The following is a 136,177-nucleotide window of genomic DNA, read 5'->3' on the forward strand; positions in this document are numbered from 1 at the left end:
CTACTCGCTACACATTCACAAGGGAGACGGACTCTCTATACATGGACGGAATCTACAGACGCCTATGCACTGAGGAGCCGGGGCGACCTCTGGAGGAGCTAACTACTATACTGACACAGACATTACATGAGGTAGCAGCTGAAGCATACCCACACACCCCCAGCCTGAGCAGAGCCGCCGATCTGGGAGCATGCCTCAACACAGCTGGTACGATAAGGAGTGCCGCCAGACTAGAGCCAGACTTCAGAGGGAGGTGCTGTTGGGGAACGTCACTCACAGACAGTCACAGATGGACTTCCGATGCCTGGTGCGGCGGAAGAAGAGGCCTTTTTTGGCTAGACTCGAGCAAGGTCTATATCAGCTATTCTTGAGTCAAGCAAGACTCGCGTGAGGCGTGGCGGCTCTTTCATGAGCAGTCCCCCTCCCTGCTATTTCCTCCACACAGACCTGGGGTCAGTACGCATCATCTTTGTACACAGTACCTGGACAGCTGCCCCTCCCCAACCCCCCCGACCCATGCCCACATACATGTGTCTTTTTCACTGCTGAGATGGTGAAGAAAGCCATTGATAGGCTGAAGATTGGGAGAGCATATGATCATGAGGGCCTAGTAGCTGAGCATTTCATGCATGCCAAAGACCTACTAGCAGAGCTTCTAGCAGTTATGTTTAACCGTGCCATGTGTGAGGGCCTACCGGACACTTGGAGCCTATCTACAATAGTACCTATCTTCAAATCAGGAGACCCCATGGAGCCTGGGAATTATCGCACTATTATGATTGGGCACACACTGGCACGGTTGTATGCATCCATTCTTGAGCAACAGCTGAGTAGATGGGCAGAGAGGGAAGGAATACGTGCAACTGGGCAGGCAAGATTCAGGAGAGGCTTCTCTACTCTTGACCATATCCTAACACTCAGGGCCATCATCGAGGAAGGCAGATCTCATGGGAGACGGATCTATTGTAGCTTTGTGGACTTCCGCAAAGCTTTCGACACAGTACCCAGAGCTAGACTGATGCGCAGATTACAGGAAATGGGAGTACCCACAGAACTCATTTGGGGGATCATGGCATTGTACAGATCAGTAGTAGGGCATGTACGCACCCCGGAGGGACTTTCTACACCGTTCACTCCACTATTGGGGTGAAGCAGGGCTGCGCGCTCTCTCCCACTCTTTTCGGTATGTATGTGGATGAGATTTCTGACTACATTGACAACGATGGGGATAAAGGTGCTCAGTTGGCAAGGACATGGATTCCACTTTTGTTATATGCTGATGACATAGTGTTGATCTCCGAATCCCCAGAGGGAATGCAACTTCAATTGGATGCTCAGCATACGTTTGCCCACGAAAGTGGTTTGTCTGTCAACCTGGGTAAAACCAAGGTTATGGTGTTTAATACCACCCCACAGTGGATTAGGAGGTCAGCACCTACACTCACATACGGCCAGGAGACTGTGGAGTACACAGACACTTACACTTACCTTGGAGTGGTTTTTAGCGGACCTACATTCTCACTCAGAAGAGCAGCAGAAACCAGACTTACTAGAGCCCATGCAGCATTGGGTAGATTGGAGAGGATGTGTTCGCAGGTTCAGTTTCAGGAACCCCCGACGAAGCTCTGGCTCTTTGACACCTTGGTGGCTTCAGCATTGCTCTATGGAACTGAGATATGGGGACCTTCATTGGATCACCACCGGAGGACGGGTCGCTCAGACGGATGGGGGAACATGGAGAAACCTCTCGTCTCTATGATCTCGCGGCTCATTAGAGCCAAGGCATCAGTACCACGGGCCATTATCCGAGCAGAGCTAGCGGCCCCCCCACTTGTGGTGGAGGCGCTCACCAGATCAGTCTCCTTCATAAACCGCACATGGGAACTTCCTAGAGACAGATATGCTCGCATAGCACTTGAATCCTCTCGATAGTTAGCCATACAAGGAGATACAACATGTTGGTATGGGGAGATGACATCATGGTTTCAGGCACATGGGTTTAGCATAGACCAGCTGCCACCATTCCATTACTCATTGGATGCACCATCTCTCACTCTTACACAGTCAGAGATCACCAAGCTCATACGCCAAGACCTGACCCAGCTAGACACCAAAAAGGACATTGATACAACTAGCACAGGAATTGGGCACGAAGATGGCTTTCTACAAAGACCACCTTCTCCAGCTTACGGAAGATGGTTTTGTGGCGAGACCCAGATACATGGATACCCACTTGTCTCATGGGATTCAATGTGCTATTGGCCAGTTACGCACATCTTCTCACTAGTTGCGGATTGAGACTGGGAGATACAGCGGAGTACCAACAGAGGAGAGGACATGCCCCTTGTGTAACATGGAACCTGAGACAGAGCTACACTATACATGTCGCTGCCCCGTCTACTACGAGATACGAGGCTGCTTCCATTGCTTGTTCAGAGAAGGTTTTGAACCACTCTCAAGAGTCATGGGATACGAAGATCAGAGATGTCTGGGTTTGTTCTTGCTCGAGCTGTGCAGACACAGAGATAGCCTGATGAATGGCGAGGCTAGTCAGTCTCAAAGACGGATCATAGACTTCCTCAGAGCAGACACGGGACAGCCGCATCAGCCACTCCCACAGCAGAGCCCCCCTCGTCTCACACCAGAGGCACACTGATTGACCTAGCGATTGAATTGGGGAAATCCAGGCGCCAGCGAGACTGCGAAGAACTACACAGCATCGACGGAGGCTACGACAGAAAATTCGGAGCACGCTGGCCAGGCATGTACGACGCCCGGTCAGACTACTAACCATGGAGGAAATTGATGAGATTCGCCAACGATCGATGCTAGACCTCTTGTGATTCAGCTATCCCAACAAGCCGCCCATTTTTTGCTTAGTCTTTTGCTTGGTTCACATCGATCAACTTAGGACCCCATAGGATATATCTTTGTTTTGTACTGTTGGTAGGTTATTTTGTTACTCTGACTTTGTATCAGATCCACCACTTTGTAACTTTCGGGTCTCATAGGTCATTATGGCCTTTTGAAGACGTTAATATAACATTTCATTTCTCTCTCTCTCTCTCTCTCTCTCTCTCTCTCTCTCTCTCTCTCTCTCTCTCTCCATCCACACACACACATATCATCTCCTTTTACATTGAGATTTAAAAGAATATTTCCTATTATACAATGATTTTGACATACAGATTTTGATTTCTTTTTTTACAATAGAATTTGAAGGAACTTATTTCGTCTTTACTTGTGCAACAAAAGGATTTTCCCCAATCTCAACCGGCTCTAGGCTAAGCTGAGGCAAACCTTTGCTCAAAAATGGTAGCTGCTGGCTGCTAAAGTCCTTATAGATCGTAATCAATTAGGTGGGAACATAGGCTGCAAATGAGAGCAAAATAGGCGGAGCTAAAAGGGTTTGGAGTAGCAACATAGAAGAGTGGGATGTAGGGCAAAGTTGAGAGAGGAGCTGAAAGCGAGGAGCTTGGCAGTTGTGTTTCCTTGCACACCTCTTGCTATCTCTCTCTAAGCGGGTAGGTGTGGCGCACAATAGTTGTATATTGTGTACTCTTTGAGAGAGAGAGAGAGAGAGATAGATAGATAGATTTTATTATCGTCCTCGGAGGTCAAATATGACCTATGGGACCAAAGTTACATGTGATGTAGTATGTGTATGGCTGATGAGTGACTCTCGATGCTCCAAAATTGTAGTGATGAGAGTAGCAATGGAGAGCCCACACTTTGGCTGGGAGAGGAAAGTGTGTAGGTCTAAGTTATGGCTGAAAATGTGAGAGAAGCAAGTTCGGATGTGATCAAAAGCTGAGCACTCTAGTAGTGTGTGGTACTCAGACTCTCGAACTTGCAGTGAGCATAATGTGCACAATCGATTTGACTCTTCTCCATTGCCCCAACGCCCTATCTCGCATCGAAGGAAATGGGAGCTAAGCCGAATTGCTGCGATAGTGCGTATCGCGAACAAGGGAATAGGCTCAAGCATGTAAGTGTGAGTACAGTTTCCTCTCTCAGCGAAGAACATGGTTTTGTAGTTGGGGGCAATATAGGTGGTGTAATGTATGAAGCGTGACCCACCGGATTTCTCCCAAGCCGTAATACATTGGCGTTGTAGAAAAGCTTCATTCACTTGAGAGTCAATTGAAGCATCATGTAGCAAGTGTAATGCATCCCATCTCCCAAACCACTTCTTTATGTCTTGCATCCATCCCGTGCTCAAGATCTTGCTTTTATGCGTCTTTTGAACTTTTTTGCTTGCTTCCCATGCAATTGTAGGAAGTCGATGTGAGGGGTTTTGACGCATCTTTATCATGTACTCCACAACCCTTTCCATGCCCATAACCTCAATTGGAAGAGATCCCGACTCAAGAAGTAGGAGCATATATGGTGTTTGTGTCTTAACTTGGAGAAAGTTTATAAGAAAACGCTTTTGGACATTCTCAAACTCTTTCCAAGTAGACTTTGAGATGCTCCCGCCCCACACTTCAACTCCATAAAGAAGAACCGGTGTCACCAATGCATCAAAAAGATACTTCTTGAGAACCCAACACTTGATGTTTCCCGCATTACACATGTTCTCAAATGCATAATATGCTCTCTTTCCCGCTTCCAAACGACGCATAGCACATTCATGCCACTTGTGATTGGATGGAACCTCAAGGCCAAGGTACTTAAAGCTCTCAACAACTTCAAGTGTCTCGTTGTTGTACACAATGCATGGCTTCTCCTTATGGTTGGTTTTCACAAGCATAACCTTTGTTTTGGATTCATTTACAATCAGCCCACTATGCAAGCAAAAGTTCTCAAGGACAACCATAAGCTTTTGTGCATCTTCTAAAGTGTGTGTTAGAAGCACTACATCATCCGCATACAACAAAAGCATGATTACCGCATTGCAAATAGTGACCTCTTCAATGCCTTCTTCTTGCATAAAGTCAAGTACCATTTGTTCCAATTGATTGATGCATAGACCAAAGAGAGTTGGTGACAATGGACATCCTTGTTTAACCCCAATAGTGCTTACAAAAATTTCTGAAATTTCTCTTCCCTTGCGCAATTGACAAATCACCTTCTCATAGATTCGAGAAACCGCAAGCATAAACTCACTTGGCACTTGGAGTTCTTCCATCCTTCTCCACAAATTGTTACGTGGAATCATATCAAAGGCTTTCTTAAAGTCCACAAAACAACAATACAATCGCTTGCCTTTCAACCGACTTTCCTCCATGAGAACACGAAGAGTGACAAGATGATCAATGGTGCTATGGCATCGACGAAAACCCGCTTGTCCCTTTGCACGCTTGTCATTCTCTTCAGCCCAATCACTCAATTTCATCTCCATTATGCACCCAAACAACTTTGCCATAAGAGACCCAATCATTATAGTCCGGTAGTTGCTTACATTCTTTACATCCCCTCCTTTATGCAAAGGCTTAACCCAATTAGTACTCCAATCATAAGGCATACCATGTTGAAGTGCAAGGTTGAACATATCACACACATCCACTCATAGGTAAAATCTCCCGTCCATTTGATCATCTCCGGCTTGATACCTTGAAGATCTCCCGCTTTGCGAGTGGCCAACTTTTCAAGCCCACCGCATACATCCTCAATAGTAAAAAAAGACGGCATACATGGGAGTGAACCATAAAATGGCATTTTTTCAGTATTTTCTTGCTCATATAATTGCCTACAATGTGTGTACATATCCACTAGACTCAAGTTACCAAAATTCTCAACCCGCTTGCCTCTCAAGTTTCTCCAAAATCTTCCACATGCATGTGCCTTTTCTTGGACTTGAAATTCTTGTTGCTTTACTTCCCATCTTCTTCTCTTCTTTTGAATCAATGCCTTGTATGTATGCAAATGACTTTGATAGTTGTCTTTGTCCATAGTTGCATCAAGCTTTATCAAGGACTTTCGAGCATCTTGACATTCTTTATCAAACCACCTTTTGCGTGATCTATCTTTGTTGATACCATGGAGATGCTTTATGGCAAAGCATTCTTCCGCACAAGAACAAATAGCTTTCTTGAAAGCTTCCCATTTAGTTTCCAATGGTGCATCACATTGAAGCTTTGTCATCCATAATTTTTGCTCAACCATTTCAATGTACATTGGTGCCCGTTTGAAATCCATACATAGTGATAACTTCTCTTTCTTTGGCTGAGATTATCATGCTTAGTTGCTTCTCCACATGAAAGGTCAATACATAAGGTGCGATGGTCGGATTCCGGGGTCCATTGACCAAACATAAAACTCTTTATGCGATACATGATGGCTTCAGAGAGTAGCATATAGTCAATCACACTATCCCCATTATGTCTCCTACATGTAAATCCATTGGTTCCACTCCACAAAGATACACCATTGGCAATGAGCATACCCGTGCTATTACACATGTGTAAAAGTAACTTTCCATAGTGATCCGGCTCTTTCTCATCCATTGAAGTACGATCATACAAGTGAACTTCCTCCAACTCCCTTGAAATGTATGGCATATCAAATTGTTGAGTATCATGTTGCAATGTTTTTGTGCGAGCATTCATATCCCCAAATACAATAACATCACCTTCACCTTTGAAATAAGCAATGTCCTCTTCCAAATCAGAAAATGGTTGATCTCTATCCATGCAAGCATAAAAGGGAGAATCATGATGAGGAATGTAGCAACCGGCTACAAAAATGGGTGCTCTTTTTGGTGTCATAATTTTCAGCCATACATAACGTTTGTACTTGTCATCTTTCACAATTGATACAAAATCTTTCAATCCTTTCTTAACCATACATGCTAACCCTCCTTGTCCTCTTCGTTGCTTGAGATTCTTTGACCACATCAATGAATGTACATTGTAATCCTCCAAGCCGTTAATCCTTTGTGTATCATGCTCCCAAGTTTCAACAAGAAGTACAACATCGGCTTTGCTTGTTAGTTCATCAATGCCAACCCCCGCATTCCATGGGTATCCATTACAATTCCAAAAGCATATTTTCAATTGTAACTCGGTCTCATAGGTCACGCATCCCTATTTGCTTGAGAGACTTGCCTCCTCCTTGGCACATTTTCTTCATCATGAGATCTCCTTGTTTTTATTATTCTTTTCCTCATATGCCTTGCGACGCATATTTTGTTGCTTAATAGTGCGATCTTCACATACAAAACATTTTGTATCCCTCAAATAGATCCAACTATTATCAAGGATAATCTTTCGCTTGGTCTCATCCGGCATGGTGCATACAATTGGCCGTTCTCCCGAGCGAGGAGCTCCTTGCTTCCCCACTCTATGTGCTCCATAGACCATAACCCGGACATGCCAAAGTGGGTTTTGAAGAAATCTTCAATAACAATGGCAAGAGAAGGAGGGTGTCTCTAACTTCTCTTCGGGAATTCCACGAATAACAATGTTCTTGGAACGTCGCTCCCGTTCCTTCAACTCCTCCACACCACATTCTCAAACATTCTTTGTTTGAACCATAGCTTGCATGAGTGAGGAATTAGAAACCACATTGCTACCACATACATCAGCCCAAGACTTGTTTGTGCATACATTTTTCATGTCGCATACATCCCGGCTCAATTAGAGAGAGAGAGAGAGAGAGAGAGAGAGAGAGAGAGAGAGAGAGAGAGAGAGAGAGAGAGAGAAATGAAATTTAATTTTATATTGACATCTTCAAAAGGCCAAAGTGACCTATGAGACCAAAAAGTTACAATGTGGTGGATCTGATACAAAGTTAGAGTAACAAGACAAAATGACAAAATAAAATACTATGGAATCCTAAACTGCTAGGTGTGGACTAAGCAGCTGAACACACACACACACACACACACACACACACACACACACACAGAGAGAGAGAGAGAGTTGTAGTTGTCACTGAAGCATTCCAACCTTATAAATGGCGAGCTGTGCCTAGCTGGAGTGGGTCTTTCTCTGTCTTTCTTTTCCTTTTTTTCTTTCATATAGTGGCATACAAGATAGTGATATCATTCATCATGCCATGATGCACAAGTTGGCAAGATGGAATAAGATCATGACATAAATTTGTCATCTAGTATGTAAGAGTCGCACTCCACTCTTAGCAGGTCTCTGGTAAAGGTCGTTAACCATTGATACCATGAACACATGTAGTGGTTGATGAACACACGCCCACTTATTAGAGTTGCTTAAAAATTTGAATCATTCTGAATTTTCTCATGATCAATGCTTGTAGGCAAGCCTCGTGATTTTATCACTTGTTACTATTAGAGATTATTTTGCAGGCCACGTGATTTTATCACTTGTTCTTTCTACTTTCATTGTTGGAGGCATAGTTTTTTTCGTACCCGTCTGGTTGCACAGTCGTATACGGAAGCGTACGGAAAGTGATTCCGTACCTGCACAAAAAATTTGGGGTAAAAATTTTTCGCCTGCAGTTTTTTGGCCGCTCGAGTTGGGCTGCTGACTCTGTCATGCAGGCATTGCAGGGAGCGTGAGATTTGGGCACATCAGCGAGCTACGAGCTACGAATCAGCGGCTAGCCCATCCTCTCGCCCTCTCTTGCTCACCTTCAGGCATCTCCCGCGCCCACAACCTAGTCTCTAAATTCTACTTTTTGAAGTTTCTGTGGTTTTGTATTTTTGTATAAAGTTTTAAACATGGTGGTGTAGTATGTAGGCTTTTAAGCATCCTATGTAGTAGGCTATCTGACATGTGGAATTTTCGGGTAGTGTGATCCATACTTATTCCGTACTTCCGTAGTCGTGTGCGTCCGACGTGTGGTTGACGTATAAAAAACTATGGTTGGAGGTCTGTCGGGTTCTCTAAGTCAGAATCTCATCAGTAGGGTAAGTTTAAATTTCCCGAATGTATCGCGAAACCCCATTTCGCACGACCCATTAATTCTTGGATAGAATTTGACTTTTGTTTTAAGCAGTAGTCTCGGATCTCTGTAGGGAGTCCGCAACCCCTTTAAATTCTTTTGCTTTCTTGCTTTTGTCTTCGAGGAAGTCATATTGGTTGGCTTTGTAAAAGTGCTTCTTCTTTGCATAAAACATATGGTCATCGGAGTCCGAAGTGTCATAGGATGACTCCTCTGTAGAGCTATCAGAAATCGGGTGGAATTTGGATTTCTTTGCCTTTTTATTGCCCTTTTTGAAGCGTATCTTTTTGCTTCTCTTTTTGCCCTTTCTGTCCTCCTCGCTCGAGTCAGAAGAGCTAGAAGAACTGGGTAGTCCTTCAAAGCGTACATGCTTCTTCTGCTTTCTTGCAGATGCAAAAGAAGATTGACGGCCCAAATAACGAGGGTAGTCAGTCCCCTTCTTGCGCTTTTTGGATTGATTTTCGGCGTCCAAAAGCTGATTGATTTGAGTTTGAACCACCTCTTGAAGTTCTTGTTCTGTAAACATCCTCGGAGAAGGAGGTTTCTTGTTGCCGGTTTGATGGGTGGTTCGGTGGCTTTTTGCCACTGAGTGTGTACTTAAGCGATGGATTGCTGAGAAATTTTTTTTGAAACTGAGGGTCTTTCGCAAATTTAATCATCTGCTTTGTGCACTCGTCAACCTGCTGTCGACGTTCCATCTCTTGAAGTTCATATTGATTACTTTCTTTCAAGAAGGGGGATGTCACAAACTACTGACATGTCAAGTCAGTGAAGAACAGAACCAACTTTCAGATCACGGCCGAGGGGCCTAAGCCCTATGAAGAAGAAGCAACAACAGAAGAAGAAGTCCTACCAACTTATGGGACCCCATCCGCAAGTGAAAGGTGTAGCGGAAGTGAATGTTGAACTTTGCTCAAGATGAGTGCTCCGAACTGTGCTCAAGGGTTCCTTTTACTTACGGAAGGGAGAGCCTTCCGTTCCTTTAGTGAGAGAGTGCAAATGATCACAAACAAAGTGAATGACGCTATGAATGAAGGTGCTGAGAGAGAGAGAGAGAGAGAGAGAGAAGAATACGACACCAGACGGTTGTCAAATCCTCCTCCAAGGGCCCCCCTCTCTATGGCAAGAGAGGTCTATGCTATTGATTGGGCAAATCTGGTACAATGGTCTAGATACAATTGACTTGTCGACGATGCCGACGACAATGATGACGACGACGAGACGGCTGAAAACTGAAAACACTAGGGGCTGAAATCTGCAAATCTGCTAACTGCTGAATTCTGACACTGTGTCGGCGAGGACGGCGATGGCGACGACGTGACAACGATGCACGGAAAACGCAGATGCTGAAATCTGCGACCAGCGGGCTGAAACTGAAAAATCTGGCTGATCTGACCGTGCGGTGAGGAGCTGCGGGTAGGTGAGATCTGCGAGGCTAGGGGCGGCATCTGTTGTCTAAGTGCTGAAAACTGAAAACGCTGATGCAAGGGCTGATCTGACGCTAGAGAAATGCAAAACACTGATGCTATCTGCAAAAACGCCAAGTCTGATGATTGATCTGTTGCAAAACGCTAGGCTGATTCTGATGCAAAAACGCTATGCTGATCTGCAATCTGCTAACGCCATGTGCTGGGATCTGGAAATGCTGGCTGATCTGGAATCCAAAACGCCAGGCTGTCTTGTGGTTAAAAACGCTGAGTCTTCCGTCGGCCTTGCTGAGAAGGTGCACTGCCAGTTGCTAGAACTTTGCTGCCTCTTCTGCCAGAAAGTGCTAGCGCTAGGTTGCTTTTATAGAACTTAGCAAATTTGCTTTGCCCAGTTTCCCAACAAAGTCACTTATTGATAATAAGCGAAAAATGGATAAAATAGGGAAAATGGGTTCTGTGCACTGTAAAATGCCCATGATGGGTACTGACTGTAATCTGATGATCATCTTGTGTGCAACCAGAGGATATGCAACTACTCTAAGTGCCTAGACATGCACGGCCTGCGCACAGGCTCACAGAGGTGCCAGAACACTTCCTAAGCCGACCTGAAACCTAGATCTGAAGTAGCTTGGCCACATGCACATAGGGTTAGATGTGCACCTGACATCTCCTCCTTACTGGTACCGAGCTACATGGCTTCCTTATAGTGTGCCAACAACTGTGGGTAATCTTTGAAAAACTCTTCATCGACCCACACTGCCTCGTGGGTTCCTCTATCCTTGAACTTCAAAAAGTATTGTCTGACTTGCTTCTTTGAGCCATGGCGAAACCGATGCAACACTTCTTGTTGGATCTTTTCGAGTTCCTGCATCAGCCAGGTAGAGAGGCTGATCTGGAACTTCCTTTGGTCAAGACGTGACACCCAGATAGCCCGGGCCAAAGTGGCCTGGCGAGTCATCACTCTTCCTTATTCTCAGGGAGGGTTGGGGATCATAGACCCAGCACAGCAGAGTAGAGCCCTTCTTGGGAAGTTTGTTGTCAGAGGATTACTTCCAGGAGAGGAACCCTGGAAGGAGTTTTTGCTTCAGCGGCATAGTGCTAGAGTGCCTCAGGCTGGAGACCTCTGGTGACCTTTGACCAAATGGGTTTTCACAGAGATGTGCAGAGTTGGCCCAAGCAGGAGACTGGAGGACCATTTTGCAGTGAGTCTGCTTCGTTCCTGGGAGCAGTTGCGGAGAGGCCTGGAGCAGCATCAGCCTACTTGCACGGAGGAGCGCTTGAGACAGTCCCTGGTTTGGAACCCCATGGTTAGCACTCTGAGAGGCCACTTGGTTGGTAGTAGGCCTCATGTTTCTTGGGGTCCCATGGCAAAGGGTCCAACACGCACTTTTAGGTGATTGGCTACAGTTTTCAGGCTTGTCAGAGGAGCTTCAAAGCATCCAGCTCCAGGGCATGAGAGGGGTGCAGAGCATGTGTCAGGACATCACAGAGGCAGTACCAGTTGAGTGACTCACGCCACTTGAGTCAGCTGCGCCCAGATGGATGGGAGCCTTCACACAACTGGAGGTTCTCATCGCAGTTCGGGCTTGCTCGGAGACTGTCCCCTCCCTGTTTTTCGAGCTACAGGGTGTGGATCGTTTACACCCTGTTTTAGTAGAGGTTCCACAGGTGGCAGAGTGTTGTTCAGAGGATCCGTGTTGTGGGCATCCGTGGGAGGACTTGTGTCATAAATCTTGACCCATCGGCTCTTGAGTCTGGCCACTGGAGGCTGTGGGCTTGGGAGTGTTGTCCACTGGCACGAGTGCAGTGGGAGGACTTGTGTCATAAATCCTGACCCATCAGCTCTTGAGTCTGGCCACTGGAGGCTGTGGGCTTGGGAGTGTTGTCCACTGGCACGAGTGCAGTTTGAACCTGGGGAGTGGTTTTGGAGGGACCCTTTCTCCTCAGCCGACCACCCAGGTGTCCCCTTCTTTCAATACATTGTTCGTCTGGGACGTCACATACTGGCAGCATGGAGAGAGGCTCGCCCTGTTGCAGCACCTCATTGGTAGGAGGAGGGTTTCACAGCTGAGTTCTTGTCAGCTTTTTGGGCGAGGTTATGGGACTCCAGACAACTGCGGCGAGTCACTTTGTTCCAGTGGCTGGTTGCACATCGGGCTACAGCGGTTGGGAGTTGGCTTGTACATAGTAGTCTCTCGGCAGCATGCGCAGCTTGTGACGATCCTGTGGAGAGTGGAGAGTCAACACCATTGTCTTTGGGATTGTCCTTTGGCACAGCAGGTTTGGCTTCGTGTCCTTCGGTTGATGCCAGCTCTTTCGACGGCACGGCAGTACACTTGGGGGGCAGCTGCTTGGTCCACTCTCACGGGCCCGGCACTTCAGTTTGAGTTATCCTCCACTAGCAGGATGATAGTGATGCAGGGGGGTCGACCTACACTCCAGCCTGCTATACAGAGCTTACTCCAGAGGAGTGGTGCAGTGAAAGAGAGGAGTGTTGGGAGCTCATCTGTGGCCTGACACTTTGGTTCATTTGGCAGGCTCGCTGCTTTTGCATCTTTGAGGCTCGGCCTAGACCACCAGCAGAGATTGTTTCGGATCTTTGGCTAGAGCTGGTCCATACTCTCAGAGGACAGTTTGAGAGACTCCAGGGCAGCTCCATCCACATGCGGGAGCGTAGAGAGGCTTTCCTTCGACACTCTCGCCCTGGGCCTTTCTTCACCATGGTCCAGATGTGATGAGATGGCACTACCGTCCACCTGTGTGGCTTTTCCCTCCTCCAATTTCTTGATTTAGCCTCATTGTACATATGTTGTTTTTTCATTGGGAGAGTCTCCCCCTTATGATTGTGTAGCCCTATGGGCAATTTCATTAACTAATAGAAGGATCTTTTTCTCGGAGAAAAAAAAGATGGCAAGGTCTTTTATGCATAGGTTGTCAATATGTTGATGTATGCCAATATTTCTACTTGACTGAACATTGCAATTGGAGTACTTAGCAGATATGTGGCTCGTCTTGCCGAGAAGCACCAGGTGGTAGTAACGGGTGAAATGAGGTAACTGAATGGTATAGAAACAGTTGTGCATTTGCTTTGGTTTTTCCGAACTTTTGTAGTGCAGTCTCATGGATTCATGGTTGAAGAAATGCAACAACTGCAAAGAAGCCATTTGGCTTGCTCGTCTAATGAAGAGAATGTTCTACAGGCAAGGGATAAATCAGATGCATCTTTGTACTTACATCCTTGTCACCATTTCCCAAGTGCTAGGATTGAGAAAAAGAAAATGTTAGACTCTAGAGAAAAAAAGAGTCTTGCATAGGATGAGGTAGATAATGCACAAAATGTCTCATCTCTACAACAATTCTTCCTCTTTAATATACACTTTAGCTTGCATTGTCTTGAAAGCTTCACTTTGGGAGTGCCAAGAGGGCTGGCACAGAATACAAAAATAAATGGTTGAGTCTAGAGAAAAGAATAAGGTCCTCCTATATGATGAGCCACATATTACATAGCTTGCTATACCAAAACATCTCTTCACTATTAATGTCCATGTTAGCTTTTGTTGTTTGGATGATGATGGCTTATAAGAGAGGTTCCATTTTTTCTCGTGATAGTAAGGGTGCTATATAGTTGGTGAATCCAATTTTCATGCAAAGAAAATATTCTAAGTGATGAAGATCATAGACAAGCAGTCATCCGAAACATTTGCGATGGAAAAAGGCTAGAAGACAGTTTGACAAGTGCCTTCTTCTCATCAAGAGGAAGAAATGAAATGAAATGATATATTAACGTCTTCAAAAGGCCAAAATGACCTATGAGACCATCGGATACAAAGTGGTGAATCTAATACAATGTCTGAAGTACACGTACAAAAAGTACTGAATGTAAAAAATGAAAACTGAAAATGAAGTGCGAAATGTGAAATGTGAAATTGTAGAATAGGCCCTCAATGACAATCTGGGTGTTGTGCTACAATGCCTCTGATCCTCTGCTGGAGTCTCCGTCAATGGAGTGTGCTCCTGTGTCTCGGTCGTGGTCGTCTCGATCTCCTGAGCTCAGTCGCCCTGTCAATGAGGGTGCCTCTAGTATGAATGCGGGTACAACCCTGTGCTGGTGGTTGGTCTCCTGGCTCCCTCGATCTAAAGAAGTCTGTGATCTGTCTCTGTGACTGTCGTACTCCATGTCTCCTCAGCAGACTATCTCTATGTCGGTGTAGCTCAAGTAGATATAAGCCAAGGCATCTCTGATCTTGGTACCTCATGACTCTATCTAGGGGTCCATAACCCTCCCTGAATAAGCAATGGAAGCGCCCTCGTATCTCATAATACACAGTGCAGTGGCATATGTAGTGTAGCTCTGTCTCTGGCTCTCTACCGCATAGTTGGCATATCCTAGACTCCGGTGGTATCCCTCTGAATCTACCCGTCTCAATCTCCAGCTGGTGTGAGGATGTGCGAATCTGACCAATAGCACATCGTAGACCATGAGACAAATGAGTGTCCATGCAGCTCGGACGAGTCACAAACCCATCTCCCGAAAGTTGGAGAAGATGCTCTTTGTAGAAAGCCATCTTCGTGCCCAACTCCTGCATCGGCTCTACCCATGTCCTCCTGGTGTCCAACTGTATAAGATCCTGACGAATGAGTCTAGTGATCTCCGTTCGTGTGACTGGCAAGGAGGGTGCATCCAGGGAATACTGAAAAGGAGGCAATCTATCCATGCTGAGACCATGCCTCTGAAACCATGAGGTCATCTGCGCATACCAACATGATGCGTCTCCGTGCATCGCTAACTGTCTAGAGGACTCAAGAGCCAATCTAGTATATCTACCTCTATGTGTATCCCATAGACTTTGCATAAAGGACACGATATGGTAAGAGCCTCAATCTCTATAGGAGGGGCAGCTACCTCCGCTCGAATAATCGCATGTGGTACGGAGGCCTTGGCTCTAATCATCCGGGATATCATAAATACCAAGGGTCTCTCCATGTTCCTCCAACTGTCATGATTCACAGATGGTCCCCAAACCTGGACCCCATAAAGCATAGTTGAAGCAACCAAAGTATCAAAGAGCCATAGCTTTGTTCGCGGTTCTTGAAACTGAACCTGCGAACACATCCTCTCTAGCCCTCCCAATGCCGCATAGGCTCTGGACAGGTCTAGTCTCTGCTGCTCTCCTCAAAGTAAACCTCGGTCCCGTGAATACCACCCCCAAATATGTATATTCATCTGTGTACTCCACAGTGTCGTGACCATATACGAGTGTAGGTGCCGACCTCTTGACCCACTGTGGTGTGGTGTCAAACACCATAACCTTGGTTTTACCAAGGTTCACAGACAGTCCACTATCCTCTGCAAAGTTGTGCAATGCATCCAATTGTCTCTGCATGCCCTCTGGCGACTCTGATATCAACACAATATCATCAGCATATAATAATAAAGGGATCCATGTCCCTGCTAGCTAAGCGCCTCTGTCACCCTCTCTGTCAATGTAGTCAGAGACCTCATCTACATACATACCAAAAAGTGTAGGGGACAAAGGACACCCCTGTTTCACTCCAATAGTGGAATGAACAATGTCAGAAATCCCCTCAAGAGTGCATACCTGGCCAGTCACTGAGCCGTATAAAGCCATGATCCCCCATATGATCTCTGTGGGTACTCCCAACTTCAGTAGCCTGTGCATCAATCTGGCCCTCGGCACTGTGTCAAATGCTTTGCAGAAGTCCACAAAGCAACAATACATCCGTCTCCCATGTGCCCAACCCTCCTCAACAATGGCTCCGAGTGTAAGAATATGGTCCAAAGTGGAGAAACCCCTCCTGAATCCAGCTTGTCCTGTTGCTTGTCTGCCCTCATTTTCTGCCCATTTACTCAGTTGCTGCTCAAGAATGGATGCATACAACCGTGCCAATGTGTGCCCTATCATAATAGTACGGTAGTTCCCTGGCATCGTGGGGTTCCCTGCCTTGAAGAGAGGTACAATAGTAGATAATCTCCAGGACTCGGGTGGTCCCTCACACATGACATGGTTAAACAACCGCGCAAGAACCTCTGACAGTAAATCTCTAGCATGTATCAAGTGCTTTGCCACCAAACCATCATGATCATATGCTCTCCTAGTCCTCATCCTGTCAATGGCGTTCTTCACCATCTCAGTGGTAAAGAAGGTACTACTGGCTGGACATGGCTCTAGAGGGTCTGGTAGTGGTGGTTGCCCAGGTACTGTATATAATGATGCTGCATACTGACCCCAAATCTCGGGAGAAGTAATCACTGGAGGAGGTGAGTGTTGAGTGTTCATGGAAGAGACGCCAGGCCTCACCTGAATCTCGACTCAAAAAGAGCTGATACAAATCACGTTCCATTTGGGCTAAAAAGGCCCGCTTCTTCCGTCGCACTAAACGCCGAAGGGCAATCCGAGATTGTCTATATGTAATGACTCCAAGTATAAGCTCGCTCTGAATTTGAACTCTCATCTCTCTACACTCCTCATCATACCAACTATTCTGAGGCATGTTCCCAGAACTTCTTCTCTGATCTGGTTGAGTGTGTGGGTATGCCTCTGCTGCTGCCCCATGTAAGATCTCCGTCAATAAAGTGGTGATCTCCTCCACGGTATATACAGGCTCGGCTGCCCACATCCGTCTGTAAATCTCCTCCACATAAACTGAGTCTGTCTCAGGTGTAAAAGTATACCGTGTGTGTGCAATCCTCCGTGGTGTCTGAGAGTCACTATACTGGAAAGAGACTGAAAAAGTCATGAGAGCATGGTCCACTGCTACTCCAACAGGTCTAGGACCCACACTGAGATCCTGAATATTAGAGATGAAGCTCGGTGAAGTCATGACATAGTCCACTGTACTGGCCCCATGTCTGTGTGGAAAGCATGTGAATCCCCCAGACGAAGGAAAAATCTCTAGACCATTAAGTATGGCCAAACCATGCGTAGTCGTCATCTCCATGAGATATCTCCCATACTCTGTGTGCTCTCTATCCTGTGAGTGCCTGTCAAGCCCCATCTCCGATATATCCATCTCTCTAAGCATCTCCTCCGAGGTATCATAAAATACCGTTTGGGAGTTGGCCGTCGTGGCATTAAAGTCTCCCAAGAGAATGATATCTCCATCTCTAGAGAACTCCCATATGTCATCGTCGAGTATAGAGAAAGGGGATTGCCCTCTAGGTGAGGTATAGACTGATGTGCTAGGGGGAAGTAACATATAGCAATGTATAAGAATCTGCCTGTCTCACCTCTGAGTCTCACCCACATGTATCTCGCCTGGTCATCTCTCTGGACAATCTGTAATAGCGGCTGCAACTCCTCCTTGAATAAGACTGCTACCCCTCCGGAACCTCGACTCCCATGCTGGGATCTAGCGTCTGGCCAACAAGATGTCTCCCATAAGTAACCAGTCACACTTTGCATCAACTGTCCAGATTTTTGATGTGTGTCTGAGTAAAAGACAACGTCTCTATCTCTGAAGCTATCCTCAAAGGCACCCACATCCAGCCTATATGATCCATGACAATTCCATACCGCCATCCGCAGTGTGGTCCCATATGTCTCGTACCGTCATGTTGTGCGTCTTTCCAAAACCACTACTTTCCCTCCTCTATAAAAGGCAATTTTTCCTTTCTCCCTTGCTGCCTTGATCTCTGGCATCAACTCTTGAATTTGTTCTATTTGTGCTAAAGTAAAGTCATCCCCCATAAATATTCCAGTTTTCTTAAGTGCTGGTCTCTTCTTCAGGAATTCCTTCCTTGTTTCCAAAGTCGGGAAACACAAAATAAGTGCTCTCTCTTTGACGTTTCCCATCTCATCCACTCCCTTCTTTCCTACTCTCCAAGCACCTGTGTGCATAGGTTCTGGGATGCCCATGCGCTGCAAGTTCCGTCACTTCGTCTTCTACATTTTCGATGTCTTTGATACCAGTAATACGCACATGGAGGGCTCTAGTCCTCCTCTTCTGTTCCTCCTCAATGTCATATTGATGATGGTAGAAGTCTGTGCGGCTTCTGGCATCCGGGCCTTCCCTTTCTTTGCACCTTCAATCCATTTTTCTGCTTCGTCAACTTTCTCCTGTGTTTTAAAAAGGCGCTCCGCCCATGAGGAAGCCTCTTTCGAGTTTGGTTCTTCCCCTTCGCGCAGAGTTTTCACCTGCTCCTTAATTTCTTCGAGCTCCTTCAACATCGAGGGCTGATTTCCCCCCTCCGTTTTGGGCATAATTTTGCAAGCTGCAAGCTCCCCTTTAAGCTCTTCAATCACTGCATCTTTTTCCTTCATGCACTTTTCCACATTGGTTTTCCAAGATTCAAAGCTTGCAATTGCCTCATCCAACTTTTTCTGCATGATACATTCCATTACATTCACTTCTGCCCGCATTAGAGCCTGCACCTCCCCTTTCACACATAGATACATCTCATCATGCTTACCAAGCATCGCTTTATCCAATTCTTTCCTCATATCTGCATACATAGAATTCTTATAACTCTCTGCGTTTGCGTACATCTTTTTCCTGATGTCATCTCTCATAAAGCTGAGCTCAGATTTAATCATCACTTGAACCCTCTCCATCATTAAATCATCTTGGACTCTGATGGTTTTCCCTGCCCGTAGAGAGCTTGGCGAGAGTATACTATCTCTGTTCCTCCGCTTGAATGCCGCTTTCATTTTTTGTGGGGTGGTGAAGCCACTTGCATCACCATCCTCGGCTGGTTGGTCCATCCGAGAGAGAAGAACAAAGCGAGCACTGAGTCAAGGCCCTCACCAGCAGAGGTCTCGCCTTCGCCCTGGTTGGCCTTGCCCTCGTCCTGGCTGACTGCTCTCGCCCTCGCCCTCGCCCTCGCCCCGGCTGGCTGGTCGCGTCCTCGCCCTCGCCGTGGCTCGACCTGGCTGGTCTCTGCCCTCTCCCTCGCCCTGGCTGGCTGCCTTCGCCCTGGCTGACTCGTCCTGGCTGGCTCATCGGCGCCCTTGGCTCTTCTCGCCCTCGCCCTTGGTAGGCAGCTCGCCCTCGTCCTTCAGGGGTCAGGGCCCTCGCCCTCGCCCTTGGCAGGCAGCTCGCCCTCGCCCTCGTCCTTGGCAGGCAGCTCGCCCTCGACACAGGACCAGGAGCTCGCCCCTCGCCTAGGATCAGCAGCTCGCCCTCGCCCAGGACCAGCAGTTCGCCCCTTGCCCAGGATTAGCAGCTCGCCCTCGACCAGCGAGAGAGAGAGAGAGAGAGAGAGAGAGAGAGAGAGAGAGAGAGAGAGAGAGAGAGAGAGAAATGAAATGAAATGTTATATTAACGTCTTCAAAAAGGCCAGAATGACCTATGAGACCAAACTGATACAAAAGTGGTGAATCTGAAACAAAGTCTGGGTACCTTAGTACTAAAGTACTAAGTGTGAAAAGTGTGAAACTGTGAAAATAAATGTGAAAAACTAAATACAAAGTATTAAATAAACTTCTTAGGAGCATTCTGGGTGTCTGGCTAGAATGCTTCTAATCCTTTGTTGTAGTCTCCTCCGGTGAAGTGTGCTTCTGCATCTCGGTCGTGGTCATCTCGATTTCCTAAGCTCAATCGCCCTGTCAATGAGGGTGCCTTTGGTATGGATGTGGATACTCCTTTGTGCTGGCTGCTGGTCTCTTGCTTCTCCTTCCCCTCCTGCTTCTCTCGATCCGAAGAAATCTGTGATCTCCTCTGAGGCTGTAGTGCTCTTTGTCTTCTCATTAGATTATCCCTGTGCCGATGTATTTCCAGTAGGTACAAGCCTAAGCATCTTTGATCTTGGTATTGCATGACTCTATCTAGAGGTCCAAAGCCTTATTTAAATAGGCAATGGAAACGCCCACGTATCTCATAGTATACAGTGCAATGGCATATGTAGTGTAATTCTGTCTCCGGCTCCATTCCGCATAACTTGCAAATTCTGCTCTCAGGTGGGATTCCCCTAAATCTGCCAAATTCAATTTCCAGCTGGTGTGAGGATGTACGAATCTGACCAATAGCACATCTCAAACCATGAGACAGGTGGGTATCCATGTAGCTCGGGCGAGTCACAAATCCATCTTCATATAGCTGTAGGAAGTTTTCTTTGTAGTCGGCCATCTTCGTGCCCAATTCTTGTTTAGGGTCTACCCATGTCCTCTTAGTATCCAACTGTATAAGATCCTGACGGATGATTTTATTAATCTCCGTTCGTGTAATTGCCAGTGATGGAGCCTCAAGAGAGTATCGGTAGGGGGGTAATCTTTCCATACTGAACCTGTGTCTCTGAAACCACGAAGACAATTGCGCATACCAGCATGATGTATCCCCTTTCATTGCTAATTGTCGAGAGGATTCGAGGGCCAATCTCGGCAATTATTTGTATCCCACAAACCATGTATAAAGGACATTGATCTGGTAAGAGCTTCAATTTCTATCGGAGGGGCAGCTAGTTCCGCTCAGATAATCGCGTGTGGTACAGAGGCTTTGGCTCTAATCATTCGGGAAATAATAGATACCAAAGGTCTCTCCATTGGCTTCCAATTATCTTGATCCACAAATGGTCCCCAAATCTGGACCCCATAAAGCATAGCCGAAGCCACCACAGTATCAAAGAGCCAAAGTTTTGTCCGTGGTTCCTGAAATTGCACTTGTGAACACATCCTCTCCAACCCTCCCAAGGCTGCAAAGGCTCTGGACAATCTAGCCTTTGCTGCTTTCTTAAGAGTAAACTTCGGTCCTGCAAATACCACACCAAGGTATGTGTATGCATCTGTGTACTCTATTGTATCCTGGCCATATGCAAATATAGGTGCCGATCTCCTAACCCACTGCGGTGTGGTGTCAAACACCATAACTTTGGTTTTACCCAAATTCACCGACAATCCGTTGTCCTCCGCGAATTTATGTAATGCATCTAACTGCCTCTGCATTCCATCTGGTGATTCTGCTATCAATACAATATCATCTGCATACAACAACAAAGGGATCCATGACCCTGCAAGTTGAGCACCTCTGTCACCCTCTCAATCAATGTAATCTGATACCTCATCTATATACATACCAAATAAAGTAGGGGACAATGGGCATCCCTGCTTTACTCCAACGGTGGAATGAACAATGTCGGAATCCCCTTCTGGAGTACGTACATAACCAGTTACTGACCCATATAAGGCCATGATCCCCCAGATAATCTCTTTGGGGACCCCTAACTCTTGCATCCTGCCCATCAATCTAGCCCTTGGTACTATATCAAAAGCTTTCCGAAAATCCACAAAGCAACAATACATCCTGCTCTTCCTTCCTCAATAATGGCTCTAAGCGTAAGAATATGATCTAGAGTGGAATAACCCCTCTTGAATCCAGCTTGTCTTGTTGCCCTTATGCCCTCATTCTCTGCCCATCTACTCAGTTTTTGTTCCAGAATGGATGCGTACAGTCGGGTCAATGTGTGACCCACCATAATGGTACGGTAGTTCCCGGGTATCATAGGATCCCCTGACTTGAAAATAGGTACGATAGTAGATAATTTCCAAGATTCAGGTAATCCTTCACACATGACCCGATTAAACAGACGAGCAAGGACTTTTGAAAGTAGATCCCTTGCATGGATCAAATGTTCTGCTACTAGACCCTCATGATCATATGCTCTTCTTGTCTTCATCTTATCAATGGCTTTTTCCACCATTTCCGTAGTAAAGAAAGTACTAGTAGCAGGGCATGGCTCTAGCGGATCTGGTAGTGGAGGCTGTCCAGATACCATATATAATGATGTTACATATTGACCCCAAATCTCAGGAGAAGTAATCGTCAGAGGCGGTGAGTGCTCGTGAAATAAGCGCCAGGCCTCATGTGAGTCTTGACTCAAGAAGAGCTGATATAAATCCTTCTCCAGTTTGGCTAAAAATGCCCTTTTCTTGCGACGTACTATACGCCGAAGAGCAATCCGAGACTGCTTATATGTGATGATCCCAAGTGTGAGCTCTTTCTGTACCTGGGTTCTCGTCTCTCTGCATTCCTCGTCATACCAACTGTTCTGAGGCATGTTCCCAGATCCTCTCTTCGGATCAGGTTGAGTATGTGGGTATGCCTCTTGTGCTGCTCCATGTAGTATCTCTGTTAACTGAGAAGTAATCTCCTCTACAGTATATACTGGCTCGGCTGCCCACATCCTATTATAGATCTTTGCCACATAGATTGAATCAGTTTCTGGTGTGAAAGTATATCTTGTGTGTGTCTTCTTCCTTGGTACTTGAGAGGCATTGTATTGGAAGGAGATTGATAAGGTCAAGAGAGCATGATCCACTGCAATCCCAACTGGTCTGGGTCCCACCTTAAAGTCCTCGATACTAGAAAGAAAGCTTGGTGATGTCATGACATAATCCACTGTGCCAGCCCCATGCTTGTGCGGGAAGCATGTGAATCCCCCAGATAAAGGGAAATTCTCTAGACCATTAATTATGGCCAAACCATGTGTAGTTGCCATCTCCATGAGATGTCTACCATATTCAGTGTGTTCTTTATCCTGTGAGTTTCTAGTAAGCCCCCTCTATGATAAATCCACTTCTCTGAGCATTTCCTCAGAGGTATCATAGAATACTGCTTGAGAGTTGGCCGTTCTGGCTTTAAAGTCTCCCAAGAGAACGATGTCTCCATCTCTAGAAAACTCCCATATGTCATTACTCAATATGGAGAAAGGGGACTGTCCTTTAGGTGAGGAGTAGACTGATGTACTTGGAGGGAAGTAGCATATAGCGATATATAGAAATCTACCTGTCTCGGCTCTCATTCTCACCCACATATACCTTGCTTGCTCATCTTTCCTGATGATCTGTAGTAGTGGTTTCAGCTCTTCTTTAAATAAGACTGCTACTCCTCCTGAACCCCGGCTACCCCGTAGAGATCTTTTGTCTGGTCGACCAGCTGCTTCCCATAAATAACCCTTCACACGTGGCATACGCTGTCCCGGTATCTGGTGTGTCTCTGAGTAGAAAACTATGTCTTTGTCCCTAAAGCTATCTTCAAAGGCGCCTACATCTAGCCTATATGATCCATTACAATTCCACGCCGCTATCCGGAGCGTCGCCCCATAGGTCTCGCACCGTCATGCTGAGCGCTTTTCCAGAACCACTACTTTCCCTCCTCTATAAAAGGCGATTTTCCCCTTTTCTCTTGCTGCCGTGATCTCTGGCATCAACTCTTGCATGTGTGCCACTTGTGCCAATGTAAGGTCATCTCCCAAGAAAATACCGGTTTTCTTAAGAGTTGGCCTCTTCTTTAGAAATTCTTTCCTTATTTCTATATTCGGGAAGCGGAGAATAAGTGCCCTATCCTTTACGTTTCCCTTCACATCGATTCCTTTCTTGCCCACTCTCCATGCACTTGTGTGAGTGGGCTCTGTGATGCCCATGCTTTGTAGCAATTCCTTCACTTCTTCATCTACATTCTCTTTGTCTTTGACTCCTGTGACCCGCACATGTAGAGCCCGATTCTTCCTTTTCTGCTCTTCCTCAATGGTCATATTAATAATGGTGGAGGTAGGTGTGGTATCGGGCATCTGGGCCTTCCCTTTCTTCGCATCCTCAATCCATTTCTCTGCTTCATCAACCTTTTCTTGTGTCTTAAAAAGACATTCCGCCCATGAAGATGCCGTTTTCGATTTCTGGTCATCTCCTTCCCGTAGAGCTTTCATCTGATCCTTCATGTCCTCGAGCTCCTTCAGCACCAAAGGTTGGTCGTCTCCCTTATCCTTAGTTGCAGATTTGCAAGCCGCAAGTTCTCCTTTTAGCTCCTCGATTATTGCATCTTTTTCCCCCATTTGCTTTTCCATATTTGTTCTCCATGCTTCAAAACTTGCTACTGCCTCATGGATTTTCTTTTGCATAACGCATTCTGTTACATTTACTTCGGCCTTGATTAGGTTTCGTAATTCCGTTTTCAAGTTCTGAATCTCCTATCTCTCTCCTTAGTTCTCTCATCATGTCTCCATACATGGAGTTCCTGTAGCTCTCAGTGTTCGCGTGCATTTCCTTCCTGATGTCATCCTCATATAGTTTAGCTCTGATTTGAGCATCATAGAGAGAGAGAGAGAGAGAGAGAGAGAGAGAGATCAGCAATCAAAAAGGGAGAGGAATTCATTAGTCCACGTACCACAACAATGATCAACAATCTCTTGATGGTAACCAAGTTTTCTCTAGTGAAATAGAAGGCCATTCCTTCAGAAGCATGAGGGTTTAGGGTTGAGGGTTTATTGTGAATTCAAAGGTGCTTGGGACAAGCAGATCCAACTGGTTAACATGCCGACATATGACAACCTTGGTAGTGCTGATCATCCTTGGATGCTGTGGAAGAGCTTCAAAAGGTACATCCCAAGCACCTTTGGTGTGGGTACAAGGCATGCAAGAAGGGTGCCATCTGAATGGTGGCTTCAAGCTGTGATACAAGAAAATCACAAAAAAAAAGGGACTTTGAAGGTGGTTGAATTGGAGCCAGAGTGACCTAAATAGCTTCTTAGAACAGGTGATGCTATACTCAAGAGGTGAAGTGGTTGCCCTACTCCAAGGCTATTAGATGACAAGATTGCTCTAAATTTTGTGATCAGAAGTAAAGAACATAGTAGTATGCCTCGCCTAATAAGAAACAAGATGAGTTAAGTATCCAGATCTATGTAAAAGCTGAAATATTTCAATGCGTTTGAAGTGGATTCCTTAAAAGTCATTTTTTTGTGCTATTTCACTTCAAGATGGGAAATAAGAACTTGAGAGAGTTTGCCAAGATGTCTACCATCATTAACTAAAGCAATGTCCACGGGGAACCATACATGAGAAAGCTGAAATATGTAGCTGCTGAAATTGAGCTTGTCTATTACAATTGTAGACCACTGAAATTTAACAAATGTACACACAATAAGCTTGTTTGTTCTGCAAGAGATATGAAAGGGGATGATTTGCCAATCATCTACCTGATGTTTCAAAACATCTGTTCTTTGTTTAAACTGCATTCAAGTATGATTTTTCTTTTAATCTCTGGTGGTGTTTTTAAATTGATGTAAAGCCAATTCTGATGAAGCTCTTCCTTCTTTACAGTTACCTTTCTATAGTCGTATCAGAGAGATGACCTCCTTGCTACATTATCTCATCCTCTTGAGCTATGAACGTGGTGGACTGTCAAAATGTCACATTTAAACCTCTTGCTAGCACAAAGTTGTAAAAAATTGGTACATCGAATTTCGCACCTCGTTGTCTTGCTTCGAAGCTTGAGAACATTCTCGGGTGAGACTCTTCCTAGTGTGGGGAGACAAAATTGGAATGAAAAACGGTGAAGCGTCAAGTGCCTTGGATGTAAGGGAGTACCCCAATTATGATGCTGATGGATCTGGACTCTTGTTAAGACGAAGGCGCTGAAGAGGAGCTTGAAATTGAGCTCAGTGAGGATGAACCAGCCTTCTTAAGAGGGCAAACAAGGTATTCCTTTATGGGTCACCTATGAAAATCTTATGAAATCCAGATGGTTCACTTCAGAGAGCTGCAATGACACAATCTTCTGTAGCCAAAGAGAGCAGAGAGTTGCAGGAGCAGCAGCAAAGGACCAGAGACCATGCTTGATTCCATCCCAAAAGAACTGAATCATCCTTTGAAAGATCCCATGCCAGACACAGGAGAGTGACATCGGGCTCAAGAACTTCATGATGTAGGACTCTCTGTGTATGACATGCCAGCGTGGAAGAAGGACGCATTTGGTAAGGCACCCATATTTGGCTAGCCATCGAAGCTATCAATGAAGGATCAAAAACATTTACAGGTGGAAAATGGGCTGCTCTCTTGAATTTGTGGTGCAATAATAAGTATGGCTGGGACTCGAACGTCATTACTTGCACAAAGAGCTGGTAAGGAACATTTGTGGGAAATCTGACTTTGGCAACTTTTACTTCTGATCTTTTGCCCATCTAATCGGGAGAAACCGTTTTGGAAGTGTGAATGGAAGCGATGGGCAAAGCTTTGCTTTTTATGTTTCATATGTATTAATGATAAAGCCATGGTTACTTGGCAATGCTGCAAATCATTTCGTGATGTAAGTGTATAAGACCCGACTTGCAAAGTTACTTGGCACTGTTTGCAATTCGTTTTCAGCTGTCAGTGTATGGAAATTTGATGTGTAAGAGCTTGGTCGCCAAGGATGTTTTTGAAAACCATTGATGGTAGCTAGATTTCTAATTTGTCTGCCACCTTCACTGCGTTGCGACGCTACTTCTTGCATATGATTGGTTCTGATTGTTAAGACACCTAGACATCCGTTAGGCATGAGATCTCCCATACGATGAAGATGGGCTTTAACGTGGTGCTTGCAAAAACTTGAGGTGGATTCAAAATTTGTTTTGTGCTCATCCTTATCTTGAAGCTTCAACTATGTTGGGTGATTACGCATGGATCAAAGTCCTTTTACCTTATGCCGAGGGTGGCATAATGCCAATGTAAATGTTGCTAAGCAAGCCGAGTTTGAAATTAGGAAAGCTGCTTGTTTACTTCATTGAAAACACTCTCATAGCTTCAAGAGTTTTGTATCAGCGTTGGAGTGTGAAGATTCGATACCAACAAGTGCATCGGGGATCTTTCTCTCTATTGAAAGAGCCATCAAGACATGGCAAAACCAAAGAGGGGCAAAGCTGTGAATAATGAAGAATAAGAGTCGGTAGCAATGGAGAATGAAGCACTCTAAAAGCTATTTCATAGCATCACAAAGAGGAGCTCCAAGTGGTCACTCCCCAATAAATCTTTGCTGAATTGCTCCAAATGGACATTGAAGCATGTTAGAATTTTGGATATAAATGGGTGAGCTCCTACCAGCAGTGCTCGAGAAAAACCTTCTGTCCCAAAACATACACAAATCCAGTTCTTAAGTGGAAATTTTGCAAATTAAACTACACTTGTAGCTATATTTACACTATTTTCTTGCAAAACTCAAGTGTCTTCTCAATCCCTGAACATTACTTGTCAAGCTAGGGGGAACCTGACATTATAGATGTGTAATTTGTTCTTTGAGCTACATTTGTATAGGAATGCTTGATTTGCCGGGCATGCATGCGCATCTTTGAGTTTTTGTTAGCATCTCAGGCTTTCCAAGGGTGCAATGTTTTCAATGCAAATTATGGATGAGGTAATTGTGAGTTAATTTGAAAGTGGTTTTTTTTCATATAATGCAATATGTTTGTTTATAAAGTGTGTGCGGTAGTGAGTATCATTGGATTCAACCATCAAAGTCTTCAATACAACACAAGAAGTACTTGCATGAAAAGCATGCAAGGTGGCAAAATTTGGATCCCATCATGCTTAAACACTACGGCATGCTTGGAATGGCCAAAGATTATATTTTGCACTTGCACATTGGATACTATGAGATACTCAAGAAAGGTAGTTCAAATAACCAAGTTATGTGCCAAGCAATCATTTGGAACCATGAACATTCACCCATCAATGTTCAATGCTTTTTGCCTTTGGTAGAAAACAACGTTCTTTAGAGGTCTTACATGTCTAGATGGTGCCTCACAAAAATATTATTTGAAAAAGAAGCACATTGCATACCATGTTTGAAAAGCGCTTAAAAGACGGGACAACAAACAACCATCTTAACTTTTTGCAAACATCAAACTAGCTAAAATGTGTAAGCCGAATTTTTGTATCTAAATATGATAAAGCAGTTGCAAACAAAAATGGGCATTTGCAAGGTTAAGCTTACTTTTACGACTCGCTGAGTCTTCATTGATTTACCATGCATTGTACAATGATTGTCCCTATGTTACGACCTTCTTTGTACCCTTCCAAACCTTATGTGCATGCCAAAGTGTGATCCACAGTAGACAAGATATACCATATCTCCTTGATTTCTCTTTTTGTAATAAAATGAAAGCTAAAATCATCAGAACAAGCATTCAATTTCCTTTATCATGAGTATGCAAAGAGCCAGAGCAGGAGTCATGTAGCAATCACAAACTCCCTCACGCATAGTGTGCACAAATGCATTTTTTTGAAATTTATCATTTATAGTAACTAGGTTTCTTAACATCCTAGAACTCTTTCAAAAAACTATCCATTGGGTCTTCATGGGCTCACTCTCTAGTTGCTAAACTCAAGCATGTAATAAGTCTCTCGCTATAAACCTGGTGCAATTTTTTAAGTGTGGTCATGCACCGTCTTTCAATCTCACCTTAAGTGAATCTGTAAAATGATAGTATTCATATATAGCATGGTCACATAATTTTTCACATCTTAAAGATTAGGTGACAAGACTTGAATGTGATTGCACCAAAACATTTATTGTCCTCTGCGAGACAACAAAAAGAAATGATAGTAAAACTAGAACATGTTGCGCCAAAACATATAAAGTGTTCTACACTACCAACATGTGCATTTATGACTAGTATGTTTTTGCAATGTTTATAGACCTTGAAATAACATCACTAAACGCCATTTTTCCACAAACTCCCTTATCATTCGAGACATAGTGCGTTACATAAGACTACATGGGAAATTAGTACCATCTATCAATAGCTAAGAAATATAATACATGATTGTTGTGGGACATGCCCATTGACTCAATACATCAAAACTATTGCATGTGTAGTTGTAAGATGACACAAAACCAACGAATGTAATGCACCACAACCCAAGATAGATTGAAAGAACCTTTTGTATATAAATAAGTGCTTACATGAAATGTCAAAATTGCAAAAGGATATTTTATATAATAAAATGGCACTCAAATGGCCTTAGAGTGAAATTTTGAGAACACCTAGCTCTATGAGCTTATTCAAAATCTCCTAGATAGTTTCTACTCTCATATTACTAGTGGGAAATCTACATATGAGGGGAAACCCAGAAAGAAGATGATGTACTAAGCAAACACTTGCAAGTACTCCATGAAGCAAAAGGATCAAGATGGTCGGAAAAATTAAGAACAGTAAAAAAAGAATAGCTATATGACCTACGTAGCACTAGTTTGGTGGCCTAACATGACAAAAATTAAATAGTCATATCATATGTTTTTTTTTTTGAAGTATTACTTCATCTCAGAGCTAACACCAAAATTTATGTGGTAAAAATAGGAAACACTCACAACTCTTGATTGTATGGTCATGAGGAGCTCTCAAAGCCAAAGGAGTGCTCAGTTTTACCAAAAAAGCATATTTTCTAGGTGAACCCCATTTTACTTCATCTCAAAGCTAACACCAAAATTTATGTGGTAAAAATAGGAAACACTCACAACTCTTAATTGTATGGTCATGAGGAGCTCTCAAAGCCAAAGGAGTGCTCAGTTTTACCAAAAAAGCATATTTTCTAGGTGAACCCCATTTTACACAATGTACAAAAATCTCGAGACAACGAGCTTATTTTTCCCATAAACATCAATTAAGTTCCTAACCAAAGTTTATGGTTGTTGCAGGCCCAAATTTTTTCTTTTGAGCATAAAGTTAAGTACAAAAAGGTGAACTTTTTGTATTCTATTAACCTATCATCAATGTTTCTATGTGTATACCTATCATTATGTTTTGTAAGTGCTTCCGCTTTACACACTGTGGTTCTTTGCTTTCATGTTTAAGCATAAAAAGCATCAAAACATGTCTCCCTAAAACAATTTGGAACACACCTATAAAGTACAAAAACTGTACGGATGAAAAAACTCTCTTCCATAATGTGCATTTCGTATGGCATACAAATTTATCAAATTCGGCATCATATTGGAATTGCCCGCTTATATTTGGACCGCATCTTGAAATGTACCATGTTTTTTGAGTGAAATGTAGCAATTTGAAGACGACATAGTATTAACTCAAAATGAGTCCAATTTTGGTAAATCCCACCTTTGTGTCGTTTGCTATTTGCATTAGGTGCTCCAAAAGTCAAGAAAGAAGAGTTACATAGTGAGAACTCCATGAAGACATTCAAAATTGCCTTTTGGCTACAAAAAAACTTCCAAAATATTCCTCAAAATGTGAATTTTACTAGCAAATCAACACACAAAAGTTTCCATAAATGGGTCATAGCTTCAAATACATAGACTTTCCATTTTCTAGAAGCATAAAAACACCTTTAGAACTACATGTGCTAGCTATGTAGCACTTAAGAGGTCACAATGCTTTGTTTTAGGGTTTAGAGCCTCCAATCTAGTATTAGAGACATCTCATGGTGAACAAGAAGTATAATGACTGTTAGGAAATAAGACGTAGCTAAATAGATAATTGAGTAGATTACTTAATGGAGAGAGACATATTTACATACACGAGATTATAGAGTAGAGAGAGAGAGAGAGAGAGAGAGAGAGAGAGAGAGAGAGAGAGAGAGAGTACACACGATATACGTGGTTCACCCAATGTGGGCTACGTCCACGGGAAAGCAGCCACTCAATGGCTTTAGTACTTCAAAACAAGAAGTAGTTTACAAAGGGATTATACCCTTAATGGAGCTCCCGCCTTACTTCACTCTCACCACCTCACACTCACCCTGTTGAATCAACTTCACACTATGAAATGTGTGTAGTGAAATGTGTGTAGAAATGGCCTCCTTTTATAGGCCAAAAGGGTTGCCCTCTCTCATGAGAGGCAGCCATGTGTAAGCGCTCTTGTGTAGATAAGTCCAAATCGGACCCTCCAATCCGCCCATGTGTGGCCGCCCTTGAGAAGACAAGTCCGCTTTTGAATTCGGCCACCGGCCATTGACTTCCGACCACCGGCCAACCAACGGTTGTTTTCCGATCACTTTCCGGCCGCCGTACGGCCATAATATTCCGACGAAAAAGGGATATTCTGGCGAGGGGGAAAAAAAGTCTCAGGGGCTTGCCCCTAAAGTTGCCCCTGATTTTTGGCCGTAAAAATTATGATTTTCGGCGAGTGATTTTCCTTCACGCATGATGGCTTCTCCTCATAATGGGGGCCTTACAAATGTGCGCTTTTACCACAGAAAATTACAAGGTAAATCAGACTCCATACTTAACAATCTCCCACTTGGAGACTAATCTCAAAACCAAACCTGTGACTGCTTTCCATCCTGGCTTCTTATCCTTGAATGCCGATTGAGGATGTACAAAAGCTCAACTTCTCCTTGTTGACCACCTTTGTAAACATGTCTGTAGGATTTTCACTTGTATGCATCTTTCCTAACTTTAGCTGTCCCTCTTCCAAAAGAGTGCGTATGAATCACCTCAATGTGCTTTGTCCTTGAATGAAAGGCCGAGTTCTTTGCAAGATGGATAGCGCTTTGGCTATCACTGTACAAGACACAATTGTCTTGTTTGAATCCAAGCTCTTCTAAGAATCTGTGAAGCCACAGAATTTCTTTGCTCGCCTCTGTCATTGCTACATACTCTGCTTCCGTGGTAGAAAGTGAAACCACTTTTTGCAGCTTTGAAGCCCAGCTTACTGTTGTGCCTCCAACCGTGAACACATAGCCAGTAGTGCTCCTTCGAGTATCTTTGTCACCTGCCATATCTGCATCAGCATACCCTTCTAGAAAAATATCAGTTCCTCCAAAATACAAAGCATTTTTTGTTGTCCCTTTTAGATACCTAAGTATCCACTTCACAGCTTGCCAATGCTCTTTACCAAGGTTGTCCATGAACCTACTCACAACTCCCACTGCATGTGCAATGTCTAGCCTTGTCAAGACCATAGCATACATTAGAGAACCTACCGCTGCAGCATATGGAACTTTAAACATATAGGCTATCTCCTCTTGTGTCTTTGGACACATATCCTTTGTTAGTTTAAAGTGACCAGCCAAAGGTGTAGAAACTGGTTTTGCATTTTGCATTGCAAACCTTTCTAGTACCTTCTTGATGTAATATTCTTGAGATAGCTTTATTGTCTTCTTCGTCATGTCCCTTGATATTTTCATACCAAGTATCCTCTTTGCAGCACCTAAATCTTTCATTGAAAAAGATTTAGACAGCTCCTCTTTTAGGTCTTTGATGTCGTGCATGTTAACACTTGCAATCAACATGTCATCAACATACAACATTAGGATGATGAATTTCCCATCTCCCAAATTCTTCGTGTAGACGCAGTGATCCGAGTTGCATCTTGTGAATCCATGATCCAACATCCATCGATCAAACTTCAAGTACCATTGTCTTGATGCTTGCTTTAAACCATCTTCTTTAATCTGCAAACCATTTTCTCCTTATCTTTTACTTCATACCCCTTTGGTTGAAGCATGTAGATTTCCCCCTCTAAGTCATCGTGAGGGAATGCCGTATTTACATCCATTCGCTCGAGATTTAGATCATGAGCAGCCACAAGGCTTAAGACAAGCCTAATTGAGTTCATTTTTACAACAGGAGAAAATATTTCGTTGAAGTCAATACCTTTCTTTTGAGAAAACCCTTTTACCACAAGCCTAGACTTGTACCTTTTCTTCCCACCTTCTTCTTCCTTCACCTTGTACACCCATTTGTTTTGAAGTGTCCGCTTATCTTTAGGCAACTGAACCAATTCCTATGTTTGGTTGCGATGTAGTGAGTCCATCTCCACTTGCATGCTCTTCGTCCATTCTTCTTTGGATTCATGTTGCATAGCTTCTTCGTATGATTCCGGCTCTCCAGAATCTGAGATCAAGAGATGGTTGTAGAGCCTGAACGAGTACGACTAGACAAAGGTGCATCCAATTTACTGTCACGCAAAGTGTGCACCATCCATTTTGGCATACCTCTAGCCTTCTCATTTTTAGCCCTTTCCTCATCAAGTACATCATGTACATCTGTAGTAATAATAGACTGATCTATAACATTTTTGAAAACCCCCACAGGCTATACATTTGCCTCATTGGAATTTACATTCGAACTTCCACCACTTAAAAGAGGCAACAAAGTGTCATAAATGTCCTCTGAGCTTACATTACTGTCTCTAGTACATGATAGCAAGGGCTGAACAAAATCTTCCACAAACACTACATCCTGTGAAACCAAAATATGTTTTGTTTGCGGATGATACAACCTGTAACCTTTTCTTTCAGCATTATAACCAACAAAAATACATTTGACATCCTCATCATCCAATTTTTTGCGCTGCACTTGTGGCACTAAACCATAAGCCAAACAGCCAAAACACGCATGTGCTCAATATATGGCTTTCTATCATGCCATGCTTCATATGGAGTCATAGACTGCAACGCTTTCGTAGGACACCTGTTGAGTACATAAGTGGCACACATGACAGCCTCGAGCCAAAACGAATGTGGTAAAGCTTGACTTTTGACCATACATCTTGCCATTTCCGTAAGAGACCTATTTTTCCTCTCAGCAACACCATTTTGTTGAGGTATATACGGCATTGTACGTTGGTGTTTTATCCCACGAGCAGCCAGAAATGCATTAAATTCATGAGACATATACTCCCCCCCCGATCGGAATAGAGGGTGCCCATAGTACATTTCGATACATTTTTAGTCATAGCCAGAAATTGTTTGAAGCACATAAAAACTTTGGACTTCGCTTTAAGCGGAAATACCCATGCATGCATGGAGTAATCATCAATGAAAGTCACGAAGTACAGGTAATTGCCCAAGGATGGAGTTTGCATGGGCCAACAAACATCACTATGCACAAGCTGCAACCTGCATGTGGCCCTAACTGAACCATCCTTTGGAAACTTCGAACGCTGCATTTTACCCAAAATACAGCCTTCACAAACATGTTTGACAGGTGCTTCAAGAGGCGGCAAAGAAGCAACCATATCAGATTTCTGCAAACACAGCAAACTGGAAAAATTCAGATGCCCAAAATGTGCTTGTCAAAGTTTTGCATCAGAAATAGCCCTTGAATCTGCACCTGCATTTGCAAAATTTTGTCCACACTTATCATACAAAGTGAGCTTATACAGGCCACGGAACAAAAGGCTAGATGCAGCAATTTCATCAGCAAAATTGAGATCATGAACTGTACATCTGTCATCCACAAATTTGACTACAAGTCCAAGTCTAGCAAGTGCGGATACAGACAAAAGATTCTTCTTGATCCCAGGTACATAAAGTGCATCAACAAGTGTGAAAAAACTACCATTTGCAACAGTAAGCACAATCTTTCCAACCCCGTGAACCGGATAAGAGGCATTGTTGGCACAAGTGAGGGATAGACTTGAAAGAGGTGAATAATTCACGATGTGAGGTAATGTTCTTTGTCGCACCACTGTCGAAATACCACACATGTGAATCTGCAGCAACTGACATGCATGCATCATGGACAACAGGATTGTAAGTGCACTCTGCACTAAAAGCCCATTCTGCATCAACATCAGCAACACAATCTTCTTTTACAGAAGATTTAACAATGGCTGCATTCATAGTGGAACCAGCATCTGCATTGGAACCACCCTCTTTCTTCTTAGCCTCTTTGGCCTTCAACTTAGGACACTGCTTGATCAAGTGATCATTAGCTTTACAATAATGGCAAGACATCTTCTTTTTGCCCTTATCACCATAATTTCCAGATGAATTGCTGCGAGCAAAAGCATTAGGAACAGAAGTTTTGCCACTCGCAACAGAACCAGTCCTGTTTTTTCTGGAAAGTGACTCTTGCAACAGCAATGTGCATAATGCATCAAACTTGACAACTTCAGGATTTCCTTGGGTCATAAGTCTCCAAGTACTAGCAAAAGTCTGGTAAGAATCTAGTAAGGCACCAAGAACAGTCTGCAGAAGGGAACCGTCTGAAATAACTTCACCTGCAGAAATAAGTTGCTCATTGATATCCTTGACACCAGCAAGGAAAGCGTCCGTATCATCTTCCTCATGCATAATCTTCGATTCCAGCTCTTTACGCAACAAAGAAATTTTAGCCTCATTGCGGCTTGCATAAAGACCTGCTAGAATATCCCAAGCTTGTTTTGCAGATTTTGATGAATGAATGTGAGGAACAATGGTGTGCTTCACAGACAACACAATCAATGCATGAGCCTGCGCATCCTTTACATCCCAACAATCTTGTTCTGTCGTAGGAAAAACAACTCTAATAGCAGCAATCCTTGCAGCAAGACCTGCAACATCCTCAATAACGTCTACATCCTCAAAACCAGGACGTACATCAATGCCCTGCACAATGTTCCAGACGCCCTTTGACACAAGAACATGTTGCATCATATAAGCCCACATAGGATAATTGTCCCCATCCAACCTGTCCTCGGCAGCAAACATCTTGAACACATCCGTGTTGTTGTCAGCCATGGTAAATGCTGCACCTGATGTGAAAACTGTCCGAAAATAGGAGAAACAAAGCGGGAACAACACGTGGTATATAGCACAAACCGTAGAAGACTGTAAGGCACCTGTTATGAAGAAAACGGCACTGACACAAATTCTGCACAAAATGACAAAATTGCCTGTTCAGACCTGTCTGTTGTTGAAACTGAGGCCGCAATGAGCTCAAATAAAAAATCTGAGCAGACTAAGATCTATGAGCACTCCCAAAATATTTGTCGACCTGCGGACGCTCACCAAACCTCACTGAAATCAAAGAAAGTGAGCAGGCGTGTGCTGGAGCAGCTTACGACTAAGCCCGGGAGGATGCAACCTGCTCTGATACCGATTGTTGGAATTAGGGTTGTAGAGAAACGCACACAGCTTGGAGAAGATGAAGGAAGCTCAAGGCACTCAATAGAGAGTGTGTTACTTAGTGTGCAATGGAAGGATAGATAGCCCTAGAGTGATGGACGTATATACAATGCTCGTGGGAAAAAACCTCCTAAAGAGGGAAAAAATGCCCCGATGGTCCTAGTGTGTTCACACACATCACTACCACATGTATATGGGAACAATACCATGTTGAGATGTAGAGAGAAAGAGAGAAACGAGACAAGAGACACACCATGTACACACATTAAAATAGTATGAGTATTAACATTAGTGAGTTAAGTCTATGCATACAGTTTGGATGACTGACCAAGTCTCACATGATTTGCTCCTCTTTGATTACATTGAATTTAGGTGGTGAAGTGGTTGCATTTGTCCCTTTGTCACACACTCTCTCCTTTCTATGGGTATCTAAGAAAGTGGTGGGACATGGCTTTGTGTTTGGATAACTCCAATGGATTGTGCCATGGAGATACCATTGATCATGGAAATGTCATCGTTGCAATAAAAGATTGCCTTCATCATGAAATTCCATTTCCTTTCCACCATGGATGCATCTACCATAGTTGATGCAATTGACAATGTTTTGAAATGGAGTCAAGAGTTGTTGCATTTCCTTGAAATGGAGATTCAGTCAATCAATAGCCCTATGTGTCACATTGCTAATATCAACATGAAAGCAACTAGCATTCACGCATGATAACATGTCTAACAGAGATTCATGAAAGATAAGAGGGTTCATCTACGGCATGAAGGCAAGACAAGTTAACTCTATTGGAAAAGGGGTTTTCCTTTATGTCATGATATTTGATGTAGTTAACTTGGGAATTAACTTTGACTTTCTTGGAGACAACAATGTTGGTATGGTAGTAACGAGGATGTGTGATTCTGGGACAAGAACCTCACCTATGTAGATAATATTAGTGTTGTTAGATGGCCAATTATACATGTCACTTTTGTGTATTGTGCACCATTGAGGGGTGATGATGCTATATAGTTTGAGGCAGATGAAGATAGTTGGGATGATATGGATGATGACCCAAAACTTATGTTACCTTTATCAAACAAGAGAAAACATTGTATGAGAAATAGGAAACAAAAATAACTAATTAAGAAACCAACAACATCAAAAAATATGCTAATGTCTATTAGAAGATAATGTTGGAGTCAGCATCAATAGACACGTACTAACTATGTGTACAACACCTTGGGGATAGCTCAACATATCAATCCACATCAAAAAATAAGGTATACTTTTCCATTAGATGGCAATGAGATTTGCTATTGGGGATGATATGACATGCATGGGATTCCAAAGATACCCTTTTATAAATACAAGAAAAACATTTGAAGCAAGAGTGTAGAACTTCTTACATGGGAGCATTGGCCTCTTAGGAAGATCAAGGGACCATGTTGGAATGGGAAAAGCTCTTATTAAAGTTGATATATATAAAAAAAGCAAAACAAACCATAAGAGTAGGATTGTAGGAGATGGTACCTAAGGGACCTTTCTTTTCATGTAAGAGATGTATGGACAGGTTCATAACTTGGATAGGTCAATGAAAAAATTCTAGTGTCATAAAAACTAATATCTAATTCTCCCAAATGATTTTCTCATGTTAAACTGATCATTTAATATGGGAAAGTATCAAGGGAGTAAAAGCTAGAAAATTGGTAAGGCTGCCAGACCAGTCTCTACAGGGATTTAAAGGGGGACAATCTGCAAAAGAGAAATGTGCTTCAATGGGGCTTAAAAGACATAAGGTTCAGCTCCATTAAGACTTCCATAGGCTAAGGTTCCTAATTTTTTATTCAATTGTCCAAAGGCCAATGTAGGGAAAAATTGGATGGTCATGGGAAGACTAAAAAGTCTTCCCACATCCTTATCAAGGAGGGGGCGAGCCATGAGAGTAGGGGATGAGAGAGAAACATGCACACACTCTCCAAATCTCCCTCTTTACACAAAGGGAATATTGGACACATGTCAAGCTCCTAGGCCAGTTGCCCCCAAGCTTCCCTCAAATCCTATTGGATGGCCATAGAGGTGGACCCATGAGAATTAGGCTATAGTAAATTTAGTCTAATCAATTGAAAAATGCTTTATAAAAGAACCAATAGAAATTAAGCTCCCTAGAAAACTATTGGACAGTCTACCAACGGGTCCAATGAGCATTCAGCAGCCCAATGGCTTGCCTGATTCCTACTGGCCAAAAGACTAAGAGGTCCAATGAGATTTTAATTGAATTAGTTAATTACCTAAAGCTCTCACAAAAGGGGAAAGGGGGACAATACTTCTAATTTGTGATTGGCTAAGCTTTACAGGGACCAATGGGATGCCAGCATGAGAAAATAGCAAGAGGGGTCAACCAAGATGAGAGAGAAGGCTGCATTTTACTCTAACTCATTGCCACACACACACACACAACTCGTATGTGCAAGAAGAACTCCATCTCCTTCTCCAAGCATTGAGAAGTAGAGGCCTACACCAACAACTCTTGGCTATGGAATGCAAATTCAACCAAGAGCCAAGCTTCAATGGCATGCTCATCTCCTCTACCATGCTAAGACTAAGCTAAGCTATTCTATTAGAGTGATTATGTGAGGAGAATACTTCTTTCTCGTAAGATACCTCTTCTTCCTCTCAATCTATCCTCATTCCCTGCTAGCTCTCACCATTTTTGAAGGTGTGTGAGGTCTTGGGACAGAGGCTAGGGACACTATGTATGTTTTTCAAGCATAATTTGGTGCATGAAGATTCCATCTTCATTGCACCAATGAGTTTTGTCAAGGAACACAAGAATTGTATTGTACAAAAGTCTCCTTTGATGGGAGAAGCTATAATACAAAGCCTTTATGGAGGGGGGGGCAGCTCCATGTAAATCCGGTCCTCAACTATTTTCAATTGTTCTATTTCTCTCTCTTTTCAAGTATTGTCAATGCCAAATTAGCTAGGTGTAAATTGCTATGTTGCTTTCTTAAATTAAGTACTCTATCTATGCTCATTAGGAACTTGTTCTTAATGAAATGCTCACTATGTTATCAATTTTCTCTACACACAAGTTACTAGTGCATTAAATGTTACATCTAGCCACGGGATATAAGTGCTTTTTATCTCCTACCTTCAATAATATATGGAACAGTGAGTTGAAGCATGTGTGGTTATCAAAGTCAAGTGGATTTTCTAAGTGTAGCTTATGTAGTGAGATTAAATCATGGCTAGGTGCTCCAAATCCCCAAGAAGAGTGTGACAAGATTATGGAGGAGTAGAGGAAACACATAAAACAAAGTTCTTGGGACTACTTTAATGGTCTTGTGGAAGAATATCTCTATGATGATTCACATGCTTTGGTGGGGCACTTAAAGCCCTTGCATTTTCTCTTTTTAATGAATAATGATGTACCTATCATGCTATGCAAGGTGCACCCAAAGATTTTTTTATTCAAAGCCAACTTAGGGAGCGATAGAGTAATGGAGGAAGATGGATGATATAGATCATGCTACTCCAAGGGTCACCAAGGATTTTAAAGTTGGAAAATTATTTCAAGGACAATACCCAAGTGGTTTAAGGGATGAATGACGACATTAGAAATTTCTAGAAATGGGTGGGCATAAAGAGTTCTGATCAAGTTATGAGAAACATATCAATCCCATGATGAAATATTGGAAGCGGATGGTCGATGAATTACAAAATCATTCTCAAAAAAATGCATCTATCAAAAGGGACTCATTATGTGGTGACCTTGGATATGGAAGAGGATTCTAAGTTTGAGGACTATGAGGACTTTGGAGATGGAAGAGGATTCTAAGTTTAGGACTATGAGGAGTACGATGACCACTATCGTGGTTCACAAAACTAGTGGCCAAAGGACTCGTTTGCGGCTTTGATTGATTTCAAGAGAGGTAACTTCATATCAGCATGACCTTTGAATATAGTATGACAATTTGGCTAGCTATTGCCCAATCAAATATTGATGTTTGTCCTAACTTAGGTAACTTTAGGAAGATCCTCATTCAATTTTGGACATTAGTGTGAAAAAGGACGGTGTAAGTGACATTGACTTTATACAAATTGTAAGGATATGAAGCAATGGGGACCTAAGGTAAGCAAATTGTAAGTATGAGAGGATGTCGATGCACAATTGTCTTCTCATGGCTGAGAAGGGAGCAACCAAAGAATCCGATTAGAGTGAAGATCTCAAAGTATGTTTTTCAAAAGGCTCAATATAGCATGAATATCCTCAAGAAAGGATAAGATGTAGATATGGATTTATTTTAGCAATTGAGGAGTACACACCCATTCAACATTCCTTTAAATTTTTATCAGTTATGTAATGCTTCGATATTTGAATCTAACTCTTTTTGAAGGCTGTGTTTACCATATGAGATCAACGATCTTGTTATGATGTTTGTGGAATTCAAGGTGTTTATCAACTCCACATACCCTGTGAGATATGGGATCTTTTCTTAACTAAAAAGCACTCTACAGGTGGTTTGAACACATATTGGAAAAGACACCCTCATGCTTGGACAAATATCATGGAGTGTATAATAGTCTTCATAGTTGGATTTTCCCAAATTAAATGGGATTTTTACTAGTTTAGATGGGATGGAACAAAGCTTAAAATTCCCATTTTATCGAGAATTTTCCATTTTATCTAATATGGTGTTTGTCCATGACGAGACAATTAGGAAAGCATCAAGGTGTAATACTAGTAAGTACAAGAAGCACGTGAACATGTAAAAGCTGGTTGCATTGGGTAGTTTTCTTGAGAAATTGCTAAGTTTTTCTTTCATTATTATTATAAGCTATGCTAATATTGTTACCCACTGAAAGTGATAGTAAACGTAGAAGGAGAGCATGCCAAACAGAAAGTGATGATGAAGAAGAACACAACATCAGATAATGAAAGTACCTATGTGTGTTGGAAACCATGAAGGTATTGCATGCTCATCAATGCATTTTCATCGAGAAACTATTGTTGATGGTTAAAGAGAAAGTAAAATCTAGTGATGAGACTCAAAAAGAATGAAAGCACTATTGAACCATTTGATGAAGCTCCAGTTGGGGATTGAGATGATAGTAAAATTGAATAAGGAGATACAACATTTGAATGATTAATCAGGCGTGGTGTTGGAGTCTGATGGGGGATATGTTATTGATAAAACTAGAAGACTGTTTTTGATAAAACTAGAAGAGTGTTTCATAACCAAGATTTAGCTTACATGAATTTGGGCTACATCATGAAGGAAAAGCTACACACAACCCAAACTTGTCAAATCATATGGCATAAAAATACATCAGGAGCCTTTATGTATGTGACAACAACTATGTATGCAATGTGTAGGTTACTTGTCATTTGTATCTCTTTACCTATTGTTAATGCAATGAGAGATTGGTAGGAAAGAAATCTAGGTTATACTATACCTGGCACACTTGTGGGTTCTCATAGGACGTACCATTTTGTAGCATGGTCATTGTGATGTCACCATTTTAAAGCATATTCGTCATGATGTCACTATTTCTCAAACTTGAAGGTAATGAATATCTCCCAATACATTGAAAATCCAAAAAAAAAAAGGCTTTTCTATACAGGAGAAAAGAAGCAAAAATGACCCTCCAAAATTGGAGAAGGAGCATATTGTAGCACAGCTTTAACACCAGAGGAGAAAACAAAGCGTACGGAGGAAGGGCACATTCCCTATGATTTATAATTTTTGGGTGAGGATGGTGCCACCTCTCTACCATATGCATACTTACATATGGGTTTTCTCTTTTCTTGGAGCACAAGCATTCGTGCACGTATTGTATTTCTCAAGACATTTAAATCATAGCTCAAAATTTTCATTACTTGACAAATTCTAACTCCCAAATTTTACAATCTTGCGAGGTTCTATGAACTCTACCCAAACTCCTTCACGTAAATTACTACCGTATCAATGCAACATATTTATCACACACATGTATACCATTAGTTGTACTGAAAAGACATTGAATTGAACTATTTCGTAAGAACTAATCATGGCACACTAGTTTTAAGCGTCGGTCTTACTCTGGACTCTAAACCATGCCTTAGGCTATTTTACCATTGCCTGCTCAAACTCGAGCATGCCGGTGTGGACTCCAAGTGGTGACCATCCATTGGTTGTGCGAAAAGAGGAGTGCGCAAAAGAAAGGAATACCAAAACAAGCGGCGACCAACTATTGGTTGCACAAAAATAGGAGTGTCCAAAGAAAGGGGACGGAATCCATGTTGCGATAACTCCATAAAGTAGGCACAAACAAATGAATGTACGCATTTTTATGATTGTAGAAGTGTTCATATATTTTTTATTCAAGATTTGGCAAAGAGGTGTGTAAAACACGTCTGGCCACCCCAAAAGAAGGGTGGAAGGGTGCCCCATGTCATTAATTAGCACCTCCTTTTGAGAGGTGGGATCAACGGCTCATGATCACCGATCAATCGTGACCGTTGGATTGTTTAGGGAATGCAAAAGATTTCCATGTTTTTGAGTTAGGGGTTTGACTCTAACCGGAAAGCTATCGCATATGTGTTGAAAGGTTTGTGTGTGTTAAATTTATAGATCATGTCGTTGCGGATAAGTTCACACTTAGTTCACATTTAGTTCACACCACATTTGGTGTGGTGTTCATACCCTCCCAAGTTCAAACTTAGTTCACATTGAGCTCACACCAAATTTGGTGTGGTGCACACTCAATTCACACTTAGTTCAAAAAATAGTCAGACGGCCCGCACTGGTCCCACCTCACGACGCCTAATGTGGGCTATTGATCCCATCTCCCTAGGGAAGTGCCAATTAGGCCATGGTCATGCAAGGCTTAGTTATCAATAATTTGAACAAATAACTAAGGCTCATTCTTGGTCACATGCAAAAAGGAGCATTAAATGAATAACTATGCCCATCCTTTATAACTATGCCGATTTTGGCATAGTTGCAGGCTTAGATGGGAGGATGAAATGGATAACTGAGATTTGCATGACCATGCAAGAGGCTTAGTTATTCATTTAATGCTCTGTCTGGACATAATTGGCATAGTTATCTATAATTGATAACTAAACCTCGCATGACCATAGCCTTAGTGAGGGAAGTGACGGGCTTGCCGATCGGTATCCTAGTTAAGAATTTAGAAACAATATCCCAGTAGTAGCGTGTAGTACACTACTACTGGGAGACTCTATAAAAAATTCTTTTTTTTTAACAGATTCGTCGGAATCTTATGCTTCAACCCGTCGTCTTTCCCACCTTCTCTAGCTATGTTCTCTACACACCGCCTCCAAGCCCAACTCTCACAAGCTTTGCCCCCACTTCCATGCCCCTACGCCTCTGTGGCCCTCGCTAGCCCTGCTCCTATGCCTCCCCCTGGTTGCCCCTCCAAACCGCTATTCCTCTACTCTCCACCACCAAATAAGCCTACGAATACAATGTGTCAGGCCTTGTTATATAGCCCTGTAGATGCGCTCGCTGACTTCATGCTCATGGGGGAGAAAGAGCTACCTCTGTCCCCTCTCCTGCAATCTCCAAGTCACACAACGTTGACACATAGACCAAGAGAGAGACAATCTCTGGTCGCGGACAAATAGAGAAAGAGAGAAGTCTTCGGTGTTGCCTCCACTCCACACCCCAACGTTGTGAGCGGGATGGAAACACACAGAACGCCTCTATAACGACCCGACACACACTCTTGGGAAGATACACACACACAATATGGGGCACCACTTGGCTTACACAACCCTCCTGGCCGAGACAGGGAACACACCGATGGAGTGCGAGGAGAGAGACTATCAACTTGTCCACTCCACACACAGACACACACCCAAAAAACTCAGCTCAAAAGCGGAGAACTTCTGATGCTTAGATACAAATGAGCTTGGGCCAACACCACTGGGGCAAACAGCTCACACAATATGGGTAAAAGATACCAGATACAATCACAAATTAAAGCAGAAGCTTCGCTCATAGGAGAAACTTACACAGCAAAAACAGCAAAAAAAGATTGAGAAATTTGGAAAATTGGACAGCGCCATCGCATCCGGAACGGCCCAAAACTCCAGTCTACAATGTCAAAGTGCTCAAATCCGACCTCGGATGAGCAGTTTACGGCCAAAACAGGCTCCAAAAACCCCAAAAACACACCTGCGGCTGTTCCTCCTCTCTTCTCCACGTTTTTCTGGTCTTCTCTCTGTTTTTTCAGTTCCCACACTTAGCTTTATTACTTGGGCACTCTTGGCCTTTTAGATGACCTCAAACGGACCCCGAACAAGCCAAAAACTGACCTCGCAGTGCATAGTTGTCACCTTTTTGCATCATCCGCACACCTGGCACTCAACTTTTCTCAATAATGCATCCCGCCACTACGTGAAGTGGCCCCAAAAATTGGTCCTCATGATGACCTTTCTGCATAAGTATCACAAGAAAACACCCACGTCGTGTCCGTACTTCTCCTCGTGCAAGTACTGACCCCATTCGACGTCCTGACGCCACTAGATGCCATCTGACGCACCTCCTTACCTCATGTCGGTGGCCCGCGGGTAGCTTCCTCGAGAAGTTTTACGCGCTACCAACTCCTCATTATTGTAGAAAAAACAAACTGGTATTGGTAATAGTGAAAATCGATGCACTATGTACATGGTGTACTACTTGTACACATGTGGGCCCCACATAACCACCTGGCTCTGGAAAATGGGCAATACTTTATTCGATGCACCATGCATGGATATGTACATATGCGCAATTCTTTGCTCCAAAAAACTCCTGACATAATTTGCCCACCCCCTAGCCTGCTAGAGCATTCATGCTCAGTAGCAGCACTAGTAGATGCTCATTCCACCTGGATCAAAAGGCCAAAGGCATATCGCCTGATTCACAAGAAGCATCATAACACCACACCTACATTTGTCAACAATCAACCAAAATGCACCATAGGCATATCCAACTAACACATCCGCCCTGTCTATAGTTCCAAAAGCAGCCACATTCAACCCAACCGATAGAGACAACTCAAGTGACTCATCACCTGGCATCTTGGCTTCACCAGCCATAGCAACAACCTGCAAATCATGCACCCAAGTAGCTAAAATCATTGTGTGAAGGTAAAGTTGTTGATATCCAAAGCACAAAAGTATCCCTGCAGCACACATATCCCTAGCATAGGCATCCACATAGCTGAGATTGGACTCATATATGCCAAACCCCTTCTCATCATCATAAGCATACTCATCATCACACATAACTTTATCCACATCATAATCATGGCTAGCACCACTATCCATAGCTTCTAGCATGGGTTCATCAGTCTCCAAGAATACAGATCCCTGCTCTAAACCACAATCATGCTCACAAATCGGTTCAATCACTGCACATACATCAAAATATGGCTTCAAAACAGGCACCACATCCAACAAATCCACAAAATGGCTCTCAACCTTGCCCTCTTCCCTAATTTCCAAGGAACTAGTATCCAAAGATACGTGCTCATCATCAATAACCTCAACCTCACACTCACACCCAGAATCACAAGGTACACAAGTAGCCGATGCATCCTCTTCAAGACTTTTGAATCCTGTATCCAAAGCATTACTCACCTCTTTAGGCTCTTTCATAGCCCTGTCAACCTGCAAGACCTCTTTACGCTTCACAATAGACCTTGGGAAGAAACGAGAAACATCATAGGATAGGCTACTTTTCACCTGCTTAGGCTTAACTTCATCTTCCATGTCAAATCCATCTTGCACATGCATACCTGTACTGATACCATGTTCCTCAAGACGCTTAAACTTCCATTCCTTGTGCTTTTCAATGCATACCGCATCTTCAAAAGACTCGGGCCTCTTCAACTCAACCTCGAACTGCAACCAAGGTGACAAACCATCAACAAAAAAACTTTTCTTCAATGAACAAGGGGGGGTCTCATCCTTAAGAGCAACACACCAACGAGTCCATAAATGTGTAAAACCTTGTACATAGGCATCAACACCTTGACAAGAACCTTGCTTAAGAGCATTGAGCTCATTCCATACTGCATTTGCATCTTCAAAAACCTGGAAACGCTCTAAAAAAGCTTCTATAAACCTGTCAAGACTCAAACCATAAGAAGAAGCCACTGCTTCTTTAGCTTCCAAATCCATGAACCAAACACGGCCCTCATCTTTCAAAAGCAATCCAAATAGCCTCAAAATCTTCTCCTCATCACACATATTGTTGCTTATGCATGCCACCTCGACTTGCTCCAGAAAGTCTTCCGCATCTTCACCACTTCTTCCATGAAATTCCGAATAAGGGAAAGCCATAGCCACCCAAGTTTAATGCTTTGAGAACCCCTTCGAACACACGTGCAAGAACCCAAGACTTTTGACTACCCAATCCCCAGAAACTTCAATGGAGTTTAGCTTTAGATAAGGACAAATACATGCACATCAAATGAGTTTTCATAGTTGATCATTGGAATTACAACAGGTAAAGGACATTCCAGTATCTCCCTTAATCTTCTTGGCCCGAACATAAAGACTATGCGCTGCTGGAAAAAAATCTTCCTGGACACATGAACATTTATCTAGATTCTCTGAGTTAAATGAAAAGGAGTGAATTGAGGACCATTTTGATCATCCATTAAAGTCAACCATGAAGCTCCCAAGAAAGCACACCTGACTAATCCTCTGATTTTTCCAAAATTTCAACAGCATAACAGCATAAATGGCTCAAAAGACCAAAAGACCAGCCATCATAACTTGGAAAATTTTTGACAGAGTTTCCCCATAAGTAGAGCAGTGTGAACCCAAAATATAGACTGCATATGTATGCATAAACTGCCAACAATAGAACTCGAGCATCAAATAGGAATCACTAGTACATAGCCTATGGCGAGGTCACGAAAAGGGTGCTCCAGCTACCTGTATCACCGAATGGATCTCCACATTTGAGAATCCCCCAGCTCAATAAAACCTCACGCTATCGACCCTCACACGAAGGCTTATGCAAATCGCGTATAGTCAAGTCTCAGAAATGGCTGGGACTGCCAAATAAAACCATATATGGCTCCACAAAGACGTACCATGGCAGTTTCCACAAGTAACGTACAATCCAACAGAAAATACGCTCAAACAGGCGCCAAGTGATGCATACCCACAACAACTGCAAGTGACACCAATGCTAGTATATCACTGAACTCCAGCTACCTGTACCTGTGTGAATCACCTGTACCTGTACCTGTCCCTGTAACCTGTAACCTGTAACCTGTAACCTGTAATCGGCAACCTGCAACCTGTAATCGCGAAGCTTGAAGCTTGAAGCTCGAAGCAGAAGGTACTCGAAGAAGATCCTCCATGGGGGCGCCAAAAGAATGTGAGCGGGATGGAAACACACAGAACGCCTCTATAACGACCCGACACACACTCTTGGGAAGATACACACACACACAATATGGGGCACCACTCGGCTTACACAACCCTCCTGGCCGAGACAGGGAACACACTGATGGAGTGCGAGGAGAGAGACTATCCACTTGTCCACTCCACACACACACACACCCCAAAAAAACTCAGCTCAAAAGCGGAGAACTTCTGATGCTTAGATACAAATGAGCTTGGGCCAACACCAATGGGGCAAATAGCTCACACAATATGGGTAAAAGATATCAGATACAATCACAAATTGGAGCAGAAGCTTCGCTCATAGGAGAAACTTACACAGCAAAAACAGCAGAAAAAGAGTGAGAAATTTGGCAAAATGGACAGCGCCATCGCATCCGGAACGGCCCAAAACCCAGTCTTCAATGTCAAAGTGCTCAAATCCGACCTCGGATGAGCAGTTTATGGCCAAAACAGGCTCAAAAACCCCAAAAAACACACCTGCGGCTGTTCCTCCTCTCTTCTCCACGTTTTTTCTGGTCTTCTCTCTGTTTTTTCAGTTCCCACACTTAGCTTTATTACTTGGGCACCCTTGGCCTTTTAGATGACCTCAAACAGACCCCGAACAAGGCAAAAACTGACCTCGTAGTGCATAGTTGTCACCTTTTTGCATCATCCGCACACCTGACACTCAGCTTTTCTCAATAATGCATCCCGCCACCACGTGAAGTGGCCCCAAAAAGTGGTCCTCATGATGACCTTTCTGCATAAGTATCACAAGAAAACACCCACGTCGTGTCCGTACTTCTCCGCGTGCAAGTACTGACCCCATTCGACGTCCTGACGCCACTAGATGCCATCTGACGCACCTGCTTACCTCATGTCGTTGGCCCACGGGTAGCTTCCTCGAGAGGTTTTACGCGCTACCAACTCCTCATTATTGTAGAAAAAACACACTGGTACTGGTAATAGTGAAAATCGATGCACTATGTACATGGTGTCCTACCTGTACACATGTGGGCCCCACATAACCACCTGGCTCTGGAAAATGGGCAATACTTTATTCGATGCACCATGCATGGATATGTACATATGCGCAATTCTCTGCTCCAAAAAGTCATGACAACGTCACCTTCACGCACCACGTTCTCGGCTTGATAGGCACAAAGAAAGAGAAAGAGACATCTGTGTGTGTGTGTGTGTGTGTGTGTGTGTGAGAGAGAGAGAGAGAGAGAGAGAGAGAGAGAGGAGAGACTTTCCCTAACAGACTCCGGACTGGCAAGCCTCGTGTGTGAGAGAGAATATGCTTCTATTAACCCTCATATCTCTAACCCTTCCCTTTTCCCCTTTTCACTAATGGGAGATTTTTTAATTTTTTTCCAGTTGGTATCCCCTACTACTATTGGTGATTGGCCTAACCACAAGCACTGCCGGCTCGTTGTGCAGCTGTGAGTGATTTGTAAAATAAACAAAAAACAAAACTCTGCGCCTGTGTCTTCCCGCCTCAGCCCCCCCCCCCCCCCCCCCCCCCCCCCCCCCCTCTCTCGGCCGCGTCGCGTCACCCACCTTCTCTGCCTTGGATGCCTCTGCCCTCGCTCGCGCATCACTCGCCTCCTTATTTTCCTTCCTCCTCATTCAATCACCAAGGGGATCTTCCCCGATTCTTGCTAATAAAACATTTTAAAAGATTGGGTACATACTCGCTCTCCCTTTATTTTATTCATTTGTTCATGAGATTCCTCCGAATCTCCTACATCCAACCTTTGAACTCAACCTTGAGACGTCACCCTCTAAAATGTAATGGAAGAGTCGAACTCACGTAGATTCAACAACTTCGACATGACAACTCCCATAACCAACCCACCATCTACGCAGTGTTGCTTACAAGGCAACCCGTACAATAAAAAAAAACGCAGCTCTTGCAAGCTCATCACTCCCTCTTACACTCGCTTGACATGACGTCGACAACCTTTGTAGCCCTGGTTGCCTTGTGGGCGTTCCTCACCGTCGCTCGCGTTCCTTTCTCGTCAGCCTTGCGTGACACGTGATTGCCTGACTGCACCTTACGAGGTGTTCCGACTCACGAGGAGAATCGTGCTCGATTCTCCTCTTTCTTTTTTAGAAAACAATCCTGGCACCTACCTACTAGCGCGGGTGGCAAAATGTAATTTAAGGCACACTTAAATCACCACTCCGACTACTAAATGCGCGCATCCAAAAGTCTCTCTTTCAGTCTTTACTGCATTGACATGCCTTGCGGCCCTGTCCTCTCCGAACACCCGCGCACACACGCACGCTCGCATTACACATTCCACCTACCAGTCTGATCGAAGGAGGTCGATATCACCATTGAAGTTTGAAGAGGAAGAAGACGAAGAGCATGCAGGAGAGAAGCAGCCTTGCGTTTCCACTGTATCTGGCTCCTAGAGAGGCAGCTGCTCAAACTGTGAAGTTTGGTGTGCTCAGGACATTGAAGCAACAATCAAACTCAAAGAGAACTGCATCATCAGCATCGTCTGCTTCATCGCCAGCTTTGATCATGAGCATCGTCTGCTTCATCGCCAGCTTTGATATTTGCTCCGGATAATTGCTCAAAAACATTCAGCAGTTCTTCGCCTTCTAATTCTACTGCATATTCACTTAGAGCATTAGTTGTTGCTAACAGCTCAAAACAGACCGTTTTGTCTTCAGGTCCGGAACGGTAGAAGATTTGTCGCCAGTCATTTTATCGGTATCTTCTGCCAAATCTTCATCGGTCTGGCATTGATCAACAGCTTCTGTCAAAGCTTCTTCAAAATGATATTCATCATCACATGATTCGTGGATGCCATCTCCAGATGATGCAGTTCTCTTTGAACAGCTAGCAGCAGCAATAGGTGAAAAGGTAGGAGTAGATGGCAAATCAGTTGGTGATGAAGCAGAAGCAGATGGCAATTCCGGAGAAACCGTTGTCAAAACTGAGCATGCGGATGGCGTAGATCGTTCTGAAACTGAAGCAGGTGATCATAGCAAGAACAAAATTCAAGTAATTGCGTTTTCTAGGCTATAAAAACTAAAGGTGCTGAGTAAAGTCCATGCAAGTATTGTAATATTTAATCAGTGCCAAAAAAGGGATCTCCATCGCTTTGGAGAGAAGAAACTTGAAAACTGGTACATACATACTGGTAGGTTGTTTATTTTATTAGGCTGAATCTTGGTAGATTCCCATTCCAATGTCTTTTCCCAGCAAGCGGCACAGGAAGCAAAACCACATCAGCAGTTTTGAACTCAAGCTCTCGGGGTTGTGAAGAGGGTACCTCAGCTAACCATCTCGCCACGCTGAGCTTGGTGCTTCATTGGCAAATGAGCCATTATAAAAAAAAGGCAATCGCCTTTCTCTTTCTCCTGCATATTCCCCTTCTCTGCGTTTCGATGCGCATTTCCCTCCCCCTTTTTTTCTCTTACGCCCCCCCTCCCTGCGTGTTGGCCTCCTCTTTTCCCTCTTGCGGCTCACGAATGCAGCACCATCGCCGATTGTATGAGATGAGAGAGAGGGAATCTGCTTAAATTCTCCTCTCCGTTTCTTTTTCAAAATGTGTAAGACATACTGATCAACAATGTAATGGTATTAGAAGCACAAAGGGTTGAATCAGATCCAAAATATTCATGGAATGAAGCTGTTTTACAACCCTTTCCATGGCATCACGGGTTGAGTAAGTGCCTATGGGACTGGCGACAAATCTTCTATCGTTCTGTAAGATCGTTCCGGACCTGAAGACAAAACGGTATGTTTTGAGCTATTAGCAGCAGCTGATGCTCCAAGTGAATATGCAGTAGAATTAGAAGGCGAAGAACTGCTGACTGTTTTTGAGCAATTCTTCGGAGCAAATATCGAAGCTGACGATGAAGCAAACGATGTTGATGATGCAGTTCTCTTTGAACAGCTAGCAACAGCAACAGGTGAAAAGGCAAGAGCAGATGGCAAATCAGCTGGTGATGAAGAAGAAGCAGATGGCAATTCCGAAGAAACCGTTGTCAAAACTGAGCATGCGGATGACGCAGATCGTTCTGAAACTGAAGCAGGTGATCATGGCAAGAACAAAATTCAAGTAATTGCGTTGTCTAGGCTGTAAAAACTAAAGGTGCTGAGTAAAGTCCATGCAAGTATTGTAATATTTAATTAGTGCCAAAAAAGGGATCTCGTCGCTTTGGAGAGAAGCAACTTGAAAACAAGTACTGACTGATCAACAATGTAATGGTATTAGAAGCACAAAGGATTGAATCAGATCCAAAATATTCATGGAATGAAGCTGTTTTACAACCCTTTCCACGTCATCACGGGTTGAGTAAGTGCCTATGGGCATGTCAATGTAGTCACCTGCTTCTCTTGCCTTGTACATATTTTTAGAATGCATAGTAGTATTAAATGTATTTCATACAATATGCGTGGGTTATGCAACTCTGCGAAGTGGCCATTAACCCGACACTATGTACCTACATGTAAGGAAGATATTGTTGTTTTGCAAGAGCACAATCAACATGAGTTCACTAGGCAATGCTTGTATTTTGCGGGTTACTGGATTGCGTATGCTGGTTTGACGAGCTTCTCAGGTGTTTTGATGATGGTTAGGCATGAGCTACAACTAGTTCTTATGTACAATGATCCGGTGGGTCGCTGGATGGTGGTTCAATGTATGGTTAATGGCCAGGCGTATGAATTTTGGGGGCTATGCGCATACAGACTCGGGTCAACAGGTTGCTTTATGGCGTGATATGTCTTCATATCCATGGCTCTCCAATGCTTTGCTTTGTGGTGATTTTAATGATGCTCCCGATTCTTGTGATAACACTACAGGTCATTCGCACATAAGGGGTGCAGAATTGCAGGTTGGATAGGTTTTGTTGCACACACAGAGATGTTGGATTTGTGTAGTCTATTGCATCCGAATATTTCTGGATATACTTTTCAGTATAATGCTCAATCCTCGTATCGTGCAAGATTAGATCGGTGGTATGTCTTGCATATGCAACAATATGATGAATTTGTATGCGAGATAAGCATTGATCACACATTGTTGTTGTCTTATCATGCTCCGGTTTTGATGACCTTGCGCTTTGGGGGTCTACATTGTGACCTACCTCTCTCTCAAAAACGTTTACTACACATCAATAATGCCTATCTCTCTCATGAGGCATTTCGAGAAATGATTCATCAGGTTATTCCCCCATTGGTCGCCCAGATGTATCTTGAGTCTGATATCACTAGGTATCGTTTCGTTGTGCGAGTGCAATGTGTGATTCAAGATTATGGCAAGCATCATATGCGTCAGTTACGTGGAAATGTTGAGGATGTTACATCAGTGTACTAAAAGCTCCAACCTTTGGCTGATGTGCACTCATTGGCTAAAGGCGAGCTGACAGCGTTATGTCAAGCCCGAGTACGCCTGCAACATAATGATAAACGCAAACTTGAGAAATGGAAGACTCGGTTATTTCTTATATGCCCATAGTATGTCTTCAAGCCTTCTTGACGGGGAGTCGACTGACCCTTGGCCGCTTGGGTGTTCTGTCCACCAAGGTTGCCCCCTCAGTGCCTTACTCTATGCCATTGCCACCCACCCTTGTTGATGTATTTGGATCATTTAATTTCGCTTGGTCATCTTCACCGATTGACTTTATTGGGCAGGCTTATGCTGATGACTCGTTATTTATGTCCCACAATCTACCCGAGTTTGGAAAGTAGGTACACGGATCGGAGAGAGGTAGTCTCTCAAGTTGCGATCCGGAAGTTGGGATTCCCAAGTAAGGACTTCGTGTCCGGGAAAGCAGGGTTGTTCTGCGGGAAGAGGACTCTGGAAATAGAGTTCTAAAAGAGAGTTGCAGGGATGTCATGCCCTGAGTTTGGAAGGTGAGATCGAGAGGCGAGAACCTTGATTCTCGAGGAATTGGAATAAGAAACGGAAGTTCCTTGGAATAGGGTTTTGCCCTAGGAATCGGAAGTTGAGGCTTTCGGGAACCATGAAGTCTTATTCTAGAACGAACGTGGTAATACGTTCGGTTCAAGTGCTTGTATAGACTTCTCCTCGGTAATAAAGATACTATTACGGGGGGGGGACCAGCCCATCTTCTAGTCCCAGTACTGTGTCGATCTTCTCACTTTATCTCTCTCTCTCTCTATCTATTTCTCTCTATATCCTCTGGCTTCAATATTAAGTGATAAATTTTATTTATCCGAGTATATTTTATATTTGTATGCGCTCCCGTTTGTGACAGACACAAACAAAGTGGATGAACACTGTGAATGAAGATACATGAGACTGAGAGATAAAGTGAGAAGAGGATACGACACCAGAATGTTGTCAAAAACCCTCCTCCTCACTCTCTATGGCGAGAGCGGTCTACTATTGATTTCCCAAATCTCTACAATGCTTGGACTTGCCGAAGATGTCGACAACGAGGCTGAAATCTGAAAATGCTAATGGTTGAAATCTACAATTCTTTATCTGCTGAATTCTAACTCTATGTCGGTGATGATGACGATGCGACGATGACGCGCTGAAAACGCAGATGCTGAAATCTGCGTTTTCCGGGCTGAAATTGTAAACTTCAATAGATCCCACCGTGCGGCGAGGAACTGCTGCGGGAAGGTGAGATCTGCGAGGTTCGGGGCTTCTACTGCGGGTTCTGATTGCTGAAAACTGAAAACGCTGAGTCTAGAGCTGAATCTGTCGCGAAGATCTGCAAAAACGCTGAGGACTTGCAGATGCAAAAACGCTAGGGCTGAAAATCTTCTGCTACGGTGGAAATCTGCTAACTGTTGTAGAATCTGCTAACGCTAGGGGATCTGCTGTCTGCTGTGGTCGCCGGGGCTGATCTGCTTTGCAAAAATGCCAGGGTTGGTCTATGGTGCAAAAACGCGAGTGCTGATGCTGTGTTGCAAAAACGCTAGGCCTTGCTGGGGGGGGGGGGGGGGGGGGGGGGGGGGGGGGGGGGAGGGGGGCCTTGCTGAGAAGGTGTCTCTTGAGAAGTGCTCCTGTTGCCTCTTCTGCCAGAAAGTGCTAGCGCTAGGTTTTCTTATATACAAACTTATGAAATTTGCCCTACCTAGTTCCCAAGAAAAGTCGCTTAAAAATAAAAAGTGAATAGTCAAAAATAGGGAAAATAGGTCTAATGCACTGGAAAATGCTCCTGATGGATTCTGATGGTAATGCTGATGATCATGTTGTGTGCAACCAGAGGATATGCATCTACTCTAAGTGCCTGGGCATGCACGTTCTGCGAACAGACTCACAAAAGTGCCAGATCACTTCCTATCCTAGATTGACTTGACTGAACTGAACCCTTGTCATGCTGTAGCTTGTCCACGGACACATAGGGTTGGATGTGTCATGTGACATCCCCTGCTTTTCAAAGTGAGGTACTGGTACTGAACTGTATGGCGTCGAGGGAGATCTCCAACAACGTCCGGAATCCTCGAAAGGACTCTTCGCCGGCCCATTCTGATGCGTGGGTCATGCGATACTTGAACTTCATAAAGGTCTACGACAGTTGCTTCTTTGGGCCGCGCCGAAAGCGATGCAAAGTCTTCTGTGGCTCCTTTGATGCTTGAACTTCGTCTATAGTCATGCGTCTACCTTCTTCAAGAATCTCCGAGGATGAAAATTCTTGAAACCCCTTCCAACACAAAACCATGAACATACCTATTCCATTTAAAGTGACTGGAAAAATACTATTCCTTCAAAAAAAACTGTGCATGCAATGGAGATGAACATAGAGACGGAGTGCCAAACCGTTCATCAAACACACGCAAACAATGGGGTCGAATCTTGACTTTTTGATCTAAATCAATCAATTGTGGCAAAACACAATGGAAATGCCTATGCTTGATGCTCAATCTTTCTTGTGCTCTTTCTACGACTGTGTCGTGCCAAGGAAGAGACATGGAATGTGACTTCCCTGAATGCAAACATTTCATCTTTTCATGAATCATCCACATACATCTGTGCTCATTCATGAGTGAATCGTGTTCAACGTACAATATGGCATGCCTATGAAAAGGGATCACATAAGGACGGTGACTAAAATACAGGAAAACATCACGAATGAAACACTCGAACCATGCGTGCTGACTAATCATTCATAGGATGTTGTTGCATTCATGCTTGACATGCTACAGGTGTTGTCCTCCACATGATGATACAAGTAACCACATGTTGATACAAGTAAAAGTCTTGAGTGGAGAGTACCCTCTTAACACAAAATTCAGCTGAGGCGTCTTTTCAAGAGTCCACAAGTTCAAAATCATATCACAACATTACCAAAGCTCACATTTCTCTTCATATCCTCCTATGTAGAGTAGCAAATACTTCCTTTGCCACTGCATTCTCCTCAGTCACCTTCTTCCCTTTTTCTTTGTCCCTAGACTTCTCAAAGCTTTTAACAATCAGGAGTGATATCCTCCTTTTTTGCCGTTGCCAATGATGCATGCAAAAATTAGGTTGGAATATACTCAATTACAAACTAACAATTGATGTAAGCCTTGCAGATATTGACCTTCTTCGATATTTTGCTCCTCTTTCTCATGAAAAAGAACTTGAAAATGAGAATTAGACCAACAAGCACAACACCTCCAAAGATGCCCAACACATCCACTGGATTCTCCTCTTCTCTCTCAATAACTTCTTGCAACCCAAAGCTCATAGCATATAATGTATGATCAAAACAGGTTAAAAGTAACCTACGTTGACAAGATATAGCTAGAGGAGAACTCATGTAGGCATATATACAAGCTTTTCCTTCTATGATGCCAACGTAGGCAGCTCTGCAATGCGGTGCAAGGTCTTGAAAACCATGTCCCGCAGAAGAAACAACTGATTTGGAAAACCATGTCGTGCAGAGTAAACAGCTGATTTGAATCGAATATGAACAATTTAAAAAGGCATCAAATAGCAGCTGCAACCTTAGAGAGCAATAGCTGACCATAACACCGCTGGGAACACACACCATGCATGACAATGCTTCTGAATACAGTATCATGCAAGGTAGGTTACTCAAAATGAGATTACTTTCGTTAGTGGCTTCTTCAACATCTTCCTTCTTGTGCTGCGCTTTCTCCACATCAAATTTAACTTTCCACTCCGTCTCTCTGTATTTTGTGGCAAGGTTTTCATTGCTTGTGATTAGCACATTGTCATTGTCATCTTGCATGGTCCATATCTCCACGGCAACTGCAGAAATGGGCATTGGGCTCTGAATTGGGCTCTCCAGATGAGAATACTCAGGATTAGGGATCTCGTGAGCTTTCCATGTACCCTTGGATGCAGGGTTGTCAATCATGGGGGCATACCACTTGCCCGTAAAGGCAGGATTTTTCTTTTCCAGCCTTGTCCATTTATTGCATCTAGGTTCATCCACGCATTTTAGGTTGGGAACTGCGAGGCTTGTTGAGCGCACTACTGTAGGTGCTCTGTGCACCCTCGCTGTTATCACTTCCATCATTCGATGAGCTTGCACACCTAGTGAGGGTTGCATTGTTGTTGTCATAGAGCTTACTTTGATCAAGAACTTTTCTTGCTACAATTAGTGGGCTGGGGATCCCTGCTCGATTCAGAGTTTTTGACTAAAAACTTCTTGAGAAACATCCTTAAAAAGCAACCATTTTGTGATCCTGCACGCTGCAAAGATACAAGCATAGCACACCCTCAAAATTACAAAGGCGATGCTCTCAAGAAGGCCCCATCATGAATTGCAAAGAAAATTACACTCCTCACAAGGAAAACAAAGAATTCAGGGTTGATCAAACGCAATTATATCCCAAATCCACAAGAAATCGGGAGCTAAACTTTCTTTTGCTCTAGGAGAATCTTTTTGATATCTTAAATTTACAGGTTTTTTGAGTATTTTCACTCATAGAGGTAGTGAGAGGTTTGTTCATCCCTCACAAACTTCTTGGCTTTCTGATATAATAACCAGCTCTCCTATTCAAGCATATAAATGCCAAATCCGAATTAACAATCTTTCAGTCTCCGGTGCAATTTTCGCTTTTGCCCAGCACTAACTTGTTGGGACATACCATATTCACCTAGAGGAATCCAGGAAGAGCCAGTTTCAAGTTATCCATAAGACAACGAATAATATTCAGTATGAATAGTATTGACCGAATACTACAACATCCCCATTTGGTATCAAATATCTACTCACACACACACACACACACACACTTTTTTTTTGGTAAATCTTTGGGATTAATTTACAAGTGGGAAACCTCAAGGCGAGGAAAACCCACAAAAAAGAGCAAATACAAAGGCATGAACATAGAAGGTGTTCATCCGGGAAAAAGGGCTAAAAGCATTCACAGGCAAGCTGATGCATGTCTCAAGTCATATCACCCACTTTTCAGGCAAAATGTAAAGATTGCCTAAGGGAAACGTGAAAAACTGAAAGGGATTTACATTAGCACGAGAGAACATGCAACTGTTGTGTTGACGCCACAGGGTCCAATAAGCCCAAAATCTAACCCACGTAAAGAAGACTGCAAATGGTTGAGCGGAAGGCGGGGCTCCTCCCCTTGTGTTCGTTGCTCGCCTCCAAAGGAGACTGTGAATCACCTCCTTTGGGATTGTTGCATTACTAGAGAAATTATTCGTGGTATAGCAGCTGGCATGCGGCTCCGATTCCCCTCGATGGTTTTCCACAAAAGGTTTTGGGCTTTCGGCATTCTAGATATGACACGCACTAAGAAAAGAACCCACTGGAAGAACTCCAATCAAGCATCGCAAAAGAAACAATCGCTCCTTCAAAGATAAATGACTCTTCCAAAGGGCAGAAAGCGCTTTTTTCCACCAAATGTCAGACTTGTGCATTGACCATAGGGCACTACAATGATCAGCAATCGAGGGCTAAGGCAGAAGAAGAGCAGAAATCTTAATGATAGACATAGCGTAAATTTTCAAAGGGCTTGTCCCATAGACACCAATCAGACATGTGATCCCCAGCTAGCGGAGGCGGAATAGGCAAAAAGTCAACCAACATGTGCTGAAGCTCTTTCCAAAACTGACGGCTCTTTCCAAAATTGACGGTAATGCATACCCAATCCAAAACGACGAGTAGCAAAGGGAAACTGGAAAGTGTACCCCGCGTCATCAACCACATCACCAACTACTTGAAGGCCACGACACGAAAAAAAGTAGGCATGGCGAGATGAGCGGGCGACCAAAGTAAGAGAGAATATCTGACTCCAATGAAGACTCTCTAATCACATCGACTTTGCCATGATAAATGCACTGTAACTTCCTTCCAATCAGAAATCAGGCTGGAGGTGATAGGGCATCAAGGAATGCGCCCTTCTATCTTGCCAAACACAACCTCCCAAAAGGATGGATGCCAATGGCCAAAGGAGAAAGTAACAACATGCCGACACAAATAGGCAAACATAAGAGTCCACGGCTGAGTTTGTTGCAGGAGAGTCGGCAACAGCATAGCTTTTCGAGCAAGAACATACCGGCGCATGTCCAAACTATTGAGACCACCATAGCGCTTGGGAGTGCAAAGTTTCTCCATGGACATCAAACACAAGCCTTTTTTGTGAGCATGAGTACGCCACAAATGAGACAAAATGGATGACATAAGTGAAGTGAGACAATGTCAAGGCCAATACAACAACGGCAAATAGAGTTGTACATATGCCATCATGATACTTAGGATAATTCGCAAACGAAGATGCAATGGCCATGTAGATAGCTTCCAGTAATGCAATTTGACATTCAATTGCCCCCCCCCAACACACTCTCATGCACATATGCCAGAGCACATTATTAAAACAAAGGTCTATGCATTGAGTTCCTCTCATGACTGTAGAGGTGCTAAGGCAGACCCACCCATAATGAAGCCTAGCATGTTGTGACCTACCACATCCCAAAACCTATGCTTCGCCTCAATTGTTCCTACAAAACTGTCGGAGATGTCTATTCACATGACCCCCCAGTTCAGATGGCAGTTTTGAAAACTTCATCCAGAAAATCTTTAATGACGTGGCCCAAAACAGCTAGCTGCTTTTAAAGCTTCTACAAGCAATAAAACTACCTTTCAAATGAAGGGTCATATCTTGAGATAAGCTTAAGTCTCGCTTGTCTTTCTTGATTGCCGCCGTTAAAACAGGCCTTTGGCTTGTACTGAAATGCTTACAACACCGTCGAGACAGTTGTTTGGAAAAACAATTTGAACTATAAAGTCTACAGACATATGAGTCCTTTGTAGACATTGAAATTCTTACATGGTCACAGAATTGTCATTAGCATGTAACTCCTGCCCTTTCCTTAGGCCAGCATGAGGTAGCTAAACCCTTTCTTACTGATTAGTAGCTATTTCTGCCTATAGAAGATTTTGTAGACATGTCAAAAACTTTCAAGGAGTGGCTTCTGTGCCAGTTTCACCAGACTCTTGCAAAATGCAAAACCAGCAAAACAAGGTGATGATAGGCAAAACTATCTTATTTTTCATCTTCAATAAATATTAGAATAACAGGGAACGGGCAGAACGGGGCCCTCCCGTTCCCGGGACGTGTTCCCAAGCCCGGCACCTCCTCGAAATGGAAACGGGAAACGGAATGCCGTTCCCTTCCCAGGCATAACCGGAACGGCGACGGGAACAGGGCCTGGAACGGCAAGCGAAACGCGGAATGGCAAATCGGGAGCGCCAAATTTTGAAAATATGGTTGTTTGGGATAGGTCTTTTGAACTTTTGGGGGGGTGTTATTTCCATCCTCTCCTATATAAAGAAGGGCTTTTAGACCCTCTCTCTCAAGCTCTCTACCTCACCCTCTCCCTCAAGGCTCTCTCTCCCTTTCCCTCAAGGCTTCAAAGTTCAAACCTCAAGCTCCATCACTCTCAAGCTCTCAACCTCACCCTCTCCCTCCCCTCAAAATCTCTCTCCCTCTCCCTCGGGCCTCAAGGCTCCAAGCCTTCTTTGAAGTTCAAGCTGCAAGGCTCAAGCTCCCTCCCTCCCTCAAGGAGTGTTAAGCTCCATCTGGCATCCCTCCCTTATGTAATCCTTAAGCATTATTGAAAAGCATGTCTACCCAAGATTCTACTTTGACTAATAGGTGTGTGTGGCTCTCTACTAACATATAGGTTGAATCCAACTTAATTTAAGCATATTGTAGGTTTACCGTTCCGGCCCCTATTCCCGTCCCGCCACCCCGAGAGCCCCCCGTTCCGGAAACGTCCCGGAGCCCCTGTTCCCGTTCTGTGTAACTTTGATAAATATACAGAGTAAGAACATGGTGTTGACTCGAGAGAAATCAGCTTTGCTACAACCAGCCAGTGCATGTTGTATTAACAATTGAAGAATTGCATGGACATTGGACTTTTTAATGCAACTATGATCCCATTGTGCTTATCATAATTTGCATTTCTCACCACAAGCATAGGAGCTGTGAGGCCAAGCATGTCCAATACACTGCTTGCTGTTGCTGAAATCTTTCTCTGGTTTGCTCTAGGCATGCTCTACGATCCATATCCAGGCCTCGCTTTTGGTTTATATGGTCTTTAATGTCCACAACACTGCTATCTATCTCACTAGCCCCCAAGGTGAAGTGATAGCTCTTCTCACCAATTGAAAGCGTGACCTTTGCAAAAGAAGCTAAATGATGCATAACTTTGCAGAGAACTCCAACTCACTTGATCATTGGCAGAAACTCCTCCATGACTATATCAGTCTGCTTAAAGCTAGCTATCATAAAACATGCACACGTGTTCAATGGAGAGCAGCCTACTTGCTTCGAGCATGTGTTTTTGATTGGAAATGAAAGAGCTATAGAAAATCTCAAATAATCCACTACATGGACTGTACAGGAATAATCTAAATTACTGAAACTATTAATGTAAGCATTTATCAAAACTAAGTACTTGTGAGATTCAACATGACCAGCCCAGGCCCAGGTACAGCTCTAGAAATCTAGCTTTCAATCATCACAAAGGTTGAAACTAGTGCAGTTAGAAATGTTTCAAAGACACTATGTAACTAGACATGGTCCAAAAGGAAACAACTCACAAACACATCATAAACAGTCCTCCTAACAGGCTAGTGCCTTTGTGCCCCTACAATGAGACAAATAAGTTTCTCACAAGCTGCTTACTTGTGCCTTGGGGGACATCAAACAAGTAGTTTTGTCTCCTCTCACTAGGCAACAAGAGCAAGGAGATGACCTTAAGAGTGCTACTTTTCTTCCTGATTCTCTAAGGTACATAGGAGCTTCATGTTGTTGACACTGATGCTTGCAGGGCGTAAAAAAGGTGTAGATTAAAAGAAAAGCTCCACAGTTAGATGCCTTGAAGCTCCTTGCATGCGAGGAGATGCAGTAGGTAAAAGAGCATCTTCACGCTTTGTCTTCTCTTGAAAAGACAAAGAGTTGTATTTTGGTGGCAAGCCAAAAATATGAGTGCGAGAGTACTTTCAATGCATAAAACCTGAGAGAGAGAGAGAGAGAGAGAGAGAGAGAGAGAGAGAGAGAGAGAGAGAGAGAGAGAGAGAGAGAGAGAGAGAGAGAGAGAGAGAGAGAGAGAGCATTGTGCCCTAGCCATGGCGTCGCGGGAGGACCCTTGTCGAGAGCGGGCGTAGCTTTCACTTGCTCCCATGAGGTTTCACCTTGGTTTGTGATGGGATCTATTGGGGGAAATGGAGCTCTAGTACTAGGAGTATATGCATGTCTATATGCTCAGGTAGTACAACCATGCAAATGCATCAAGCCACCTAGCTCCATCCTGTGCTAATAGGAGGGTGTAAAATGTGGTACATGGGAGGATCGTGAGCACGAGCTGCTTTCGAATGAACGCTGTTGGGTGGGCCATAATTTGGGCTCGTCTCTCCTCAATAGTTGGACGTGCTCGGGTCTGGATTTCCTCAATCTATCTGTGGTGGAGTCGTGGGGCCCGGTATCCAGTAACACACGGGCGGACATGGGAGGATCGTGAGCAAGAGCTACTTGGATGAATGTTGTTGGGTGGGCCATAATCTGGGCTCGTCTCTCTTCATTACTTATGCGAGTGATCCCACAAATTTAGGGATTTTTCTGACTCCGTTTGGGATTTTTCGCATCAAATGGCATTTTTTTGGGTAAAAAATGAGCTGAAAATGGCTTAGTTTTGGTCCAAAGTGGCAAAATGGCCCAAAAATTGACACATCAACTGAAAATGCCGTGGGTAAGAGAGAGAGGGCTGCTTTTGACAGGAAAAACCAACAATTTTGCTCTACTGTGCAATAGCTTCCATGGTTGCCCAATCTATGTGTGTTACAGTCCCGCCTCTTCGTAATCGTGTATCTGAGCCTGTGAGGGAGTGAATTAGGGTTTCCCCTTATCAAAATGGTATGTGGGCTTCAATATAGCAGCTCTTAAATCTCTGCAAAATCAGAAAATGATCGCCAAGAAGGTGGAAGCTCGAGTATTCATTTCAGATGTTTGAAGTTACGACTATGTAGTTGGGGGTGAGGCTACATGATACCATGAAAGAGGTTTGGGTTTTGATTGAGAATTGTGCTTGTATGAGCATTGAGGTTTCGTGGCTGAAACTTTAGTGTTTTTAAATGGTCTTTTAAAGTGAAATTGAATGTGATTTGATGATCCTCTCATCATAATCTCGACAACGAAAACAAGCAAATTCCAAGCACGATAGGAAAGAGGGTTTGTTACTTTGCTGTCACGAACGCTCTTAGATTTTCTGTCACCCTTAGAAAGAGGGTTGGTGATTCTCCACAAACGCTTTTTCACAAAGTGTTTGTGACTTTCATCACGAACTCTCACAGCCAGAGGTTTTGCAGCACCCATTCCGACAGCGGGGTCTAGCTTGACGCCTTCTGCAGAAATGATATAACCCATATAAGTAACTTCAGTGACAAAAAACTCAGATTTCTTAGCTGCAATGTACAACTGACACTCAGCCAAACGGGTTAGTACTCTTTCCCTTAAGAGAGTGAATGACAGAAAACAGTTCTTTATCATAAACTGAATAGTTCTTTTCTACACTATTGAGCTTTCGACTAAGGAAAGCAACTGGAAGACTATGCTGCTGAAGCACAACGCCTATGGCGACATTGCTCGCATCCATCCATACCTCAAAGGGGTCATCCCAAGAGGCAAGGATAAGACACAGCGCCTCTGTCACCGCAACCTTGAGAGCTACAAAATCCTCAATGGCTGCTTCGGTTAAATCCACGCGTTGTCGACGAGTCTTTACCCCTTTCAAACATCAGTCATGGGTGCGGCAATGCATGCAAAATTCTCTATGTGTGAACTATATGCTTGACATAAACCAAGAAAAGAACGCACATCATATGCAGTTTTGGGCAAATCCCAATTACATACGTGTTCCACCTTCGCCGGGTCTAGCTTGACGCCTTCTGCAGAAATGATATAACCCAGATAAGTAACTTCAGTGAGAAAAAACTCAGATTTCTTAGCTGTAATGTACAACTGACACTCATCCAAACGGGTTAGTACCCTTTCCACATCCTTTTCATGTTGTTCCCACAATGCAGAAAAAATGAGAATATCATTAAGAAAGATGAACACGCATACATCAACCATATCGCCAAAACGGCCTACCATGAGACGGTTAAATGTATCCACAACACCTGTCAATCCAAAAGGCATGACTACATACTCCCATTGCCCTCACTCTGTGCGAAAAGCGGTCTTATAGATGTCTCCTTTGAATACCCTTACCTGATGATATCCACCTTTTGAGATCGACCTTACTGAAGACCTTTGCCCCATTGAGCCTATCAAGGATATACACAATGCGAGGCATTGGAAACTTGTTCTTGACGGTCATCTTGTTCAATGCCTTGTAATCAACACACAAACGAGACGAACCATCTTTCTTGCAGACAAACAAAATAGGAGCAGCAAAAGGACTTACACTGGGACGTATGAATCCTCTAGCCACCAACTCCGTGAGTTTCCGCTCTAACTCTTCTTCCTGTGTCTTGTTCAAACGGTAGGGAGCCTTACTGACAAGCTGTGCCCTCTCCGTAAGCTCGATGCAATGGTCCTGCGGCCGCTCGGGTGGGAGACGGGGTGGAAGATTATCCTGCAAAAAGAGATGCTTAAACTTGGTAAACAAAGCTGAATATCTGTCTGGAGTCTCTGAATGCTCTGCGTAACTGGAGAGACATAAATGAATTCCGCTTGTGCTCCTCTTCGTAATTCACGCTTACCTGCATATGAGAAATGAGAGGCAAAGAATGCAGACCCTCCTCAGCACGAATGATCATGGGATAGTCAGTTTTGGCATTTAATATGATGAGTATTTTTCTCCCAATCAATGAGAGGGTTATGCTCACGAAACCATCTAATGCCCAAAAGCATATCACATCATAAGAGAGGAGACACGACAAATTTCCTGTGGAAGGCAGCTTGTTGAACTGTAAACAACACATCAAGGCACTCTTGCATGATGAGAGAGTCCATAACGGGAGCGAAGCCAGACATCTCGAGAGGAGATGTCGGACTAACCTCTAGGCGAGCTCTCTCCACAAGAGAGGCACTAATCACATCATGCATATTGCCCGGATCAAAAAATATGACAAAACGCTGACCCTTCACATGACCATAACACTTCATTAGACTCATTAATGTGTGTGTCAGAAACATGTGAAGATTCAGATTGGTTCATTAAAGTGCTTGTGGTAGCTGCGGGTGCCTTAGGTTCTTTAGGTGGGGTTGTCTTAGGACAAGCTGTTTTAATGTGACCCTTGACGTGGCATTGATAACAACGACCTTCCCTTAGCATAAATGACTTGCTCTTCTGCCGTTATGTATCCACCTATAATTCCTTTTGCGGCTTTTTCATCCGGGATTAGCTTAGGTTTAGCAGGCGTTTTAGCTTTACCCTTAGATTCATTTTGTGAGTTCTTTTCCGAAGGATCAGAGGAAGATTGGCTAGAAGAGTTACCGTTCTTACCATTCTTAGGGTTTTGAGAAGTCTGAGAGGTACTTTGAGATGACTTGTTCTCCTTAGGCTTTCCCTTGTTGTGCTTCATCTCTTGGGAGAGAGCAATTGCTACCGCCTTGTTGAGATCCACGGGGTCGAAGACTTCTACATCAAACTTGATATATTTGTTCAACCCAAAAAGGAAAGCCTATTTGCGCTCATCATCCGATTTGCGTAATTGGGTGCTGAGCTGCAAAACACGGTTAGAAAAAGACATGACTGGCATACCATTCTGCTTGAGATTTCGCCAATCTTCTTTCAACCGTGCTAGGTACTGAGGAGGCATAAACCGCGCCTTGAGCTTGTCTTGGAAGTCAGCCCAATTGCAAGAAAGGGGCACGTCTTCGCCGGCTTCCTCTAGGTGCGCGGTCAAGTGTGCCTCTTGCCATGCGTGATACCAATTAATGGCATCACCAGCAAGGTACATGGTTGCCGTTAAAACCTTGCTATTCCCTGTCTTCTTAGTTGTCGCAAAATAAGCATTAAATTGATACAACCAAGAATGCATACGCTAGCATCCATCTTACCGTCATACTTACTGAATGTCAACTTTTCTGTGACGAGGTTGTTGGAGTCCGAATCTTTGCTTGTGCTACTTGAACAACTACCAACATCTTTGACCGGCTCGGGCTTCGAGGTAAGTACTTGTAGGACCAACTCTTGCATGCGTTGGTCTCTCTGCGCCTCACGCTCTAACTTCAAGGCCGCTCGTTTGTCTTCGGCCGTTGTCTTCGGCCGCCAAGCGCGCTTGCTTACACTCATTCTGTCTTCGGCCGCCAAGCGTACTTGCTCGCGGTCACGCTCCAAGGCTAACCGTCCTTCTTCGCGCTTGCGATCCAAGTCTGCCTTTCTTTCTTTGCCTTCGCGATACAATTCTGCCTTTCTTTCTTCGCGTTTCTTTCCTCGATCGCCAAGCGCGCTTGCTCACGCTCGCGATCCAAGGATGCCTGTCTTTCTTCGCGTTCGCGATCCAAGGATGCCTTTCTTTCTTCGCGCTTGCGCTCCAAGGCAGCGCGTTGCGCTTCTTGTTGTAACATCATGTCCATCATCGTCTTGACCAAACATAGGATTTGGTGCAATCCTTAGCGTAGATGGGGAGGGGGGAGGGTCGGAAAAACCTCCTGGTGGGGAAAATTCTTCTTCGCCACTTCCATGCTCATCACCTCCATGCGAAGTATTCATTCCGCTTCAGGTGATGACCATACACTGAAGTCTTGGGTTCTTTTTTTTTTCCCGAGAAAAAGATCCTTCTACTAGTTAATGAAAACTGCCCATAGGGCTACAACCACCTCTGCAAGAGACGGCTACAACAAACATGATGGGGAGACTCTCCCAATGAAAGAACACCATATATACAATGAGGCTAAATCAAGAAATGGGAGGAGGGAAGAGCCACACAGGTGGACAGTAGTGCCATTTGAGCACACCCTGGACAATGGTGTAGAAAGGCCCAAGGCGCCAGAGTCGAAGGAAAGCCTCGTGGCGCTCCCGCATGCAGTCGGAGCTGCCCTGTAGTCCCTCAAGCTGTCCTCTGAGAGTATGGATCAGCTCTAGCCAAAAGTCACGAACAGTCTCTGCTGGTGGCACAGGGCGAGCCTCAAAGATGCGGAAACAGCGGGCCCGCCAGATGAACCAAAGTGTCAAGCCACTGATGAGCTCCCAACACTCCTCTCTCTCACTGCACCACTCCTGTGCAGTAAGCTCTGTATAGCAGGCTGGACTGTAGGTCGCCCCCCCTACATCACTATCATCCTGCTGGTGGAAGATAGCTCAAACTGAAGTGCCGGGCCCGTGAGAGTGGACCAAGCCGCTGCCCCCAAGTGTAATGTCTAGCCGTGGAGAGAGCAGGCATCGACCGAAGAACTCGTAGCCACACCTGCTGGGCCGAGGGACAATCCCAAAGACAGTGACGTTGACTCTCCACCAACTGGTCACAGGTTGCACATGCGGCCGAGAGACCACTATGCACTAGCCAACTCCCTACTGCTGTAGCTCTGTGTGCGATCAGCCACTGAAACAAAGTGACTCGCCTCGGCTGTCTGGAGTCCCACAGCCTATGCCAAAATGCTGCCAAGAACTCGACTGTGAGGCCCTCCTCCTGCCAATGACGTGCTGCAGCGGGGGGGCCTCTATCTGTGCAGCAAGTATATGACGTCCAAGCCGAACAGTGTACTGAAAGAAGGGGACTCTTGGGTGGTCTGCAGAAGAGAAGGGGTCCCTCCATAGCCACTCACCAAGCTCCCACTGTACTCGTGCCAGTGGACAACACTCCCAAGCCCATAGCCTCCTGACGCAAGTCCTCCCACAGATGCCCACAACTCGGATCCTCTGAAAGCAGCACTCTGCTACCTGCGGGGCATCTACTGCAACTCGCTATAATCGTCCCCCACCCTGAAGCTCGAAGAACAGGGCTAGGACAGTCTCTGAGCAAGCCCTGACTGAAATGAGAACCTCCAGTCGTGTGAAGGCTCCCATCCACCAGGGTGCTACTTGATCGAGAGGCGGGAGCCACTCAGCTGGAACTGACTCTGAGATGTCCTGACACATGCTCTGCACCCCTCTCATGCCCTGTAGCTGGTAACCCTGCACCTCCTCTGACAAACCTGTGAACTCTAGCAAGTCACGTAGAGAGCGCGCTGGACCTGCTGCCATGGGACCCCAAGAAACATGAGGCCGACGAGGGGCTGTCGTAGGCGCTCCTCCGTGCACGTCGGCTGTCTCTGCTCCAGGCCACGCCGTAAGAGCTCCAAAGATCAAAGCAAACTCACAGCGAAGCGGTCCTCCAGTCTCCTGCTCAAACCAACTTGGCGCAACTCTGTAAAGATCCATCTGGTCGAAGGTTTCCAAGGGCCTCCTGACTGAGGCACCCTGGCATGAAGCCTCTGCAGCAAGAACTCCTTCCAGGGCTCCTCACCTGGAAGAAGTCCTCTGACTATGAACTTCCCAAGAAGGGCTCTGCTTTGCTCTGCTGTGCTGGATCAATGATCCCAAGCCCTCCTTGAGAACAAGGAAGCGTGATGACCGACCAAGCCACCTTGGCTCGGCCTATCTAAGTGTCACGTCCTGACCAAAGGAAGTTCCTGATCAGTCTCTCTACGTGGCTGATACAAGAACTCGAGAAGATCCAGCAGGAAGTGATGTACCACATAGTTGCCAACAACACCTGGTTGGCAACTACTACTCTGCCAGCCAGCGAGAGTCGTGCTGAGCTCCAATGTAACAGCTTTTTGCTGATGGACAGGAGAAGAGGAGCAATCTGCTGCTCGGGAGACAAGTCCAAACCAACCTGACAACCCAAGTATCAAACTGTAGTCCCTGGGGGAATCCACCTAAAACCCTCTCCTGGCATCCAATCTGGCACAGGAGCACTACCAACCGAGAAAGCCATTGTCTTTCTCCAGTTGATCAGTGCGCCCGATGCACAACAGAAGGTCTCCAAAGCCTGCTCACATCTGTGCAGATTGGCCTCCTGGCCATCTAAGTACAAGGCTGAGTCATCGGCAAACTCAGCGTCCAGTAGCTCATCTCCCCGAATAGGGAGTGCTAAGCCCCGTAGACCAACCTGCTGTGACACCAAAAATCTGTTCATCGCCTCCGCATAGAACAGAAAGAGAAAGGGGACAAGAGGACAACCCTGTCTGACCGAGCGTGTGAGCATGAAGCGCTCACCTCTACCTCCTGCCAAAAGCACCTGACTGTGAGCCTGTTTGTACAAAGCTGACACCCCTCTGATCCAAGCATCTGAGAAGCCCATCCTGCGTAGAGTGCCCTCTAGAAAGTCCCAGTCAACTCTGTCGTATGCCTTCTCAAAATCGAGAAGAAGAATCACGAGGTCCTCACCATGGAGCCGTGTCAGGGCAGAAGCCTCCCAGAAAGTAAAAATGTTGTCAAGGATACTGTGTTCCTTGACAAAACCTGTCTGAGTCCCATGTATAAGGCTCTCTAAAAGTGGTTGAATCCTCAAACTCAGAGCCTTGGCAAGAATTTTGTAGGCTGAGTTGAGGATGGTGATGGGGCGCCACTGTCGAATCTCATCCAAGGAGCCACCCTCCTTGGGAATGAGGTAGATCAGGCCCTCACTCATGCTATCAGGCATCACTCTTGTGTGCAAAATGTACTGAAAAGCACTACAAAGATCTGGGCCAAGAATGTCCCAGTACTCCAAGAAAAAGCTGGGAGTCAACCCATCCTCACCTGGACAGCTACCACGAGGGAGGACCCTAAGAGCCGTGTGCAGCTCCTCAAGTTGAAGAGGCATCTCTAGCCTCTGGCGCATCTCCTCAGTCACAAGACAAGGCATCTGTGCCCAAACCTGCTCCCTGCATGCATCCTGCCGCTCTGACTGGGGCTCAGCCGACAGTAACTCACGGTAAAAGTTAGTAGCAACTGCACTCATATCCTCGGGCTCACAAGCAACTGACCCATCGGGTCTCCTCAACTGATTGACCTTGGCATGCGAGTACTGAGGTCCCACTGTCTCAAAAAAAGCACCAGTCACTTTGTCACCCACCTGAGTCCATTGAGATGCCTGTCGGTGGAAGGCAAACTCATGACGCCTCTCCTCTGTGCTAGCAAGCTCCTGTCGAGCCTACTGTAACTGCTCCTCCAACCATGGACTGTCTGGATGGTGCTCCTGCATCCTCTGTAGTGACGCCTCTCCTCTGTGCTAGCAAGCTCCTATCGAGCCTGCTGTAACTGCTCCTTCAACCATGGACTATCTGGATGCTGCTCCTGCATCCTCTGTAGTGAAGCAATGCCACGTCTCAGACGTTGCTCCGCCTCTCTCGCTGCAACCTGGCGAGCCAGAGACTACTGAAGAAAAAAGTGGCTAAGCTGAGCTAGGCCTGAGGCCACTCTGTCTGCAGGTGGAACCTGGTTGTCCATGCCCTCTGTCCAGAGAGCCTCTACCCTCTCTCTGAGTGCTGAGTCCAACAAGACCCTCTTTGGGATGCGAAGCATCGTGCTCCCACTCCTTTGCCTGTCTGCCACTGTGAGGATCACTGGTGCATGGTCCGAGAAGGATGTCCCTGCCAGGATGCCCACTAATCCCCCCAAGTCACTGAAGTGGTCACTAGTGTAGAAGCGATCTATCCTCGATAGATTTACTCCTCCCACTCTGCGGTCCGATCTAGAGAAGGCAAGACTGTCTGGGGGCCTCACAAAATCAGAGTGCTACCATGTATCCGAGACCCTCAAAGTCATACACAACCTCTCCCAAGCTGCCAACTCGACTCCATGCACAGTAGCATGGCTGCCACCAATCCTGTCAGAAGGGTCCTCCAACATGTTGAAGTCCCATCCTATACACCAATGATCGGCCTGCGGCAAAGACTAAACAATCTGTGACCAAAACTCTGCACGAGCACTCGCCACATTGGGCGCATAGATGTTCAGGAAGCCCACAAGGCCACCCTGAACCTGCATAGTAATCCATTGAGCCCTACCTGGCACAATAATCCCTCTGGCCACAATGGCCTGCTGCAATGAGTCCGCAATAGTCATACATACCCCACCCTGGATGCCTCCAGGTCCAAAAGCAGCTGACCAAAAGGTATCATATCATCCACGCTAAATCTGACCACATCGCCGAATGCGGCTCTCACACAGATAGTGCTCCTGAAGCATAAGGAGATCAATCTCTCCTCCCACAAGGCAACGCTGAAGCTCCTGACGCAATCGGCCCCGCTGTCGCTGAAACTGGGGCCCACCTAGTCCCTGCACGTTCCATGAGACGATCCTCATGGGGAGCGAGAGAGAACAGATACTGCCACAGCAGCAAGACGGGCTATCTTGGAGGCTGGCTTGGATGGGGAGTAATCCGCATCCAAGCGTCCTCTAGATAGGCGTGAGTGCCTAGCCCAAGCCCAAGCAGAGCGAGCGGTGCGTAAAGCAACCTCCTCTGTCCAAGAGTCCTCATGAATGTATACATAGCAAGGCAAACACCGCGTATCAGCAAAGAAGTACACAATGTGCCTACATCCTGCAGAGTCTAGGGGTGTCACCGCAAACTTGGCCAATGGCCACAAAGTCTGCAGTATATCTGTAACTCCAAGTTCTCCCATGTGGTGAGAGAAATCGAGGGACCACTCTGTCTCGGCCCTACCATAGAGGGAGAAGGAGAAACCAACTGCTGAGTCCAAGTTCTCTGTCCCCCTAGCGGCGAGGAACAAAGCATGGACCCTGAAGCAGGCTGCCTCATGGTCTACTGCGGAATCGCCGAGAAAACGAGTGAACCAGTAGTTGAAGAAGTCCCAGCGGCATCGGAGGTCAATGCTCGTCAGACCACGAGGGATAGCTGCAAGGGAAGATATCTGAATCTGCAAAGGGGGCCGCAAGAAGGGCTGACCCTCTCTCGCTAGGCGACTCGTGGCAAAGGCGCTGCCAAGAGATCTCCTGGCTACCGGAGAGGGACCTGTCTCTTGAGTCGACTGCGGAACTGGAGCAGGAGGGGGGGGAGAAGGAGCTGGGGGGGGGGGGGGGGGGGGGGGGAGCGGAGGAGAAGAGGGGCGGGATAGGGCGACAGAGGTAGAGGGGAGAGGTGGAGAGGCGACAGGAGCAGAAGGCGGGGGGGAGGATGAGGAAGAGGGGGGAAACTCTGGGGGGGAGCGGCTGTCGAGGGTGAAGCGGAGGTGGGGGCTGGCGCAGGGATCTCCTCCTGCTCAAGAGGACCAAAGCGGTTCCCCGTGGGAACCCACTATTGCTGAGTAGGCACTTGAGGGCCACTCTGAGTGCCAGGCTGACCCTGTGGCCCCTGGCGTCGTCGGCCCCACGGGCCTGCTGCTACCCCTCCTCCGCTGGAGCCCCAGGCTCGGAGGGTGGCTCTGCATGTGTGCACTGTACCGCTGACTGTGGCTGCGGGCCAGTGGCTGCGGGCCAGCCTTGGCAGGCTGGGGCTGAGGCTGTGGTGCAGGTCGTGGCCTCCTCCGTGGACAAGCCTTCGCTAGGTGGCCCATCTGTCGGCAAATGAAGCACTGGTTCGGGAGGCCCGAGTACTCCACACTCTGTCTAAACGAACCCCCACTCACCCGAGGCACAAGGATAACCTTCGGGAGTGTGTGGGTATCTCTGACCAAAACTCGAACTGAGGGGATGCCAGCCGCCTTGGCAGCTACTGATGCTGCAGTACGAGGTGTCTCCAGGACAGTGCCAATGGCGGAGCCGATCCTGAAAAGAAGTGGTAGGTACTCCCTCCCTAAACCCGGAAAGCAGACTGAGATGGGGATGTCTGCCTCCTCTACTAGAACATCCGAAGCTGGGTCAAAACCATGTCGCCACTGTCGAAAGTGGGCGCATGATGCTCGGATGGCCAGTGGCTCATAGCTATGACCTTGGACACCATCTCGGAGGTCTCAAACTCGATCTAATAGTAACCCTGTCCGAGAATCTGGACATCCAAGATCTTACCCACCTCTGCGAGAAGGCAGGCCTGGAGAAGGTCTCGCAGCTCTCCTCTGCTAGGTCGGGTGCCGAGAATCTTGCAGATGACCAAAGTCGCCTGCAATCGCTCTACCTCTGTGGCAAGGCTCGCTTGCTCTGTCGGCGAGAGAGCAAGTCGAATGGCGGGCTCAGCGGGGTCGGGCGAGGGGGCTTCTGGCGAGTCCCTCTGTGGCGAAGCTGGAGCCTCCATCTGTGTCTACTGCTGTGTCGTAAGAAGAGGTCGACAGGAGGATGCTGCAATCAGGCGCAGAAAGCACCACCCCAAAAACTGAAACAATGCTGGATGGCCGAATTGCAGGGGCTGACGGGGTGAAACCCAGGCGGGCGGGCGGGCAGACGGGCCGGGGCAGGTGGGAGGGGAGGGGGGGCAGCAGGCTGGGGCAGGTGGGAGCGCTGGCGGGGGGGGGGGATGGGGGGGGGCAGCGGGCTGGGACAGGTGGGAGCGCTGGCGGCAGCAGGAGGGGGTGACAGGGGCGGCAGCGGCAAGTAGGCAGCGCGGGGCAGGCAGGGGGCAGTAGAGACTAGCAAGCAGCGCGGGGGCAGGCAGAGAGGCAGTCAGGGAAGCGGAGGGGGAGGCAGCGGGCAGCGCTTGGGGGGGGGAGCGATGGCGTGCGAAGGGAGCAGCAGCAGCGAGCCAGCGGGGTGAAGTCTTGGGTTCTTAAGTTCACGAGGAACTTCATGGCCACAGACTCCACTCTCCTCTTCTCTCTCTCTCTCTCTCTCTCTCTTTTCAAGTTTAGATGTTTCAGTTTTCGTTCATTTGTTGCTATTGATTTCTCCCTTGAGTGACCAAGCTTGTTACAGTGGCATGAAAGCTCAGACGATTCTTACCCTACGAAGGATCTAATCCCTTTTCTGCAACACACATGGGTTCTAGCAGTAAATCTGACGGGAAGATAAAGAGTAGTGAGTGCGGAGAGAACCAATGGAGATTCCAACGGGAGTAAGTCTCCTTTCGAGGAATCGAGGGAGGAAAACAAAAAGTTTCTGACAAGGGATCTTGACTTAACAAAGTACAACCTTCAATTGCAGGTGGATTCTTGAAACCAGCCAGTAGCCTCACTAAAGGGCGGTAAACTTTGGCTTTCACCCAAACAATATGTTACTTAACTTCATCTATACTTAACGACACAAAGTAACTTCACGATTAAACTTTTGATTGGAATTCACAACTTTAAAAAAATTACGACCTGGTAGCTAGAGTGCTCCCAAGTAGACAGTGACACCTTGTTGGCCCCAAAGGTTGGCGCCCCTTTCGGTATTTCTTTATTCCAATCAAACCTTGAGAAAACCTGTAAACTTCTACGAGCTGTCCCACTTCTATTGGGCTGAAAATTTCCTACTCTAGCCCAATTTCGACAGCATAACGACAGTAGAAGGCATCATAGACAAAATCCCCACGTACTAGGTGACTTTCCACGCAAATCAGAGCACTTTTGCAAACCTGGTGAGAAAATACAGCACGCTGCATTATCTGTTTTCAGCCTCTAATACGCTCCAGAACACCTGTTTAGCAACTCCCTAGCTTCCCCGAATCTCTTGGGACCTTTAGGCATCAAAAAGGGTCAAAACCCTAAACCTGCAAAAAATTACAGCAAGCTGTAATTCTCTGTTTTGGGCTCTGTTTTGCATGCCAAACGCATCCATAGCAAGCCTTCAAGTTCCCGCACGTGTAGGGCTACTTGCCCTTTGATTTAGATGAGATTTCTCATGAGAAATCTCTCTAAATCAACCTATACCTGCTTGGGATTAGCAATTAGCTAATCCGGTATTTGTGCAAGCGGCTCTTGCCTCGGCAATCATGCATAAACCCACAAAATTGTACATACAGATGAGTAGCCCTTGAGTCGGGCATCACGATTTTGTATTCAAAAGCAGGAGGTGCACAAGAGCAGAATCATCATGCTACATAAGACAGAGGAGAAGGCAAGATTTGCATTAAAGCTGTAAACCTGCACCCACTACTCACACACGCTCTGTAGTCACTTAATGAATTCAAATCAGCTCCTCTCTTGCCTCTACTCGTTTTTGGGTGCTCCCCTTGTTGAAGTGTCCTTGCAGATGGCTCTGGAGCTGCCACACTTTGCACTTCGCAGTGAGGGGCCTAAATGACTTTTACTAGAGGCTAGCCACCCTTTTAGTAGTTAGATTTCAGTGCCGATCGGCCCAACCATCTTGTGACGCCTGGCATTCACATCTGCGGGTGAAACTCTCAACCATTGGCCGTTTCACATTGGCCATGCAATGTTCGATCATTTGTGACTTCAAAAAAAGGGTCGCAAAAATTAAATAAAAATCAAAGAAAGGAAACCAACAAATAAAGTTAATGTTTGTCATAGTCTCGTGACAATACTTGTGCAAAACGAATGATCAAGTGCTCTAAGGACCCGAACTACATGAAGTATTTGAAGAATTATCCGCTTGATGATGTCCACACCGATGGCAAAAGGTCATCCACACTCTTGTTTAGAATGCCAAAACCCACTTTAGAAAGCACATGAAGCAATCTAGCGGTTTAGAAGAGGAGATCTCTTCCTTTTCCGATAATTTTTATAGTGATTCCATCTATGGTAGGGCGAATGCATCTGGGAATGAAACTCCACCGTTCTATGTCGACCAAGAGGTGAAGAGCCTCATGTGAATGATGGGGGTGGAGAAGCCCTCGCACACATAAGCTTGGAAGAATGAAGGTAATGGGGAGAGTTCAAAAGAACGGGCTCTCATTTTGCGCTTTCCCTCCATGGAAGAAAAGAAGACTTTTTAAAGAAGAGGCCAACCCTCAAGAAAACAGGTATCTTTTTAGGAGATGACCTTACCCTCTCACAGCTTGCACATATGAGAGAGGTCATGCCGGAGATTATAGCAGAAAGGGAGAAGGGAAAGTTTGCCTTTTACAAAGATGGGCGAGTAGTGATTACAGAGCGCCGCTCTACATGACGGTGCGAGACCTATGGGACCACTCTCAGGATGGCGGTTTGGAATTGTAATGATTCTGGGGGCCTTTGAGGACAGCTTCAAAGATAGAGACATTGTTTTCTACTCAGAGACTCGTCAGGCTCCAGGACAGTTGATGCCGTATATATCAGGATACAGATGGGAGACAGCTTGCCGAACATGCACCAGATTTGAGCATGGGACTAGAGGATCAGGCGATATAGCAGTTCTTTTTAGAGAGGAGCTCCAGCCACTACTACACATAGTTCGGAGAGATGATCAGGCCAAATACATGTGGGTGAGGCTAAGGGCAGAGACGGGACGTTTCTTGTACATCGCCATACGCTATTTTCCTCCCAGCACTTCAATATATGCTTCACCCAGAGGACAGTCTCCTTACTCTGTACTTGATGATGATATTTGGGAGTTCTCCAGGGATGGAGACATCATACTATTGGGGGATTTCAATGCTTGTAGAGGCAGTTCACAGACGGTTTTCTATGACACCTCAGAGGAGATGCTCAGAGAGCTAGAGCCAGAGGAGATGGGGCTTGAGAGATGCTCACACGACAGAGAGCATACAGAGTATGGGAGATACCTCAGGGAGATGACGACTACTCACAGTTTAGCCATACTGAATGGCTTACCGACCTTCCCATCATCTACAGGTTTTACTTGTTTTCCACACAGGCATGGGGCCAGTACTGTAGACTATGTTCTGACACATCCGAGCTTTGTCTCTCACATTCAAGATTCTACAGTGGGGCCCAGGCCTATTGGGATAGCAGTAGATCATGCACTTTTGACATTATTTGTCTCCTTTGAGTACAATACATCTCAAGCCTCAAGGGGTGGTAGACATCCACGCTATACTTTTACACCAGAGACTGACTTAGTCTATGCAGAGGAGATACGTAGACTTTTATGCACATCAGAGCGAGTATACACAGTGGAGGAGATCACATCTATGCTGACAGTGACATTACATGGGGCAGCGACAGAGGCATACCCACACACTCAGCCTGGTCAGAGATGTCTTTCTGGGCACATGCCTCAGAACAGCTGGTATGATGAGGAGTGTCGACGGAGGAGAGCTCAGATCCAACGGGAGCTTGCATTGGGAGTGATCACCTATAGATAGTCTTGTATTGCTACACAACGACTAGTACAACGGAAGAAGTGAGCTTTCTTGGTCCAGATGGAGCAGAATTTATATCAGCTCTTCCTTAGTAGAGATTCAGGAGAGGCTTGGTGTCTATTCCATGAGCAGTCTCCCCCACCAGTGATTACTTCTACGGAGATATGGGGGCAGTATGCAGTATCATTATACACTGTACCTGGACAGCCACCACTACCAGATCCACCACAGCCATGTCCGGCTACGAGCACCTTCTTTACCACGGAGATGGTAAAGGAGTCCATTGACAAGATAAAGACTAGATGGGCACAGGATCATGAGGGTTTGGTAGCAGAGCACATTATACATGCTGGGGACTTGTTGGCAGAGATGCTTGCACGGTTGTTCAACCGTGTCATGTGTGAGGGCTTTCCTGAGTCTTGGAGATTGTCTACTATTGTACCTATCTTCAAGACAGGAGACCCCACAGTGCCGGGGAATTACCGTACTATCATGGTAGGACACACATCGGCACGGTTGTATGCATCCATCCTTGAGCATAGACTGAGCAGTTGGGCAGAGACTATGGGCATACGGGCACCTGGACAGGCTGGTTTCAGGAAGGGTTTCTCCACACTGGATCATGTCTTTACACTCAGAGCTATCATTGAGGAGGGTCAAGCACATGGTAGACGGATAAATTGCAGCTTTGTGGACTTCTGCAAAGCTTTTGACACAGTACCGAGGGCCAGATTGATGCGCCGACTTATGGAATTGGGGATACCCACAGAGCTAATATGGGGAATTATGGCATTGTACAGTTCAGTGATGGGTCATGTACGCACACCAGAGGGGATATCTGACATAGTTCACTCCACTATCGGAGTGAAACAGGGATGCCCGTTGTCCTCTACTCTATTTGGTATGTATGTTGATGAGGTCTCTGATTATATTGACAGAGGAGGAGATAGAGATGCTCAGCTTGCAGGGACATGGATCCCTCTTTTATTGTATGCTGACGATATAGTGTTGATATCAGACTCACTAGAGGGTATGCAGAGACATTTGGACACATTGTGTTGGGGTATAAAGCCCAATGTGGTCGCCGAGGTAAGTGGGCGGGCCGCCAGGTATGTACACATATTCTTTTGTTAAAACCTAATAAGAACTCACTATGCTCTACATATTACAGTAGAGCAAGTTCACCATATCGTCGTGCTCTTCTTCTCGCACTCTCTCTCGCGTCGCACTTCCGCTCGTACTCCTTCAACTGGTATCAGAGCTCAGATCGAGGCTCTGGGCAGCACTTGCAGGTAGCCAGAGTCACCTGCTCAGATTGAAGTGAGATTCGACAGGCGAAGACACGGCCCCAAATCCTGTGGGTGAGGCCGAAGGGCTCGGTGTTCTCAGAATTTCATTTTGAGGTCATCTCGGCCACCGTTCGGCTTCGACAAAGTTCTGCGCAAGCCATTTTCGACTACGTGGTCTCAGTGGGTGTAGATCTGACTCTACAAATTTGGGGTCTCGGCCTACGACTGCAGGTGTTGAGGATATCGGCACTCCCAGAGTGTTGATTTGTGGTTGTCTACACATCTAAGGACGGCTCACAGTTCTTGGAGGCGTGTCACATACGACACGGGCGCATCTACACACAGACTGTAGGCGACATCCACTAGTTCATCAGGTAGCTTGTGTTTGCTGCTTGATATTCCAGATTTCATCCTGACATTGCAGGTACTTCCACATGGGATGTATTGTCAGAGATGATGTATGTCTGTTGAGGGTTTGCTGGCTGTGAGTCACGCAGCAAACAACCGTCGCAGCGGTTACAACATATAGTGGGAGATTTGTGGATGTATGACTTTGTGGGAAGTCTATGTATTGTCAGCTTTACTGCAGCCTTTGTTGAGGGTCGAGTGAGGTTTTATTGAGCTGGGGGATTCTCGAATGTTGAGATCCTTTTAGTGATACAGGTCTTGGAGCGATCCCTCGAGAACCCTTAGATAGGCAGCTAGGATGTATTGACTGTGAGTTAGACAGTTGGGATTGCATCTTTGCTTTACTGCAGTTGAGGCATTGTCGCAGTCTATGCTTACAGGACAGTGAGAGACAGTACAAGTGGAGGACAGGTTTACCCACAGCTTACAGTATTAGAGAGACAGTAGTTTTTTGAGTTGTTTTTGGTCTGTTTTTTGAGTACACCAGAGCCATTTTACAAAGGAGACTCTGCCAAAATTTATGCAGAATCTGAAGCTTTCTTGGTTCATTTGACAGGTTGATATTGGTTCAGAGGTCAGTTTACAGGGGAAACTTTGCCGAATTTTTCCCAGGAAAGTAAACTACTGTGAAGCGTAGCTATGGCTGGATCACAGGACACTGCTCTTTACAATATCAAGAAGCTGGATGAAACCAATTTCCCATTGTGGAAGAAGCAAATTTGGCACGTGTTGGTACAAAAGAAGCAGATAAAACCTATAAAGCTCAAGGGGATAAAACCAGAAGATATGGACGAAGATGAATGGAGCGAAATGGATGAATTGGCACTTTCTACCATTATGCTGACTTCGGCAGAAAGCGTTTACTTCAGTGTAGCAGACGAGATGTCGGCTTATAAAGCATGGACAAAGTTGAGTGATCTTTATGAGAAGCAAAGTGCAGCTTCACAGGTATACTGGCTTAAGAAGCTTGTTGACTTGAAGATGAAAGAAGCGACACCTATGTCCAATCATCTGAATGAATTCAACACCATCTGCAGTCAGTTGTCAGCTCAAGGTGTCAAGTTTGATGAACCTGTTAGAGCTATGTTCCTGTTGATCACATTGCCGGAAAGTTGGGACACTTTTCGCACAGCTTTGAGTACTTCTGCACCTCCAGATGGTTTGACCATAGCAGGTGTAGAAGGCAGTCTGCTTACTGAAGAAACCAACAGAAAGACAATGGACAAAGGCAAAGGAACAGCCTTAGTTGTCAGGGGAAGGACCAAAGAAAAGTACAAAGGTGGAAAGAGGAATCAGTCTCGTAGCAAGTCTCGCAGTGCTAAAGGCAAGAGTGACATAGAATGCTACCATTGTGGCAAGAAGGGTCACATGAAAAGAGACTGCAGAGAATGGAAAGCAGAAAAAGGCAAAGAGAAAGCTGAAGACCATGGTGAGAAGAACAAGTCCTCAATGAAGATTCAAGAAATAAATGTGACAAACACTGTTGCAGAGGATGACAGTCTAGTGTCAGGAGACATCTACTTCTTGAAGAATACAATGGACTCGGCTCTTCTTAAAGCATCTGATGGAAATGCACTGAGTGACTGGATTATAGACTCAGGGGCATCACTTCATGTGTTTCCAAACAAGGAGTGGTTTACCTCTTATGTGACCACTAAAGATCATGTTCGGCTAGGCAATGGGCAGACATGTGAGATCTTAGGTGTTGGAGATGTTCAATTGAAGTTTCAGAATGGCTCTTCTTTCACGCTGAAAAATGTGAGACATGTTCCCGCAATTACAAAGAGCTTGATCAGCACAGGTTTACTTGATGATGCTGGCTACGTCACCACTTTTGGATAGAACATGTGGAAGATATCCAAGGGTTCTATGACAGTAGCACATGGAGTAAAGTCTGGAGGACTTTACATGATTTATGTATCAAAAGTCTCTAAAAATGTAATCAATGTAACCGAGCAGCCGAACATTTCTTTGTGGCATAGCCGGTTAGGACATATGTCCAAGAAGGGAATGGAAATCTTGTCTCGTTTTGGTATTTGCCTGGCTTTTCATTTAATGATTTTGAATTCTGTGAACATTGTCTGTATGGTAAGCAAACACAGCAGCCACATAAGCATAGAAGCAGTAGAAGAGATACACAGTTGGCACTTGTTCATAGTGATTTGTGTGGACCTATGCCTAACCTATCTCTAGGGGGAGCTTCTTACTTTATGACATTTATAGATGATTACTCGAGGAAAGTATGGGATTACTTTCTCAAGCACAAGGATGAAGCGTTTAGTGTTTTCAAAACGTTTGTGACACTTGTGGAGAATCAGAGTGGCAAGAAGCTTAAATGCTTACGCACTGACAATGGTGGAGAGTATGTTTCAAAGGCCTTTCAAGACTTTTGTGAGTCAAAAGGTATAAAACGTGAACTTACTGCTCCTTACAATCCTCCTCAAAATGGTGTTGCTAAGAGGATGAATAGGACCATACAAGAGAAGGTCAGAAGTATGTTGTCTAATGTACAGCTGCCAAATGGGTTTTGGACTGAATTTGTATCAACAGCTGTTCATCTTATAAATAGATCTCCTAGCAAGGTTTTGTAGAAGGATTCAGTGGCAGAGATGGTATGGTCAGGCAAGGTGCCCTCATACAAGCATCTCAGAGTCTTTGGCTGTGAGGCATATACTCACGTTCCAAAGGAATTTAGGAACAAACTTCAGCCAAAGAGTAGAAAGTGCATCTTTCTAGGCTATGGTAATTCTTGTGAGATGGGGTACAGACTTTGGGATCCCGAATCTAGAAAGATTATCCGCAGCAATGATGTTCACCTTAATGAATCCAAATATCATTCTAAACCAGAGAGGGTTGAGGAGATTAGAAGAGTTGTCTTCCAAGAAGATGGACCTGCACATGCAAGACAAAATGTCAGGGCTCAAGAGGAGCAAGGACAGGATAGATTGGAACCACAGGTTGTGGTTGAGCCTGAGCCACCTATTTTGCGTAGATCTGGACGTATCACGCGACCTCCTGATCGGTTTGTTCCATCTATGAACTATGTCATGCTGACTGATTGCAATGAGCCTTCATGTTACAAGGAAGCAGTGCAAATGAAGGACTCCGGGAATTGGCAATTGGCCATGCAGTCAGAGATGACAGCTCTGCATAAAAACAAGACATGGAAGCTAGTTAAATTACCACTAGGCAAAAAGGCTCTACCTTGTAAATGGGTTTACAGGTATAAGATCACCACTCATGATAGTGAGCCAAAGTACAAAGCAAGGCTTGTTGCCAAGGGCTTTAAGCAAGAACAAGACATTGACTTTGATGAAGTCTTCTCTCCGGTGGTCAAGATGACTACATTGAGATGCTTTCTTGCGTTGGTTTCCATATTAGATTTGGTGTTGCACCAAATGGATGTCCAGACAGCGTTCTTGCATGATGATTTAGATGTGGAAATTTACATGCAGCAGCCAGAAGGGTTTGTTGAGAAAGGCAAGGAAGATTTGGTATGTCAGTTGTTAAAGAGTCTTTATGGCTTAAAACAATCACCGAGGGCATGGTACCGTAAGTTCCACAAGTTTATCCTTTCTCAAGGCTACAAACGTAGTGAGTTCGATCACTGTCTATATACAAAGAAGGCTAAGGATGGCAGTTGGCTGATCCTTATTTTGTATGTGGATGACATGTTGATTGATGGCAAGCACTTGGAAGAAATTTCAGCTTTGAAGTCAAAGATGGCAAAATCGTTTGACATGAAAGACATGGGTGAGGCAAGTCATATACTTGGTATGCGCATTGAGAGAGACAGATCAAAGAAGTTGATTTGGTTATCTCAAACACAGTATATTGACAAGGTTTTGCAACGTTTCAATATGGGGAAGGGAAAGGCATTGAGTGTTCCATTGCCACCGAATGTGAAACTTAGCAAACAAGATTGTCCTGTGTCTGAGGAAGAACAGGCTGAAATGGATAAGATTCCATATGCGTCTACAGTGGGTAGTTTGATGTATGCAATGATTGCTACTCGCCCAGACATTGCATTTGCAGTGGGAGTAGTAAGTCGATACATGTCAAACCCAAGCAAGAAACATTGGGAGGCAGTGAAAGGAATATTGAGATACCTGAAAGCTACAAAGGGTATGCGTATATGCTATGGGAGTCAGGAGCTAAGTGTAAAGGGTTTTACAGACTCAGATTATGTAGGTGACTTAGACAAGCGAAGGTCTACGTCAAGGTATGTCTTTACATTGGCTGGTGGAGCAGTATCATGGCGTTCTAGATTACAAGATTGTGTTTCTCAGTCTACTACAGAGGCTGAATATGTTGCAGCATCAGAGGCATGCAAAGAATCAATTTGGCTTAATCGACTAGTAACAGATTTGGGAATCAAAGAAGAGATGCCTGTGTTATATTGTGATGGTCAAAGTGCTATACAATTGGCTCGCAATCCAATTTATCACTCAAAGACAAAGCATGTGGATGTGAAGTATCATTTCATCAGGGAAATGTTCGAGGATAAGCCACTTCAGCTTGTCAAAGTTCACACCACAGAAAATCCTGCTGATCTACTTACAAAAGGACTTCCCTCAGAGAGCTTTGCGCATTTTCGCAAGCAGTTAGGTGTAGGGTAGTACATCACTTCTCTACATCTCTTGTATATTAGCTTGTATAGTAGCTTCTCTCACACTTAAAGTACCACATTGGACTTTAAGTGGGAGGTTGTTGGGGTATAAAGCCCAATGTGGTCGCCCAAGTAAGTGGGCGGGCCGCCAGGTATGTACACATATTCTTTTGTTAAAACCTAATAAGAACTCACTATGCTCTACACATTACAGTAGAGCGAGTTCACCGTATCGTCGTGCTCTTCTTCTTGCACTCTCTCTCGCGTCGCACTTCCGCTCGTACTCCTTCACATTGCATAGTTTTGTAGGGGTTAGTGGATTGTCTGTTAACCTTGGTAAAACCAAGGTCATGGTATTTAATACCACGCCACAGTGGGTCAGGAGATCCGCACCTACATTCACATATGGTCAGGACAATATGGACTACACTGATGCATACACATATCTTGGGGTGGTCTGTAGTGGACCGAGGTTCACACTGAAACTGGCAGCAGACACTAATTGACTCGTGCCTATGCAGCCCTAGGCGGTTTAGAGAGGATTTGTTCACAGGTAGTTCCAGGAACCTCGAACAAAGCTTTGGCTCTTCGACACTTTGGTCGCTTCAGTTATGCACTACTGGGTTCAGGTTTGGGGACCATCTGTTGACAATGCTGGATGGAGTAATATGGAGAGGCCCTTGGTATCTATGGTTTCTAGGCTGATTAGAGCCAAGGCCTCCGTTCCACATGACATCATACGAGGTGAGCTGGCTGCCCCACCTATGGAGATTGAGGCACTGACCAGATCAGTATCATTTGTACACAGCTTATGGGACACCACCAGGGACAGATATGCTAGGCTTGCTCTTGAGTCATCCAGACAGCTGGCATTACAGGGAGATACATCATGTTGGTATGCACAGATGAGCTCATGGTTTCAGAGGCATGGTTTCAGCATTGACAGGCTGCTCCCTTTCCAGTATTCTCTTGATGCACCATCTTTGGCTCTTACACGGATGGAGATTACTAGACTCATTCGGCAGGATCTTATCCAGCTTGATACCAGGAGGACATGGATAGAGCCATCACCGGAGTTGGGTACGAAGAGGGCTTTCTATAGAGAGCATCTTCTCCAACTCACGACAGACGGATTTGTCACACGGCCCAGCTACATGGACACACATCTATCTCATGGGTTACGATGAGCCATAGGCCATATACGCACATCTTCACACCAGCTTGGGATTGAGACAGGTTGATTCAGAGGCATACCAGCAGACAGTAGGATATGTCAGTTATGCCATGCAGAGCCAGAGACAGAGTTTCACTACATATGTCACAGCACAGTCTACTATGAGATACGGGGACACTTTCACTGTTTCTTCAGAGATGGTTTTGACTCGCTAGATAGAGTCATGAGATATCAGGATCAGAGATGTCTCGGATTATTTCTACTTGAGATACAGAGACATAGAGACTCTATTGAGAGGGCATAGACAGAGACAGTCCTAGAGACGCATCTCAGATTTCTTCAGTCCGAGTACCACAAAGGCAAAGGGGCTACCACCACCACAGAGCTCGGTTCCCACCCATACACACACCAGTGGTACTCTCATTGACCAAGCTATAGAGTTGGGGAGATCGAGACGACCACGACTAAGGAGGGGAGCCACGCAGCACCGACGGAGATTGCGGCAAAGGATCCACAGGATTCTAGCACGACACCCAGAGTGTCAATCAGGATAGGCTTCATGCTACTGCTATATTGTATCATGGTGACACTTATCCCCACTTTGTACCTTTGTGGCATTATACCATTGCTCAGCTTACTAGCCACCTATAGGAGTCGGTAGCACTCCTATCTCAGTTTCTAGTTTATAGTTTTCTTTGTTTGTACCCAGACTTGGTACTAGACTCACCATTGTAATCAGTTTGGTCTCATAGGTCATTTTGGCCTTTTGTAGACGTTAATATATCATTTCATTTCTCTCTCAACCGAGCTTTATCTCTAGTATCCAGGACCTCACAATTGGACCTAGACTTGTTAGTGTGACAGTAGATCATGTCCTTATGTCGATGACCATCTCTTTCCAGTTTAGTGTAGCACACATACCATGGATAGCAACCCCTACTCACTGCACCTTTACACGGGAGACGGACCCTGTCTACATGGATGGGATCTACAAACGCCTATGCATTGAGGAGCCAGGATGACCTCTAGAGGATCTTACTACTATATTGACACAAACATTGCATGATGCAGTAGCAGAGGCATACCCACACCCAGCCTGAGCAGAGACGACGTTCTGTAAGCATGCCCCAAAACGGCTGGTATGATGAGGAGTGCCGCGAGATGAGAGCCAAGCTTCAGAGGGAGGTGCTTCTTGGGGACATCACTCATAGACATTCACATATTGCCTTCCGGCGCCTGGTGCGGCGGAAGAAAAGGGTATTTTTGGCTCGATTAGCAAGATCTATATCAACTATTCTTGAGTTAGGACTCCGTTGAGGCATGGTGACTCTTTCATGAGCACTCCTCCCCTCCTGTCATTACTTCTACAAAGGTTTGGGGCTAGTATGCGTTATCTCTGTACACAGTTCTTGGACACCCCCCCCCCCCCCCCCCCCTCCCCCGAGCCATGCCCAGACACATGTGCTTTTTTCACCGCTAAGATGGTAAAGAAGGCCATCGATAGGATGAGGACTGGGAGAGCATATGATCATGATGGCTTAGTGGCTGAGCATTTTATACATGCTAAGGATCTACTTGCAAAGCTTCTAGTGGTGATGTTCAACCGTGCCATGTGTGACGGTTTGCTTGATACTTGGAGTTTATCTATTATTGTACCTATCTTCAAGTCAGGAGACCCTATGGAGCTTGAGAATTATCACACTATCATGATTGGACACACATTGGCACGGTTTTACGCATCCATTCTTGAGCAGTAGTTGAGTAGTTGGGCAGATTGGGAGGGTATACGCGCAGTCGGGCGGGTAGGGTTCAGGAGAAGTTTTTCTACTCTTGACCACATTCTGACACTCAGAGCCATTATTGAGGAGGGCAGATCACATGGGATACGGATTTATTGTAGCTTTGTGGACTTCCGCAAAGCATTTGACACAGTGCCCAGAGCTAGATTGATGCGCAAACTACAAGACATGGGAGTACCCACAGAGCTGATTTGGGGGATTATGGCATTATACATGTCAGTAATAGGGCATGTACGCACTCCAGAGGGGTTATCTACATTAGTTCACTCCACTATCGGGGTGAAGCAGGACTGCCCGCTCTCTCCTACTCTATTTGGTATGTATGTGGATGAGGTTTCTGACCATATTGAAAGAGAGGGTGATAGAGGTGCACAGTTGGGAGGGACATGGATTCCACTATTGTTATATGCTGATGATATTGTGTTGATCTCCGACTCTTCGGAGGGGATGCAACGTTACTTGGATGCTTTGCATAGGTTTGCTTACGACAGTGGTCTGTCTGTCAACCTTGGTAAAACCAAGGTTATGGTGTTTAACACCACCCCACAATGGACCAGGAGATCAGCACCCACATTCACATATGGCCATGAGACAGTGGAGTATACAGATGCTTACACCTACCTTGGGGTGGTCGTTAGGGGACCAACATTTCATTGCGGAGAGCAGCAGACACTAGACTGACTAGACCACATGCAGCATTGGGTGGATTAGAAGGATGTGTTCACAAATTCAGTTTCAAGAGTCTCGGACGAAGCTCTGGCTTTTCGACACTTTGGTGGCTTCCGCATTGCTCCATGGAGTTCAGATATGGGGGCCTTCATTGGACCATCATGGGAGGTCAGGTCGCACTGATGGATGGGGAGACATGGAGAAGCCTCTAGTCTCTGTGATCTCGCAGCTTATTAGAGCCAAGGCTTCAATACCACATGACATTATTCGAGCAAAGCTAGCTGCCCCCCCACTAGTGGTTGAGGCGCTTACCAGATCAGTCTCCTTTTTACACCGCTTGTGGGACCTCCCCAGAGATAGATATACACGCCTAGCACTTCGAGTCCTCTCAACAGTTAGCTTTGCAGGGAGACACACCATGCTAGTATGGGGAGATGACATCATGGTTTCAGGTACATGGGTTCAGTATGGACAGCTTGCCCCCCTCAATGCACCCTCTCTGACTCTTACACAGTCCGAGATCACGAGGCTCATCCACCAAGACTATACTAGGAGGACTTGGATACACCATGCTTGGGAGTTGGGCACGAAGATGGCTTTCTATAGAGAGAATCTTCTCCAGCTTACTGAGGATGGTTTTGTGACGAGGCCCAGATACATGGACACCCACTTATCTCATGGGATACGATGTGCTATTGGCCAGATACGCACATCTTCACACTAGCTTCGGATTGAGACTGGTATGTATGTGGATGAGGTTTCTGACTATATTGAGAGAGAGGGTGATAGAGGTGCACAGTTGGAAGGGACATGGATTCCACTATTGTTATATGTTGATGATATTGTGTTGATCTCCGACTCTCTGGAGGGGATGCAACGTCACTTGGATGCTTTGCATAGGTTTGCTCACGACAGTGGTTTGTTTGCCAAGGTTATGGTGTTTAACACCACCCACAATGGACCAGGAGATCAGCACCCACATTCACATACGGCCATGAGACAGTGGAGTATACAGATGCTTACACCTACCTTGGGGTGGTCTTTAGTGGACCAGCATTTTCATTGAGAGAGCAGTAGACACTAGACTGACTAGAGCACATGCAACATTGAGTGGATTGGAGAGGATGGGTTCACAGATTCAGTTTCAGGAGCCTCGGACGAAGCTCTGACTTTTTGACACTTTCGTGGCTTCCGCATTGCTCTATGGAGTTCAGATATTGGGGCCTTCATTCCCGGGGGATTCACTATTAGTAATGGAGGGATGTCACCTGCGTGCATCCCAAATTAGAGAAACCCCCCTATATACAGTATCTTACATGTTGACCTACCCCCCTACATACAGACAAGATATGGACGTTCTCACAATGAGCCATTGAAACCGGCCCGTGGGGCGGTAGGCTTTGGCTTTCACCCGAAATTCTTTACTAACGTGCAAAGGAAACCTACGATGGGAATTAACACTTAAGCACACACACGGCTCGGAAGCTAGAATGCTCCGAGCAGAAGCCGACAACCTGTAGGCCCCAAAATTGGCGCCCCTTTCGGTATTTCTTTATACTTTGAGAGGGTAAATTACAAAGTAGAGTTCTGGGAATCCTTTACCTGTATCCAGCTAGATACCACCTGTTTTGGCCAAATTTCGGCAGCATAACAGCCCCAAAACTTGCGCGAAATCAATTCCCCTGCTGGAACTCACTTCCACTAACATAAACCCTCTGATTCCTGCCCAAAAACAGTATATTCAGCACGCTGTATTTACTGGTTCTTGCCCTGTTTTCAGCCCTAAACAGTCCCCGAACTGTCCTCTGCCAATGGGGCACTGTTCCCAATGGTTATGGCGTCCGTATGGCTGAAAAACAGTCAATTTACAGCGCATACACAGCGCTGAAAATGCACCTGTACGGTGAGGTTATGACCCTCACCGGTGCCTGCTTTGGAGTAGCAGTTAGCTACCCCTGTTCTTGCTCAAGGAGGCTCTTGTCTCAGCACAAAAGCGTGAAACCACACAGCTGTACATCAGTCAAATGAAGAGCCCTCTTGTGGGGCATCACATAACTGCACGTGAGAGAGAGAGAGAGAGAGAGAGAGAGAGCAGTGTGTAGTGTGCAGGGCATCACTCCTAGCACTACACTGTACATGAGAGGGAAAGAAAGCACTCCATAGCTCTTAACCTGTGACAGCCATGAAAAATGAGCCCTCCTCTCTCTAAATTCAGCGCCAAATTTTTTGTAAGCGGCAAGTGCATGAAATTGTGCCACTTGGCGCGATTACAAGCTTTTTCCCTTTTCGGGGTTGCCGCCTTAAAATCTCCCGACTCGTTGTCCAGTTGACTGCGCAGCAGAGTTGTAAAATGTTGCCCTTATCATTCCGAAGGTAATGACACGAACACATTTCACGGCCCAAAATAGCAGTTCCCTAATTTTTAGGAAATGATTCCATTGGGCTTCCACTGGTCATCTGACCATCTATCCTCATTGGGACCGCATCCAAAAGTGCAATGTGGCCCAACTGTCAGATACTTTCTGTTGGTGATCCCACCTTGACTTTATGCCTTTATTGAGTTCACTTCCTAGTGTCCACCAACTTGCTAAGTGCGACGGGGGGACCTACATGATCTTGCACTGAGCCCAGACATCCCCTTACTATACGAATTCCAGTGCCGACCAACTTCGCATCTGCGGGTGAAACTACCGTTCACATTGCCCATACAATGTCCGACCGTTTGCAACTTCAAAAAGAGGGTCTCAAAAATAAAACAAAAATCATTGGAAAGAAACCAACAACTAAGGTTAGCAGTTGCCACGTCCTCATGACATAGTTAATTGCTACCACGTCCTCGTGACATACCCCCCTCTTGCCATCCCCCCTCATACAGATTCCGTACGAAATGTAATGACCCACTATTTTATGTATACTAGTAACATGACAATTTAGAAGCACATGACATATAACCTCGTGATTGTCCTGAGCTCGATATTGACTAGGTGCATGAGTGTGAGCCTTGAGGATTTTGCTTAACAAAAAGACCTAACTGAAGAGGAAGAGGATTGTGGATAGATTGCATCCAATTGGGTGTGGAAAGACCCCCTAGTAGGGAAGAAAAGGCATATCTTCAAGATTAAAAGACTTTTCTTTGGACTTAGCAATGAAAAAACAAATCATTAACAAACTACAACTTCTTTGGAGTAGAGATGAAAACAAGTCTACCATTACTATTTAACAAATTGATTGGACGCTAGTGAGCCATGTGCCAACCAAAGATTCCTTATTATTCTTGTGCAAAGCTTCTCGCACACTAGCAAGCGTCTTGTTGGCCTACCATGGATAGTGCCTATCCTATAGTAATCTGACTTGTTCTATCTAAGGCTGTGAAGCAAGGAGCTTATGACACCTTCTCAATCTATCCACCTCCTTGTCCTTCCCCCATAGTAGCATTTTCTTCACTCTCTTCATCCTCGTTGTGCTACATTTCAACTTGGGATTTTTGTTCTGCAAACAAATTAAGGGGGCATATTCGCTCCATAGCACAAAGAGGAGAAGCTTCGGACTAGCTAGTGGCAAGATGACCATGTGACAACTGGAGGCAAGTGCAGCGGCAAGTAGTGGACAAGATGGCAAGCATTCCAAGCACGGAACCGGGAATCCCTACTACTTTATATGGCCTCAAGCTGCTCTCCATATAAGCTAGCTCCTTACAGCACTTCGAGCATGCAGCCACCTTGACACGACCTGTCAAAGCTGATCAAGCTCAATCTTAATTGCATCAACCTGCCTGACTTTTGCCAATATTGTAAGCAAGACCTCATGCATTTGTGAACCTAGCTTGGAGCTAAAGCTTGATAAAGAATCAACAAATAGCTGGGCTTCATGATATTTTGGTAAATCACCCAAAGTTTGCAATACGTCAAGAAGTAGCAACTCATCAACATGTGACCCTTGAGCCAAAACCGACAGCAGCAGCTCAGAAGCCTTATTGGGTAAATGAGCCTCTAAAAGTGTGGTGCACACCTCAATGTGAGAAAATCCAGCATTTAAGAAATCATTGCTGATCATATCCACATCCTTATTGTGCCCTCTTGTGACAACCATTGTAGCGAAGTACCGTATACTTTTGAATCAGGCACAAAACCTCGCCTTCTCGCCTTTTGGTAGACTGTCATAGAGTTTTGGGGCAGGTTGATCTTTTGCAATACGTCCAGCAAGAGACAGAAGATGCACATTATGCAGGGAACATAGACACGAGGTCTGCTAGAGGTCACTTTTGTTGGTGGTGCAGTGTCTTGGACTCTCATTGAGAGCAATGTACGACCTTATCTACCACAAAAATTAAGTCTGAAACAATTATAGAAGCCATATATATATAATATATATAATATACATATACTTATATATATATCTATATCTATATATATATATATATATATATATATATTTATTTATTTATTTATTTATTTATTTATTTATTTATTTATTTATTTATTTATTTTTATTTTTAATAAAAGAACCCAATCCAAGGGTCTATTGAACTTGATGGTGTTGGTGTTGCTCGCTACTGCTACCCCCCCCCCCCAACTTGTGCCATCGCTGCCCCCCCTCTCTCGCTGCCCTCGCGCTGCCCCCCCCCTCCTCTCGCTACCATCGCGCTGTCGCCCCCTCCCGCTTGTCCTCGCACGCCGCAGCCCAGCCTGCACGCTGCCCTCTCGCGCCGCCACCTCCCCCGCCCGCTGCCTATTGAACTGCCACCCCCAAGCCCGCCTTATCCGCTCCCCCCCCCTCCCCCCCCCCTTCCTCTTTCCGGAAGTCTCCCTGCAATTGGCTCTGGCGGCATTGTTTCTTTGGACAGTGCTCGCCACGCTCGGTTGCAGAGGTTTTTTCTCCGTTCGCTTCTTCGCCACAGCAGTAGACACAGATGGAGGCTCCAGCTCCGCCACAAAGGGGCTCTCCGAAGCCCCCTCGCCCAACCCCGCTGAGCCCACCATTCAACTTTCTCTTTCACCGACAGAGCAAGCGAGCCTTGCCGCAGAGGTAGAGCGCTTGCAGGCGACTTCTGTCATCTGCAAGATTCTCGGCACCCGACCTAGCAGAGGAGAGTTGCGTGACCTTCTCCAGGCCTGCCTTCTCGCAGAGGTAGGCAAGATCTTGGACATACAGATACTCGGACTAGGTTACTATCAGATCGAGTTTGAGACCTCCGAGATGGCGTCCAAGGTCATTGCCATGAGTCCACTAACCATCTGAGTAGCACGAGCCCACTTTCGACAGTGGAGACATGGTTTCGACCCTACCTCGGATGTTTTAGTAGAGGAGGCAGACATCCCCATCTCCGTCAGCTTTCCGGGTTTGCGGAGGGAGTACTTACCACTTTTGTCGAGGATAGGCTCAGCCGTTGGGACTGTCCTGGAGACACCTCGCACGGCAGCCTCAGTAGTTGCCAAGGTGGTTGGCATTCACTTAGTTCGCGTTTTCGTCAGAGACACTCACACGCTCCCGAAGGTCATTCTTCTGCCTCGGGTGAGTGGGTGTTCATTTAGACAGAGTGTGGAGTATTCGGGCCTCCCGAACTAGTGCTTCATTTGTCGACAGATGGGCCATCTTGCGAAGGCTTGTCCACGGAGGAGACCTCGACCTACACCACAGGCCCAGCCCCAGCCTGCAAGGGCTGGCCAGCAGCCACAGACAAAGACATAGAGCACACACGTAGAGCCACCCTCTGAGCCTAGGGCTCTAGCGGAGGAGGGATGGCAGCAGGTGGTCGACGATGGCAGGGGCCACAGCGACAGCCTAGCACTCAGAGTGGTCCTCAAGCACCTACCCAGCAGCAGTGGGTTCCCATGGGGAACCGGTTTGGTCCTCTTGAGCAGGATGAGGTCCCTGCGCCAGCCCCCACCCCAACCTCACCCTCGACAGTCCCTCCCCCCTAGAGTTCTCCCCTCCTCATCACCCTCCACCCCCGCCTCTTTCTCCCGCCACCTCTTCCCCCCGCCCCTCTACCTCTGCCGCTCCCCCCCACCCCTCTTCTCCACCGCTCCCCCCTGCTCTTCCCCCCCGCCCCCCCCCCTCCCTCCCTCCCTCTCCAGTTCCACAGTCGACCCAGGAGGCAGGCCCTCTCCGACTGCTAGGAGATCTCTTGGCAACGCCTTTGCCACGAGTCGCCAAGCGAGAGAGGGACAGCCTTTCTTGCGACCCCCTCTACAGGTACAAACGTCTCCCCTTGCAGCTATCCCTCGTGGTCTGACGAGCATCGACATCCGGCGCCGATGGGACTTCTTTGACTACGACTTTACTCGTTTTCTCGGCGACCCCTCAGCAAACCATGAGGCAGCTTGCTTCAGGGTCCATGTTCTATTCCTTGCAGCTAGGGGAACAGAGGCCTTGGACTCAGCAGTTGGCTTCTTCTTTCCCCTTTTTGGCAGGGACCAGACTGAGTGGACTCTCGACTCAATGTTAGGGATGGTTGCACACACAGGTCCAAGAGTTCTCTCATCACATGGGAGAACTAGGAGTCACAAACGTGCTTCAGACTGTGGCCATTGGCCAAGTTTGTGGTGACACCTCCAGATACAACACGATGTAGACACATTGTGGTTTACTTCTTTGCCGATACACAGTGCTTGCCATGCTATGTACACATTCATGAGGACTTCTGGACATGGCTTTGCGTACGGCTCTGCTTGGGCTTGGGCCAGGCACTCGTTGCAGTCACGTCTGTCTAGAGGACACTCGGATGCGGATTACTCCCCATCCAAGCCAGCCTCGAAGATAGCCTGTTTAGCTGCTGCAGCAGCATCTGTTCTCTCTCGCTCCCCATGAAGATCGTCTCATGGAACGTGCACGGACTTGGTGGGCCCAGTTCCAGCGACAGCGGGGCCGATTGCGTCAGGAGCTTTAGTGCTGCCTTGTGGGAGGAGAGATTGATCTCCTTATGCTTCAGGAGCACCAGCTGTGCGAGAGCCGCATTAGACGTTGTGGGGGTCAGCTCTTGCATGGACGATATGATACTTCTTGGTCAGCTGCTTTTGGACCTGGAGGCATCCAGGGTGGGGTATGTATGACTATTGCGGACTCTTTCCAGCAGGCCATTGTGGGCAGAGGGATTATTGTGTCAGGTAGGGCTCAATGGATTACTATGCAGGTTCAGGGTTGCCTTGTGGGCTTCCTAAACATCTATGCATCCAATGTGGCGAGTGCTCGAGCAGAGTTTTGGTCACAGATAGTTGAGTCTCTGCCGCAGGCAGAACACTGGTGCATAGGAGGGGACTTCAATATGTTGGAGGACCCTTCTGACAGGATTGGTGGTAGCCATGCTACTGTGCATGGGGTTGAGCTGGCAGCTTGGGAGAGGTTTTGTATGACTCTTAGGGTCTCGGATGTTTGGCAGCACTCTAGTTTTGTGAGGCCCCCAGACAGTCTTGCCTTCTCTCGTTCGGACCGTAGAGTGGGAGGAGTGAATCTATCGCGGATAGATCGCTTCTACACTAGTGACCACTTCAGTGCCTTGGGAGGGATAGTTGGCATTCTGATAGGGACTTCCTTCTCGGACCATGCACCAGTGATTCTCACAGTGGCAAACAGGCAGAGGAGAGGGAGCATGATGCTTCGCATCCCAAAGAGGGTCTTGTTGGACTCTGTACTCAGAGAGCGAGTAGAGGCTCTCTAGACAGAGAGCTTGGATAGGCAGGATTCTTCTGTTGACAGAGTGGCCTCAGGACTAGCTCAGATTAGCTATTTCTTTCTCCAGGAGTCTTTGGCTCGCCGGGCTGCAGCGAGAGAGGAGTAGCGCCTCAAACGGGGCATTGCTTCGTTACAGAGGATGCAGAAGCAGCATCCAGACAGTCCTTGGTTGGAGGAGCAGCTACAACAGGCTCGACAGGAGCTTGTTAGCACAGAGGAGAGGCAACACAAGTTTGCTTTCCACCGACAGGCATCTCAGTGGACACAAGTGGGCGACAAAGTGACCGGTGCTTTCTTTGAGGCAGTGGCACCTCGGCATTCGCATACCAAGGTCAGTCAATTGCGTAGGCCCGACGCCACAGTTGCTTCTAAGCCCGAGGATATGCGTGCAATTGCTACTGACTTTTACCGTGAGTTACTGTCTGCAGAGCCTTAGTCAGAGCGTCAGGATACATGCAGGGAGCAGGTTTGGGCACAGATGCCTTGTCTTGTGACTGAGGAGATGCGTCAAAGGCTTGAGCTGCCACTTCAGCTTGAGGAGCTGCACACGGCTCTTAGGGCCCTCCCCCGTGGTAGCTGTCCAGGTGACGATGGGCTGACTCCCAGTTTTTTCTTGGAGTACTGGGACCTGCTTGGCCCAGATCTCTATAGTGCTTTTCAGTACATTTTGCACACAAGAGTGATGCGTGACAGCATGAGTGAGGGCTTGATCTACCTCATTCCCAAGGAGGGTGGCTCCTTGGATGAGATTCGACAGTGGCGCCCCATCACCATCCTCAACTCAGCCTACAAAATTCTTGCCAAGGCTCTGAGTTTGAGGATTCAGCCACTTCTAGAGAGCCTTATACATGGGACTCACACAGGTTTTGTCAAGAAACGTAGTATCCTTGACAACATCTTTACTTTTTGGAAGGCTTCTGCTCTAGCGCGGCTCCGTGGTGAGGACCTAGTGATTCTTCTTCTCGATTTTGAGAAGGCATACGATAGAGTTGACTAGGACTTTCTAGAGGGCACTCTACACAAGATGGGCTTCTCAGATGCTTGGATCAGAGGGGTGTCAGCTTTGTACAGAGAGGCTCACAGTCAAGTACTTTTGGCAGGAGGTAGAGGTGATCGCTTCATGCTCACACGTTCAGTCAGACAGGGCTGTCCTCTTGCCCCCTTCCTCTTTCTGTTCTATGCGGAGGCGATGAGCAGGTTTTTGGTGTCACAGCAGGTTGGTCTACGCGGCTTAGCACTCCCTATTCGGGGAGATGAGCTACTGGACGCTGAGTTTGCCGACGACTCAGCCTTGTACTTGGATGGCCAGGAGGCCAACCTTCAGAGGTGTGAGCAGGCTTTGGAGACCTTCTGTTGTGCATCGGACGCACTGATCAACTGGAGAAAGACAGTGGCTTTCTCGGTTGGTAGTGCTCCTGTGCCCGATTGGATGCCAGGAGAGGGTTTTAGCTGGATTCCCCCAGGGATTGCAATTCAGTACTTGGGCTATCAGGTTGGTTTGGACTTGTCTCCCGAGCAGCAGATTGCTCCTCTCCTCCTGTCTATCAGGAGGAAGTTGTTACATTGGGGCTCAGCACGACTTTCTTTGGCTGGCAGAGTACTAGTGGCCAACCAGGTGTTGTTGGCGACTATGTGGTACATCACTTCTTACTGGATCTTCTCGAGTTCTTGTATCAACCAAGTAGAGAGGCTGATCAAGAACTTCCTTTGGTCAGGAAGTGACACTGAGATAGCCCGAGCCAAAGTGGCTTGGCTGGTCATCACTCTTCCTTGTTCACAGGGAGTGCTTAGGATCATTGACCCAGCAGAGCAGAGCAGAGCCCTTTTTGGGAAGTTCATAGTCAGAGGACTTCTTCCAGGTGAGGAGCCTTGGAAGGAGTTCTTGCTATAGCGGCTTCGTGCTAGGGTGCGTCAGGCTGGAGGCCCCTGGCGACCTTCGACCAGATGGATCTTCACAGAGATGCACAGAGGTTGTTTGAGCTAGAGACTAGAGGACCGCTTCGCTGTGAGTTTGCTTCAATCTTGGGAACTCTTGCTGCGAGGCCTGGAGAAGAGACAGCCTACTTGCGCGGAGGAGCGCCTACGGCAGCCCCTTGTCTGGAACCCCATGGTTAGCACTCAGAGAGGCCACTTGGTTGGTAGTGGGCCTCATGTTTCCTGGGGTCCCATGGCAGCGGGTCCAGCGCGCTCTTTAGGTGACTGGTTAGAGTTCACAGGCTTGTCAGAGGAGGTGTAGGGTCTCCAGCTACAGGGCATGCGAGGGATGCAGAGCATGTGCCAGGACATCTCAGAGGCAATTCCAGCTGAGTGGCTCACACCTCTCGAGCCAGTAGCACCCAGGTAGATGGGAGCCTTCACACGACTAGAGGTTCTCATCTCAGTCAGGGCCTGCTCAGAGAGTGTTCCATCCCTTTTCTTCGAGGTTCAGGGTGGGGGATGCTTATAGCGAGTTGTAGTAGAGACCCCGTAGGTGGCAGAGTGCTGTTTTCAGAGGATCCGAGTAGTTGGCATCTGTGGGAGGACTTGTGTCATCGATCCCGACCCAACGGCTCTTGAGACTGAACACTGGAGGCTGTGGGCTTGGGAGTGCTGTCCACTGGCACGAGTACAGTGGGATTCTGGTGAGTGGCTCTGGAGGGACCCCTTCTCTTCTGCAGACCACCCAGGTGTCCCGTTCTTTCAGTACACTGTTCGACTGGGACGTCATATACTAGCAGCACAGAGAGAGGCCCGCCCCACTGCAGCACAACATTGGCAGGAGGAGGGTCTCATAGCTGAGTTCTTGGAGCCTTCTGGGAGAGGTTGTGGGACTCCAGACAGCCGAGGCGAGTCACCTTGTTTCAGTGGCTGATCGCACACAGAGCTACAGCAGTTGGGAGCTACAGTTGGGAGCTGGCTAGTGCATAGTGGTCTCTCGGCCGCATGTGCAGCTTGTGACCATCTTGTGGAGAGTCAGCGTCACTGTCTTTGGGACTGTCCTTCGGCACAGCAGGTGTGGCTTTGAGTTCCTCGGCTGATGCCTGCTCTTTCCACGGCTCGACAATACACTTGGGGAGTAGCGGCTTGGTCCACCCTCACGGGCCCAGCACTTCAGTTTGAGCTATCTTCCACTAGCAGGATGATAGTTACACAGAAGGGGCGACCTACACTCCAGCCTTCCACAGAGCTTACTCCACAGGAGTGGTGAAGAGAGAGAGGAGTGTTGGGAGCTCATCAGTGGCGTGACCCTCTGGTTCATCTGGCGGGCCCGTTGCTTCCGCATCTTTGAGGCTCGTCCTGTGCCACCAGCAGAGACTGTTCGTGATCTTGGGCTAGAGCTGATCCACACTCTCAGAGGACAGCTTGAGGGACTACAGGGCAGCTCCGACCGCATGCGGGAGCGCAGAGAGGCTTTCCTTCTTCTCTGGCCTCCTGGGCCTTTCTACACCATGGTCCAGGGTGTACTCCGATGGCACTACCGACCACCTGTGTGGCTTTTCCCTCCCCCCATTTCTTGATTTAGCCCCATTGTACGTATGCTGGTTTTTTCATTGGGAGAGTCTCCCACCATGGTTGTTGTAGCCCTCTCTTGAAGAGGTGGTTGTAGCCCTATGGGCAGTTCAAGTAACTAATAGAAGGATCTTTTTCTTGGAAAAAAAAAAATCCAAGGGTCTATTTGAAGGGAGGTTTTGTGTGCGCTTTATGTGTCCCTCTGTAAACTAAAATACTTCAATAAGCTTTAATGATACACCTCATGTGTAGATTCAAAATAATGTTAATTAGTTGTTCTTTGTGAGTGCATATATATATAAATATACATACATACATGAATGCATACATAGGGATCTGTGTGTGTGTAACATCAGTCTTAAGCAACCAGCATCCCGTACATAGCAACAGCAGCTTGAATTTATTTTGAATGTCTATGCGACAATATTTTTCGTTCTCTTTTTTTTCCCGGCTTCCTCAACTTGGCATGTCTACTAGTTAGTAGAGACTGAGCAAATACAACATACCAAACATTTTCCACAATGACAGCTGACAATTAGACATCTGGTTTCCTCCAAAACATTTTCGAGTGCAATAAGTAAATAAAACATTTCCACTACAGCAACTTGGATGGATTTACCTCTTTGCGGTGGCTGGGGCAGTGCTGCCTCTTCTGGGAGGTCCTTGTCTTCGATGATGTGTTCAAGCCATTTACCAGCCCCTCCCAATAGATTATCTTGAGCAAGGCTGCATGTTACCCTAAAGGCCCCTAGCTTAGCATGCGCTGGATACTCCTCCCCTTTATGTAAATAAGGCAGACAAGACCTGGAAGTAGCCCACCACAATGGCCTGCCATATCTCACAGCCCCAATGTGACTAGCAATGCTGTTAAGAGTTTTAGCAGGAAAGAGCTGCAGTGAATCCTTTCCTGAGATGTCTGCTGAGAAGGTCCCCCAGATTGGAGGTGCTAGCTTGACATTACCAGCAGCTACTCGATCCGAAGGGTCAGCCCAATCCGGAGCAGAAAAATTTGATATTTCAGATGATGTGTCCATAAACAGAACAACAATTCCACATCTGCCAATTGCACGGGTGGCTCTTCTGATTGGAAGGAAGCAGTTCAACTGATTATCATTCCTCACCAGATGCCTAGGGTTGAGGTGCTTACCACATCAGTCTCCTTTTTACACCGCTTGTGGGACCTCCCCAGAGATAGATATGCCCGCCTAGCACTTGAGTCCTCTCAACAGTTAGCTTTGTAGGGAGACACAGCATGCTGGTATGGGGAGATGACATCATGGTTTCAGGTACATGGGCTCAACATAGACAGATTGCCCCCCTTCCAGTACTCATTGAATGCACCCTCTCTGACTCTTACACAGTCCGAGATCACCAGGCTGATCCACCAAGACCTGATTTAGCTAGATACTAGGAGGACTTGGATACACCCGGCTCAGGAGTTGGACAAGAAGATGGCCTTCTATAGAGAGCATCTTCTCCAGCTTACCGAGGATGGTTTTGTGACGGGGCCCAGATACATGGACACCCACTTATTTCATGGGATACGATTTGCTATTGGTCAGATACGCACATCTTCACACCAGCTTCGAATCGACACTGGTCGATACAGCGGAGTACCAACAGAGGCCAGGACATGGAGCCTGAGACAGAGCTGCAGTACACGTGCCACTGCCCAGTTTACTATGAGATACAAGGCCGCTTTCACTACCTACTTAGGACCACTCTCTAGAGTCATAGGGTATGAGGACCAAAGATGTCTTGGTCTGGTTTTGCTCGAGCTGCGCAGACACAGAGAGAGCCTGATGAGAGGAGAGGCTAGCCAGTCACAGAGACGGATCACAAACTTCTTTAGAGTGGACACTGGGCAGCCAGAGGTGCAGCTACCACAGCAAAGCTCACATTCTCTTCACGCGAGGCACATTGATCGATCGAGTGATCAAGCTAGGGAGATCTAGACGCCCACGACTACGGAGGACCACATAGCATCGATGGAGGCTGCATCAGAGGATTCGGATAACTTTGGCCCACATGCAAGACGCCTAGTCAGACTATTGACCATGGAGGAGATTGATGAGATCTGCCAACGACCGATGATGGATCTCCTATGATTTAGCTCTTTTGAGGATTGTACATCCTGCTCATCTTGTATCAGCCTTTGTATCAGCTCTCACCCATTATATTCCCACACGCACGCTCACATTGTGTTGTATTAGTCCCAAGTCACTACTTTCACCCCCCCCCCCCCCCCCCCCCCCCCCCCTACCCCCCACTCATATTCTACACAGTTCCAGCTAGCTGCTTAGTTCACATCTAGCAATTAAGATTTTAGTTTTTCACTTTACTTCATTTATTTTTGTACCCAGACATTGTATTAGTCTTTAGATCCACCAAGATTGTCAGTTTAGTCTCATAGGTCATTTTGGCCTTTTGAAGACGTTTAATATAACATACCATATCATCTCTCTCTCTCTCTCTCTCTCTCTCTCTCTCTCTGGGAGCATGCCCCATAACAGTTGGTATGATGAGGAGTGTAGAGAGACGAGGATCAAATTATAGAGGGAAGTGCTCATGGGTATTACCACACATAGACAGTCACGGATTATCTTTCGCTGCCTAGTGCGACGAAAGAAAAGGGCTTATCTATCTCAGCTAGAGCAGGATCCGTATCAGTTATTTATAAGTCAGGACTCAGGCGAAGCATGGAGGCTATGCCACGAGCATTCACCACCACCAACGGTCACCTCCACTGAGACATGGGGGGAATATGCCACATCTCTCTACACAGCATCAGGGCAACCACCTCTACCGGACATACTAGAGACATGCCCGGAGACATGTTCTTTCTTTACTGCCGAGCGGGTAAGGAAATCCATTGACAGGATGAAGACAAGGAGAGCACATAATCATGATGGTCTAGTAGCAGAGCACTTCATCTATGCTAGAGATATGCTTGCAGAGCTCCTCGCTATGATGTTTAATCGAGCCATGTATGAAGGCTTCCCGGAGACTTGGAGTATGTCTACGATTGTGCCTATTTTCAAGTCAGGAGATCCCATGATTCCCACGAATTATCGCACCATCATGGTTGGTCACACATTAGCTAGGTTATATGCATCTGTTCTTGAGAAAGACTTGAGTAGATGGGCAGAGCGAGAGGGCATAAGAGCACCAGGGCAAGCAGGTTTCAAGAGAGGTTTCTCCACTCTTGACCAGATTCTGACACTCAGAGCTATTATTGAGGAGGGTAGACACCATGGCAAGAGGATCTATTGTAGCTTTGTGGATTTCCGCAAAGCTTTTGACACAGTGCCGAGAGCAAGACTTATACGCAGACTACAGGACATGGGTGTGCCTACAGAGTTGATATGGGGTATTCTGCTCTATACAGGACAGTGATGGGGCGGGTACGCACCACTGAGGGAATGTCTGACATGATCCACTCCACTATTGGAGTAAAGCAACGATGTCCCCTATTCCCGACTCTTTTTGGGATGTATGTGGATGAGTTTTCGGACTATGTAGAGCGTCAGGGGGACAGGGGGGCTCAGCTAGCAGGAACATGGATTCCGCTGTTACTATATGCTGATGATATTGTGTTGATTTCTGACTCTCCAGAGGGGATGCAGCGTCATTTGGATGCTCTGCATACATTTGCTCGTGACAATGGATTGTCTGTCAATCTGGGGAAAACCAAGGTTATGGTGTTCAACACCACACCACAATGGGTCAGGAGGTCGGCACCCACATTTACATATGGCCAGGAGACTGTGGAGTACACAGATGCATATACTTATCTTGGGGTAGTCTTCGGTGGACCGGTGTTTTCACTAAGGAGAGCATCAGAGACTAAACTGACAAGAGCATATGCAGCTTTGGGAGGACTGGAGAGGATGTGTTCACAGGTTCAGTTTCAGGAACCGCGAACAAAGCTTTGGCTTTTTGACACTCTAGTGACTCCAGCTATGCTCTATGGAGTTCAGGTGTGGGGACCCTCAGTAGACCACCATGGGAGATCTGGCAACACAGATGGATGGAGAAGTATGGAGAGGCCTTTGGTCTCTATGATCGCTCGGATGATTCGGGCTAAGGCCTCAGTACCACATGAGATTACCCGAGCGGAGCTAGCTGCCCCCCCCCCCGTGGTGGAGGGATTGACTAGATCAGTATCCTTTATGCACGGTCTATGGGATCCTCCTAGGGACAGATACGCTCGGCTTGCCCTGGAGTCATCTCGACAACTAGCTTTACAAGGCGATACAGCGTGTTGGTATGGACAGATGACAGCATGGTTTCAGCCGCATGGTCTCAACATGGATAGATTACCTCCGCTTCAATACTCCCTGGATGCACCCTCCCTGTCTCTCACACGGATAGAGATCACCAGACTCATACGACAGGATCCGATTCAGCTAGATACCAGGAGCACATGGATACAGCTGACACAGGAGCTGGACACGAAGATGGCCTTCTACAGAGAGCATCTTCTCCAACTCACGGAGGACGGCTTTGTGACTAGGCCTGCATACATGGATACACACTTATCTCATGGGATAAGATGCGCTATTGGACAGATATGCACATCCTCACTTCAGCTCCAGATCGAGACTGGCCGATTTCGAGGGGTGCCGGCAGGGGCCAGGATATGTCACCTATGTAACTTAGAGCCAGAGACAGAGCTGCACTACACATGTCACTGCCCGGCATACTATGAGATACGCGGCCGCTTCCATTGCTTGTTCAGAGAAGGTTTCGGACCTTTTTCTAGAGTCATGAGATACAAGGATCATAAGTGTCTCGGATTGTTCCTACTAGAGCTGTGCAGACTTAGGGAGAGCTTGCTGAGGACATCAGGGGAAAGACAATCTCAGAGACGAATCACATATTTCTTTACACAGGCCAAAGGAGAGCCAACGGAGCATTCATTACAGCAGATCTCAGAGCCTACTCATACTAGAGGTACGCTGCTTGACCAAGCCACTGAGCTTGGCAGATCAAGATGCTCATGACCTCGGGGGGTCTCCCACTACCGACGAAGGCTGCAAACAGAAGATACAGATCACTCTAGCTCGACATGCAAGACGCCCAACCAGAGTACTGACCATGGAGGAGGTCGATGAGATCCAACAGTGACCAATGAGAGATTTCATCCGAACCCACAAACCCCCCCCCCCCCCCCCCCCCCCCCCCCCCCCCCTCCCACTGCCCCCTATTTCCTTTTTCCTTAGTGTTTTAGTGTTAGTTCTTTATAACTTTGTAATTTCCGTACTCAGACATGGTATCAGATTCACCAATTGTAACTTTTTGGTCTCATAGGTCATTTTGGCCTTTTGAAGACGTTAATATAACATCTCTCTCTCTCTCTCTCTCTCTCTCTCTCTCTCTCTCTCTCTCTCTCTCTCTCTCTCTCTCTCTCTCTCTCAAAGTTCAGTGGTTTGTAGATTTTGGTTATGTTGCTATTGATTTCTCGCTTGGAGTATCTAAGCCTATAATAGTGGTATGAGAGCTCAAACAATTCTTCTTCTACAAAGGATCTGATTCTTTTTGCATCTCACATGGGTTCTTGTAGAGAATCCACAGAGATCATACCCCTCTGACTGTTAAGTTTGTGGGGACATGAAGAAAAGAGAAATCCTACCAAAGAAATAGAGGAAATCAACGAAGATTCCAACGAGAGTAAGTGTTTTTCCGAGGAGTAGGGAGATTTTGACAAATTTCTGGTGGGAAATCTCAACAAAGCGAAGTACAAACATCAACTGCAGGTTGACATGTGCATGAAAAGATTAATCAAGTAATCCAAGTACTCAAAATATGTGAATCACCTGAAGAATTACCCACTTGATGGTTCACTCCAGATGGCTAGAGGCCGTCCATTCTCCTCTCAAGTCGGTAGTGACGTAAAATCAAAGCCGAGTGCAGGAAAGCAAAAATTGTACTCATAGAAAGAGTTTGATGAAGCTCTTGAAAAGAAGACAAATCAGTTGATGAAAAGCATGAAGCACGCTCGAAAGAAAAGAAAATTAGTAGAAATGTATTTGGGCCGGAAATCTACTTTTGAGTGGGCTAGAAGATCCAAGAAGCGTGTTCATTTCGTAGATGACCCAAATTTTCTTCGTCTTCAGAGAGTTCTGACAGCTCGTCGTCCTCTAGTTCCAACGAGGATGAGAAAAAGCAGAAGCGGAGAAAAAGCAAGAAAAACAAGAAAAGTAGTTCTAAGAAAAAGTCTAGAAAGCACAGAAAGCAATCTAGCAGTTCAAAGGAGGAGATCTCGTCCTATTCTGACAGCTCAAACAGTGAGAAAAAGAGAAATAAGACCAAGGAGTTCAAGGATGGGGGTGAAGCAGTCAAGTTTGATACGTTTTCTTGCTATTAGGACAGCCATCGAGTCCTTGAATTCATTTAGTAGTTTGACATCGCCTTCTTGGGAGTTCGTTTCTCGGAACACTCCAAGGCACGAAGGGCGGCGTCGTATTAGAAAGGAAACACACAGACATGGTGGTCTACTCTTTTGTCACACAGAGCACCACCTAAGAAGTGGATAAAATTCAAGAGAATTTTCACTTCCGCATGGTTAACGGTCATAGGTTGGTGATGTGGTGTGCCCAACCTGAGCAACTGGTTGAGAGGACAAGGTGTTAAGAGTTTAAAAGTCTAACCCAGAAGATTTGAAGTTTGAACCCAAAAGATGTGGCCGAGAGGCCTAATGGGTTAGATTTTTAACACCTAAACCCTACTGACTTGAAGAGCATTGGCTGAGGGGCCTCAATCCTAGGATTGACAAAGCGTATAGGCCAATTGAAAATTCATTAAAACACGTTGACATGTTGTTGTGGCAGGTTGTACGGAATTCCGCATTTTGACATGGCAAGCTGTACATTGACATATTGACATGGCAGGTTGACATGTTGACATGGCAGGTTGTACAGAATTCCGCATTTTGCGTGGTTGCTGTGCTTGCAGTTTTACGTCGTGCTTTTGCGGATCAGAGCTTTTGGGTGCAGTGCTTTTGAACTTGATTCTTTTGGAGCTCTGCTTTTTGGGCTTCCCTTGTACACTTTATAAGTGTCCTAGGGCCAGTCTTTGGAGAGCATCTAAACGCAGAGTCCGAGAGTTAGATCCTCGGGGAGTTGTACCTTTGTGAAGCAATAGTAAAGAAATACCGGAAGAGGCGCCAGTCGTGCATCTGGGAACGGAACTCTGTTGTTCCGTGTGACCATGCTTTCGTTTAGGGCTGCAGCGACTGGTAAGGCTTCCAAGCTGCTGTGGTAAGCTCGCGCTCAGGTGCAGCAAGGCAGTGGCGGGTCTCTCTCAGCGCGAGTAGGACTGCAGCGACCGGTAACACTGCCGCCCAGCACCACCAGCCCCACTGGGAGGGCACACAGACTGCAGCGACCACGTATGAGCTCTCTCTCTCTCTCTCTCTCTCTCTCTCTCTCTCTCTCTCTCTCTCTTTACCATGCTTTCGTTTAGGGTTTGCTGCTGTATTTTAGGGTTCGCGACCTGTTTTTAGGGCTCGCGACCTGTATTTTAGGGTTCGCGACCTTTTTTGGGTTGTTGGACAGATCTGCGTTTTAGGGTTTGCTGCATTTTCTGCACTTTAGAAACATCAATCCTCTCTTCTCTCTCTCTCTCTCTCTCTCTCTCTCTCTCTCATGTCATCCCCAACCTCACCTATGGCAACAAGCAAACTCAAATATATGCTTCACTCCAAACGAATTTCCATCATTGAATTGGAAATGAAAGCATGGAGAAAAGAGATGGAAGATTGGAGGAACGCGAAGACCGTTTTCCTCCGAGAAAATGAAGAAAAGGAGAAGAGGTGGAAGGACGAGAAGGATCATCTTCTCAACAAGATCGCCACGTTGGAGAATAGCATTTTGGACCTCCACAAAGAAGTGTTGGAAACACGGTCAAAAAATAGGCTTGAAGAGGGGGAATTTCAGCCCTCTTTGAGGGAAGAAATTGACAACATCAATGAGGAGAAGAAGTCATGGGCCGCGGTCATATCCGAAACGCAAAAGAAAGTAGAGGAGGCCGAAAAATGGATTGAGGTTGCCAAGAAAGGGAAAGGTAAGGAAGCTCCTTGTACACCCACTCTTATCAACATGACCCTCGAAGAGGAACAAAAAAGGAGGATGCGGGCTCTACATGTGAGGGTAACCGGCCTCAAGGACATAAACAATGTGGAAAAAGAGGTCACAAGCCTCACATCAATGATGGGGGTGGAGAAGCCTTCACACACAAAGGCATGGAGAGTGGGCAAGAAGAGTGAGGACCCCGGAGAATCTTCAAAGGAAAGAGCTCTCATACTACGCTTCCCTTCATTGGAAGAGAAGAAGGAATTCTTGAGGAAGAGACCTACTCTCAAGAAGACAGGTATTTTCTTAGGCGATGACCTCACTCTCTCACAACTTGCGCATATGAGAGAAGTAATGCCCGAGATTCAAGTGGCAAGGGAGAAGGGGAAGATGGCCTTTTACAGAGATGGTCGGGTGGTGATTGTAGAGCGGCGCTCTACATGACGGTGCGAGACCTATGGGACCACATTGAGGATGGCGACTTGGAATTGTAATGGGTCTATGAGGTTGGATGTTGGTGCCTTTGAGGACAGTTTCAGAGACAAGGACATTGTTTTCTTTTCAGAGACTCACCAGGCCCCTGGCCAACTGTTGCCACATGTGGTGGGATACAAATGGGAAACAGCCCACAGAACAGTCACGAGATCTGAGCATGGGAGTAGAGGTTCAGGAGGAGTAGCGGTGTTGTTTAGGGAGGAGCTACAGCCACTACTACATATTGTACGGAGAGATGATCAGGCTAGATACATGTGGGTGAGGCTGAGAGCTGACACAGGTCGATTTCTATATATTGCTATATGTTACTTCCCCCCCAGTACGTCAGTATATGCTGTATCCAGAGGGCAGTCGCCTTTCTCAATTCTAGATGATGATATATGGGAGTTTTCTCGGGATGGTGATATCATCCTCCTAGGAGACTTCAATGCTCGAACGGGCAACTGTCAGACAGTCTTCTACGACACTTCAGATGAGATGCTTAGAGAGTTGGATGTGGGTGAGCTGGGGTTTGACAGATGCTCACATGACAGAGAGCAGACTGAGTATGGGAGATACCTCACGGAGATGACGACTACACATGGGCTAGCCATACTTAATGGCTTACAGCGGTTTCCTGGAGCAGCAGGCTTCACATGCTTTCCACACAGACATGGGGCCAGTACAGTGGACTATGTTATGACACAGCCGAGCTTTATTCCTTGTATTCAGGATTTCACAGTGGGAGCCAAACCAGTGGGCGTAGCAGTGGATCATGCTCTCTTGACACTGTCCGTATCTTTTCAGTTTAGTACAGCCCAGAAATCAGGAGGCAGGTCACACACCCGTTATACATTTACACCAGAGACTGACTCGGTTTATACAGAGGCGATCTGGGATCGTCTATGCACAGTTGCTCCAGGCCTCTCAGTAGAGGAGTGCACTACTTTACTGACTGAGACACTACATGATGCAGCATCAGAGGCATACCCACACACTCAACCGGATCGGAGGCGACATTCTGGGAGCATGCCCCAGAATAGTTGGTATGATGAGGAGTGCAGAGAGATGAGAGCCCAGCTTCAGAGGGATCTTCATTTAGGAGTCATCACCTATAGACAGTCGCGGATTGCTTTCCGGCGCCTTGTGCGACAGAAGAAACGAGCTTACCTGGCCCAGATGGAGCGAGACTTGTATCAGTTGTTCTTGAGTAGAGACTCAGGCGAGGCATGGCGACTCTTCCATGAGCACTCCCCTCCCCCAGTGATTACTTCTCCTGACGTGTGGGGCCAGTATGCGACATCGTTAAATACGGTTCCTGGGCAGGATCCGCTTCCAGATCCTACAGAGCCATGTCCACCTACGAGCACCTTCTTTACCACTGAGATGGTAAAGAGAGCCATTGACAGGATGAGGACCAGGAGGGCTTACGATCATGACGGTCTAGTAGCGGAGCACTTTATACATGCTAGGGATATGCTGATGGAGGTTCTTGCAGTGTTGTTCAATCGTGCCATGTGTGAAGGACTACCTGAGACTTGGAGGTTGTCTACTATTGTGCCTATATTCAAGGCAGGTGATCCTACAGAGCCTGGAAATTACCGCACTATTATGGTTGGACACACACTCGCACGATTGTATGCATCCATTATTGAGCAGCAATTGAGTAACTGGGCAGAGGGTGAGGGTGTACGGGCAAAGGGACAGGCAGGTTTCAGGAGGGGTTTCTCCACTCTTGACCATATTCTGACACTCAGAGCTATCATTGAGGAGGGCAGGTCACATGGGAGACGGATTTATTGTAGCTTTGTGGATTTCCGCAAAGCATTTGACATGGTACCGAGAGCTCGACTGATGAGCAGAGTGCAGGAGATGGGGGTGCCCACAGTGTTGATTTGGGGGATTATGGCTTTATACAGATCAGTGATGGGACATGTACGCACCCCAAAGGGGATATCTGACTTAGTTCACTCCACTATCGGGGTGAAACAGGGTTGCCCATTGTCTCCTACTCTATTTGGTATGTATGTTGATGAGGTGTCTAATTACATTGACAGAGAGGGTGATAGAGGTGCCCAGCTGGTAGGGACGTGGATCCCATTGTTGTTATATGCTGATGATATTGTCTCGATCTCTGACTCACCAGAGGGTATGCAGCGACAGTTGGATGCATTACACAGTTTTGCAGAGGATAGTGGATTGTCTGTAAACCTTGGTAAAACCAAGGTCATGGTGTTTAACACCACACCACAGTGGATCAGGAGATCGGCACCGACCTTCACGTATGGTCAAGAGATTGTGGAGTATACAGATGCATACACTTACCTTGGGATAGTCTTCACTGGGCCGAGGCTTTCTTTGGGGAGAGCAGCAGAGACTAGACTGACCAGAGCTTATGCGGACTTGGGAGGCTTGGAGAGGATGTGTTCACAGGTTCAGTTCCAGGAACCTCGGACAAAGTTATGGCTCTTTGATACTTTAGTAGCCTCAGCTATGATGTATGGGGTACAGGTATGGGGACCTTCTGTAGGCCAGGATGGTTGGAGACGTATGGAGAGGCCCTTGGTATCTATGATCTCCCGATTGATTAGAGCCAAGGCCTCCGTACCTCACGCGATCATTCGAGCAGAGCTAGCTGCCCCCCCCATGGAGATTGAGGCGCTTACCAGATCAGTGTCCTTTGTGCACAGCCTATGGGATACTACTAGAGACAGATATGCTAGACTGGCCCTTGAGTCTTCCAGACAGTTAGCTCTACAGGGGGACACTTCATGCTGGTATGCACAGATGACTTCATGGTTTCAGACGCATGGCTTCACCATGGACAGGTTGCCCCCTTTCCAGTATTCTCTTCAGGCACCCTCGCTGTCTCTTACATGGGTGGAGATCACTAGACTCATTCGTCAGGACCTGATCCAGCTCGACACCAGGAGGACATGGATAGAGCCGCCTCAGGAGTTGAGCACGAAGATGGCTTTCTATAGAGAGCATCTTCTCCACCTCACAGGAGATGGGTTTGTGATTCGACCCAGCTACATGGACACACATATGTCTCATGGTTTGCGTTGTGCCATTGGTCAGATACGCACATCCTCACATCAGCTCGAGATTGAGACTGGTAGATTCAGAGGGATACCAGCAGACAGCAGGATATGCCGATTATGCCAGAGAGAGCCAGAGACAGAGTTGCACTACATATGTCATTGCACAGTGTTCTATGAGATACGGGGGCGTTTCCACTGCTTATTCAGAGAGGGTTTTGGTCCTCTATCTAGGGTCATGAGTTATGAGGATCAGAGATGTCTTGGACTATATCTACTTGAGTTACACAGGTGTAGAGACACTTTACTGGGGAGAGCTAGAGAGAGGCAGTCCCAGAGACACATTACAGATTTCTTTTCACTAGATATGGGACAGCCAGAGGAGCAGCCACCACTGCAGAGCTCGTCCCACACTCATTCGACCACTACTGGCACTCTCATCGACCGAGCATTGGAGCTACAGAGATACAGACGACCGCGACTAAGGAGAGGAGCTACACAGCATCGACGGAGACTACAACAGAAGATTCGAGCCATACTCTCTCGACATCCAGAGTGCAGATGAGGATGGATCCTCACCATTTCTTCCATCTTTGTTTCACACACTGTTACATCCAGTTTACCGGGTATCTATTGTATCAGCTGCTACACCCACGTAGTTTTAGATTGTAGTAGTAGTAGTAGTATTTTGTTCCACTTCTAGTTCTTTTGTACCCAGACATGGTATTAGATTCACTATTTTGTAACTGATTGGTCTCATAGGTCATTTTGGCCTTTTGAAGACGTTAATATAACATTTCATTTCATTTTCATTTCTCTCTCTCTCTCTCTCTCTCTCTCTCTCTCTCTCTCTCTCTCTCTCTCTATTCAAGTTCAGTCATTTGCAGATTTTGTTCATGTGTTGCTATTGATATGAACGGGATTTAACGAGTCTCAAGGACATACACATGTTTCGGAGACTGAAGCTACAAGATCAACGGGATTTCAAACATCTAGAAGTTTGTTCAAGGGAATCTAGCTCAAAATCCCATAAGCCAAACAAGTGGTTATACTGTTGTGATGGGGTCAAGAGGACCACAAATTGGAATTAGAGTTTCAGAAAATGCCAGAGTGTACATCATAGAGGATTCCACGAGGATTTCTTCTAAGACAACAAGAAGTAGGGAGAGATGTCTTTGCGAGAGATCCATGAATGATTAGATATGTGGGTGAACCACACTGAATGATCTTAAGTAGCAAAATGTGTGAACAAGAAATATAATGGATAGATCCTTGGTACACACAATTATTACTACTACTGCAATCTGCTCATGCACACTGCTGATATGACCTCAGACATGAGCACAGCATGGGCAACCATTTGGCAAGAATGAGGATAGCAAGGCACTGCACCTCCTAACATCAAATCGGAGACTGAAATGGAGCGTTAGAGACCTCAAGGCTGCATATCATAATCGCCAACGTGAGGCAGGAAGAGCTCTATCTACTACAAGCTGAACTGTCAGTGGAGGTATCCTGAAGATGAGATCATTGGATACAAGATGGTGCCATCAAGAGGTCGCAATGGAAAAGATCTAGCCTATGCACGGGCTCTCAAGCAATAGAGAGACCCTCCTCATGCCTCAGTCGGCTTCCAGAAAAGGTTGGTGTAGGCTGTTGCTAAAAGCGCACCTTGCTGCCCGAAAATCCATTTGTGGCTGCCAACACCGCGCCCATTTGTCCCTTCCTAGGGCTGCCAATAGGCACCCAAGGAGGCTGCCCTTGCTGGTTCTGAAAGGATCAGAACAGGGCATAGTGCTCTCACAGAAGCAGTAGACATTAGGTATGTTGTGAAACTTATGTTGCCAAAGTGTGGTATTGCTGATTGTAAGTCTTATTGATATACCCTTAGATCAAAACTTGAGCATGAGAGCTGATGCGGGTGAAGTGCTCGAGAACCCTACCATGTCCAGGAAAATTGTGGGTAGCTTGATCTTCTTGATAATCTCATCACAGGATTCGAGCTACACAATTACTTTTGAGAGTCAGTTTATGCAGCTTTGCAAGAAGCCACACTTAACTATAGTGAGACACACATTGTGCTATATAGGTGCTACCTTGGATTATGCACTCTTTTATGAGGCTGGCGTGAAGTTGCAGCTCTATGGGTATAGAGATGTAGATTGGGCTCGTAGTGTGTCTGATTGATAATCTAGGAGTGGTTTTCTATTCTCATTGGGAGTGTTGCGATCACATGGGACAGAAAGTAGTCGTCCACTGTTGCTTTAACAAGTAAAGAGACCAAGTAGAGGGGTATTGTAGTGGCATTATGCTGTTTGAAGAAATTTTTTTTTTTAAAGCCAACCTATAGGACAAATCAGATGCATCTTTTGTAGTTACATCCATGGCACCATTTCGTAGGTGCTAGGATTGAAACATAAGAGAGAAATAAAAGGTTTTACTCTAGAGAAAAAAGAGGTCTGCCATATGACAAGGTACATAATCCACAATATTTTACACACCTCTACGAGTTCCTCCTTAATGTTCACTTTAGCTGAGTTGTCGTGAAAGCTTCACTTTGAGAGTACCAACTTCTACCAAGAGGTTTGGCACAAAAAACAAACGTAAAAGGTTGACTCTTGAGAAAAGAAAATGGTTTCCTGATGAGCTATATACCACATAACATGTCATACCTAAACATCTCTTCAATATACCATGCTAATGTCCATGTTAGCTTTTGTTGGTTGGAAATGTTTGATGGCTTATAATAGAGTTTCTTGTTTTTCCTCGTGATAGTAAGGGTGCTATACAGTTGGAAAATCTAATTTTTTCATGCGAAGACAATATTCTAAGAGATGAAGATCAAAGACAAGCAACCATGCAAAACATTTTTGATGGAGAAAAGTCAGTACACAATTTCACAAGTTCCCTCTTCTTATCACAAGAGGCAGAGGGAGATGAAAGATCAACATTCAAAGAGGAGGAAGTCGTTAGTCCACCTACCACAAAAATGATCAACAATCTTATAGTGGTAATCAAGTCTTCTCTACTGAAAGAGAAGGCCATTCCTTCAGAGGTATTAGCATCAGGTATAGGGTGAATTCACAAGATGCTCGAGGACAAACAGATCCAACTGGTTAAGATAACCAAGATATGATGGCGGATGTGACAACCTTGGCAAGCTCATCCTTGGATGCTGTGGAATTGCCATCTGAACTATGGCTTCAAGCTGTGATACAAGAAAATCACTTAAAAAAGGGAGTTTTAAGGTGGCTTAGATAGTTCTCAAAGTAGGTGACATGGGAGTCTACTCCATTGGGAGCCGGAGTGGCCTAGATAGCCTCTCAGAATAGGTGAAATAATTGCCCTACTTAGAAGGCTATTGGATGACAAGATTGCTCTAAATTTCTGTATGTTAAGCCCATGATCAGAATTATGTAGCAAAATGGTAGAATGCCTTGCCTAATAAGAAACGAGATGAATTTTCTTTCTGAGAAAAAGATCCTTCTATTAGTTAATGAAACTGCCCATAGGGCTACAACCACCTCTACAAGAGAGGACTACAACAATCATGGTGGGGAGACTCTCCCAATGAAAAAACAGCATATGTACAATGAGGCTAAATCAAGAGTTGGAAGGAGGGAAGAGCCACACAGGTGGGCGGTAGTGCCATCTGAGCACACCCTGAACCATGGTGAAGAAAGGCCCAGGGCGCCAGAGTCGAAGGAAAGCCTCTCTGCGCTCCGGCATGCGGTCGGAGCTGCCCTGGAGTCTCTCGAACTGTCCTCTGAGAGTATGATCAGCTCTAGCCAAAGATCCCGAATAGTCTCTGCCTGTGGTACAAGGCGAGCCTCGAAGATGCGGAAGCAGCGGGCCCGCCAGATGAACTAGAGTGTGAGGCCGTTGATGAGCTCCCAACACTCTTCTCTCTCCCTGCACCACTCCTGTGGAGTAAGCTCTCTAGCAGGCTGGAGTGTAGGTCAACCCCCCTGCATCACTATCATCCTGCTGGTGGAGGATAGCTCAAACTGAAGTGCCAGGCCCGTGAGAGTGGACCAAGCAGCTGCCCGCCAAGTGTACTGCCGAGCCTTGGAAAGAGCTGGCATCAGCCGAAGGACACGAAGCCACACCTGCTGTGCCAAAGGGCAGTCCCAAAGACAATGACGTTGACTCTCCACAAGATGGTCACAAGCTGCACGTACGACCGAGAGACCACTATGTACAAGCCAGCTCCCAACTGCTGTAGCTCTGTGTGCAACCAGCCACTGGAACAAAGTGACTCGCCTCGGCTGTCTCGAGTCCCACAACCTCTCCCAAAAAGCTGCCAAGAACTCAGCTGTGAGACCCTCCTCCTGCCAATGAGGTGCTACAGTATGTGACGTCTCAGTCGAACAGTGTACTGAAAGAAAGGGACGCCTGGGTGGTCTGCAGAGGAGAAAGGGTCCCTCCAAAGCCACTCCCCAGGATCCCACTGTACTTGTGCCAGTGGACAGCTCTCCCAAGCCCACAGTCGCCAGTGTCCAGTCTCAAAAGCTGTTGGGTCATGATCGATGACATAAGTCCTCCCACAGATGCCCACCACTCGGATCCTCTGAAAACAGCACTTTGACACCTGCAGAGCCTCTACTATAACTCGATGTAAGCGTCCCTCACCCTGTATCTCGAAAAACAGGGAAGGTACAGTCTCTGAGCAAGCCCGAACTGAGATGAGAACCTCCAGTCGCGTGAAGGCTCCCATCCATCTGGGCGTTGCTGACTCGAGACGTGTGAGCCACTCCGCTGGTACTGCCTCTGACATGTCCTGACACATGCTCTGCACCCCTCTCATGCCCTGGAGCTAAGAGCCCTGAAGCTTCTCTGACAAGCCTGAAAACTGTAACCAGTCACCTAAAGAGCGTGCTGGACCCTCTGCCATGGGACCTCAGGAAACATGAGGCCGACTACCAACCAAGTGGCCTCTCTGAGTGCTAACCATGGGGTTCCAAACAAGGGGCTGTCTCAGGCTTTCCTCCGTGCAAGTAGGCTGGCGCTGCTCCAGGCCTCGCCGCAGCTACTCCCAAGATCAAAGCAAACTCACAACAAAGCGGTCCTCCAGTCTCCTGCTCAAGCCAACTCTGCGCATCTGTGGGAAAATCCATCTAGTCGAAGGTCGCCAGGGGCCTCCAGCCTGAGGCACCCTAGCACGAAGCCGCTGCAACAAGAACTCCTTTCAGGGCTCCTCACCTGGAAGAAGTCCTCTGACGATGAACTTCCCAAAACGGGCTTTGCTCTGCTGTGCTGGGTCTATGAGCCCAAGCCCTCCCTGAGAACAAGGAAGAGTGATGACCTGCCAAGCCACTTTGGCCCGGGCGGTCTGAGTGTCACGCCCTGACCAAAGGAAGTTTCTGATCAGCCTCTCTACCTGGCTGATACAAGAACTTGAGAAGATCCAGCAAGAAGTGATGTACCACATAGTAGCCAACAACACCTGGTTGGCCACTATAACTCTGCCTACCAGAGAAAGTCGTGCGAAGTAACAACTTCCTCTTGATAGACAGGAGGAGGGAAGCAATCTACTGCTCGGGAGACAAGTCCAAATCAACTTGACAGCCCAAGTACCGAACTGTAGTCCCTGGGGGAATCCACCTGAAACCTTCACCTGGCATCCAATCAGGTATAGGAGCACTACCAACCGAGAAACCCACAGTCTTTCTCAAGTTGATCAATGCACCAGATGCACAACAGAAGGTCTCAAGAGCTTGCTCACACCTGTGAAGGTTGGCCTCCTGGCCATCCAAGTACAAGGCTGAGTTGTCTGCAAACTCAGCGTCTAGTAGCTCATCTCCCCGAATAGAACTGCTAAGCCACGTAAACCAACCTGCCGCGACACCAAAAACCTGCTCATCGGCTCAGCATAGAACAGAAAGAGGAAGGGGGCCGGAGGGAAGCCCTGTTTGACCGAACGTGTGAGCATGAAGCGATCACCTCTACCTCCTGACAGAAGTACTTGACTGTGTGCTCGTCTGTACAAAGCTGAGACCCCTTTTATCCAAGCATCTGAGAAGCGCATCCTGCGTAGAGTGCCCTCCGGAAATTCCCAGTCAACTCTGTCGTAGGCCTTCTCAAAATCGAGAAGAAGAATCACCAGATCCTCACCACGGAGCCGCGCAAGGACAGAAGCCTCCCAAAAAGTAAAGATGTTGTCAAGGATACTACGCTCCTTGACAAAACCTGTCTGAGTCCCATGTATAATGCTCTCTAGAAGTGACTGAATCCTCAAACTTAGAGCCTTGGAAAGAATTTTGTAGGCTGAGTTGAGGATGGTGATGGCGCGCCACTGTCGAATCTCATCCAAGGAGCCACCCTCGTTGGGAATGAGGTAGATCAAGCCCTCACTCATGTTGTCAGGCATCTCTCCTGTGTGCAGGATGTACTGAAAAGCACTACAGAGATATGGGCCAAGCAAGTCCCAGTACTCCTAGAAAAAACTGGGAGTCAAGCCATCCTCACCTTGACAGCTACCACGGGGGAGTGCACTAAGAGCCGTCTGCAGCTCCTCTGGCTGAAGAGGCAGCTCAAGCCTCTAACGCATCTCCTCAGTCACAAGACAAGGCATCTGTGCCCACACCTGCTCTCTGCATGCATCCTGACGCTCCGACTGAGACTCTGCAGACAGTAAATCGCGGTAGAAGTCGGTAGCAACTGCACGCATATCCTCTGGCTCTGAAGCAACTAACCCGTTGGGCCTCCTCAACTGATTGACCTTGGCATGCGAATGCTGAGGTCCCGCTGTCTCAAAGAAAGCACCTGTCACTCTGTCACCCACCTGGGTCCACTGAGATGCCTGTCGATGGAAAGCAAACTCATGGCGCCTCTCCTCTGTGCTAACAAGCTCCTGGCGAGCCTGTTGTAACTGCTCCTCCAACCAAGAACTGTCTGGATGCTGCTCCTGCATCCTCTGCAAGGAAGCAACGCCCCGTCGGAGACGCTGCTCCTCTCTCGCTGGCAGCCAAGCGAGCCAAAGACTCCTGAAGAAAGAATCGACTAAGCTGAGTTAGTCCTGATGCCACTCTGTCAGCAGGAGAATCCTGCATGTCTAAGCTCTCTGTCCAAAGAGCCTCCACTCGCTCTCTGAGCGTAGAGTCTAGCAAGACCCTCTCAGGGATGCGAAACATCGTGCTCCCCCTCCTCTGCCTATCTGTCACTGTAAGGATCACTGGTGCATGGTCCGAAAAGGAAGTCCCTGCCAGAATGCCAACTGTCTCACCCAAGTCACAGAAGTGGTCACTAGTGTAGAAGCGATCTATCCGCGATAGATTCACTCTGCCCACTCTGCGATCCAAACGAGAGAAGGCCAGGCTGTCTGGGGGTCTCACAAAGCTAGAATGCTGCCACACATCCGAAACCCTTAGTCATACAAAACCTCTCCCAAGCTGCCAGCTCAACTCCATGCACAGTAGCATGGCTACCACCAATCCTGTCAGAGGAGTCCTCCAACATGTTGAAGTCACCCCCTATGCACCATTGCTCTACCTGAGGCAGAGACTCAACAATTTGTGACCAAAACTCTGTTCGTGCACTCGCCACATTGGGCGCATAGATGTTCAAGAAGCCACAAGACAACCCTGAACCTGCATAGTGATCCACTGAGCCTTGCCTAGCACAATAATCCCTCTGCCCACAATGGCCTGCTGCAAAGAATCCGCAATAGTCATACATACCCCACCCTGGATGCCTTTAGGTCCAAAAGCAGCTGACCAAAAAGTATCATATCGTCCACGCAAAAGCTGACCACAACGTCTAATGCAGCTCTCACACAGATGATACTCCTGTAGCATTAGAATGTCAATCTCTCCTCCCACAAGGCATCGCTGAAGCTCCTGACGCAGTCGGCCCCTCTGACGTTGAAACTGGGGCCCACCTAATGCATGTACGTTCCATGAGACGATCCTCATGGGGAGTGAGAGAGAACAGCTGCTGCCGCAGCAGCTAAACGTGCTATCTTCGAGGCGGGCTTGGATGGGGAGTAATCCGCATCCGGCGTCCTCGGGATAAGCGTGACTGCAACGAGTGCCTAGCCCAAGCCCAAGTAGATCGAGCCGTGCGTAAAGCAACCTCCTTTGTCCAGCAGTGCGTATCAGCAAAAAAGTGAACCACAATGTGTCTATATCCTGCTGCGTCTGGAGGTGTCACAGCAAACTTGGCCAATGGCCAAAGAGTGTAAAGCATGTCTGTAACCCCTAGGTCTCCCGTGTGATGAGAGAACTCTAGGGCCTGTATTTGTAGCCACTCCAACACCGAGTCAAAAGTCCACTCAGTCTAGTCCCTACCACAAAGGGGAAAAGAGAAGCCACCGCCGAGTCCAAGGCATCTATCCCCCTAGCTGCAAGGAACAGAACATGAACCCTGAAGCAGGCTACCTCAAGGTCAGATGCAGAGTCACCGAGAAAACATGTATAGTCGTAGGCAAAGAAGTCCCATCAACACCGAATGTCGAAGCTCGTCAGACCACGAGGGACTGCTACAAAGGGGGACGTCTATACCAGGAGAGGGGGTTGCAAGAAAGGTTGTCCCTCTCTCGCCAAGCGACTCGTGGCAAAGGCTCTACCAAGAGATCTCTTAGCAGTCGAGGATGGCCCTGCCCCCTGGGTCGATTGAGGGACTAGAGCAGGAGGGGGGTTGCCGAAGCAGGGGGAGCGGGTGGAGAGGGAGAGCGAGGGGGATTGGCAAAGGTAGGAGAGCGAGGTGGAGAGGCGGAGGGAGCAGGAGGCGGGGGGGGGGGGGGGGGGGGGGGGGGGGGAACTGAAGAGGATGGGGGGAACTCAAGGGGAGGGGGGGCTGTCGAGGGTGAGGTTGAGGTGGAGGCTAGGGTGGGGACCTCGTCCTAATAAAGAGGGCCAAATCGGTTCCCCGTGGGAACCCACTACTGCTGGGCACGCGCCTGAGGACCACTCTGAGTGCCAGGTTGGCGCTGCGGCCCCTGCCGTGGTCGGCCACGAACCTGCTGTCAGCCCTCCTCCGCTTGAGCCCCAAGCTCGGAGGGTGGCTCTGCCTGTGTGCTCTGTATCTCTGCTTGCTACTGTTGGCTAGCCCTTGAAGGCTAGGGCTGGGCCTGTGGTGTAGGTCGAGGCCTCCTCCGTGGACAGGCCTTCGCAAGATGGCCCATCTGTCGACAAATGAAGCACTGATTCGGGAGGCCCGAATACTCCACGCTCTGTCTAAACCAACGCCCACTCACCCGAGGAAGTAGGATGACCTTCGAAAGAGTGTGGGTATCCCTAACCAGAACGCGTACCAAGGGAATGCCGGCCGCCTTGACAGCTACAGATGCTGTCGTGCGAGGTGTCTCCAAGACGGTCCCAATCGCTGAGCCAATCCCGGACAAAAGAGGTAGGTACTCCCTCCTCAAACCAAGAAAGCAAACTGAGATGGGGAGGTCTGCCTCCTCTACCAGAACATCTGAAGCTGGGTCAAAATCATGTCTCCACTGTCGAAAGTGGGCTCGAAATGCTCAGATGGTCAAAGGACTCATGGCGATGACCTTGGACGCCATCTCGGAGGTCTCAAACTCGATCTGATAGTAGCCTCGTCCAAGGAACTGCACGTCCAAGATCTTGCCCGCCTCTGCAAGAAGGCTTGCCTGGAGAAGGTCACGCAGCCTCTGCTAGGTCAGGTGCCGAGAATCTTGCAGATGATGGAAGTCGCATGTATAGGTGGTCCATCTCTGCAGCTAGGCTCGCTTGCTCTGTCGGTGAGAGAGCAAGTCAAATGGTGGGCTCAGCAGGGTCGGGCGAGTTGACTTCATCAGAGTCCCTCTGTGGCGGAGCTTGAGCCTCCACCAGTGTCTGCTGCTGTGGCGGAAAAAGAGTGGGTAAAGCAATTTCTCTGCAAAAGGACCCCAACAAGCATTGTCAAAGAAACAGCACTGCCAGTCTGCCAGAGGCAATCGACAAAAAAACCTCGGGGAGGGAACGGCAAAACGAAATGAGCCGCTTGGGGGGGGGGATAGGGAACGCAGCGGGTTGTGGGTGAGGGCAGCGAAATGGGGGCAGCGGGTGAAGTGGCAGCGGGCACCGAGGGCAGCGCAGTGAAGGGCAACGGACAGGAGCAGCACAATGGGGGCAGGTGACGCAGCAGGCAGTGGGGGCTGGTGGGGGCGGGTGCAAAAGGCAAGCAGGCGACGGGAGGGGTAGCGCAAGGGAGGGCAAGGGGCAGCGCGTGCAGCTGGGGACACTGGCAGCGCTAGCGAGGGGGGGGGGGGGGGGGGGGTAGGGTAGCAAGCGATGGCGAGCGGGGGCGACAGATGAAGGTGCGGGGGGGCGGGTGGGGGGGGGGGGGGGGGGGGGGGGCAGTAGCAGCAGCGAGCCCTTTGGTATTCCTTTATATTGCATCAACACAGTACAAGCCGGTACTCGAGACTCTACACCTTCTCGAGGAAGCATCTGAAACAAGATGACTTAAGTATCTAGATCTATGTAAATGCCTTGTGCTATATTCACTTCAAGATTGGAGATGCAAATTTAAGAGAGTTTGCTAAGACGTCTACCATCATGAACTAAAGGCAATGTCCGCCATCATCACTTCAAGCATTTACAAGAAAGTTGAAATGTGTAGCTGCTGAAATTGAGGTTTTCATTACAATTGTACACACAAAAAGCTTGTTTGTTCTTCAAGAGATATGAGGGTTGATTTGCCAATCATCTACTTGATGGTTCAACACATTTGTCCTTTGTATAAACTGCATTCAAGTATGATTATTTTTTCTATTTCTGGTGGTGTTTTTGAATTCATGTAAAGCCAGTTCTGATGAAGCTCTTTTCTTCTCTACAGTCACTTTTCTATAGATATCAGCAAGATGACCTCTGTGCTACATTGTTTCATCCTTGCTTGAACTATGAACATGGTGGACTCGTCAAAATGTCACAAAACCTCTTGCTAGCACAATCCTGTGAAAAATCAGCAGGGGCCTTGACTGTGCTAAAACCTGCATCGAGTTTCACCCCTCAGGTTGTATCGCATGGAAGCTAACCAAACAGGATTCTTGGGTGAGGCTCCAATTATGGGGAGACAAAATTGGAATGAAAGTGGCTCGTTGAGGCAACCACAAAAGAGAATGAGTTCACCTGAGAGATAGGAAGCTAAGCAGCTTATAGCGTCAAGGGTCTTGGATGTGAGGGGTTACCCCAATTATGATGCTGATGGGTCTGGACTCTTGTATCAAGATGAAGGCGCTGAAGAGGAGCTTGCAATTGAGCTCAGTGAGGATGACTTCTTAAAGAGGGAAACAAGGTTTTCCATAGATGTGTCACCTATGAAAATGGTAAGAAATCCAGATGGTTCTCTTCAGAGAGCTGCAATGACACAATCTACTTTAAGACAGAGAGAGGAAAGAATTGCAAAGGACCGTGCCAATGCTGCTGCTCAGGAAAGATCCAGTGCCAGAAACAGGAGAGTGGCATCTCGCTCAGGAAGTTAGTGGTGTAGGACTCTGCATATGACATGCCAGACTGGACGGAGGCGGCATTTGGTTATGCACCCATATTTGGCCAGTGGTCAAAGCTATCAATACAGGATCAAAGACATTTACGAGCTGAAAAATGGGCTGCGCTGCGCTCTTGAATTTGTGGTGCTATCTATAACGAGGATGATTGGGACAAAGTTTTCCCATTTATGAGCTGAAAAATGGGCTGCTCTGGTAAATTGTGGTGTGATAACGAGTATGGTTGGGACTAACTCACACTTTCTCAATGGGGAGAGACCGTTTTGGAAGTGTCAATGAAAGCCACTTGACACATGCAGGCATCCACCTACACCAACACGTTGTCATTTATGCTAGAACAGTGGATGGGTCATGAAGGGACTAATTTTCTTGAGGAAAATAAAATATAAAATGCTGGAGGGAAGAATCAATAGTCTGCCAAGAGCGAGTTGAGAGTTGAAGGGGCTTCAAACCCACATGTTTTGGTTCTAAAGCACAAACCTTTTCCTTTTTAACGACTCTTTCATTTGGTGAAAGCAAAAGCAAACTAAAGAGTTGTTGTTCTGCATCAAAACCTTAAAGATTTATTGTCCTTTCTTGAGCAGGACAAAAATCTTAAAGTCACATTTATTTACATCTCTTATTAGCTCTAGAACTAGTACTACTACTCTTTGTTGTCCTCTTCTTGGTGTAAACGTAAATCCTCTTTTCCCTTTTCTTTATGATACTCTACTCTTGAAGATTTCCTTTTATTGTTTTCAAATGTGCCAAAGCCTCCCAACAGTTTCTACCATTTAATGGTCTCATGAAGCATTGAGAGCTTCTTGTTCTAGAAGGCCCACATGACTCTTCACCTTGTTACCAATGCAACCTTGAAGTTTTCTTGTATTGTTTGGTGTCTGTGTGCGTGCATGTATGGTGTGTGCTAACTCCTCCTTTGTTAATGCATTCACAACCCTCCTTTTTTTGTGCCAGAGTCTCTTTTAGTAGCATTCATCGCTTTATTAAGGCTAACGGCTCTCTGTTAAGGGTTCATGAATGTCTTGTTTTCAAGTTTGCTATAGTTTCCCTTGTTTGGTATGTTCTCTTCGAGAGCACTAATCATTAGCCAAATTGTTGAAAATTGTAGCAAGAAGCATTGGGAGATAGTGAAAGGTGTGATGAGATACCTTAATGGTGTAAAATACATGTGCATCTATTTTGGAGAAAAAGATGTATGTTACATGGATATAGATTATGTGTGCACAATTTACATTGCTTTTGTTGAGCACAATGATCGAGAATTTCCAAATAGCCAATTTCATTGGGGACACAAAAGGAAAGGATCGTTGATGGGCTTGCATATTTTCCTCTTTGTCTTCCGCTTCCTAAGGAAGATCCTCGGATGAGGCTCTTTCTATTATGGGGAGACACGATCACAATGAAAATGGCTCTTTAAGATGACCTCTAAAGAGAATGAGTTCATTTGAGGGATGGAAAACTAAGCGGCTCATAGCATCAAGGGTCTTCAATGTGTGCTTAGTGAGGATACTAGCCTTCTTAAGAGAAAACAAGAAATTCCATTGATGTGTCATCTATGAAAGTTGTACGAAATTCATATTTGATAAGGCCTCCATATTTGGTCAGCGGTGGTCAAACCAATCAATACAGGATCAAAGAAATGAAAAATGGGATGCTCTGTTGAATTCTTTATTTGACAACGAGCATGCTTGGGACTCGATGGTCATTTCTAATGCAAAGAGAAGGTAAGAGACTTTGTGGGAAATCTGACTTTGGCAACTCAGTACTTATTAATCTTTTGCCCACTTGATAGGGAGTGTTGGGATAGTGCCCTTTGGCATATACCGACAATTGGTGTGTGAATCATCTCTTCTACATTTAGCAGTATAATCATCATATGAGCATGTGAGGGCACATGGCGTAGCACATATGGTATGTTGAGTTGCACAAGAGTCCAAAAGCTATTCCCAGTCATTCCGTATTTCCCCTTTGGGAGTTACCCTTTGATCCTTGGGAAAGATGTTTATGTGACCCTTGAGAGGTGTACCTAGCCATATGCAGCTACTATATAAGTAGCTAGTTATTGTGTACTTCAAGTGTCGTTGTAGATCATTATCAATCAAGTTATCTTTGAGTCTCTCTCTCTCTCTCTCTCTCTTACATTGAGTAATTGATGCATTAATTAAGTATAATAACATGAATGCCATGCTTGTTAATCCCCCCAATACTTTTAGGGAGGAAATGTTTTGGAAGTGCTAATGAAAGCGTTGGACAAAACTTGCTTTTAATGTTTCATATGGGATTGACTAGAGTTTTGAAGAATTTGTCATGACATGTGATCGCTTCAATGAATACTAATTTTCTTGTCAGAAAGAGGCTTGCAAAGCATTATCATGCTTGCCTTTTATCATCCTTCGGCCTGCCTTGTGGGGAAGAGTCGGTGAGTGCAAGAGAGAGAAGGAGAGAAAGGGGGAGAAGAAAAACACACAGAGTTTTGGTGGAGCTTATGAAAGCAGTGACCTCTCAACTCCTTATTGATTCCATTATAACCAAATAATGAGAATGGACGAGCACCCAGCCCACGGGCCACTGACCTAAAACCTAACAATCTCCCACTTGAAGGCAAACATGACCCAAGTGGTTAAAGAATGTAGGGGTTATTATGTACAACTGTACAAAACGTGAAGCGTAACCATAGGTTCACCCTACGCCCATCATCTCTATGCAATGTGCGAACCGCTTTGAGGCTAAGCTCTTCGTTAGAGCATCCGTTGCATTTTTATCCGTGTGAACTTTGGCAAACTCAATGCGTTTGCCAGCTAAAATATCCCGTACTACATGATACCTGACCTCTATATGTTTTGACTTGGAGTGAAATACGGGGTTCTTTGATAACACAATCACACTCTGACTATCATAATAGAGCACTGGAGTTTGGTGTATACCAAGGTCTTCGACTAGACGAGATAACCACACAGCTTTCTTACTGGAACTGAAAATTGCAACATACTCTGCCTCAATTGTGAAAGACGAAGTGCAATTGTGGAGACAAGATCTCCAAGAAACTGTCGCTTCAGCAAAACAAGAAAAAGTAGCCAGATGCAGATCGCCTAGTGTCCACACAACCAGCATAATCCGAATCAGTGTATCCAACTATGGATGCATCATTGTTCCCAAAGCGTAAGCACTTGCTGACTGAACACTTGATGTATCTCAAAGATGTGCTTCTCTACTTTTCAATGATTTCTGTCTGGATTTTCCATATACATGTTGACCACTCCCACTAAATATGCAATGTCTCGCCGTGTGCTAACCATAGCGAACATGAGACTGCCAACTGTTCAAGAATATGACACCTTTGTCATCTCTGCTTTTTTAGCATTCTATTTGGGACAATCATGCTTGCTAAGATTTTTATGCAGTCATTGAGATACTCGATACTTTCTTCCTTTGCATAACAAAACGTTGCAAGACCTTGTGAATGTACTCTTCATGTGAGAGTTCAAGTATACCACGTTTGCGATCTCTCTTGATATGCATACCAAGAAAGAGATGTGTATCATCTAAATCTCTCATAGAAAACTGGTTGCTTAAGGCATGCTTGAGAAGTACAATCTCATCTTTTGACTTCCCGGCTATGAGCATATAATCCATGTACAAAATCAAAACGATGAGGGAACCATCATTCAACCTCCTTGTGTACAAGCAGTGATCGTCTTGGCTCCGTACATAATCTTGGGACTGAATGTACTTATCGAACTTGATGTACCATTGTCTTTAGCCTTGCTTTAACCCATACAAAGCCTTCTTGAGTCTACACACCAATTATGTCCGTGTTGGCTTCTCGGGCTTTATTGCAAAACCTTTTTGTTGTTTCATGTAGACATTCTCTTCAAGATCCCCATGAAGAAATGATGTCTTCACATCCATTTGGACCAATTTCATGTCCTCAATGGCTACTAGACCAAGCAGAAGATGCAGTGTAGTCATCTTGACCATGGGAGAAAAGATTTCGTCGAAATCTACGCCTTTTGTTTGCTTGAACCCTTTAGCAACCAACTTAGCCTTACACTTAGGCTCGGGATCATCAGTGGTATACTTCTTCTTGTACACCCATTTGCATGGCAATGTCTCTTTATCTGCAAGTAACTCTGGTAATTCCCAAGTTTCATTTGCTAAGATTGAGTTATACTCAGATTGCATAGCCTCTTTCCACTTCACGCTATCGTCCATTTGAATGGCCTCTTTGTATCAAGTGGGCGCACCACAGTTAGTGACTAGCACATAGTCCAATCCTGGCTCAAAACACTCAGGTGCACGAGATGTATGAGTAGACCTCCGAAGTGCCTGACTGCTAGATTTTTCTATCTCTGGAGTAACATGTGTGTGTGTGTGTGTGTGTGTGTGTGTGTGTGTGTGTGTGTGTGTGTGTGTGTGTGTGTGTGTGTGTGTGTGTGTGTGTGTGTGTGTGCGCGCGCGCGCTAGTGGAAGGTGCATCACTAGCACGCCCAACATTTTGTTTAACTCGTGATGAGGCTACATCATCAAACCGTACTCTACGATACCCTATGTCTTTTACTGGTTGTCTATGCATCTTAGACTCATTGAATATCACCTATGAGCTACGTATAACCTTCTTAGATTCCGGGTGCCAGAGACGATATCCCATCTCTCCGTCCACACCATATCCAATGAAGATGCACTTGAGTGATTTGGGGTCCAGCTTTTGTGTAGGCTCTTTTGGCACATGTGAGAATGACTCAGATCCAAATACATGTAATCTGTCATAATTAGGTTGTTTGTCCATCCATATCTTCTACAAAACCTTTTACTTCAATGGTGTACTAGGTAACCGATTGATCAAAATAGCAACCATTACAATAGTTTCGCCCCAAAACTCTTGTGAGGTAATTGGGCCATAGACAACATAGAAGTGACCCGTTCTTGAATGGTTCTATTCATCCTCTCAGCCACACCGTTTTGGACGGGTGTGTAAGGCGTGGTAAACTATTTTTTGATGTCTCATTTACTGCAAAAATCCTTGAACTCGAAGGAGATGACCTCGCCTCCGTTGTCGGTTAGCAAAGCTTTAAGATTTCTACCCAAATGGTTCTCTACCAAAGCTAAGAACTTTAGAAAGACACTAAAGACGTTGCTCTTTTGCTTCAAGAGATAAACCCACACCTTTCTAGTAGAATCATCTATGAATGCCAGGAAGTATAATGCTCCCCCTAGAGACTTGACTGGCATAGGTCCGCACAAGTCACTATAAACGAGATCTAGAGGACATTCTAAATCCTTGTCTAAAGGCGTTGATGTCAACCTAGTTTGTTTTCCATAGATGCAATGCTCACATAAAGAGAAGTTAGAGTAATCTAACACAGGGATATAACCAGAATGCTATAAGACTTTCATTCCCATCTGACTCATATGTCCTAGCAGGTTATGCCACAACTATGTAGACAAAAGCTCGCCTACATAAATAGAATTCTCTTTCAAGAAAGAGACATAAAGTGAGTAAAATGAGCCAAACTTTTGGCCTTTGAGCATGATGAGATTTCCCTTCTTGATAATCCAAGAACCATGAGCTAATATGGTAGTGTAACCTAAATCATCCAACTGTCCCAACAAACATCAAACTCTTTGTCAATTTGGGTACATGACATTCTCCAGCATAAACTCGGTGCCATTACGCATAGAAAATTGGATGCTGCCCACATAGCACATATCAAGCTCATAAGAATTGCCTAGCTTCACTGTGCCATGTGTGGTAGCATATGACTTCGCTTTCTCCTTGCCCTTGCCAAGTTGCAATGTGCGGCAATCTTTCTTCAAGTGTCCCTTTTTATGGCAGTAGTAGCACTCAACATTTCTCATGTCTTTGCCGCGACTCTTACTGCGACCTTGCCTGCGATCCTTAGAACGATTGTGGCTACGACCACGCTATCTTTGCTTGTCATGATTGCCACTAGCCACATATGCATCACCATGTCCACTCACATCAAGAGATTGACGTCGAATCTCTTCAATGAGCAACACACTAGCAACATCTTTGAAAACTAGCTTGCCATTAGGCGCAGAAATGCTTATGGCTATGTTGAAAGTATCCCATGACAATGGTAATAAACATAGCAAGAAAATGGCCTTCATTTCATCATCGAAATTGAAACCTTTTTTGAAGTAATTTGAAAATATGTTGTTGAACTCGTTCAAGTGAGAACTAACATTACTGCCTTCTTTCATATTCATGCGCATAAGTTTCTTCATCAAGAAAACTTTTTTCGAGGCATTGTTGTCATCCCATGCTGCACATAGAGCATCCCATAAATCTTTGGCAGTGGTCTTATCCATTACGGTGAAGTAAATGGATTCACCAAGGTGCATGCGAATGGTCGCCATAGCTCGCTCGTTCAAGTCTTCCCACTGATCATTAGTGTACGCATTCTTTCTTCTTTCACACAAGGGTGCTATCAAGTTTTTGTTGATCAAAATATCTTGCATACGCTGCCGCCAAATAGCAAAGTTTGTGCCATCAAACTTTTTGATGTAGTTGTTGGAATTAGGGTTGCAGAGAAACACACACAGCTTGGAGAAGACAAAGGAAGCTTTAGGCACACAATAGAGAGTGTGTTACTTAGTGTGCAATGGAAAGATAGATAGCCCTAGAGTGATGGGCGTATATACAATGCACGGGGGAAAAAACCTCCTAAAGAGGGAAAAAATGCCCCGGCGGTCCTAGTGTGTTCACACACATCACTACCACGTGTATATGGTAACAAATCCCCCCTGGAGTGATCCGGTGAACGAGAGCTGGCACATGAGTAAAGGGAAGCGCCATGCCCTAAGGACAGGATCAGTCCACAAAGGGGAGTAAGCCCAAAGATTTGCGAAAAGCTTCAAGCTTCTCACGAGACAATGCCTTTGTGAAAAGATCTACAAGGTTGTCCTGTGTTGCCAAGCTAATCTCTCCTGCTGAGAGCCTCTCCCTGACATAGTGGTAATGCACCTCAATGTGCTTTGTGCGAGCATGAAAAACTGGGTTCCTCGCAACTGCCAATGCGCTCTGACTGTCAGTGTAGATAGTGTTGGCAGTGTCCTGTCCAACACCCAAATCAGCCATAAGGCGTCTGAGCCATACACACTCAACCGTAGCTGTGAAGACTGCCCTGTACTCAGCCTCACAACTCGAAGTGGCCACAGTAGGTTGCTTCTTGCTCAACCATGATATACATGAACTGCCAAGCATGAAACAAAAACCACTTGTGGACACTCGCGTGTCAAAACAACCAGCCCAATCTGAGTCCGAAAAAGCATGTAAGTCTGGCGGCAATGATCCCCCCTTGGGATAAAACAAGCCAAGATGTAAAGTGCCACTAAGGTAGCGGAAAATCATCTTGACAGCCTGCCAATGCTTAGACCCTAGGCTACGCATAAATCTGCTGACGTGTGAGACTGCAAACTGAATATCCGGCCTCGTGTTGCATACATAAATGAGGCAGCCAACAGCAATTTGGTAAAGAGTGACATCAACAAGATCGCTAGCATCATGTAGACTCAACTTCAAACCTGTTTCCATAGGAGTGGCAATAGGTTTGCAATCCTCAAGTCCAAACTTACATAGCAATGTCTCTATGTAACTTTTCTGACACAAGGCAATACCACCATCACACTGCTTAAACTGTATACCCAAGTAATGATGCAACAGCCCCAAATCTTTCATCTTGAAAGTAGCATTCAAATCAACCTTAAATTCAGCAATATGTCTCTCATTTGGTCCAGTGATCAGTAAATCATCAACATAAAGAACCACGATGAGAAATACATCACCCTTACGCTTTACATACAATGTGCTTTCTATTGGACTGTTACGAAAGCCTTGTTTGACCAAATGAGTGTCATCTTTCTCATACCAAGCACGAGGAGATTGCTTCAACCCATACAAAGCCTTGTTACATTTGCACACTTTGTCCTCTTGTCCTTTTATGACAAAACCGCAAGGCTGCGTTACATAAACTTCCTCAAATATGTCAACATTCAAGAAAGCAATAACAATGTCTGGTTGATGTACATCCCAACCAAAATGACCTGCCAATGCACATAGAAAACGCACAGTAGTCATACGACAAGTGGGAGCAAAAGTCTCTTCATAATCTATGCCTTTTTGCTGTGCATAACCCTTTGCAACAAGTTGAGCCTTATGGCGATCGATCTCACCATCCGGTTTGCGTTTCAACTTGTAAACCCACTTTGTACCAATGGCCTTTTTGCCAGGAGGCAAATCACATAAAGTCCATGTGTCATTTTCTATAAGTGCATCATATTCTGATTGCATGGCAGCCATCCAATTTTCTGAATTATGTGCTTCATCAAAAGACAGAGGCTCCTCAACATCATGTAAACTAGACACAGCCAAAGCATAACAATCTGATGCATAAGATGCATGGTGAGAGCCTGAACGAGTACGACTAGACAAAGGTGCATCCAATTTACTGTCACACAAAGTGTGCACCAGCCATTTTGGCATACCTCTAGCCTGCTCATTTTCAGCCCTTTCCTCATCAAGTACATCATGTACATCTGCATCAGTAATAGGCTGATCTAAAACATTTTCAGAAACCCCCATAGGCTGTACATTTGCCTCATTGGAACTTACATTCGTATTTCCACCACTAAAAAGAGGCAACAAAGTGTCATAAATGTCCTGTGAGCTTACATTATTGTCTCTAGTACATGACAGCAAGGGCTAAACAGAATCTTCCACAAACACTACATCCCGAGAAACCAGAATACGTTTTGTTTGCGGATGATACAACCTGTAACCTTTGCTTTCAGCACTATAACCAACAAAAACACAGTTGACAGCCTTATCATCCAATTTTCTGTGCTGCACTTGTGGCACCAAAGCATATGCCAAACAGTCAAAAACACGCATGTGCTCAATAGAAGGTTTTCTATCATGCCATCCTTCATATGGAGTAATAGAATACAAAGCTTTCATAGGACACCTGTTAAGTACATAAGTGGCACACATGATGGCCTCAAGCCAAAAAGAATGCGGTAAAGCTTGACTTTTGACCATACATCGTGCCATTTCCGTCAGTGACCTGTTTTTCCTCTCAGCAACACCATTTTGCTGAGGTGTATAAGGCACTGTACATTGGTGTTTTATCCCACGACTAGCCAGAAATGCATTAAATTCATGAGACATATACTCCCCCCCTCGATCTGAACGGAGGGTGCCCATAGTACATTTCGAGACATTTTCAGCCATAGCCAAAAATTGTTTGAAGCACATAAAGACTTCGGACTTCCCTTTAAGCGGAAATACCCATGCATGCCTGGAGTAATCATCAATGAAAGTCACAAAGTACAGGTAATTGCCCAAGGACGGAGTTTGCATGGGCCCACAAACATCACTATGCACAAGCTGCAACCTGCATGTGGCCCTAACTGAACCATCCTTTGGAAACTTAGAACGCTGCATCTTACCCAAAATACAACCTTCACAAACATGTTTGACAGGTGCTTCAAGAGGCGGCAAAGAAGCAACCATATCAGATTTCTGCAAACGCAGCAAACTGGCAAAATTCAGATGACCAAAACGTGCATGCCAAATTTTTGCATCTGAAATAGCCCTTGAATCTGCAACAGCATTTGCAAAATTTTATCCACACTTGTCATACAAAGTGAGATTATACAGCCCACGGCACAGAAGCCCAGATGCAACAATTTCATCACCAAAACTGAGATCATGAACCGTACATCTGTCATCCACAAATTTGATTACAAGTCCAAGTCTAGCAAGCGCGGATACAGATAAGAGATTCTTCTTGATCCCAGGTACATAAAGTGCATCAACAAGTGTGAAGGAACTGCCATTAGCAGCAGTGAGCACAATCTTTCCAACTCCCTGAACTGGATAAGAGGCGTTGTTGGCACAAGTGACTGAATTCCCATGAGGGATAGACTCGAGAGAGGTAAACAATTCACGATGTGAGGTAATGTGCTTTGTAGCACCACTGTCGAAATACCACACATGTGAATCTGTAGCAACTAACAAGCATGCATCATGGACAGCAGGATTGTAAGTGCACTCTGCGCTAAAAGCCCATTCTGCATCAACATCAGCAACACAGTCTCCTTTCACAGAAGACTCAACAATGGCTGCATTTGTAGTGGAACCAGCATTTGCAGTGGAACCACCCTCTTTCTTCTTAGCCTCTTTGGCCTTCAACTTAGGACACGACTTGATCATGTGATCATTGGCTTTACAATAATGGAAACGCATCTTCTTTTTGCCCTTATCACCAGAATTGCCAGACGAAGTACTGCCAGCAGAAGCATTAGGAACATAATTTTTGCCACTCGCATCAGAACCATAAGAAGTGGCTGCATTACTGTTACCACCCTTTCTTTGAGAAGCAATAAAGGCCTGTTCAACTACACGCTGCCTAGTCTTGTTTTTTCTAGAAAGTGACTCTTGCAACAGCAATGTGCATAATGCATCAAACTTGACAACTTCAGGATTTCCTTGGGTCATCAGTCTCCAAGTACTAGCAAATGTCTGTTAGGAATCTGGTAAGGCATCAAGAACCGTTTGCACAAGGGAACTGTCTGAAATGACTTCACCTGCAAAAATAAGCTGCTCATTGATATCCTTGACACTAGCAAGGAAAGTGTCCATATCATCTTCCTCATGCATAATCTTCGACTCCAGCTCTTTACGCAACAAAGCAATTTTAGCCTCATTGCGGCTTGCATAAAGACCTGCTAGAATATCCCAAGCCTGTTTTGCAGATTTTGCAGAACGGATGTGAGGAACAATGGTGCGTTTCATAGACAACGCAATCAATGCATGAGCCTGCGCATCCTTAACATCCCAACGAGCTTGTTCTGCCGTAGGCAAAACAACTCTAACAGCTGCAATCCTTGCAGCAAGACCTGCAACATCCTCAACATTGCCTACATCCTCAGAACCAGGACGTACATCAATGCCCTGCACAATGTTCCAGACACCCTTTGACACAAGAACATGTTGCATCATATAAGCCCACATAGGGTAGTTGTCCCCATCCAACCTGTCCTCAGCAGCAAACATCTTGAACACATCTGTGTTGTTGTTGTCAGCCATGGTAAATGCTGCACCTGATGTGAAAACTGCCTGAAAATAGGAGAAACGGAGCGGGAACAACCTGTGCTATATAGCACAAATCATAGAAGACTGTAAGACACCTGTTATGCAAAAAACGGCACTGACAGAAATTCTGCACAAAATGACGAAATAGCCTGTGCAGTACTGCCTGCGAACGCTGGCCAAAGCTCATTAAAATCGGAGAAGGTGAGCAGGCGTGTGCTGGAGCAGCTGGCGACTAAGCCCGGGAGGACGTGACCTGCTCTGATACCAATTGTTGGAATTAGGGTTGCAAAGAAACACACACAGCTTGGAGAAGACAAAGGAAGCTCTAGGCACACAATAGAGAGTGTGTTACTTAGTGTGCAATGGAAAGATATATAGCCCTAGAGTGATGGGCGTATATACAATGCACGGGGGGAAAAACCTCCTAAAGAGGGAAAAAATGCGCCGGCGGTCCTAGTGTGTTCACACACATCACTACCACATGTATATGGTAACAGTAGTGCTCTTCTCTTTCGGAAGCACTACTTGCAGCCATGACTCAAGAGAATGTGGCCAAAAACTTTATGGCGAATTTCTTGAGATAATTTTGGCAGAGTTTCCCCTATAACTGGAGCAGAAACTCAAACCAAATGTAGCAGAATCACTGTGTAAGAACAATCAAATGTGTAAAAAACGCGTAAATGGACTCACGAAAAAAATTCAGTAGTCTCCTTTGTACGGGGAACAAATTCTCAAACCCGACAGGACAAAAGTGTAACCATATACATGTGGTAGTGATGTGTGTGAACACACTTAGGACCGTCGGGGCCTTTTTTCCCTCACTAGGAGGTTTTTTCCCCGTGCATTGTATATACACCCATCACTCTAGGGCTAACTTATCTTGCCATTGCACACTAAGTAATACACTCTCTCTTGTGTGCCTTGAGCTTCCTTCGTCTTCTACTCCAAGTTGTGTGTGTTTTCCTGCAACCCTAATTCCAACAATTGGTATCAGAGCACATTGTGTCCTCCCGGGCTTAGTCGTCAGTAGCTCCAGCACACACCTACTCACTTCTCCGATTTCTATGAGCTTTGGCGAGCGTCTGTGTCATCTTATGCAGAATTTTTGTCAATGTCGTTTTTTGCATAACATGTCCCTTACAGTCTTCTACAGTTTGTGCTATATAGTACTTGTTGTTTCCGCTTTGTTTCTCCTCTTTTCCGGTAGTTTTCACATCAGGTGCAGCATTTACCATGGCTGACAACAACACAGATATGTTCAAGATGTTTGTTGTTGAGGTGGATGGGGACAATTAAAGACAATTACCGTATGTGGGCTTATATGATGCAGCATGTCCTTGTGTCAAAGGGTCTCTAGAATATTATGCAGGTCATTGATGTACGTCCTGTTTTTGAGGATGTAGGCAATGTTGAGGATGTTGCAGTATTTGGTGGCAGGATTGCTACTGCCAGAGCTGTTTTGCCTACGACTAAGCAAGGTCGTTGGAATGTAAAAGATGCGCAGGCTCATGCATTGACTGCATTTTCTGTGAAGCGCACTATTACTCCTCACATTCGTTTAGCGAAATCTGCAAAGCAAGCTTGGGATATTCTGGCTAGTCTTTATGCAAGTCGCAATCAGGTAAAAATTGCATTGTTGCGTAAAGAGCTGGAGTCGAAGATTATGCATGAGGAAGATGATATGGACACTTTCCTTGCTGGTGTCAAGGATATCAATGAGAAACTTATTTTTGCAGGCAATCATTTGTGACAGTTCCCCTCTGTAGAATGTTCTTGATGCTTTGCCAAATTCTTACTAGACTTTGCTAGTACTTGGAGACTTATGACCCAAGGAAATCCACAAGTTGTCAAGTTTGATGCATTATGCACATTGTTGTTGCAAGAGCCATTAAAATGCATGCCTGCCCGTCTTTTTGGTGATGGGCGGCCATGCATTATACACTAACTGCAATATGTTTTTCAGGGAAATTTACAAAATACCCCCCTGTATCTATTTTGGTTGGATTGTTCAAGATTTTCTAATCTTTTATTGCTTTTTAACAATTGAGATCCGTTTTGGAGTGCTTAACATGTAATTTTTCACAAATTACCTCAAAAAAAAAGACAATTATGTCTAAAAATAACAAAGCAATTCATCTCCAAAACCTACATAATCAACTCAAATTCTAGTTTTAGCATCTTGTATTGATACACAATCAGTCTTCTTATAAAAAGCCAAAAAAAGAATTATCTTTGGAGAAATGTATTTTGGGAATTTAGGAAAGGAGCAATGAAGAATAGAAGATGTATCCCCCAACTTCTAAGTAGCACCCTCAAGTATCCTACCTCTCAAACCCCCCCCCCCCCCCCCCCCCCCCCCCCCCCCCCCCCCCCCCCCCCCCCACCTTGTATGTACGGTGTAGACATGTGAGTATTAAGGGGCTACTCCGATTGTATACGTTTATGTACATTCTCTAAAACCCCCCCTCTTGTGCACTTACGTGATACCATATGGAAGTACACAGTGAATCCCTCGGGGGTCAAAAATGGTAGTAATGTTGAGAAAGTAATGCAATGTAGACAATGCATGAGCGTGGTTGGTCCTATTAGAGGACATGGAGTGTAGCTAATAATCTCATAGACAAGAATTCCTTAATGAAAGGTGCCATAATCAATGAAAATTTGGCAAAGGGTATCCGGAAGAGGGAGAGTCAAAGAGAGCAATGAAAGCCTACTGATAAAAAAGAACGGGGAAGGGAAGGAGGGGGGCACTTATTAGTTACCAGTGGAAAAGGGGGGTGGGGGACATGTAAAATACATCTGCAAGTGAAGAGATTACAAAAAGGGGACAGTAGATCAAGGGCAAAGAGGCAAAGGGAAAGGCACTGAGAGAAGAGGGAAGCATAGAGAATGAGTTGCATTGCAATGATCAAGGAAAAATCAATACATCTAAGTTACCATTAAAGGCGGGTTCAAATCATTTGAGAGGTAGGTAAAGCCGAGGTAGATCCCAATGTTAGAATTCAAAATGTATTGCCATGGTGAACTATAACCCAATATTTCCAATTTAAAATAGAACTCATATCTACCAATACTTTTGCAGAAACACTACTCATATCATGTTGTGTGCGTATGTCGCACGTGTCAATGCAAGGAACTTGCCGATACACCATGTGCGAGCCACAAATGGCTCCAAGCACGCAACAAGCCTAAACTAGTAAGATCAAAGATGGCGTTGGTGTGTTACTCACCGCTCTACGCTTCCTGTCATGGAGAATTCCTTGCCATGAAGAAGAAGGAGACGCCGCTACGCCGCGCTCAACCGCTTCACTGCCGCCGTGCCGCCACAATGCTCTCTCTCTCTCTCTCTCTCTCTCTCTCTCTCTCTCTCTCTCTCTCTCTCTCTCTCTCTCTCTCTCTCTCTCTCTCTCTCGTATACACACACACACAAGGAGATGAAGAAAAAGAAGATGGAGATGGAGCAAGAGCACTCTTCTATTGCACAAATGAGAGAATGAGTGAATTTAAGGTTTAGTTAATTTTTATATGAGCTCACCCCATTCACACTTGGGCGCCCATGCTTAGCCAATTAATCCCTTGAATGTTCCAGTTAGAGTGCGCTTGTCATCGGCGATCACTCTTACCCTTTTCCTATTGGAACGACAAGCCTGGTACCTGACTCTACCAAGTAAATAATACAACATCCGTCGTAGGTGATAGGGTGTCCGTGAGCCGTGAGGGTTAACATGCCCCCCTTCCTGATGTAGATTTCGTCCTCGGAAGCTATTGAGTTGAAGCTCATTCGTCAAGGTGGAAGAGCATTTGAGATGAATTTCCTTAGCCTTCTTCAGTCACTGCAAAATCAAACAACATTGGCACAGTAATTGCATTCGCATAAGCAATTAAAAATCATATGCAGTTGTAGGCAGACAATTTGATTGGTAAACAGAATTTTAAACCATTTGTCAGCAATAAACATTAAATTGCAATATAATCAGACGCATAAACAGTTGTAAAGATAAAAAAAAATAAACAAGTCCGAGGTCGCTAATTTAACGATCGAAAGGCACTAAAGATCGACTATTAATACCATGGGTAAGCTTCTTGATTTTCTCTAGTCAATTTAGTTGTTTAATCGCGAGAGCCAAGTATTTCATGTTCAAGGACTGACTAGAGACTATACCTAGAAGACCTTGTAGTTAAGCTACGATAAAAGGAATTTCTT

The 136,177-nt window shown here is 45.8% G+C and overlaps 2 protein-coding genes across 3 annotated transcripts; one reads left to right on the plus strand and one right to left on the minus strand.

Annotated features, from left to right (window-relative positions):
* Positions 1 to 49,417: 49,417 nt before the first annotated feature.
* On the plus strand, positions 49,418 to 121,517 carry LOC147450741 (uncharacterized). Of its 2 annotated transcripts, none has more exons than XM_086519817.1 (2): positions 49,418 to 50,225; positions 120,188 to 121,517. In XM_086519817.1, exons 1-2 carry the CDS (start codon positions 50,051 to 50,053, stop codon positions 120,199 to 120,201), a joined length of 189 nt encoding a protein of 62 aa, XP_086375943.1. In that variant the 5' UTR covers positions 49,418 to 50,050; the 3' UTR covers positions 120,202 to 121,517. The 2 variants fall into 2 exon arrangements, with proteins under 2 accessions (XP_086375943.1, XP_086375942.1); XM_086519816.1 differs by lacking the exon at positions 49,418 to 50,225 and adding an exon at positions 51,138 to 51,288.
* On the minus strand, positions 90,324 to 90,738 carry LOC147450742 (uncharacterized). Its single transcript, XM_086520794.1, has one exon. It carries the CDS (start codon positions 90,736 to 90,738, stop codon positions 90,382 to 90,384), a length of 357 nt encoding a protein of 118 aa, XP_086376920.1. The 3' UTR covers positions 90,324 to 90,381.
* Positions 121,518 to 136,177: the final 14,660 nt, after the last annotated feature.

This window comes from Adiantum capillus-veneris, chromosome 9, assembly GCF_014529385.1.
Source record: "Adiantum capillus-veneris isolate H3 chromosome 9, ASM1452938v2, whole genome shotgun sequence".
Classification (NCBI taxonomy): Eukaryota; Viridiplantae; Streptophyta; class Polypodiopsida; order Polypodiales; family Pteridaceae; genus Adiantum; species Adiantum capillus-veneris.

Bases quoted from the DNA above. Each gene is read 5' to 3' on its own strand.
- LOC147450741 (XM_086519816.1), top strand. From the start codon at position 51,184: ATGGCAAATCAGCTGGTGATGAAGAAGAAGCAGATGGCAATTCCGAAG. The intron at 51,289-120,187 runs GTGATCATGGCA...TCTTCTCTACAG, and splicing joins TCGTTCTGAAACTGAAGCAG to TCACTTTTCTATAGATATCA.
- LOC147450742 (XM_086520794.1), bottom strand. From the start codon at position 90,738: ATGGTTGTCACAAGAGGGCACAATAAGGATGTGGATATGATCAGCAAT.